Raw genomic sequence first — 144,179 nt, forward strand, 5'->3', positions numbered from 1 at the left:
CTACACCCTGACACAGAAGGAACTGTAATAATCTTAACACACTATTGAAGAGCTGGAGCAGAGACATGGACGGAGAGAGGAGGAGGAATGTAAGAGTAGAAATACAAAGTGTGAGGGGAAGGGGAGCAGAACAAAGGAAAATGGAACAAATGGAGATCAACCAGGATCAACCAGCGTTCCGTCTGGTTACACTACAACATGAATCAAACATGATTCTGCCAGATAATTGTTTGTTTTAAAGACTCCTTGCGGTATTTAAATCTGTTTATCTTGACGGGAAAGTTTAAGTGTAGAAAGCAGAAGGAAGAAGAAGAAAGATTGATGAGGATAAAAAGTTTCACCCTTTCTGGTCCTTCTCTTCTAAAGCTGCTAAATCTCACATTTACTGTTTCTTCCCACAATGTCCAAGTGCACGATGTATTATTGCAATGGATGCTGAATGGAAACAAATTGAACACCGACAGTCTTGTCCTTCCACTTACAGCAGTAATCATTTCTCCCAGTCAGAAGGGGTTTCTTTTATTACTCGTTGCATTATATTTTCATTACACTTGGCAAATGGCTAATTAAGTCATTGCAATTGCCTCATTTTGTGTGAAAGGTGATAGGAATCGTAAGCGTTAATGTCATATTGAGTTCACAGCAATCATAGCGAGAAAGCATCAAGCACCTCAGGCATGGAGATGCAGATGATTTCACCAGATAAAGTGATATAATCAAATAATACTGTTTATTTCATGTAGGTGTATTAGAATCAGTAATTTATTTGTTGATTCAGAGCTGTTAATAACACAGTATGAGAGGAGAGCCTTAAAACAAAAGCATTTAGTTTTTGGTTTTCAGACCCGGTAAGGTGTGCTTATGTGTGGCCCAATAAAGTGCCACCTTTGTGTAGATTAAACGAATCACCTGTGGGATACTTGTGTGCAAGTTTTCAGGAGGTGCAAGGTGCAAGAGTCCTCCTTTCTCTTTTCACTCAGCTGGATTCTTTTGGGGAAAATAGATGCCATCCTTTTATACTTTGCTGAAATTTGATGGAGAAATACATTTATTTTAGGGTAAATCACCACCTGACTAAAGCAGAAGTAAGAAGTTGGACTAATTTGTGATTTTAAACTGAATATTTTGGGGGTTTTGGACTGATGGTTGGAAAAACAAAACAACTTTAGTATGGAAATTTGGCCTTTGGGAATTGTGTTAACATTTTTTAGTGTTTGGACAATTTTATAATGGAGAACATGAGTAGTGATTAATTGATTTTGGAAATTCTTATTGCAGCCCTAATTCATTGTGAATTATGGTAAAGGACTGGCTGTTCTGTAATTTAAGGCAGATCAGAAAGATGCACAAGCTGAGTAATGTAGAAACATTAAAGCCACAATCTCATGTCTTCTTCACATTAGAATAATCTTAGTAATATAACTGCAACATGTTTGGAGCTTTCTTTCTCTCTCACCCCCTACTCACTTTGATCAGTTTCCTCTCTTTTCCTTCCATTTCTTTGTGTCTTCCCTTTTATTCTGTCATCTATTTTTTTTTTTTTTTTTTTGATCCAAAGTGCTGCCTGACCTTTTTTTTTTTTTTTTTTTTTAAAGAGTTGCTCCCCTCGGAGGGAGTGAATGAAAATCTGTGTGTGTCTGTGTTTTTTTGTGTACTTTGTCTGAATGTGCCAGTGCATGACTTTTCTTTTTGATGGAAATGAGGGAATGAAATACAGAAAATACACACCCTGAAATGTATTGCTTGCACCCCAAAAATAAGCTTTGCATGTTTTTGTGTGTGTGTCTTTCTGTGTGCTAAGTTAACAGAAACAAACTGTTGAAAAAATCCACCTGGCCATAACAGGGTCTCTAAGATTGTTCCACTGATGGCTGTGTTGGTGCTCTTGCGTGCGTTTCAATGGTTGCTGCTGTTGAAACAGGTTCAGGCTCGACTGGTCTCCTTAAAGTGGAATGTGTGGGCTGCGGTTTTTCACACATAAAGTTGGACTGATTAGCTTCATTTTTTTGAATTTATTCAGGTTTCCTTTTAATGTCTTAATAAACTGTCACACTTGTAAGATGATCTAATCAACATCAGATTCAAATAGTTCTGTAAAAATAAAACTTTTCAGTTTATGGGGATCATATATTTGATTAAACTGAATCCACAACTAACATACCGCATAGCACAGTGACATTAACATGTCCACTATTGATGAGGCATTTTTGTCTTGAGTTTTGTTTCACTTTGTGCTGTAATGTGTGCCATGTGTGGATCCCAGAAGGACAACTGGGACTACATTAACAAATGTCTGTTTAAAAAAACAAAAACAAACTAAGCATTATAGTAACAATACTATGCTTATTTCCACGCAGAATGCAGTATAATTTTATAAAAAGAGCATTTATTTCAAAGTTTTTTTTTTTTTTTTTCGCTTCGGAGATTGAAGCACATAGTAAAGCAACAGTACAATGTTCAGAAAATATAAGTGTGATGCTGTAACATTTTTTTTTTTTTTTGAATCTTAACTTCTTAACATGTTTTTTGTTGTAATACTGGAATATTCTGCATGTATACTAAAATAAGAACTTTTAAAATTGTACAAATTGGTACCATAAAACTTGACAGAGAATAAAAACGAGGCGTTCTCTCACTGCAACAAACACAGATTGCTAGTTTTCCTCTTGAACTGGGAGAAGGAACGAAGAAACGCCAAACAATAAAATTAAAAAAAAATAAAATAAAAGAAACAAACAAAAAAAAAAAAAAGAGAAAGGTTGTGTGCACATATGCATAAACCAAAGCTGAGATTAAACGTTTGGCAGAACATATCTTATTGCTGCCCAAAACTGGAAATCAAATATCATGTGGTCACTTTATGTTCAGACAACTATAAGAACATTAAATCTGAGCTGCAAAAAGGAAAACATGAATGTTCCTGTGTAGCTGTAGCCAAAAAAGAAAATAAATTGTCATAATAATGATAATAATTATAATAATAAACAACAATGATAATCATAATATAATAACATTAAAAAAGAGATTGAACAAGAACCCGCACACTTAAAAAGGATGTTCTGGTTTCAGCATCTCTGTATATGTGGCTCAGAAAACAAACCTTGTGTTATTTTCCAGTCTGCACATTTTATGTTTCAATAGCAACACATGTTGATACAACAGATGTTACTGCCAACATAGCTGGTGTTGGGGAAAAACACAATGCACATTTTCCCAGGCCAACATTTACTGTGCTGACAGAAACAGCACATCCTGTTTTAAGGGTGCACGAGGCGCAAGTTGGATCCTCAAAGTGATATACCATGTCTGCACATTGCTCTGTACATACCTAACACAGAGAATAGTTTCCTTTCTGAATATACTTTTCAAGTTACAAAAAGAAACAAAAGGAGAAAAAAAGAGAATGCACTGCGTTGCAAGAGTGTCCATTAAGTTTAAGGCGATTTTTAGAGCTCACAGGTTTTTACTCGTGATTAACCATCATTGGTGGACTCCGAATGAGGAAATGATCATTCATTGGTGGACTTCGTATGGGAAGTGATTGTTGATGGGAGGAATAGGGACGAAGGGCTGTGGATGGAGACAGGGCGTCATGTCTTCTCTGCAGTGAAGAATGAAAACAAAGAATCATCCACAGTTTTCAAATTGAATCCATGTTGAGTCTGTCTCTTTTCTGGAATACAAAAAAAGGTATTTGTGTAGCATTTTCACAGATACTCAGTCCTTGTTTGCTTGTCTGTGTGTAGCTACTGAAGCTAGTGGTCTCTATCTTTACTCTTGTGTTTATCCCTGGAGTTGTTGTTTATTTATTATAAGGCCACCATACTGTGAAGATGCTGTGAGCATCTTCAAAGTATCAACAACCCAGAGTCTGTCACGCTGTCTAAACCACGGCACCTGCTCAAATCTGCACATAAATGATAAATTTAAGAAAGCATTTTGTTTCACCTTTTTGAACTCCTAACACATCTTAATGACCTTTCATTTCTCTTTCATGAGACAGTTGCTGGTTCCTATAACTTTTAATTTGCTCGTAACTTGCTCTTACCGACTTCCTGCTTTTTCTGTCACTTACATACACCACTAAGAGAACAACAATAGAAAATTTAGGAATCTGTTAGGGGAACAAAATCACTCTCAGGAACCACTGAGGAAGTTTGTGAATCCAGTCCACAAAGTTTCTAGAACCTCTAATAAACTAAACAGTTTGATGTAAGCCAGTCATTTTCGTCATACAGCAATATCTTTTTTTCCCCCAGCAGTTTACTTCCAAACAGACAAATGTTGACATCTCCCAGCCCTGCAATGCTGAAGTCTTTTGAAATAGACAAAGGGAAGAGACAGCAGGGAAAGGAGGGAAGTGTGGAAAAACTGGGAGCAGTTAGTGTTGATTACGTTTTCATTAACAAATCGTCATGGAGGACCTGGGAGGCGCCACAGGAGGGAGAGTTATTAATGTTCATTGACAAATTGGCATGAACCGATCAGTTGGTAGTTGGTAACAATTGGGAGCAGTGGAGTGTTAACCCTCAGTTAACAAATCCTCATGGAATCATTAAATCAGAAATCAGGGACGTTCACTCAGCAAGACCACTGTTAAGAGTCTTCACCGTCATCGCCATCATTAATGGAGCAGTCTTTGGTTCCGTACAAATCTGCCAACTTCTTAAACCTTGGCCCCCAACTCTGCAGATAGTCATAATCCAAGTCAGACTCTGTTGTGACAGACTCGAGGGAACTCAGTGACCCAGCCAATGATCCTCTGCCTTCATAGCCATAGATCTGAATGGAGTCGTAGGGAGGTGCGGTTGGGTCGCTGTCAGCCTCTGCGATTCGAGTCTTGATGAAGTCATCAACATCCACGCTGTTGGGTGCAGGACGGCCGATGCCGGGCCTGAGGGGGTATTGAAGCTCTGGTTTGATGTCCTTTCTTGGTAGGAAACCATTGGCACCATCTGGGTTCTGAACGGTTATAAAGAGAACACCTGGTTTTAAAATCTAATAATCTGACATCAGTTAGACAAGTTTGGAAAACGCTGGATAGGAAACTTTGAGACTTTTGTAATTTTGATTGTATAAGAAGCATTATCGCATTTAAGTATTAGAATTAAAATATGCCCTGACCCTGCCTCTTGTTCATACCTGCAGTGTAGCAATGTCAAAAGCTTCTGTATCCTCTTCACCACCTCCCTCGTCATCATAGGTGATGATATTTTCCCTGATGTCCTCCTCCTCAAATACTATCAATGGCTCCTTCTTTTGACGCCTCAGAGCGACAAACAACACCACAATTGCTGCCAAGGAGAAACACAACCATACACTTTTAGAAGTTGTTTTGCATTCAGTTGTTACATAAGAAGCCCCACACAATCTCTGTGAAAAAACTACAAAAGCAAGCATTAGCTAATTAGTATGCACTGTGGAAGATAGTGTAATTAGACCTTGTACAATTTAATTAATAACATTTTTGTTTTGTGCTCTGCACACATGTCATTTTAATTGCAAGTGGTTATCAACATATCAGGCTTCTAAAAGGTTCTGTGCTGTGTAGTGAAATACAACGTTAGCTCCTGCTGTGACGATACAGTGCCACATACTTTCCAATACCTGAATGAAGACAGATACAGTAACAGCTGCAATGTGGGTTTCCTAGCAGGCTGACAGAGAACACTGACACTGGAGACACAATTAAAAACTAGAAAATTTTACATTGAACTCATTTTTTGCAAACAAAGAATTGATTGTTCCATTCTAACTCATTATATAAGAGCAAGGAATCAGACAGTAGAGGTGATGCTGTAGCTTCTTATGTAAGTGATTCCAGGACCTCTAATCTTAAGAAGCTGCATCAACAGCATTGCAATTTGAATGAGGACATGAAAGCAGTCGGTCAGCTTGACTAAGCTCCTGGGCTTCACCTCGGCGTCAATATCAGGTATATTTGGTATTAATGGGACATCACATTGAGAGACTTGATTAAAAGACTCATTCTGTAAACACACTGCTGGATAATCTTAGGCAACCGATTGAAATTTCATGTTGCAAGTCTTATGTAAATCACTAATCCTTTATGGTGATCTCTGTCATTTTAAGCAACATTTTAGGCTCCTTACCGAGCAGAATGACAATACAGGCTAGGATAGCTATCAGCGCCCCGGTGCTGAGACCAGCTGGTAGGACATAGGGCTCCACGTTACAAGAGAGGATGGTGTTTTTGCTGTCACAGGAGCACACTCTGATGGTCAAGGTGTTGGTGCTACTCAAAGGTGGGAAACCATTGTCATTGATCTCAATGGGGAGGTAGTAAACATCCTGGGTGAGACGGCTGAATCCTTTACGGAGCACGTAGATACTGGCGGTGCTGTCTGTGGAGAGGCAGAAATATTTGCAAAGTAGATGAGCAAAATGGTAAAAATGCTAGGACACAAAGACAAACAGCACATACGTAAAAACACACAATTCAGTTTTTTCTTTCTCAACTTTACAGCAACTTATACACACATTTTTATTTGTGCACAGTGTCATCCACCTACACACATACAGCATACACACACTCACAAGCCAATGAGGTATGACTATGGTGATATTAAATTCCTGTTTAATAGTGGGTCCATTCATCAGCTGAGGAGGAAATGTAATCAAAAGTCACTCTTACTGCTGCTGCATTATAAGCTAGCAGCTAACTGTGTATCTGCAGTCCCCACACACACACACACACACACTTCCTCCTCTCTGCCTCTTTCTTTCACCTTATCCAAACAGTTCTTTCCTAATGTCACATAAGCTTTGTTGCTGACAAAGAATTGAATGCGGTACTTTCAAGGCGTTACAGAAGCTTCACTATCAAGCAAACAGTCTTTAACATTTACATTAAAAATACATTACTTAGCCATATAAGTGAAACATAGTATAAAAGCTGCTGAGTTGCACTACTTGGAACAATGTAGGTAAATAGTTGGATGAACAAATTACATTAAATGTACATTAAGATTTACTCTTGGATAAACTTTGTTAGTATGAGAAACACACACTCGTACTCGTGATATACCACTATACTGGGCACAGGTCTGAAACAGCTGAATCATTTTTATTTATCAACTTAGAAAGGCTCAAAACTTTTCACCAGAAAAGGTGAGCCCCATGCCTCTGTGCTGCTCATGTCACTGTCATCTGTTGCTATCAACCTCCCGCTAGCACTGGTATTCCCTGACAGCTCTGTGTGTGTGTGTGTGTGTGTGTGTGTGTGTGTGTGTGAGTCTGTGAGTCTGTGTGAGAGACAGAGAGAGAGTACCTGGCTAGATGGAATGAGTGTGTCTGTCTTAACTATGATGTTCATACACAAAGATTAATCAGAGATTAAATTGATTAAAGATGTATTCTCTGCTTTTGTTGTATGCCCAGTAGGTCCCTCAAATCCCATACTTGATCCGTGTTGGTCATATGAACCTTGACGTAGTTCACATGTATTTCACTTTCATGGTATAATCTTCTTCAATCTTTCCAGCCTTATCTTCTCTATCTATATTCATCCTCTCTTGTCTCTCACTCTGTCTCTCTCACACATTCTTTCTTTAGTTTCTCCTAGTCTCTTTCCCAGCACTCACAAAACCTAATTCAATCAGTTGGCCCCCTAAGATATATGTACAGACGGACGGAGACCCCACTGCAATTAATACAGCCTGCAGGACATGTGTGCATTCGTGTGTGTGTGTGTGTGAGAGAGAGATTCAGAGCACCTGCTGCTTTCTACAAGGTACTGTACGCCTCCATCTGCTTATGCTTTGATCTAATCTGAGTGAAAGGGGGATGGAGAGAAAGGGACCACAGATGAAGAAAGAATAAGATTGATGACTAGAAAGGGCTTAAAAACAGAAAGAAAGCAAAAATTTAAGGAAACAAAAGAGGCAGGAGAGGTAAAGAAAACGCTGTTTTTAAAGCTCCTTTACCTCTGTTGTCTTTAAGGGAGAAGTTGTTGTTGTGGACAACTTCTGGAGCGAGGCTGAACGTAAAATGCTGTCTGTGAGCCATCTCATCTTTGTCCACTGCACTGACCGTTTCAATAACCTAAACCACACACAAAAACACAAATTAGGAAGAAACACATCAATAGAAAATACTGGTTCTGAGTAAATTTTTGGGTTATGATCTTGCAAAACACCTGCATATACAGTGCACCCATTGTGACACTCAGATATACATACACCTTCACACACAAACTCTCACAGTCCTTACCCTTCCTGGCACAACAGTCTCACACATCAGGACTTCGTTGTTGGTAGCAAACTCTGGGGAGTTGTCATTTACGTCCTTCACTTTGATGTTTACACGCACTTTGGTGTCTTGGTGGTGGCCTCCTACACATATAACACACACATGCAGAACAGGCCAAATCTGTTAGCATTTTGTTACATAAAAATATTAAAGTAAAGACAGAATCTCATTTGTGCTCGACACTGTATTTTTATCCATATTCGGTGTTGGCTGAGTGAGATGCTAACTATGAATGCTTTCCAACAAGACTGCTTGTCAATCAGTTGGCCCCTCAGCCAGCCGTTTATTTTGATTTGTAAGAATTACAGACATGAGTTTGTAACACATCAAAATATCCGTCAGTCAGTCGTGCTTTTTTTACCAAAACTGTTTTCCTATGCAAAAAGGACAAATGCAAACATGAACTAGCCATTCATCCAGAGTATTATCTTAGAAAGACTGAAAGAGTATTTGTTTTTCCACTCATCTTAAAAAAAGAAACAATCCACGCTGTACTGCCTTGCATATTTGCACTTCTAGTCAGTATGATTTTTCTACTACCCTGTCATTACTAGGCATTTATTTAGGTTCCCAGGGGCTGTTAGCGGTTAGCATAGCTTGGTCCTAACTTTGCGGGTGGCTAGGCAGTTTCCATCTGGCCGTCTGGCGTCTATAGCACGCCACAGGGAAACCATGCGGCGCTCTGCTAGTTTGAGCCCCAACCACAGAATACCAGGGTGGGGCCACTGTGGCGTGCTGGCTGGAGAGTTTGTGGGGTTGAAGCTGGCGAAGGAATGCTATGGAAAGCCTGTAGACTGATATTATCTCCTTTTCTCCCCTCATACTTTCTCTATAGTTAGTAAGTGTGTTTGGATTAGCTGGAGCTTAGTGAAATATTTTGGTGATGTCTTAACAGTTTAATTCAAATACTTTTAATCTTCACTGCATCAGTTTTCTTTTTGACTGTGTCTTCAGATTTTTTGTTTTGTTTTGTAAGGTTTTTATTATTTTGGTCTTAGTATCATCCTCACCATCTCAGCAAAGAAATTAACAGTACAAATTTATTGAAGTTGTAGTTGACACAGATTTGAGCAGAATTTACCAGCCAAATTTCAGAGATTAACATCTGTAAACACTACAGCTCCATTTTTGTTGCTGACCCAAGAGTCATAAAATCAACATCCCACAGGACAAACTGCACATGAATGAATTATACCAAAAACTTAGATGCAAGGACATTAGACAGCAGACAATGAACAGTAATCAGGGGTAACAGCTAGATACACTCCAAAAATAATGACACCAAGTGTTTATTCTGTAACAGTCTGCACAAAGCCAATCCCTCCTGCCTCAAGCTGAATATATAATTAGTCTACCAGGGCTTCTGCAGTATTTCACTGACATTCATAGCGAAAATGCTAACTTTAGTCCCCCAGAGTGGGGAAAAAAATTAAAGACAACAGCTTGAATCCACTTAAAGTCTGTACATAAGATGTCATGGAGTGTATCCAGCACATCAGAATGACAGGATGGGATTTGTATGCCAAAAAATGTACAGCCTGGTGGGTTTCTGGCATTTTCCATCTGCTAGTTCATCTCTGACTTTCTTTCCGTCCTATATCAGTAGCACAAATCACACAACGACCAAGATCAACGACAGACAGACATGTGCTCTCCTGGAATAGCTGAAACTATAGTAAAAATAATAGTGATAGTTCACTGAAATGTTTCTAGTTTTGGACGTGTGTCTGTGTGTATGAATGTGTATACATACCTATCTCTGTAGCTGACACAGATATATTATGCCAGGCCTGTGTTTCTCTGTCCAGTGGTCTTGTGGTGGTAATCATGCCGTCCTCTGAGTTTATGCTAAAGAACTGCTCTACGTCTGTGTACCGAGGTATCATGTACCTGCAGAGAATTATCACAGAGTTTGGTTACCAAAACAAACTTTTCAAAAAAGTACTTTGGCTTTAGTTCTGAGTCTTTCTCAGTGTGGCTGAAAGAATCTTTTCTTTTGGTAGTGTTTCATGAGTATTTTCTCTAGTGTGAAAATTCAACCTCCCCCAATGCAACAAGCCTGTGTTAGTGAAGAGTGAGCATGTGAACTCTGTGTGTGTGTGTGTGTGTGTGTGTGTGTGTGTGTGTGTTACCTGACAGGATTGTTGGCAACGTCAGTGTCCTTGGCATGGACTCTTCCCACAAGGGTGCCTTCAGGTGCATTCTCTTCTACCTCGAAGGTGTAACTGGGAGCTACAAACACAGGAGGCTCATCTGCATCCTCCACTGATATCTACACACACAAACATACAGAATTATTAATGTACTTTACTGATCCACATTACCATAAACATGGGCACATCGTTTTACACACACATTTTACATACATACCTTTATTGTGGCTTCGTCTTTATATGGCCCCCAAGCTAGGAACTGGGGGTCAACATGAGGGTTGGATCCTTCCACCTTCAAAGTGTAAGACCTTTTAGTTTCGAAGTCCACTGGCTGAAAGAGACAAAGACAGACAAGAGAGCGCATACAGGTCACTGCATTATACATTTCAAATCTAATCCAATCCATGTTTGACCAAATATTAACTGTAAACACCCATTAAAATCGTAAAATAGTATTTCTGTAATTACATCTTAATATGGTAAAACCCTGTGCTAATGTAAATGTATTGTCTTTATGAGATGTAGTGAGTGACCAGTGCTGTGTCCCTGTGCTCAAGCTAGGGGGAGCTGTTGCTACATTAATGAAAACAAGAACATTAGCACTTGTATTGTGAGCAGCAGTGTAACTGTTACCATTACCATCACCATCCAATAAAATCGAGAGTAACCCAAATACTGACTTTGATTTCAAGTCAGTTTGTATTGCCTTGCATTATATTACATGATATGTGTGTTTTGGGCCCAAAATGAGTCATTTGGTTGTTTCTGTTGGGTTGTTTTCACCATCAGATGAAAACAATACTGGTTGTTTTTAATGAGCCAGAATTAGGTTTGGGAGTTTGGGGCACAGCTTGATAAAAGGGAGTAGAGATTGCTTTGGGTCACAAGATGGAAGGTGGCATTATGTCCCAAATCATATAAGTCTGCTGCCAGTAAGGTTAATCTTTTTTTTTCTATATAGTTTTTCATCTATTAAACCTATATAATTACAACATGTAATTTAAGAAAACATTATTCATTTATATTCTTATTATGGGTTTTCAAAGACTGAAACAGTGTAAAACCTTGAGATTCAGTTCATTCATATTGAACTGCACTTCAATTCATTTGTATATTGGGAGTAAACCTATTGACTTGTAATGGGCTTGAAATGATTCCAGTGCGTCCTTTGAGCTATGGTGTCCATTGTCGAAACAGAAAACATGACATCATATTTCAGTTGTCATTACAAAGTGCTAGAGCAATTAAAGTGCAGTGATCATAAGCCAAACAGTCTGATTGGTGATGTATTCCTTAGGAATATCTGTCTTTCTCCTGACAGTTTTCTTATGAACTGAGCATCTACTACAGCAGGGGACACTTTTAAGTCAACAAATTGTTTAAGAGCTATAATACCCAGGAGATCCTCTCTGCTATTATTATGAGGGCTTGTTCATTGCCAAACAGCACTTGGCTGTGACTTGCACTCATCTGCAGCTCCTTCGTAGCCACTATGACAGTAAATAATGCTCTTTTGGGCATCGCTGCTGTATTATAAACCTAGATAATAATCTCTTTACACTTCCACTATTTTTCCAGCTGGTATGGGGGTGTTGAACTGGCCAAGTCTCAAGAGTAAGCTTGATCATTTTAACTTCAGCCTATATTTCTTAATGAAATCCCATTGGGAGACAACAGGACTTATAAGTTTTATAAAATTCAAATGACAGATTCATAAATTTGACACACTGGGTTTACCAGGGGTCTGCAGTAATCAGTGGCCATCAGGGCTACCAGTGCCAGATGTTTTGCATAAAGGCTGCACTAAGGTAGGGAGCACAGCTTGATATTGATAGAAGGTACAGTGAAATTTGTAAAAGGGGAAAGATCTGATCGTTTTCTTTTGCTGGATGCCACAGTGTGAAACCTCTGAAAACAGCTTGCAGTAGCATTTCAGTCTGTTAGATTCAGAACGTTTTCATTTCTTCAATGGATTCAGTGTCCGAACTGTTGATTACAGGTTCTGAGTGTTATGGTGGTGGTGGTTTACACTGTCCCCTCACAGCAAGAAGGTTCTAGGTTTGAATCCTCTTAAATTCTGGGGCCTTTCTGTATGGAGTTTGCATGTTCTTTCTGTCACTTATTACATTTCTGTTTTTTGTAACACTCCATCTCTGTCTCTTTGTCCTCTTTGTCCCTGTTCCTCCATCTCCCATCCTATAGATGTCCTCTCTTTTCATTCTCTCCCTCTTTGTGTAGTCGGTGTGAAATAATATTCACAACATTACCTTCTGCCCTTCTTCTCGCACTCTCTCACGCACAAACACTCACACACACAGCTCCTTAATATTCTGCGGACTGCTTTCGTCAGGACACAGTTGAAAGAGAATAGCTGATTAAAGCTCATCCCCCAGAGTGTGTGTGTGTGTGTATGCACGTATGTGTGTTTGTGAACAGGGGAGTGAGAGAATAGAGACCGATATTGTCGCTGATTTGAAACTGTGTTTAGGTGTAAGTGTTTGCATGCATGTGAATGTGGCACATTTTTCTCTCCAGGGCAAAAGGTGTTGATTTCCTTTGAGAGGCATTAAGACACACACACACACACACACACACACACACACACACACACACAGATGAGTTGAGATGCTGTACTCGGAGTGAGAGGAGCCAAAATCAGGTTCCATGGTTTGAGGACCTTTGATTGTCTGCTTAAACATGCTTTATGAAATGATAGTTAAATAACTCACCAGAGTGCCTTTAAAATGTGACTTCATTAAACTAGTACTGAACAGTGGGTTTAATATATTCATTAAATATATTTTACACATAGGTACATATTGTGAAAGTGCTCTGAAAGGACTTGGTTTACTGTCACTGCTTTCTGAAAGTAAGGTAGAGCTGAAAGTTAGTCTGTCTTGATTTATCTGAGCTTGTGTGTTTGTCACTGGTTTTGGCTAGTGTTAGCTAAGTTGTGTTTTATTGTTGTATTTTATCTATTAGATGTCCGTCACATGGGAAATAGGGGCAATGTCTTTAGTTTTTTTTTTTTTTGTTTCAAATTTGGACAAATTTACAGATTTATTGCTATCCGAGAGCTGTCCAGTCCAGTGTATCGTTTTCTGCCGTTGGCTAACGCCTGATCTTTGGGTTAACTGCCTTGCTCTAGGGCACACAAATTGTAGTTGGTGAGAAATTAGAGGGAGCATTACTCATTATTAGTATTCACTCGGTTCCCTGCTCATAACACGAGTGGTATGAGAAACCCTAACCCTGGCAGACATAAGGCTATGCCCCAGTACTGAGCGCTAAATGAATCGCTCATGCACACACAGTTGGGAGAAAAGGCATTCGACAGACTTATATGGGCTGATGTTGAAGTTTTTCTACTGCATCAGTATCACTTGGCTGCTCTTTTCACCAATGCCATTGTTGTCTGGAGAGTAAAGGAACTTAGCACTAAGCCCATCATACATTTAAAGACATAATTACTTATTTAAACGCCAAATCTTTCACTGAATAAGGAAATATTGACAAATATTCACCTCTGTCTTTCTTAGAAAGTCTGACAACCTAAAACAGTTTTATGTGTCTTTTTCTAGGACAGCTGTCCTAAAGAGAGAGGGAGAGAGAAAGGCCTGTTCCAAGACTAATTTTGGTGTACGTTTCATTCTTATTTCCCCCACACTGATAACTCGACTGTAAATACTATTATTTTTTTTAACTAAGAGACTCAAAGGTTGGGCGCCGTGGGAGAGAAAAGCAGGGTACCACAGCGCACTGGAAGATTCAGCTCATAATCTTGACCTGCAGCTACTCATACAACAGTGTGAGTGAAGAGAGTGAGAGGGGAAAGAAGAAATGAGTGTGTCTCTGTGCATTTGACAAAGCAATGTGTGTGTTTGAGATGGTGGGACTGTGTGTATTGCAGAGAATGTGAGACTGTGTGTGTTCATGCATTAGAGAGCGGGAGAGAGAAGACAGAGAGCGAGCAAAAGTAATTGTGTGTGCTGGGCTGGATCACTGAAAGCTATAGTTACAGTTTGCGTGTGTGTGTGTGCGCGCGCTTGTGCATGTGGGTTACAGTCACAGAAGATGAGCTCTCTGGCCTAGGGAAGCACGAAAGTTAATGCACTGAAAGTCAGTGTTCATATCAGACGCAAGAAAAAATTGTGATGGTCGTCAAGTAGAGGAACATAGCAAAAGCTTTCCACTGCTTCTACCCATCTTCCTCAGTGCTTCGTATTTTTCATATTTTCGTTCTTTTCTAACACACAAATATAGACAGAATTAAATCTCTCAACAAAACACCTTGTCCACAGAAAATACTGTATATTTCTGTGCTGCCAAGTTGAAAAAGTGGGTGAGGATGCCCATATAGTTTTCATAAGAGCAAGCTATTGAAGCACTTAACAGTACTTTTGTGTAATTTTGTGTTTAGATGGCAGCCAACCATGCACTACCTGTTCAGCAGACGTAGTAAGTGGTTGATGTTTAGCTGCTAAAGACTCAGACTAGAAACCACAAACAGCTAAAAGAAAGTGGTTTGGATGTTCAGTTGCGTGGAGACCAGAAACATGACGACACCTGAATGATAATGTTGCTCTTTATCTGCTGGATGTGCAAATAAACAATAATTTGCAACAGGTTTTATCTTATCAGCTTAAACGTTGATGATATGTTAACGTGCACAATTTGTTTAAGCTTTTTCCATATGTGGAAAGAAATATCTCAGGGTTAAATGTATGAGTGTCTTTCTTACCTTCTTCAGCTTAATAACAGCCTCTCTGGTCTCAGAATCAGTGGTGAGTTCAAACATTCCCAAACCATCACCATCTATTAAACGGTAGTTCACCAGGCCATTGTCTCCGAGGTCAGGGTCTTTGGCCTTAAGGCGGCCCACCTCCTCTCCTGGCACGTTATCTTCTAATACAGACATGGAATACACACCTGGGGAAAAAAAATCAATGCGTAAAATTTGCTTAGCTTTTGCTGGTAGGTGATACTGTGGTCATTGTCTGGCCACTGTGTGCTTAAGGTACTCCACGATCTTTAGATTCTTTGAAGAATTTCTGGATTGCTGCCACTGTGTTTACTGTCTGAGGAAGGGTCAGTTTTGGAGGGCACAGAGGGAGCGACGTGAACTATACCATCTGCCTCATATGACCCAGAGGATTTAAATCGCCCCTATAGTGTCAGGTATGTGAAATGTCAGTGTCAGAGGGAGTTGACACCTGGCTTGCAGAATGAGAACAGTGGGACCATATGTCTGCTCTCCCCTCTTTTATCCTTCTTCCGTCTCTCACATAGTTTTCACACATTTTCTCTCTTCTTCTTTTTTTTTTCATCTGTAGCCCATCTGTCTTTCATCTCTCCTCTTTGTCACTTTTCCTCTCTACTCTCACCTCTGTCCATTATTCTGATTTTATTCCAAAATCTGTAATTTGTTCCTCCTTCTGTCTTACATATTCTCTACCCTTTCTGTCCCTCTTCCCCCCCCTAGTCCTTCCTTCTCCTATTCTATGATTCAGGAGTTCAGAGTAGATTTATAATGTTATCGCTTGTACAGCATATTTATCCTGCGTGTCCACATGTAGCAGTCCTGTGAATCATGAAATTCATTTGGTCATGTGGCTTCTGAGCAAATATGACTAGAAGAGGAAGGGGATCCACAGGACTTGATCCATCGAGCCTAAATTCGTCCTGCCACCCTCCAGTCCTCTACTCTTTTATCCACCACGTTTATCGACACCAAATCCCTCCTCTCCGTGTTTCCTCTTCATCTCGGGTCCTGCTTTTAAAACTCCTCTTCTTTCTGTTTGACTCTCCTTTGCACGAATCTTTCCTCCCCTCTTCATCTATCATTTGTTTCTTCCCCTTCAGCTCTGTCCTTCTACATCTCTGCATTCATCCTCACCTCTCCTCCCCCTGCCTGCCCTATTGCTCTCATTCCTATCAGTCCTCTTCTCCTTTTCCCTCTCTCTCTTCTGTGTGCCCGTTCTGGCTAAAAGCTCATTTCATCCCTGTCCTCCTTTTGCCCTTTTCCTCCCTCTCCTCTCCTGCCGTTCTATTCTTGCTTTTGCTAAGTAGCTTAACTTCAGTGGCTCCTGGCAGCTGAGTTAAACATTGTATGACAGAACACACAGGCAGCCTGGCATACCTGGCTACAGGCGAAAATGAAGCACAGCACATAGAGGAGAGCTTTACATTCGAGGACACAGTGGGAAGTGAATTTAAGTTTTAGCACTTGGTAAAAATGTCATATACTCATAAATCACCAATACAGATTTCTTTTACAGAGAACAGTGCCTTATATTTTCAGAAAGTCTGAGGAAACGTGAGAATATGTGAAAACTGAGTATCGCTTAAACTGCTACCTACACTGTGCTGTTCGTATTCTGATCTTGAAAGCAGAAGCTCATAAAACCAACAAAGTTTAGATCATAATAACCGCAGTGTGTTAGATGAGCCATCTTGATCTGATTACTGAAATTAGAACAAGAATATCTTACATTACTAGGTAATTTATTACAATTTCTTCTGGTAACTTTGATGTGTTATCATATATCAGAGGAACTTTTTATATTGAATCTTTATTCATTGAACTAATATGTGTCTGTGATGGGTGTGGACCTCTCTGCTCGAGTTTGGCTTTGTGGTTAGCAGCACTGAACTGGTTCTTGAAAAAAATCCTCTGTAAAATATTTGATCCCACAAAAGATGCGCGCACACACACACACACACACATACATTGATCCCAAAAGACACAGGGGGTCAATATGCAAATAGTCCTGCAGATAGCAGCCAAAATCTCTCACAGCTTTGAAAGTCTTTTATTTTGTTTTGTTCTGAATTGTTTTAAACCAGAGTGAGGCAGCACTAGCTGTGAACTACTGCATCTGACCTACAGTATATTACAAGTAATTAACAAAACCGTCTTTGTCAGACTTTAACAGAAGTCAGGGTTAAGGAAGAGTCACTTCTGTTATCTCGTGTCTGTGCTGTGATGGATTTTTTTCGGGGTGGCAAACGAAAGGTGCTTGATAATGAAGTGAAAGGGAGAGAATTACAGGGACAGAAAATCTGTGAGAAGCAGGGACAGATCAAGTTGTGGAGTGAAAGAAGAAATCCAACAGCTCGAATGGAAACTGAAACACATAAGCAGGACTCATGCAGTGCCATATATCTTTTCTGTTTTTATCTCTAATTGTTTTTCCTCTCTTGGTATCTGCTTTTTTTTGTCTTTTCCCTGCTTTTGCTTTTTCTTGAATTGCTTAACTCATTTCCCATTTTTCCCTCTTTTTGCTCTCTCTCCCTCTGCTGACTACTAAATAAGTAATCACTGTCCTCATTCACACCATCTGGAGACTTTTCTTGCAGGTGTTGAACTGCTTCCACTGTTTTTTAAACAAGAGTATTCACTACATATCGTTGTTTGTTGTGCCGTCTTGTCATAGATGCAAACTGCCAGTGATACACAGCCGATATTTAGTAATTCTGGGAAGTATGCTATGAACACTTATGAGTGATAATGTTTGGTTATAAAAACCTGCTTCCTGTCATTATTTTTGTTTCAAAATGTTTTATATGCACTTCGCATTTCAGAACAGAAGGTTGCCCTGCGGTTAGGGAGTCCATCCTTCACTAAAAAACATGTTTCTCACATAAATGTAAGCTTCCTGCTTTTATTCCATTAAAGCAAAGCAAGAGAGCAAACAACACTTGAAAGTGGATCTGTGAGTTTGCCCTTCTCCTTCATTTGCCTGTTTCTAATAACTTCTTCTTTATTAGCTAAACCTGTCAATCCTAGTGCAATTCAATACCAACAGTTCAGACATGAATTCTCTGAATTTAGCTTGATTGAAGTCAAAAAGGTATTAGTTTGTAGGTTGAACTGGACTGTATTTAAAATAGTCCAATACAACATCACCATTAAGTACAAATTGAGTATTAAACGGCAAGTTCAGTGAATAAATGACCATTATTATGTTGGTAAAGGTGAGAATTTAGTTTGAGCTGTTCTGCTGGTTTCCATTAGATTTTACAAACGTAGAAACGGTGGACGCAAACAAAAGCTGGAGACTGTGTTGGCTGAAAGCTGACGTAGATCTGCGTCACTTGATGTGTCCTGAACTGTGATTTACTCTCAAGTCTGACGGAAGTAGAAATGGTCTAAGCCGGGGTATGACTGTACTTGATAAAGGTTGCAAACGTACACGTTCTGTTACTCATCATTATGTAATGTTTATAAAAAATATGCATTTCTCAGAATGGAAACTGCTAAGAGCAGTACAGTTTTCTCCATTAGAACACTGTTACTCATAAAACTCTCCTTTTGAATTAGCTCATAAGTTTGTCTGTTCATCTACAGAATCAGATTTTAGCTTTGCATTGCATTAAAATGCAGTAAGCAGTTGGAATACACAGGAACCAAGGCGATGATTTTTGACAGTATCCCTTTCTCTCTGCATCTCCCTGTCTTTTCCATTCTCACCCTCACTGCTTCTGCTCATGTCTCTCTCTTTTTTGGCCTATTCAGCTTCTCCACAGGCTAAATCCTGAGCCTTCATCTCCTTTTTCTTCCTCTCTTTTCTCCATTTTTGCAACTACTCTCCTGAATCTCTGCCAGGAGTCCCTCTGCTCAGAGCTACAGGAAGGGAGGGAGGAGAGAACAAAAAGAAAATACAACAGAGAAGCAGGAAGAAACTTAAGCAAGAAAGAAAGAGTCAAAGAGAATGACACAGATTGAGTGAAAAATGTGTGATACTATCGCCAACGTAAGATTAATCGGTATGACGGTTATACAGCTGATTTGTACTCACTCTGTGGAAACTTTGGAGGGTTGTCATTGACGTCTGTGAGGGTGATTTTAACCTCTGTGGTCCCAGACAGTCCCCCCATGTGACCACCCATGTCCTTGGCCTGGATCACAACATCGTACTCCTGACGTGCCTCACGGTCCATGTTTGGCAGGGCAGTGCGAATTATACCTGAATGGACAGGTTGCAAACTTACACTAATGCAAATTTACATGTGTACATGCATTCATGTGGAAGTAGTGTTATTGTCTGTTTAACATATGTTATTCCTAAATAATATCTAGAGAATTCTATGTACATTGAAATCAATAGGTGAACATTTTAAATTCTCTTTCCTGGAAAAACAGAACAAGTAGGCAGCAACAACTTAATAACTGATTTGCCTTCCTAAGATCGTGTCATTTATGTCAAAATATTTCATTTTGAAGAAAAGACATCATCAGTCATCTTTCACATAAATAAAAACTAGTTAAACATGTGTGAAGTCTTATTTTTCTCCATTTCAAACCCCAGTAATTTTTTCGTTCTGTTTAATTCATCACCCACCGCTCTCTTTCCATCTCTGTCTCCACATGTCTAGCTGCAGTGTTTTGGAGTTGAGGCTGTCTATTTTAATACCAACTGTGTGTGTCTGTGTGTATCTGTGCATGTCTGTGTCTATGTCTGTCTGCATTTGTGTGTGTGTGTGTGTGTGTGTGTGTGTGTGTGTGTGTGTGTGTGTGTGTGTGTGTGTGTGTGTAACAGCATGAAAAGCTGATAATCTCCAAACCAATTAGAAATGTGAGCTCTGGATTTGAGCCAGTCAAATACCCAACACTGGTTTGATTAGCCAGATTTACTCTGCCCAAATCTCTCTCCCTCTCTATGCACTAACCACTCTCTTTCCATGAACTCACTCTCTCTAAACCAATTTCTCTCTCGCTCTCCCCCCCAACCTCTCTCTTCTGTTCCTATTCATTCTGTCTGACCAACATAGCTCCATGTCTGCCCGAACTTCTCTCCTTACATCCAATTTCTTCCCAAATATTGGGCCTCAGCTCTTCAGAGACCAAGCTGAAGGTCCTCCTGGGGCCTCTTTTTACAGCAGTAGCTTCTTTTCCACACCAATTTTCAGTGGATAGGATGTGCTCTTCTATAGTCCTTGCAGCACTCAGTTCATAACATTTACATTAAGAGTGGTAGAAGGTCTTGGCAAGAAGCCGCTCCCACGAAGTGCCTGGTGCCACACCAGGTGCTGGGATGCACAATCATGCTAAGATTTTTAAAGTGAAAGTGAGTATGTCTTTACTTCGAAATGCATATATGCAATTTGCACAACTTCTATGTTTGAAAGGCCACACCTGCCAGGTTAAAGAAGCATATGTTGTAAGTTTGGATGTTTAGGAGTACTGGTGGCCCAAGTGACAATTTATTATCTGTGTGATTTGTGTTGTTCAGTGAGTTAGCATGCATTAGGCTAGACTTGTGATTTTTGTGTAGTCTTTCTTTGGTGATACTACACCTGGGCTGTAAGTATTAGATTGGGCTGTTTCTAGACCAAAGGCAGGCTTCTGTGTTCAACCTCACCTGTCTGAGGCTCCACAGAGAAATATGGTTGTCCTTGTAGTATACTGTACACCAGCCTGGCACTGTTACCATAGGTGGGGTCATCAGCATCTGTAGCCGTCACCTGCACCACTGATGTACCTACAGGATGGACACACAGATGTAACAGACAAGTCAGGCGATTACTCTTCCTCAGTGTCTCAGTTCAAACAATGGTTTTACAAACACGCTTGTCACAGATTGTTTGCAGAATCACCTGCCTGTCCATGCTGGATAGGAAAAGGAAATAAAAAACAGACACTGCAGCTGAACTGCTCCTCTGCAGCTGGTCTTCAAATTATTTTACATGACATTACATAGACTCCAATTTTGGTGACTTTCATGTTTAAAATATATTTTCTTATTTGCTTAATGAGATGACACAGGTCAACAAATCCAGCTTTTAGAAAGCCTGGTCAGAATCTGAAAATACACAACGAAGCAAAAGTTTTTCTTACTCCCCTGAAACATTTTTGGAGAAATGTTGTTTTCACTTGACAGTAGCTGTTTACTTTTAGTAAATCTATGTTAACTGAACTAGACACTGTTGAGCTGAGCAAGTAGGCCAAATATATTTCATTTTCAGAAGCATGAAATATGTTTCATTAACTTTCCATATTTTTCCTTCTTCAGAAGCTCTCTCTTACCTTGTGTGAGATGAACATTAGCATGTCTGTTTGTAGTTTTAAACTGGAGCTGTTATATTTGTTATGTGTGGGTGGCAATTTATTGCAGGCCTAAAACTGCTGGTGCTGTTTTTGCAATTAGAAGATATTGGTAGAGCCCCTCCACACCGGCTCTTTGGAATTTGCAGTTTTCAGTTGCAGCTTTTTCTGCCCCCTATCCTATTCCATATGAAATCCCCTGGGTATATAACTGTAATCAAGTTTCTTTTTCTGACGTCCATAAAATCACGTGGACCTGGTTAGTCAAATTACAGCTTTCTTTCTGTTCTACTTCTGTGGTTTGGGCTGATGGCAACCAGACTTTATTCAAGTTTCATTTTAAGAAGTTGATAGGTGGAAAAACAGCCTGAACAAATGTAATTTTGATGTCCTTTCAGACTTTTATTTAAATTTTTTTTTATTTTTGGAAGTCCAGTTCATTCAGAGAAGGGATTTCTCCAACTTTCATGGTTTCAGGCAGCTCCACTGCCAGTGTGGTTCATTTTAGGTCAGCCTCGAAGGGATGATGACTTTCCAAGACCATTTAAGATTTGGAAAGAAAATCTTTCAAGATCAAAAACTTCAAGTGAGGAAACTAAGGAGATGGGTAGGAGCTGATGAGTCTGTGCCAAACTAGTGCTGAACATTACTTTGCTTCTACTTTTTAGAAGCTAAATGTTTCAGATAATGGATTTGTCTGAACTCTACTTCTCTATCACACTTCCTGTGTTCAGATTTCAGTGATAATTAATAATGTATGAAAAAGGCTGTTCAGCAGACAAACAACACTGAAGATGAACTTCATTGGGGACTTCATTGACGAATGTCACTCAGTATTCAGTGGAGAACTTTTCTGTACAAAAACTTGTTTATTTTTAAATTATATGCGCAAAGAAAACAGATCTGATGGTTTTTACTTAAGAGAAATGTTCAAGTCTTTACTTAATGACTTTAGTCTGTTCCTAATAGATGTACAGGATCTAGTAAAGGTCTAGTAAACATGTTGAGCTAATATGCTTTTGTAGTACATTCTTAGGTTATATCCCAGTCTGTTACTGCACTGCTGTCAGCCCAAAGATCAGCAGTTGAATCTACCCATTTGTGGGTTTCCTTCATTTTTCTTTATCCTCAATAGCTGTGGATGTTTTAGCAACCAGCACGCAACTTCGGCTTTCCCTCTTCCTAACACCAAACATACCCTTCCTTAATTTTTTGCTATGCTACTCACCAACATTGGACATTTCAGGCACCCTGGCAGAGTACGGCCCATGTAGGAACTCAGGAGGGTTATCATTGATGTCCTGAACTTTCACTATGAACTCTGATGGAGGCTCCAGAGGCTTATTAGTGTCTCTGGCCACGGCCTGGGCTGTTAAAGTGTACTGGGCTTGCTCCTCTCGGTCCAGGGTTTTTGTGGCATGAATGTTGCCCGTCTTGTCATCGATAACAAAGATTGTTCCTGCACCTTCGCCTGACAGGATATACTTGATGTTTCCATCTCCTGAGTCTACGTCTGAGTGGAGCTGAGGAGACAAGAAGAGCGTGACTCAAACCAGACAGAAAACAGAAAAAACACACACACACACCTGTGAAGCATTTAATGTTGACAACATCTGGATTTCAGATGGTGTGGAGAGAATGATAGACTGGTGGCTACAGACCTGGTACACAGGCAAAACTGAAATACTACAGATTGGCTGCCTGACAAATGTAACATGTGGTTGTTTCTCAAGTCTACAAATGAGCCTTTTAGGAGCGTTAACTTAGTAGCACTGCTTTATATGGTTTAGTCTGTTGTGGACTGTAAGTCTGTTGATTCTGTTTATTCTTCTAAAGAATGCAGAAAGCTCATTTTACGGCCAATATGGCAAGTTTTACATATAATTACTGCTTTAGATTGAAGTACATTATTTTTGTTGTGCACAAAAATGGGTGGTATCTGGTGAGGCATTAATGGAGATGAAGACAGGAATAAATAGACGGGCTAGTAGATGTGCTGTGCGACATAGGCAAACACTAATAACTAAGATTTAAAATGCTGTCATCAAAATATGTTGATGAATGTTGAACATTTACTCAAATGCTCGTTGTTCCCTTGCAACACCTAGTCGATTTATAATGACATGTTGTAAACATCACTTGTTTGTTATGAAAGCTGCTGCTCAGTTTGAGTGATGCTGTGAAGGAGCACCAGTAATCATTTCAGCCTTGAATATGAACACGATCTCTGTCTTCCTTTCACTTTTTAGAAAGTGTTTAAACATTTAAATCCCATAGGAGTTTACTCATTTGCTGTCACCCTGTCTTGCCCCCGTCACTAGAGGGTAGAACAAGACAGAATTTAGACAGCTACACAATTTGTTTGACTTGAGTGAAGAGAAGGGGATTTTTATTTTCATTTCACACTGTGTTATACTCACCCTGCCCACCAGAACTGGGTCAGGTCCAGTGTACTCCTCAATGACAAAGAACTGATTCCAGACCCATCCTCGTTTGGACCTGTGAAGTACCTGCCCTTCCTTCCCTGCTCTCTGTTTGTGTCTGTGGAGCGACAAGTGACCTACAAGCACAAGAACAAACATTGATACATGCAACAAACATATTAACAAACATTAATATATGCTTTGTTAGTTTGCAAGAAAAATCTCTTATGTGATGACGTGTTACAGTCATGTTTCTTTTTTGTACCTGGATGTCTGTGTCTGTGGCCCCTTTGATCCAAGGAAGAATTTCCTTTCCGGGTTCCTAGTGCGACACTACAAAGCGCAGAAACTCCCACCAACACCAGGAAGGCCCTCAGCAGCCCAAGTCCCTGTCGCTTCATCATCAGCATCACCATATTGCTCTACTTAAGCAACCGTGCACTTCACTCCGCCCCCTTCTCTCTGGTTCCTCTCAGTGGAGCTCTGCTCCCACTGAGGAGATATCCTGTATTTGTAACAAAATGTTGTTGATGACCTCTTAGTTCATTAGCTGAGATGAGGCCTGAAGCTGCAGATATTCATCACCCACTTTCAAGTAACTGCCTTTTTTTTCTCCTTGCTTTTTTTCTTTCACCCTCTCACAGTTCCTTCACCCCTTCTCTCCTTCAATCACAGAACCTGGAATACAAACAGACAAAATGGTAAATCGTAGTCATAGCAGCAACAACAAAAAAACAAACAAACTGCTTGACAAACAATATTAAAGAGCATATTTATATTCAGTTTAATGAAACAACTTTCAAACAAATTCTTTCATCATTAATTTATCAGTGACAGCAAAAACAACAGTTTTGTAATCATTCATTCCTGTCTGTTACAGAGGATAATGTTAATTGGCTGCAGTTGGAGATCTGACTCCTTAAATGGTTGTCGTGTTGATTAGGACATTGTACTAATTACCCAGACAATGCTGTTTGTAAACTCATTAGCTTTAATTTAATTAGACACAGACTCATTCGCTGGGGGAGGTACAGCTCATGTGCAACACCGTGTTGCTGTATTGCTCTATTTACAGCCTTTTCAAATGAAAGCAAAGTGCAGCAAACATGATAATGTATGAACGTTATTAAAGGCAGATTTTGTACTGTGACTCCACTCAAATGTCATTAATTTGGGTTTCAGTTGGATCCATTAAAAAACACTCTGATCACAGTATTTGTGATCATTCAGGCATTTCGGATTCAGTGAATCAGCAGGAGAAAGATTAACTTTGATTGCCCATGAACACTCCTGACCCGTGAATCAAGAAATACAAGAAACTCTAGATGAATGCCAGTGAAGTGCAGTTGTAATGAAAAGTCTTGGCAATGAGCGTGTTATAAAATAAATGTGATTGGCAAGATGAAGGAATGAACAAATTAATGCCAAGTTAAACATGGACTCTATCAGCCATATGGGAGGTCATAAAACTGCAGTGCTCAACATATGATTTGACACTTTCCAACAGAATACAGGAACGCTCGGTAGGAACAGATGTATTTAGTGAGACCTACAGTTTATTTCATATTTCTATTTTCCAACTGCAACGGCTATGGTATATATTGATGCTTCATTTGCACACAGCTGAATCTGTGTGCATGAGGTATAGGACACAACAGCAGATTTCCCAGGTGTTACTGTATTCCACAGAGACCTCGAGTGTCTCTCGCTGAAGAGCCAGGCATGTGAACAATTAAAGAGAACAAATCCAATTAGACTTCAGAATAATTGTGCCAAAGCCATTTGTATTCCAAATTAATTCAAGACATGTTAGAAGCAAACACAGAGGGTCACGAATTGTATGTATCAATTACAGAATAATTTTCTCAGGTAGATAACTGTTGGATATTGTTTTCGATATAATCACTTATTTACTTCATTCTTCTAATTTTCCTTTGTCTTCTGTCTCAACCTATACTCTGCTGTTCATTCAATGCCAGAACTACTCCTTTAAGGCTCATTGGCTCCTGTTGTCCACATGGTCAGTCAACCAGGAAGTGTTGACAGTTAATCTTATACCGGCTCATCATCTGGCTAATTACCCTCGAGTCCTGTGATTGATGTGCTTATCTGTTTGTATAGCAGAAAGTGTGTTTTTGTATCTGTCCATCTATCATTTATCTGTGTAAGCCTCAAAGCTGTTTCACTGCTTGATGCGATTTATCTTGGACTGAACTGAAATTGCCTTTAGGGAAAAAATTTAAGTGTTGAAGAAAAATCAGTGACAAATTCAAAGAGTGAAAACCGAAGAAGAGCAGAGAATAGAGAGTAAGACATAATGTGAGGAGAGTCTTGCGATGTGTGTGTAGTTTGAGTTGAGAAGACAAAAACCAAGAATACTCATGATTGGAAGTTGTCACTTGCAGGTGAAATGATTTGTGAATTTGACATAAAACTTAAAATACTTTTTAAAAACAACACCAAAATAATTACGAACCCTGGTGTGCACTTGTGCAGTGAGCGGACAGACACCTGCTATGCAGAATTCATTAACAGGCCTTCAAACTGTCATTTCTGTCAAATTAAATGTCATCTCCATTTAACAAGTAAAAATAAAGCAAGGCCCAAAAAATAAAAAACACCCAGCTATGAGTCATATGATGTTTGGCTCAAAAACTGTCATACACATACAAAACAACAGTAATAAAAAAGGACTGAGAGCAGGTTTTGTAGCAGTGACACCTCAGAAATATAACATGTTGACCTGACATATTCAAACAAAGCAGTCATTAGATTATTATTTTTTTAAAGTATAAATGCGAAGTAAACATATTTAGTGTTTCCGTAAGCTTAAAAACAAAATCATCATCTGTTATGGAATGAGAATCCTGGACAGTCGCATTATTTCTGCCTCTAATATTCGTTTGTTGCTGTCTTTCCTGTTTCTGACATCTAAAACGGCAAAGAGAGAGCTAGAGACACAGTGATAATGACTCCCCAGGGCGAGCATGCCTTTTGGCCAGACCACTTCCTCTGTCTGAATACATGACTCAAGAGGCACATTAGAATAGTGAACTGTGTGTGTGTGTGTGTGTGTGTGTGTTGTGTACCGTTCCCTCGGGTTCGTAAAGCTGCAGTAAATCCGTGAGTCAAGTATTGGACGAGACTCCTGTGATACATTGATTCATTCATTGACTGTGTGTATGTGTCATGCAGAGGTCAGAGCAGCGAGTTCAAAAATAAATGCAGCGCAACATGCCCTGTTGGGCGACATATCATCACTAAGTGACTGATTGCACCACGTACGTGTGTTCGTGAATAACTGTCAATTTGAGACAATGTATTTTTCAGCATGTGTATATATATATATATATATATATATGTGACAGTTTGCTTGTGACTGTGAGTGTAGGAATGAGCATCTTTATGTGATTAATATGTTCTGTTTACAGTATATAAGTCTGGTGTTTCTAAATTTTCCTACCACTTCCAGTTTTGACTGAGGTGTCAAGTAGACTAAACTCAAAGTTTCGAACTCTTCTCAGATTTTGTTCTTGAAAGAAAAGGTCATTTTTTATGATACCTGCTGGTAGCCGGCCTTGTAGTCTCGTTCATCCTTCTTATATTCTTTTAATTTCCACCACAAATCCATAACAGTATGGATCATGGTGATTAACAAACAGCTACTGTAATCATGTTCAACGTCTAATCTGGGTCTGCAGTGAAAGATTGTTTGAGTGGGTTAAATAGATGTTGGACAGAAAATGCCTTTCTTTTTTTTGAAGCTCTCTTTGTTTCTGTCTCACACTGTACCTTCTCAGGCAGAATAGCTGTAATGGCTGCTCAGCTGTAATCATGGTGATTATCCAAAGCCAAAATGTGGATGAATGGGGACAATTCTGGCTTCTTTAGTTTTCTTTTTCATTTAGTTTCCATTCCCATTTTTTTCCTGTTGCAGCTAACATCTGTTTGCTCCTCCGACCTGATTATATTTCATTAAGAGCTGTGAAATCAGATGTATTTAAGAGTTGTGATTATTTTCTGCAGCTAAAACTGAAACTCTCTGTTCATTGTGGTGCCTAATTGAATAAAAAAAACAAAACAAAATGCCTCTACTCACAAGATGTGAGATTACTACTTAGAAATGCTCGTTTGGGCAGTGTTATGAAGAGATAACCTTTCTTATGCACTGTAACAAATACACCTTTTCCAAAAGTTCAAAATACAGCTTTAGAAAAAAAAATGTCTTGACTTATTTCAGCTTCTCTCTCTGTCTTGGACATGTGGGAGGGCTAGTCTAGTTTTCTCTCGTTCTCCAACTCCCTCTCTTTCCCTCCCTGTTGCTTCCTTTCAGCAGTCAGTTTTTGGAGTGTGCCTTAATTTCTCTCTCCTCTCAGCGAACCAAACCTCCAACAGGAGCCATAAAACACTGGAAAATGCCCGGGAACTGTACAGAGTAGATTAAACAGACTTGACCCAGCCTTTTTTCCCTTCTGCTCAAACTTTCTACTCCTCTCTCTTTAGAGGTCAGTAGTAATAAAGGTGATTTATTCATGTATGAATGTGATATATATCCATGTCTACTCGCTGTGTGATTGTGTTTAGAGCTGCATGTTTTATTAGTTTTCTCCCCTGTCTCCACATATTGACTGTGTCAAGTATGTATATAGGCAAACAATGGCCTTGCTGTATCTCATCTACAGCGTATGGAATCATATATATATATATATATATATATATATATATATATATACACACACACACACACACACACACACACACACACACACTTATGAATTTTACACTGGACAAGCCCTGATGTTCAAAATCAGACACGATGTTTGGGTGGGTTTTTTATTTATAAAGCATGTAGAAGATACAGTATGTATGAGATAGTGGATGCTGACCTTTCTAATGGTCCTGCAGAAGTAGGTTTTTGACTGAAGACATGAGTTTTAACACATCATGACTAACTTAGTTGTCATTTTCCATCTTTGCACATTTGAAATCTTGATGGATATTTGGCAAGTTTGCTTTTTCTGTTTTTAACTACATAGTGAACATCAGCTATCCCCAAGTGATAGCACTAATGGATTATGTCTGAATTAGCTAGGCGGCCAACATGATCAGGAAATGGATGTACGACGTGTTGTTTGTTCCCCTGGCACAGACTAAAGGCGACACTTGTTCCTTCTGTGTTCTCACAGCCACTGTATCATCGTTTGTTCCTGCCACATTGGTGTCATTTGGCACGGTGGTCAATCTGTTCTGACAAGAAATAACATGGCAGTACAGCCGAGAGTGGAAGGTCGCTGGTCGTATTGAAAGGTGCAAACACAAATTTAATTAATTTTTTAAGTTTTAGTAGTATTAGATCTGCATGTTTATGAAAAACAGTGATATAACTCTGCTTCATCACTACATCTCAATGTTGTAAGGACATTTCTAATCTGCATGCTTAATTAACTGGAGTCATTTACAGTAAATTAACTAGTATGGCTGGCACAAACAGACTTAGCTATTGCCACAACCTGTAAGTGTTCACTCACACGAGAGCTCCTCCACCCAGTGAACCCCTCTATAACCCTAAACAGTATTTGAACCAGATGTGATGTTTTGTTTATGTTGGGATAAAAAAGGGGGTTATGTGAGGTTTAAAATGAAAATTTCTGTTACTGTAGAAATCCACTCCTTCTCTGCAAAACAAATTCCCCAAGCCACTTGGCTGTAGTTTGCTGTAGATGCGTAACTGTAAATGAGATGAAGCCGCCAGAGAGCGATGGGAAGGAGGGAGACTGAGACTGAGAGAAAAGACAGCCACAAAGAGAGAGCGGTCATGTCCCAGGCCAACAACTGTCAAATGAATTTTACATAAACCTTTGAGATATTGCGAAGATATAACATGTACATTTCCATCTGCCAGTGTAAAGCAAATACATTTAGTTCCTGAAACTCATGGAAAAAGAAAGAATAATTTCCCACCAGAAAGAATAAGCCTGATGAGTAGCTTCTGCATCTTCCTTGCTTAGTAATCTTTTTTTTTTTTTTTTCAATCTGGCAAAATTCATATGAAAATTAAAGACTAAGTGTGATTGGTGGAGTGACATGGGAAGCTAAGAGACACAAATATGTACAGAGACAAAGGGCTGATGTAGTGAAGTTCGCCTTGGGTTTCTCATTTCAGTGGGCGGCTCTTTGTGGTCGGTTAAAAGCTTAAAAACAGAACGGGGCTGAAATCAGACACCCAGTATTTAGCTCACACCATGAAACCTGGGGCCTAATTGCCTTTCAATTATAGGATCTAATAGGTGTGTGTGCGCGCGTGTGCGTGTGTGTGTGTGTGTGTGTGTGTGTGTGTGTGTGTGTGTGTGTGTGTGTGCCGGTGAAGCAATTACAGAGAAATAGCTGCAAAGCTTTCTCAGCATTTGTGAAAATAGGTATTAATGAGAAGTTAGTAACACACAGACAGAAAAACACAGACCCACAGTTAGTGCAGAGTTAGTCTTCAGTATGTGTATGCATCCATGAATGTCTATCTCTGTGTGTGTTATGAAAGTGTGTGTGTCTGTGGAGAGGTTGCTCATTCCTGTTAAGCTATTAGTAAAATTGAGGTGCTAATTACCACCACAAGATCCCAGGTTTGCTGTTTTCGCACACACGCACACACACACACACACACACTCGGTTTCATGTGCTATTATCTCTAATCAACCTCACTTTAGCATCATTAGTATCCTTTTACGTGAAAGGGAATGAAGTACTGAATGTTCTAGTGGTGTTAAATGTCCAGAACAAATCTAAGTAATATGTATTAGGAAATGTAATTATTATGTAATCTAATGATTGTGCAGTTCATAATTAGGCCACTTATTAAGCTTTCTCAGGATTTCTGCTGTGTCCAGTGGTTGACGGTTGCAGAAATAAAGGGGAAGACATCAATCAAAGGATGCCGATTTCGATTTTTGTGTGCTTTCTTTCCCGTATCGGCAGCACACGGTACAAAGCCCAAGTCAAAAGCGTGTGACACATCTGCAATGACATTGATATACTGTGATATACTGTACGCCCATTAGTTACAGCCTAAATCTCATCAGCTGTTATCCATCCCTTTAAAGGTAATGTGCTTTGTGTCATGGAGCTTTGATTTTGGTGGAGAGGATAGTCTGAAGGAAACTAATAGCTTTGTGTATGAGGGGAAGAACTACTGTGAGGGAATATGAACTCACGTAACTTCGAAGGAGATGAACAACACTGGTAAATCATGTCTTATAGTGACTTTGAGAGAAAGGTTAACGTAGAATAAAGGTCGGCAATTTCAGATGAATATGAGTAGCAGTACACATCACAGCCACATGTATAGTTTGAGGAAAATATTTAAATTAAGTTATCTAGTTGCTGCAGATTTTTAAACACAGCAAGGAGAGCATGTAATTTATCACCGGCAGCCATTGTCTTTTTTTATTTTTTTTATTTTATAAAATCTACTGTTGACTGGCATACTTCTTAGTTTTATCAGAGTAATGATTTCAGTAACACCGTTAAGTCAATTTAGAACAAAATAGTAAAGAGTCGCTGCTATGGGTCCAACAGAAAAGTTGTAGCATGTTATGTTAATTTACAAAATGCTAAATAAATAAAGGAGATAATGGTGGAAACAATGTGCTGTTGGCAAACAAAAACTTCTTCTGCACCTAATTACCTTTGTCATCGTTCATAGAGCTAAATGATTCTGTCTAAAGCACTTTATTTCATAATAATAAACCCAGTTTACATGTGGATTTTGCGAACCGTTTTGTTTTGCTCATTTTGATTACCATCCTCAATTACTGAGAATCACACTAATTGGTATGGAAATAATATGCAATTTGCGGTAAATTATGTGCAATCAGAACTATTTTTTTTTCTGTTAATGAGACAGGAATGGCTTTTAAAATTATTTGGCAAACAGATTTTCTGCTTTTTAATAAATGATAGGACTTGCGCTGAGATTCACACCAATAAAGACAACTGCCTCACGTTTTCATATCATGCATGTTATATCATAGACCAGCTCAGTTGCAAGACCAAAAGTTAAGGTTCACAAAATGTAAGCTTCTGCTTCCTCCTTGACCACAAAGCTTAGACAGTGAGTTGAGGGAAGAAAAATATATTTTCAATGCTGTGAAACATAATGAAAATCTAACAGCTCCAGTAGGCGATGAAGGTTTCTACAAAATATATTACTGTGCTGTTCTTCAATTGGCCTTTTAATTTCTAAGGAAATCCTCTGGGCTGAAAATACGTTGATGGCCGAACCAATTCGCTATCTGTGTTCCTCCAAATGAGCAGCTGAAGCAGACAGTGAGACAACGGGCGACTTGATGAGATGCAGTTAAGCTTGAGGCAAAAACAATGCAGCTCCAATTATCCTGCTGACCGCTGTTTATTGGCTATTGGTTCACATGGGAATGTCTTCTTCTTAGGCTTCGACTTTGACGATTAGGATTTTCACTCTTGACAATTGGAAAGACCAACTCTGCACTAGGCATGTTCACAGTTAATTAGAATGAGTAATCTCCAAAATGGCCAACATCAGAATTAAAAGTGTGAAAATTAACAAGAAGAGGCAGTGTCATATGAAGGTCTTGTAGGAACAACTTGTGTATGTTGAAATTAACTTATTGACTTTAAATAGAAACCTTATCAGTGTGGAGTGGAAGGGCGTTCTTAATTGACCAGTACGTTAAATATTTCTGTCTATGTTGCTGTTTCCTTTTCCTTCAGTTCTGTTGTTTACGATGTCCTTTGTCTTTCTCCTGCTTTCTCAATTTTTCTTCCTCTTCTCTTCCTCTCTTCTCATTTTTTTTAAATACCCAGTCCAGTAGGATCCAACATAGCAATTATAGCTCTGTGTTACCGTGTTGGAGCAATACTGTAATTACTGCAGAGGACTTTTAGAATATATTTGGAAACGGAAATGAATATGTATAATCAGATGGTGCTGCAGAAGATCATAGGTGTGTTTTTTTTTTCTTTCCCCCATTCTTGTTCTTCCCAGTTTACTGTTATCTTACTAGAAATAGCCAGTGATCTTCAGAATACAGACTGATTTTTACTGCTTTCAGAAATCAATCACCCAGTCTTCTTCATGTGTGTACACATCTACACATGGTTAATGAATAAAATATTTCACAAACATCTTATTGAGGACATCTGCAGAGTCTTGAGTTCACACGCTCTCATAAGCACACTCTCCATCACAAGATTCACGACACTGTCACTGCACCTTTTAATCCGAGAGATATAAAGAATGATGAGCACAACAGGAGATGAGCCAAGACAGACAGAGAGAGCTAAAGGGATATCGTCACTGGGAAAAGATGCAGTTTGGTAATAAGAAATGACACACAATTCCAAATAAGGGAGAGGGGAAACTTTAAGGAATTTATGCTATGGAAAAGCAAGCAAAACCTGAGCCTCTTTATGACCATTGCTCACTCTGTCTTTCTCACCCCGTTTCTGTTTGTGTGTGTGTGGTTTTGGTCTATAGCCCCTAAGGGAGGCAGAGAAAGAAAGAGGTAGGGGCAGGAAACAGTGGCGTCTGGAATTGATTTGAGGCTAAAGGAAAAATAAAATACCTTAGATTCTTAAAGGCTTGGGGAACAGGGACAGACGACCACAAAGAAACGAAGGAAGGTAGGAGAGAGAGAAAGTCGGGCCACATAACCACAAGATGAAAAAGAAAAAAAAAAGGATATAAAACACACATTAAGGATTTATACCTCTGCACTAAAGTGTCTTAGGCCAGTGCCAAATCTTGTGTCTTTAAAAATGCAGCAACACAAAGAGACAACATTGGGGGGGACTCATTAAGAGCACTGCCAGATGCCTGTGTAGTCAAGGCATGAGATTTTCTCTCAGGTTTTCCAGCAATCGATTGATGAATAGTCATAGTCAACCTGTAGAACAGCTGCTGCAACATCAAACTGCAGAAGTATGATTCTTTAGTGTTGGAATGAATGGCAACAAAATTAGAGCGAAGTAGGTGACTACAGTTGAGAACTGGATTAAATGGTAATGGGACGAGTAGATGGACAAGGTACGGAGAGTAACCTGAGATGCCATTGCAGTCGCTTGAGATTCACTTTTAAAACCTGTCTCACACTACAGCTGAGAAACTGTTTGTTTTCTATCCTGTTTCTGAGCTAGGTTTTATGATCACACTTCAGTTCTTAATATCTCAGTTAATACTTAGGTTGGTTAATAAAAGACTGTTAGCAAGTGGAAAATAGGAGAGGAAATATTTAAAAAAAAAACAAAAAAACAACTTGTCTTTGTCTGTCCTGTGAGCCGTGACCAATGTCCATGACAAAAAATGTATATTGATATTAACTAACACTACAGAAATCTTTACACAGTTCACACTGAGTCAATGAACTCTAGCTAACCAGCAGTACAGAACATCCTGGCATTGGTTTAGGGTTAAGGTTAGAGTTAGGTTTGGATTATAGTAGGAGTTAGGCCTCACAACCATATAAAAACCATCATCTGTGAAATCTTCACTGTGTAGGCTTTTAAATGACATTATGTTAGCAGTGAAATAAACCTTGAGGTGAGCGTATTTCATGTGTGAACTAAGAAAGCTGTCATTCACTACACTGTGGAGCGCCTGTGAACGTGTCATTAACTGATCAGCAGGAAGCTCGTTCAGATTATTAGCATAGCTCGTTAAACCGACCACAACAATGATGAGCGCTGTTGTGCGTTATTGGCCCCGTGCAACTGTTACACAGCTGCCAAACCGCCGCAGATGGAGAAGAAAGAGGCAGGTATAAAACGATTTTATGCTGCCTTCAAGTCCATAACAAACAAGTGAGATTATGAGGGTACAAATAATGAATGATGTCGACAGAAATGGAGAGATCAACTGAAGCAGTAGGGAAAAAGTAATATGAAAAAAGAGAAAGGAAGAGAGCAACAGAGTGGGATTTGTGTCCAGCTAGGTTAGCCATGTGTTCACGCTTTGGTGAAATCAGTAAGTCTGTTCCAACATGATGAATAGAGACTAAAGATATTAGAAAATGAGAGAGGGAGAGATATCAAAGGGAGGTGGAGAGGATCGGAGGTGGAAATCCTCTTTTTCCCATTCTTTCCCAAAGAGAAATGAGAGAGTTAATCCTTAGGGCTTACATTTGTTTTGTTTTATATAAATATATATTTATATATATCTCCATATTTCTCTACTTTCTGACATTCTCTCTGCTCCTTCCTTTTACTCGCCCCAGTTCTGTGTTTTCTGCTTTCATTCTTCTGTTGAGCTTCATATTTGCATCTCTACTTTTTTGCATCCATGTGCTCCTCCTGTTGAATTCTGTCTCACTGGATCCTCATTTCTTCCTCTCTGTGCGCTCCAACCTCCTGATTCCTTGCAGAGTGTAAGGGGTTATGATGCATGATAATCTCACCGCAAACACATTTATCTCTATTCTATTTCTCTCCCTCTCTTCCCTTTGCTCAGCAGGGTGCTGAGCTGTGTGACGATGCTTATAGAATATTTACATTTGATTTAGGTGAAGAGTATAGATGCAAAAAGAGGGCAGAAACTGAAATGAAAGCTGAACAAGACAAAACAGAGTGGTGAATACAAACACATTGCAGAGTAGAATTAAAAAGAAGTCTCATATGTTAAGTTAAAAACTCTGTAATGGTTTATCCGTGTTTTAAAAAGCAATGAAAAGCATCACATTGGGCCATAAATGATTGTTTCTGTGGGTCTCATGGAAATCCAGTGCAGGTGGATTTGTGGCGGTAGGCTTGGTTGATCAAGCCAACCCTATAAGCCAAGCCTGTAATCTCATATTGGAGGATAACTCCATATCTTGCATCCTTTGAGCCCCCAAAAAGCAATTTCTATTCTGAAATGCCATTTTCTCCTGACAGTCGATCCCTTAAGCTTTTATATTAAACATTGTTACCTGATTTCATCGCTCATTGTTCCCAGAGCTCTGATTATTACATCATCACCTGTGTAACCATTTTATAAGATCTAAGAGAGATTTTTTTTTTTTTTTTTTTTGCAGAAAATCAGGCTGCTACAGAGCGAAGCTTCCCAATGTCCCTGAAAGAGTTGGTTCACTTCATTTGCCAGTGAAACTCGTATATCTCCACTTCTCTGCACATGGGAAGTGACAACATTTAACAAATGCAGACTGCATCACAAACACTAATCACTCCATTCAATGAAAGCTCCTTTACCCCATTAGGTGTTCTGACTCAGTCTGCCTTGAAAACAGACATTTGGGGTTGGTAAACATAACATGGCCTTTCAGGTTTTTTGGGTATGGAATCAAAATTTTGTTGCCTCTTGTTACTATTTAAATGTGGCACTCTTTGAAGGTGTCTAGTGCATTAAAAGGCAGGAAAGTGTTGGTGGCATTCAATTGTAAATTTTAATTTAATGCCAGAGTCAGCTCTGTCAGAGGGAGGTTTTCAAATTGCTAGGTATTTTATGAAATGATACTGCAATTATGCCATTTAGTAAGTGCATCTATCCACACAATAGTTTCATCATTGCTCATTTACTGTGACATCCATAAACTCCCACTTACCCCTCACTGGAATTGTGCGCAGCTGAAAAATCTCTAAAGCCGACAGTCTGTGTCTAATATACACTCATTTTTAGGCATACAGCTGATGCTCTGACTTGCTCCAAGCTTGAATGCAAGAATAGTTTACGTTTAAACTGCTGTGTTGCAAGTATTATTAAAAAAAAAAAAGGGTGAAAGCATCAAAGCCACAGTCAGTATCCTGACAGCATTTGATATGACATGTCTCTGTCTCCCTGTGATCCTAGAGAAGTGATGGCAATGTGCACCAACAAGAAAACACTTATTTTTATCCATGAAGTTTTCGATAAACGGTTGATGTTTTAAATATGCCTTAAATACAGCTTCTTGCCATTTTCTTATGATTTATTCAATGGCTTTTTTTTTTTTGCAGTTTAAAATGAGGCTTTTTAGTTTAAGTGGCCAGATATTAAAGGGGTAATCATGAGTTTTTGGTTCCATTGCAGCTGCCACAAATACACAAATGTAAAAATTCATAAAAAGGTAGGTCAGAAAAAGCCTTCAGAGTTGTTTTTTCACTTTAGGTTAGTTTCTTTCTGTCTTAGTTGCTTCCAGGGGAAAAAGCCTTGAATCAGTCAAGGAGCTCAGAATGAAGTTTTGTTTATTTTTTTTTGGGGGTTTAGTGACAGACTACTTCCTGACACCACAAACTACCAGTGTTGCTTCTGGATCTCAGGAATAATTTAATTGCATAGTAGCTGTTTGTGTTTATGTGTGGGTGAGAAAGGGCAGTGCCTTTAAAACTCTCCACGGGAGTATTTTATTGATGTGCACTTTTCTGTATCTGGCTCTCAATCAGTCAGACTTCTGGGTGATCAATACTGGTAGAAGCCATTAAAACTCACTCAGTGTGTGTTTGTGTAAATCCCTGGAAAAAAGAATCTTCTCCTCCCTAATTCCTGCTCCTTATCTGCCCCCCAGACACCCATCAGCGTCACATCTTGAAAGATATATGAGCCTGATAGTTAACGAGTTTTAACAGCAGTTTTCTAGTCTACTTTACACTATTGAGAAACGATTATCAGCACTGTGTTGCACCCTCTGCTGACTTTATATGTGTTACTATAGGAAAATACTGAATATTGCATTTTATGCTTGTTAACATTCACTATTGCCTACAAGTTTTGTAAGGTTTTGCAAATGTCAGACATTTTTCCAGTAGGTGAAAGAAATGATTTCTCACTGTCAGTGTTTTGAACTTTAACTGTTTTTTTTCTTTAAACTAAAATAGAGTGTAATTTAGAAACTGTCTCCCCATATCATAGAAAAACAAGAGAGAGAATGGGTGCTTGTCCTACTGTGCTCCCACTCTGTCGCTGTGAAACTGCTGAAATAACTGAGGAACCTAGCCCGGGGCTGCCACATGCCTGTACCAACAATAACACACAGGACAATAAATGTGTCTGCTCTCTTTGACCAGAAATAAGCCAACAGGACAAGTCCCAAATTTAATGAGAGACAGTCAAAGTGTGACGTGGTTCAGATAAGCACTTTGGTTGTTTTTTTTTTAAATTTTTTTTTTATCTCTTCTTCTACAAAACTGAGACACACACAGATTTTCTGAAATTTTGCCTGCCACTGAGTTGTCACCGTGACAGGGGAGGTCATCTGGATGAATGCCTCCTATTATGGGATATGTGCCCAGGTTTTGAAGTCAAAAGGTTAAACATCCAATCAGGACACAGCATAGCTAAATCTTTTGAAACCAAGAACCATAATAAGTCACCAGCGCAATCAATAGATGTTGATGAGGACACATTTTCCGAGGGAGTCCCAAAGTATAATCCAGGAGAAAACAGATGGAGGAACAGCTTAAGTCTTCATTTCTTTCAGAGTGACATGATTTTTATATAGGACAACATTTGATCCTCCAATAACTGATATTTTGTCTGAATTCAATATCTGCAAATACGGGCTTTTTTAATCTCTTCCTGCAGTCTTATGGCAGTGTGGAAGAGCTAGAGTAAATAGTTTCTCACACCCGAATGTATGAGACACTGAAAGCCACAACTGAATTGAATACACATGGATGAAAAATGTACAGACACATATATAAATTCTAAAGTACATTTCCTAATAAGTAAAATAATTTTTTAAATGTTAATATTGCATTCCTCTTCACTTTTAAATTGTAGTGTTTGTATCTGTAAAATAGTCTGTGTGTTTGTCAGCACTGATGTCAAATCTAAAAAATGAAAACATTCATTGATTTGTTTTTGATTGTGGGTCCGGTCTGAAACACAGTCTGCGAGTCCTTCTATCTATTGGTGTTTTTCTAGTTTCCAGTCTGCACTTGAAGGATTAGACTATGCGTTTCTGAAATCGGCTCGTCAGCCTGCCAGCCACTGATAAGCACACTCAGGATCGATTAGATCTGCCTTTAATCTGTTCAACTTTTTCTAGGTGAAGGGAAAGATGTTTAGTATGGGAGATGTGAGGTGTGCAATACAATGACTTTGGGAACATGTGTCCAGAGGGCAAATGCATTGTAAGCCGCATTTTCAGGCATGCGATCATATTAAATATGCATTTTTACAAGTCCTCTTTAACAAGCTGCTGTAGGCACAAACAAGCTAAACAATGCTGACTAATTTTATATTAACCATGAAGGACATCATTACTGGGAGAGACAGGCAAAAACAGGAAAATGGCTTTATAAGGATAGAAAGGGGGGGAAACACAAACCAATATGATATCATGAAAGCAGAAAATAAACAAATAAAAAAAAGAAAGAAGGAATGAGATAAACCACTGAGAAAACAGTGTGCTTTCACCCATCACTCTTACTTGGTCTTTATCTCCCTGAAAGAGCAGGAGCCAGTTCAACAGAATGCAAAACAGACTAGCAGGGCCCAATGTGTCAATGCCAATTCAAAGGCCTTTTGATTCCACACTCACTCACACACACACACATGCACACACACCATGGCACAACGCACCTTTAGCTCATTACTGGTGTCAGATTGGATGAGAGTTTTCTTCTCTTCACGGTGACACAGATCTCCCTGAGAGAAACAGAGGGAATTTGGATTAATGACTTGTAACAAATACCTTTTTTTTTTTTTTCAAGGGGAAAGGGTTCAAAGACATTATATATGATTTAATTATGATGTAATCAAATGTGTGTTAATTAGATGTGTGTGTGTAATTATGTCGAGGAGAGTGTAAGACAATATGGGTCTGGTTTCTGTCAGATTGCTTATAAGAAAGAAAGCAAAACAAACAAGAAACACAATCGTCACAAAAAATGTCTGCACAAGACAAGCTTTTTGAAAAAGTATAACACAAAGTACTTATGCAAATTTAAACACTACCAACTTCACAAAACTTGCAACCCCCAAATACATGTAAAGCTGTCAGATACTCCTTCTAATCCTCCTTTCTTAAGCTCTGATAATGAATTTCCAAGTTTAAAGTTTCGAAGCCTCTAAATAACTGCAAACATATAGGACATCAGGCTGACAGTGTTTCAGCAGAGAAATTTATACAGTTCCAGTAGATCTGGGATTTTCACGTTGTTCACATTGCCCTCACTTGTCTTCCTGAAATTACTGTATGTCACAAAGCCACAGGTAGGCAGCTACACATTATGCATAAACTCATGTTCAGCTTTAATTGTTGTTCCTGGTTCCCATCATACCTTGACAGCAAGTGTTTTTTTTTCAGCATCCTTTGTCAAGAAAGCTGTTTCTGTGCAACTTATGTAAACATTAAAAAAACAAAGGTTTAGAGTTTGAGCTCAACCAGTTTCTTATTAGTTTGAAAGTAATTGTTTCTTTCAAAGCCTCGGTCAAGGCTTAAAAGTTCACACGTTGGTCACATATTTGTGATAGATTTTTAATAAAAGCCTCTGCCTTTATGTTTCTATTCCACCCTCCAATCACCTGAGGCGTTATCAGGGCAGGGAAATTAACAGGGACATGCTCTCGACTCTATCAGTAAATACCAGTAAGGAGCCATTGAGCAAGCAACTTAACCCTGGCCTGTCCCGGTGGAGCGTCAGGGCCTGTGGTGGCGCTGGGTGCTGGTGCAGAGCAGCTTCTCTTTGTGAGTGTGACACATGTAAAAAAAAAAAGTGTGATTTGTGCAAGACTTCATGTAAACAGAAGGAAGCAGTCTTAGCGATAGAGTTTCTAAAAGAATTTCCCTGCTTCCATCTAGTAATTATGTGGGTGTGATGGTACATGAGTGAAGAGATGAAAAATACTGTAAGGTATTTTAAAAGGTAATTGCTAAATATCAAAAGGCCAGAAATTGCCTTTATCTTCTGTGCCACTGGTCTTTTATCCCCATCTTTCTGTAAGTGCAGTGTGAGATCACACAGCTCCAAGAACCAAGACTTGAAATAATTAACCTCCCCTCCGTTTTTAAAGCAATTAGAAACCAAAGAAGCTTTTGCAGAAAATAATTGTTTAACAAATGTAATATAGCTATCTGATATCTAGCTATATTTCATTCAAGCTAACAACCAGATACCAAACACCAGTGACCTCCAACAGTTCATTGTACTACTCTAATTTTACACGTGTATTCATACCAAATTTTCAGGGAACGAGGGGTGTTATTTTTTTTTTTGCTCATTCGTTCATTAAAGAAGGTGCCGCAAATCCTTTCATAAGCAGTATAGATCCATAATTATTCAGTCTAATATCACACCAGTATAATACCAATCAGCATCATGCTATGATTATCATCATGTGGCAGATCAGCCTGTTTTGTATTCAGAGTACACTGGCTCCTTTCACCTTGTTAATAAGGAAAGAAATGGATAATATCACAGTATCTGTAACATCACGTGCTGACGCAGCACGACAGTAATAGCAAACAGTACATGGCATCGTATTTAACTGCACCACAGATGTTTCAAAAATGGGGCATGGTTTTTGAAGCCCTTCACTAATCACTATTGTGGGATCTTAGAAAAGTCTCTGTGAAGTACCAGTCACCATTGTGCCATCGGTTTTATCATTCTGCAGCTACATCTGCCTGCTTTGTATGCGAAGACGGTTGAGCTCATTCCAACCAGAAAATGACAGCTTGTTATGTGAGGGGAAAATGGATTTCACCATGTTATGGAATTGCAAGGGCCTCTTAGACAACACTGTCAATACTATAAAGCGCTGTCTAAATTGGTTCTCATGCGAAATGTATGGATAAAGACCTATTGACTGGTGGGCCAACAAATCTGTTATGTACATGTTTCAGTGCGTGCACACAGGTGTCCAGAAAGTGATAATATTTTCTATTGATTCATTTTGATGAATTCAGTTCATATCTGCAGTGATTTTTCTCACAATAAACCTGTAAGACCTAAGAATGTTATGTTTTGTTTGAACTATGAAGAACAATAAACAGAAAATATTGAGATTTTATAAAGTATGGCTGCACTCCAACACATAGCACTGAGTGTACAGATTGATGTTTTTGCTTTAAAAAAAACATAAACTAAATGGCTTGTAGAATGCGACCCTAATCAGACTGTTCAATGCAGCAGAAGATGTTAACGTGGATCCATACGTTGAAAGCGGCGCACAGCACAGATCTGTTTTACTCATCCAGAGGCAAAACACCAGCATTTAGTGCCCAGCTTTCATTTCATAGTGCAGCGTGTAGAAGTTTTCTGTTGGGTTGTGTTGTTGTATGAATCATGTTCTCAACTGTCCAACAAAGGAACCAAAGCAGGTATGAAATGATATGGCCTGCAGCTGCCAGGAGCAAGGTCATTCAAGGTTACAGGCATCATCTCTCAGCATCGCATCACAGCAGAAAATCATCAAAAATGTAGTTTTTTTTGTTTTTTTCCCCAAACACACACACACACAATATTTGCACATACATCTCATCTACACATGCCAATAGACAGCTTGAAATCTAGCCACTAGTGTTGTTTGTCATTAGCTAAAAGGCCTGAAGCTGGAGTGAGACCAAAATAATTACTGTGATGATAGTCCTCTTGCTGAGCTCTATACAAACACATTACACTCTCTTGGATTAAAATCTGGTGTTTCATCTAGCTTCTAAATTGAGGTGCAAGGATTTATTCTTTGATAGCAGCCAATTGGAATCTTAACATTACCACTGTAACTGGAGAAAAAGCCCATTGTCATGCCGTCCTATATAAGCATGCAGCAATCGCAAACATTTTGTCCAGACTGGAAATAAATGTTAAACTTTTTTTTTTTTTTTTTACTCCTCATACTGTTCTCTGGCTTTATAGGGCAGTATAACAGATGACATTTACCTGGAGAGACCAGGCAACATCTGAGGGCCTGAAGACATCCTTGACTTAGGGTTCTAAACAATAATTTTGGCCTCTGGAGTTACTTTTTGACACTAATGGATGTTTATTGACGGGTGCTTGTCATTCAGGACTGTCCTGAAAAATAAATGTCCTAACTGATCACAACAGTTGAATATGCACCAATTTCTTTAATGACCATTTTAAAATAAGCAAACTCTGTTTTTATGTGGCTCCTTTTAAATGATAAAGGGTGACTACAGGTTCCTGAAAGACCAGATGGTGCAGAAACTAATTTTGTGAAGTGTATGTTTGATAGCGAGCAGCTTACAACAGCCATAATAAGTAACATGTTCTGTCCTGTTTATATGAGCAAGTGATTATATGCATGAATGTGAGAATAAATATTGGTAACTGTGAGCTTGTGTTCATGAGTTTGATGCTCTACATCACAATTGTGATGAAATGATGCAAGAAGAATGTGATAGTGACTTTGAGGATCAGAACAGTGGGTGCAGCTGGTAGCCACACACACACACACACACACACACACACACACACACACACACACACACACACACACACACACATACTGACTGGCAAGGACTGGTGGATCCCAGCTGTGTCGGTATTATCCATGCGCCAGTATGCATTCACAGGTGCATGGGCTTTCCACATCCACCATGTAATGGTCCATGCACATGCACACCTGCATGCACCGACACACATTGTTCAGTTGCTTGAATTTCCCTGCATGGTTTTTATACCTGCACAGTCCCATTGGCATACACTGTTTTAAAAAGTGTCAGTTTCAGCAGGGGCCTAGCAATGGTCAGGAATTTGAGACCTGTCTAAATTTTTAACCAGTCTGTAAATTATACAACTACTGCACGTAACTAGGTGACTCTATCTGCACTCTTCAAATTTATTTTTGGTGCACCGTTCCTTTAGTATATTTTATCTTCAGGCAAGCATCCTTATCTTCTTCCTCTTCGTCTCACCTACTCTCTGACTCATTGCTGAATCTAAAATAAAATGCCACACAGGAGATGTAGATGCAAGGGGCGGGCAGTTTTATAGTGGATTGGCTGGTAACTATAGGGCTATTTTTTATTCTTGAGCTCAGACGTCCTGCTCCTACAATGGTGCTACTCCTACAACACTGCTCCAGACAGCTGAGTACTTCTCTACTTCCTTGTATGAAAATATAAACCTGCTTCGCTGTCAGATGCTCTGAAATAGCTGTGTGGTTAGATAAATCTCAGACTGAAGTTAGTATGATTTTTCTGTTCCCATCTCCAGTTGGCTAGTAATCATTTTCTGTCTACCCTTGAAAAACTGCAGTTTTCACTTTCGTTGTTTCATTTAGAAGTGTACTCACTCATGAGCATGGGAAGATAAATTGTCTGAAATACACATCAAATGCTACTTTACTTTTCCAACTTGGCAGTACGCCGTTAAAAATAAAAAAGAACAACATTCAAGCCAAGCAAGTGCTGATTGTGCTGATGACTCCTTTTGTTTGACCAAATCCAATTAGATTACACTACAAACAGTACAGAACTCAAGGATTTATTTAGTTTATAATGACTTGAACTGGAAAATGTGTGAATGCTTGGTCGTGTCATTGATCACATGCCTGCTATCACGTTTGAGACGACTTTAAACGATCAATCTAATAATTGTAAATACCAATTAGGATGCGAGCTGCAAAACATCTTGCCTTTAAATTATATTGACACAGAATATCAACTCACACATGTTACCCCACATGAATTTTAAACTGATATTCAAATGCCTTGAAAGTAAGTGTTGGAATAAGCTGCAGCTACTGGAAAACACAACTCTGCAAAATCTGCAGAAAGTGTGAGCAGCAGGCGTGAGTGTAAGGTCACTGACGGACATGTTGGTGCCTTACGCTTTTTAAAACAGAGTTGGGTCTGAACAGCCGTTGCAGGGTGGGTGGTGGTGGTGGTGAGGGTCCCCTGTAGTAGTTAGACATGAGTTTATTCATATCTTTTCTATTACTCTCTTTCCAGAAACATCAACTGATTTGTATTTGACAAAGTCTGTACTTCAGGAATAATTAAAAAATAACACATGCCTTGCATAAACAAAATGTTAGCTTTAGTTGCTACAGAAGTCAACAAACCAACTGTGAAAAATGTGCTGCTCCTCCAGTGTGGCAGCTCAAGCTCAGTTAATTTTTATTGTATCTTAGTGACCCTGCAGGTTGATAATGTGTCAAGGAAAGTCCTCAGGGACAGCAGGAACCTTGTGTGATCAGTTTGTCTTTGGCTTTGTAGTTGCATCTTACATCCATGCAGCATTGGAGATTGAAAGGTAACATACTGTAGATGAGCCATTTGGCTGTGGGACATAAGTATTGTCTGTTGGTGATGCTGTGGTAGGTTTGTAGAGCTTTGTATTTCTGACATCGATTTCTTTCTGAATAGGTTCTGTAGCTTTGAAATGGCAATGTGGCTCATTTCCAGAAAGCAGCACGGTGTTTTAAAATCAGTAATGTAATTTCGACTTCACCTTCAGTGTTCCCAAGACCACAGACTTCTTGCTTATTGCTTTAAGGTGAGATGCTTTTATTACCCCCTCGAGGTTCTTATCTGCACAAACGAGTTATTTGCATTTTGTATATTCATTATTTCTTCACTTTTGATTAAATTGGTAATTTCTCATTTCCCTGTTTATCACTGCACAATTTCAATTAGGGAACTAAAAACTCAACTTCTTCATTTTAGAATTTAAGAAAACACATTTTGTAAGGTGTGAAGCTGGCAAGAGAAGCACATGTAGTCAGCTAATTTGTAGTGGGGGATATAAAAATGAAAGGGAGGGGCACAGCAATAACAGATTTTCCTTTGCTAAAAATGCTTCTTAAGGGCAGTTTTCCTTTACAGTCTTATTAGGACAAGCAGCCTGTATTGCTTTGTCCTGTTTTAACTGCATAACCAATTCACTGCACTGTGTATCACTATGTGCCTCAGACTGATTCGTATAGGGACACACACACATAAATGAACACAGAATTTTATACCTGTGTTGTTTCATATTGATCCAAGCGCAGGCGGACAAGTATCTGCCTTCATTATAACAGAGCACTCAAAACATTTAAGATGATTTACCTCAAACATGCATAGCAGCTGTATAACCACACATGCATGAATGCACAGATAACAAACTGTGTGCATACAAGCTCATTAAAAGCCAACACAGAAACACTACAATGATAAAACACACTAACTTCACTATACATCCATGTACAGACAGGAACAGAAAGTGTGTGTGTGTGTTACCGACAATGTGGCGAAGGTAAGAGATATATTCGGCTTGACAGTTGACTTAGAGAGACAGAGAGAAATGGGCAACAGTCATTTAACTGACAGGATGGGGAGGAGAGATAAAAAAGCGAGGAATGAGAGATGATAGATAAAGAGCAGTGAGCACTAGAGAGAGGAGTAGAAGACGGGAGAGAAAATAAATATGCTTTTTAAATATTCAGTTCTGCATGGCTGGGCTTCTTATGTATGTACATGCACACGCAGTTATGACTTGCCTTACTTGGCGATGATTTTCATTTAGATACTTACTCATACAGCAGCTCATCCTGCAGTTTACACACACACATACACACTCCTGAGAATATAATGATCTCTCACAACTGTATCTTGACACCACTTTGTGATTTTTGCCATTTAAAGTATATTTAGAGCTTAAAAAGCAGCCAACCAGCTGCATATCTGACTTGAAAATAAAATCCTATAATCTGATCACAATGAGGTGTCTACTAATACCGCATCACATATAGACGAGAGAATTTTCTGAACTTTAAGAACATGTTTAAGAAGTTTCATCGCAATATCTAGAAAATTCACTTCATATAAACTGTTTTCTGTACATTCAAAGCCTGGGAAAGTGACAAGCATTGTCCATCAAGATACTGAGCTACTGAAACTTTTTCTCACCCATGATCAAGTTTATGGGTTTAGAATAGTTTTCCTCACCAATTCGTCATGAACATCAGTAAAGTAATCGTTTGTGAGTTTAAGTGACCCTCTGTGGGGTTAGTGAGACATTTTGAGATGCAATGAGACACTGTTCTGTCTGACCCTTTTCACTTTCATCTTCTCAGCAACAAACCAAGAAGAAGTTTCCTCCAGGGATCAATACACATTACGATAATGGTCCACCATGTGTTTTGTAAAGTGTAGTATATAATAGTGTTGGGGGGGGGGAAATAAACCATTAGGAAAAAGTAATGGCGTTATAGATGACAAGACCTGAAACTTAATCAACACAAAACAAGGAAAAAAAATCTTGGAGAACGTGAAAAGAGGCTTTAAAACAATAAGAGTGAATTATGTTAATCAGCTAAAAATTATAAACTAAACACACTTGCCCATAATTTCCTCGTCAAACTCTGATGGTGACCAAAGTTCACTTGTCACACTGGTTTGGCTAGGAGAAACGTTTTCTATCACATTCACTAATCACTGGTGTATCGCTCTGTAAATTATTTATACAACTCAGCACATCTTTTGGCAAGGTGCTTTGAAAGGTTGGGTGTGTTGGCTACCACTCTGCCTGGAGTGAGGCAGTGCTGCACACACAGTTTAGATATACAGCTCTTATTAAAGCTGTCGCTCAAGTACCAATACTTATAAAACTAGGTATTGTACCGGCTTTAATGACAGTGTATCATGATCTCAGGCTCTCTGTGCGCTTATTTACCACTCTATCACATGGTTTTATGTAAACACAGGCTATCATTGTCCTGCCCACTAATTAATGAGTCCAGTCAGAGTGCTGGATGCCTGCATGCTCAGTCTGCCTCCTCAGAGAAAATAACTGGCAGTCCTATGAATCACTGCATTCAAATGGTGTCGTGGTAAAAGAGCAAAAATGATTGAAAACCGAAAGCAGAAATTCACGAGGCTGGATGAGCGATGATAAATGTATTAGCAGCAGATGACATTTCCATCGCCACCTCATCGATCACCTTGGGGACATTTTAAATGGTGGACTCAGACTCTGTGTGTGTGTGTGTGTGTGTGTGTGTGTGTGTGTGCGCGCTATGCAGAGTCAGGCAGTCTAAAGGAGCTCCTATCCCTAAACACAAACACTCAAATAATAAATACAATGAACAAAGAAAAACAAAACCAGACAGGAACATCTGAGACATGGATATGGTCGAATACACAAACAGACTAAGTTATATATATTTCTTTTAATGAGCCATAAAACCACAACTCTCCATCCATTTTGTTTTATTGTGAAATCTTCATATATTGCGTCTGCTGTTGATTCTGTGTCTTTGGACTAATTCAGTGCTGTGCCCTGCTATATATTTTAGTAAATATCTGTTTGTACTGACATTTATATATCATAGATTTGTCTTTTTAACAGGTATTTTCACCTGCTCCTAAGCTGTGGGAGGATGTACACAGGCAACTGACCATCACACATAGAGTTCGCTTTTGTGAATCCAGCTGAAATGTTATCACACTGAACATACTCTATGTCCTCCTTTTATTTGCATAACCCTCCCTTGCATGCAAATGTCCAAACAGTGAGGCTCCTGCATAACAAGCAAGATGAGCTGCAGATGAGCTGCAGATGACAGTCGAATAACACTGAGTCCAGTGCACCTGCTTGGTAAATAGCAAGCACCTCTCTATTTGCAGGAACATTTTGAGTTTGAAACAAGGTACAAATGGCTTAGTAGGTCTGGCCCTGCCTCCCTGCTTCTCCCTGCTCTCTCTCTATTTCTTTTGGTCTGTCTCTTGGTATTCAGTGGCTGCTCTCTCACAGCTCAGACTGTCTTATCTAAATCTCCATTTCGACAGTGAAAGAGGCAGAGTTGGGAGAGAGAGTCGGAGATAGATAATACAGGTCACTCTCCAATGACAACTCTAAAAGGCATCTGGGGATAGGAGCAAAGAGGAGAGGAAGAGAGAAGAGCTCCCGCAAAACTATATATGGATTTCAGTCCTAAGCAGGCATCATAAAAACACACACACACTAAATAAGTAGCTTGATATGAAAGTTATTGTACATCTGGTGATTTTCTAGGCTCACAGCATCTTAGTGGTTTATTTTAAGATCCACTGAAAGCCTGTAGCAATGATAAATCAGCAAAAGACACTCACCATATGCCTGAGTAATGGAAAGCTAAGCTGAGCAGTATTAACTCTTATCAACGCAACATGCAATTTGTACTGTTTGTACCCTTTGTCACTTTGGTGCCAAAAAAATAGCCCTTTCTCGTTTGTAATGTGCTGGCAGTGTTGTTTTGGTCTAGTATGTCCAGCTTAAAGCCAAGTAAGCATTTAATGCTGATTCATTTTACCACTGCAGATCACCACAAGTATATATTTGAAAGACTACACGCAGATTTTATATTTTAGATCTTCTTTTATATTTTAGAAGAAATTGCTTCCTGTCAGTCATTTCTTTAAATGTCAGCTGGCCATCAACCGAATGTCAAGGGGAATCAAATTGTCTGAACTCGATAACAGTTAGATTTTCATTATGTGATCAGCTATAACTACTAAATGTTGTGTAGCATGAAAAGGACGTTATGTGTGACCTGACACATGCCTGTTCGGTCCCATCCCTGCTGGAAAATGTTCAGGCCCCATGTGGAGCAGGCACAGAGAAGTCCTTCTAAATACAGGGATGTTTGTTTTATGATCCAGCCCCTCCCTGCTGCACAGTCATGTTGGGGGGTGGTATCTTTTATAGATGTTCATTTATTTCTCTTGATTACTCCCAATCTCTTTTCCTGCCTCCCTCTCTCTATCACATCATCACTTCTCTGCTGCCCCCTTCTTGTTCACCTGACTCGAGACAGGCTGTAAACCACTAAATTGAATTTGTTCTCAATTTGAGGTCAAATTCAACACTGCAAGTAAATGCCAGTATTTTCGTTAGGACTCTGGTCCTTTTCAGCCTAAACCATAGGAAGCGGTTGGAGCTAAGGTGACGTGCCAGTTCCTGAAAGATGCATGTAAGAGTATTAGAATGAGAATAATTCAATTGTAAGTGAAAAACATAATGCTGAAAATAAAAACCAACTAGTTCCAGTAAATATCCCGGTGTAGGTGAGGATGTACTGAGAGATGCCAAAACACTGAGAAAATTTTATCGAGCCAGCCTGCCCACACTGCAGCCATCAGAGCCTAAAATGACAGTTGCTGTGTTACAATACAGTGACAAATCTACCTCGTTGGACCATTTACTGTTACTTATATTGGCTCTGTGAGCATGTATTGAATTGATCTCCACTCTCAACACAGCACTGTCTTTTTTTTGTTTTTTTTTAACCTACGTGTTCTAATTTTAGTCATTTCTCCAACTTCAAACATGGTTTTCCTGCAATCTCTTTTTGTCGTCTGCCCACCACTGCATCTCTTGACCCCTCTAACCTGTTTCTCTCTCTCCGTACTATGAGAAGGTTGAAATGTAAAGTCAGCTTCGATCCATCTCTGTTGCCCCCTCCTCTCTCTGTATGTGCTATTAGATCTAGTTGGTATAGCTATAGTCAGCCCTGCTGTCTAAATGTTAAAAGCCTATCGGGTTTCTTTGTGCTAGCTGCAATAGCTTTGTCCTTATATAGGTAATACGATGTGCTGTGTGTGGGTGTGTGTATTTGCTTGGTGTGTTTCTAGCTTTCCTGCATGTGTTTGTCTGTGGCTGTGTATGTAATGCGATGCAGTCTTTTAATTTAGGAAAGGAGACCCAGTCAGCAGGTATAGGTTGTGACCTCTGTTGGAGGACATGCAAACACTATGACCTAATATAAAATTGATTTCAAGGTAAAGTAGCAGAACATATGAGGCTGCTGCTGGTGGAGTGTGTGACTGATGTAATTTATGTTTGTATCCTCCATTCAGGCATAAGCCTTAATAAAATGTACTAATACTTTTGCATAATGCTGCAAATTAGTCCTATACCTTGGCCTACCCTGATATGAAAGCCACTCAGAACGGGGGGAACCTTCTCATTTTTCAAGGTTAACTTTAAATCCTATCAGGCTAGTAAACACATTAGTGATTCAATTTGGCTAATTTAGCTAAATTTGCTTTAAACCTGGACTTAAAGACCAACCACAGGTCTCAGCCTCTAGATGACCTCTTTCACTTGTTATAAGAATCACTAAGGAGTTGACTGAGGTTTTGCATTAAAGTATTTTTTGATGCTGCAGAGTTAAGTGGTCCTCTGTGTGGCAGCAATGAGTAGGAGAATCACTTGGAGAGAGCTGAGCAGCGGCAGCGGTAACTGGATCAATGAAGAGACTGCAGTTAGAAAATAGAGGTCGGCGTAATCAATTAGACTCCTGACTGCAGCTGGAATGATGAAACGGATAGTGGAGAATCCCACTTACTGCCTCTGCATCCTCCTCTGTCGCACTTTCTACCTGTTCTTAAACATTTTTTACATTTGTTTTGGGGTCATTGAGCATTGACTTGTTGCCTGTTGAATTCAGTAAGTGCTATGGAGAAATTTAAACTGACAAAAGCAGCTGAAGGGGTGTAAAGGTGAAGTTTTTCAGCAGCACAAATTAAGGCTTTGTGTACAAAGTTGGATCCATTAGCCTTCAATCAGTTTTGTGTCCTTTGCATGTACCATCGGAAAGCTACAAGTTGGGTCCAGACTTCCTGCAAGTATAAAACATTTTTCCTCTTAATTGGCTGCTTGTTATGCTGTCTCCACACGTGGCCTCTTCTCCAAACTTACTTTTCTCTTGCTCCGCTGCCTGGATTTTTTAACTACCTGTCAACTGTCTGTAACATCAGAGGAAACGTGAAGCCGTTCACGTGGCGACACAGATGTGAGGCCACCTTTGTGTAAATGAGCGAGCATGTTTAAACTCTCACATCTCTTCACACAGCAGCTGATTCAGCTCATGAGCTGATTGTATAGGCACAAATAAACATAGGTTGTTTTCACCATTAATTGCTGCAGCTGGCGGGTAATTGTTTTTAGCTAAGCTGAAAATATATGAATTAAAAGTGAGCGATTACTTTTGTTACGTGATGTTTGAGCATCTATGCAACAATTTACATGGGACAAACACTTTTTACTTACTGATCAGAGCAAAATATCAGAAGTAGTTTCCCATCTCAAGTCCTCCTGCACAACACAAATCACAAATTCTCCTCCTCTGCTTTCTTCTTTCCTCCCTTCTGTTTTATAGTTCACTCATCACTAGATGTGCCCTGCTCCAGACTAACCAGCACAGAGTATTTAATGTCAACAGCATCTCACACACACACCTGCACTCCCACACTCGGGCTGCACTATAAATGGTTTATGTCACAATCTTTTGTCAAGCACCTCCCACCCATCATGGTATCACACAGTCGCGTGCACACACAAATACACACTTACCCTCAAGCAGCAGCCGTGGAATTGAAAGACCACTTCAGAAAAATAATGGAGCTGTGGGAGCCCTGCAGCATGTATGTATTTGTGGGTGTGTGTTTGTGTGGAAGAAAGTACGTATTTTTGTATTCTTCAAGGCCATATACATAAATGGCTCTCTGGATGGTTGTGGTCAGAGAGATTTGACCTATTTACAATGATGGTTTGTCTTTGCTGCAGTTTGGTGGTTAGCACTGTTGCCTCACAGCAAGAAGGTTCCTGGTTTGAAACCCATCAGAGGCCTTTCTGTGTGGAGTCTGCATGTTCTCCCTGTGCTTGTGTGGGTTTTCTCCAGGTACTCTGGTTTCCTCCCACAGTCCAAAAACATGTATGTCAGGTTGATTGGTGACTCTAAGTTGCCCATAGGAGTGAGTGTGAGTGTGTGAGGTTGTCTGTCTCTATGTGGCCCTGTGATGGACTGGTGACCTGTCCAGGGTGGACCCCTGCCTTTCACCCAAAGAGAGCTGGGATAGGCTCCAGCAGATCCCTGGGACCCTGGTTAGGACTAAGCAGGTATAGAAAATGGATGGATGGTTTGCGTTTGTGAACCCAGGTGTGTGAGTTCGTGTTTGATAATCAGAGAGGGTGCGAGCTCTGATTTGCATGTGCACACATGCAAAAATATCTCCCAAACAAGGCTCTAATTGGTTTTAATATCTTCCCATATGGATAATCACATACAGACTAATTAATTTACATTTTCAAATTCCAAGTGAGAGATTTATCCAGAAAGACTTAAAATTGACAGAACAGCTGAAAAATCTTTAATTCATTGATCATTAACTTTATAAGCAACAAATAACAAAAGTGAAATGTCATGGGCAGAGCTGCAGTGCACTGTGGCTGTAATGTAAGACAGGAAGACAAAAAGCATATAAAGAGCTTAGGAGTGAAGTAAAGAGGATTTTTTAATCTATTATTTTATCCATTATTCAGATCCATCATTTAGAAGGATAGAGATAGAGAAATGGATATTTAGAGAGAGTGAAATTGCGGTTGCTTTGCTTTGTAGGTCTCTACCTGGCTGGTTATGAATAACCACAAAATTCATTACTCTAGCTACTAGTGCAACATGCACACACACATCACAGTCGCTCACCGATCCCCTTTAAACAGCCTCAGGGGATGTGGGCAGGGAGCAGAGATGCTGGGTGTGTCCTGGGCTGTAGCTAAGCATAAAGAGGCTGCACTAAGTAAATGAAAAGCAGAACAAAACACAGTGGGCAGTAAACACCTGCTTCCCCAGTCGCAGATTTTCAAGCAACCCACTTAGTTTTAGTGTGCCATTAAACCAAACCTCAAGGACTATTCTGTAATTTTGTTTGTGTGTTGTTTGCTCTTTGTGACGTTACTTGGCTGCAGTATAGTGATTTCATAATATCAACAGATTTCAAGGAGCACCGGTGGTGCTAATAGTGAGTTAGTGGTGTTTACAATTCTTGTTGGCCTGTATGAATTTGGTATGGAGGTTGATTACAGACGTGAGCAGAGGCCAAACCAGTCGCACTGCAGACACTTTTTGAAATGTTTTACACATGTAGGACAAGGCAAGTCTGCCTCTGTCGTACTTTCTTGACACTTCTACACACAAAGGCAAAGATAAAGGGAGAGCCCTGATTACCTGTGAGCACGAGTATGTATGATGACATTCATATGTAACGCCTGGCCATTCGAAATCATGTCTGTCTTTCCCAGCCTGTCTATCTGATATACAATACTAATTTATATATTTACTGCAATTGAAGCTATCCTTTTGAAAGCCATGCAGTGTTGCTAATGGCATTATCCAGCACTGAAAAGTTCTGTATGTCTTTTGATGAATTGCTTAGTTGTTTGAGGAGAAAATAAACTGCCCCAGATCGAGCTTGAAAATGATTCAAACATCTGTGTGAGTTTAAATATTGATGCATCAGCTTTCTAACACTGTACGTCTGGTAAAATACATATTAAAAAAGGTTGAATTCAGTGTGTTGTAGCACCCTGCAGGATAGCAGGGGTTGTCCTTTTCTGTATTTGTCTGGTAAAACAGAGACTAAGTGGAGCAAACAGATCACCTCCATTCAAATCAGCATCTCTCTGTATTGTGATACACCAGGAAGTGCCCTTTTCTGTCACAACATGCTAGGTGAACAAACAGAGAATTAAAATAGGCAGAAAAGACCATTCATATTTACACACACATTCCTACTACACCAGAAAAAGCAGCCTGTCTGGCTTCTTCTCTTTCTCTAAGGAGGTTAAAGTTTAGGGTGAAAAGGTTGAATGGCAGAAGGAGCAATGTGAGCTGCCACTGACTGGAACAGGAACAAACAGGAGACATAAAAAGACTAACCATTTACATCACACTCAGCTACTTTATTAGCCGTTTACTGTGTGTATGTGTGTGTGCTGTGTTCTCTGACCTCCTGCTGTGTCTCCCTGCGGGTCTGGGACACACCATTAAAAGAAGCGTCTCCTTTACTTCAGTTGACTGTAGTGTTATGTAAATGAGTGACATTACAGAGCCTTTCTCTCTCACTCCCTGTCTCCCTAACACACAAAACACTTTACTACATTGTCTCTGACATCCTCCCGCCACTAATATTGTAATTTAACAACCACAGTTCCCAGAACGATGGATCCACCTTCTCCAGGACCACCCAGATTCCACTGTCATGATGTACAGAATCAACCTTCATTGTCCAAAAAGTTCTGCCTCTTGTTTTTGTGAAATTGGCTATATATATATATATATATCTCACACACACACACACACACACATATATATATATATATATATATATATATATATATATATATATATATATATATATCAAACCATTATAATGGAATTTTTATCTGTAAGGTATTAACTAAATAGTTTTTCTTAAACATATCCAAAGTTTGGGCATAGCTTGGTAGAGCGGTAAGTGAAGGAGAAACACAGGAGAGAGTCCATTAGTGAGGGGTGAAAAGATGGAAAGAAATCAAAGCAAGAGACCATGTGAAATGTAAGAAACAGTAAACAATAAACCCAGACTTGCCTAGCATGTCCAACTGATCATGAATGCCAGAAATAGCTTGGCCCCTTTGCCAAAACCACACACAGTCTCATGCACACCGAGAGACTCGGGGGCCCAGCCATGGAAAACTCATCAAATTAGGAGCCTGGGAAGGCCAAAAGACACATCTGCAGAGTTGGAAGAAAGACAGAATTCGAAATGATATCCCCTTAAAGCAGGTAGTTTGAGTATGTGTGTGATTGCTGTCAGACCAGGTTTGTCTCAGCAGATTCACAGCTGGAAAACTGGCACCACATTCACACACAGACAGATGTCAATACTACAGTGAACAAGCAAGTCCTGCACAGCTAGAGTTTCCATTGGTCTCTTTTTGCCTCATTTCTTTTTTCTATTCTTTGACTTCTGCTTTACTACTTTTGTACTGTGCTACTTTTCCTTCCTTTTTTTTGTCTCCATTTTTGTTTCTCTGTCCTCCTCTTCCCCTTAAATCATTTTTCCCATATTCAGCGAACAAAGATGCCTTCAAACGCTGACTACTGTTACAGATGAAGCACTGGGGCTGCATACTCATATACATTATGATCTAACTCTAATCTATCTTTAGGCTTCGCAGAGGTGGAAACATTTCCAATGATGACTCCATTCATTCATTCCACACTTACTCTTGTAGGCTAAAAAACCTGCCAAAAACTGCCTTTCAGGTCTCCTCCTGCCTTTTTCCCACCATGTGCTCGCCCTAATATGTTCTTATCTCAGAGCTGAAAGCTTTTCTACATCACTGCTTTGCTCTCAATTCCTTCCTGGAGCTTTAGCACTTTGCATGCTGCTGCTGTTTGTAATCTTGGAATTTTTTCCATATTCTCATTGCTATAAGAGTGTAAGTTGCATGTCAAGGAGGTTACACACACAACCGTTTTTCATGAGGGATCATTTTCAGAGCATTTAGTAAGACTTTGTAGTCCATGAGGTGGACAGAAAAGCTGTGGCAGCCCATCTTGTTTTCACTGTTGACAGTTCAGGACACCTGTTTTAATGGAAAGATGGAAGATAGCAAAGACGTTTTACCCTCACTGACAGTGATTATTGTATGTGTGTTTAGCCCATGCTAGTGACCTGAATTATACAGCTCTTCTTAGTGTGTCTGCATCAGGTTGTGTCTGCTTATCTTCCTGCTGTCTGTCTGTGTGTCCGTTGTCTGTCTGTTGGTGTCTGTGCCTTCAGGCCTCCCTCCTTTATTGTTCTGGACAGATAAAGAGATTGGGTTGCACAGAAAGGAGGCCTACAAAATCACTCGCACACACATGAATGCATGCACGAGCATGCACACACACACACACACGCACACAATCAGATGGTTCTTCGGATGAAAGGGTCATTGTGGTAGCACAGCTACAAATCCTGGCAGCACTCAGCACTCGACAGCTAAAACACACACGCACACACAAACGCACACCACAAAATTCTTGTTGGACAAAACGCTCCTTGTCTTAAAACCTGAGAGCCTGACCCGTCTAAACACCCAAAAAGCACGCACACACATACACTGCCGTGCACACATGCACAGGGAATCATAAAGGTGGATTACCCTAATTTGCAAATGTATACCCGGTAGCTTTGCGACTGACCCTTTAGCAAAACTAGTGGGCGCACAAACTAGTGAATTATTCAGGGCCTCCTTAAGGGTTAAAACAGGCGGAAAATATGCTTGTTAGGATCTCAAAGACCAGACAGAATAGACTTTTAAAGAGGAATAGAGAGACAAATACAACAGAGACGAGAACAGATGACAGGAGGGATGAATGCTTGAAGGAATTTTCCGAAGTATTACATATAAAAGGTTCCTTTTACCAAAGTAAAATTATTAATTGTAAAATATACAGCAGATACATATTTAAAGAGAAAGAAACAAGCACAATATCATCCAAAACTTAGAACAATGTGCTACTGAAGAAAAAAAAAACATGAATTATTCAAAGTCTTCTTGGGAAGCAAGGCAGGCGTAAAATATACTTAAGAGCTTTTGGAAAGAAAAAAAAAACCATTTCTTTTAGATTTGGAGAACATAAAAGCTATTATTCTCATTTTCTTGAAAGATATAAAAAAGAAAAAAACAAAACAAAACATTTAATTGAAAATTAAGGTTTTGAAAGGTTTGAAAGTAGGTTTCCATATGGTTTAAAAAAAGAGTAAATATGGTTAGCATGTATTTCCATGAACATCTGTGAGTCATGAGTATTATTTACGTCACAGAAAAAATAAATACTTCATATGCGTTGCCTGCAAGACACAAGAATGAGCTGAAAAACAGACACATCCTTCTGTAAAGAGTCCAGATCAAAAATCCTCCTGCTGATTACATGACTCTGTGGCCTTGGAGAGCGAGGTAAATCAATCAAAAACAAATCTCTCTTCTGACTCTTTCTCTCTCTGTCTCGCTCCTGGTCTCTTCCCAGCCCTCCCCTCCATCTGTCCTTCTCCTCCTGGTTTCTGTCCCCCTCTCTGCATCCATTTCTCTCCATCAGGCCTTTCTTTTTTTTTTTTTGTCTGTCCAGGTCTGTTTTCCTCAATCCTTCGATCTCTCTTTCTGCACCCAGCCAGGCGTATATAAGTGAGTGTGGCAGGCCTGGTTGGTGTGTCTTTGTGCATCACTGCTTTAGACTAACAAAGACCCCATCCAATACCCTCCTTTCACACACATGCACACACACTTAAATATACAAATTCAAAGGACTGGAGAACTTTTCTTTTTGAGAGTCATGCCAGATGTTCCAAGCATCATATTCATACAACAACATCCTCTTCTTCTCAAATTGCTGCCGTGTCTCCTCTCCCTCATACGTCCTTTCATTTTTTTAATTCTTTTATGGAGTCTCTCCATTTTATTCATCTTTATTGCATTTTAAACATCCCCCTTTCACTCCTTGTTTAATCACCCTCCATTTTTGCCATATCTGTTTTTGTACTCTTTGTGTTTCTTGCATCCTCCACTTTTCACCCACATCCTTAACTTGTTTGGATCTTCATACACCGTCTTTTATTCTCTTCCTTTCCTTCTTTCTCTCTCCCTTTCCCACTTTTGCTTCTCCTCACTTCCTCTCCCCTTTCTCCCTTTGCCTATACTGTCAGTACTGTACTGTAGTTCTACAGTCAATTCACTTTCTCCTCAATGAGCTTAAATATTAAAAGGAACAGTAGCTTTTTGCAATTGAAGGCATATTCAGTCTCAATTATTTCCTAATAGTCTAGATGACAGATGTGCCAAAGTTGTTTTTTTTTTTTTTTTTTTAAGATCTTCCCCCTTCCTTTTCCACTCTACTCAATGCCCCCTCCTCACTATTCTATCATTCAGTTTCATTATTTGAGTCTTTCTTGATTTAAATGACTTAACTTCAGAGTATTGATGCAGCCTTTGCATCTTTCTCAAACCATCCTTTTCTTTATCCCTTGCTTGAATTTGATGGCATGGTGCTTTATTAACCATCTGCATCCCTATTACTCCCCTCTTTTCTAATTTCCTCTCCTTTTTTGCATCATTTTTTGCCTTCCTTCCCCCTAACTCCCCACATCCTCCTCCTCCCTTTCCATCATTCTCCCTGTGGCCTATTGATTCACTACTGGGGCTTTTTTCACTCTCTCAGCTGTCAGAAGCAGATCTTCTGAAGTCCCTACCCATGATAAAATCTATCTATCCTGCGGTACTTTTTGCAATACAGAACACACACCCAGAAAGACTGTACAGATGGGAGACAGAGAGATGAGGAGGAAGAAAGAGAAACGGAGGGCATGGAAAAGGGGGGCTTATTTGCACACCTATTCATTTTTAACCCCTCTTGGGGTTGCAAGCTTATTATAAAACTACTCTTTATCTCCCTAGATCTTTTTTGCCCTTAAGTCTCCATACATTCTCCTCCTTTTTTCTTCCATATCTACATTTCAATGTACTATTTTAATCATACACAGTATTTTATTGCAATCACTTCATAAGAAGCAGCCTCTCTTGTTGTCTTTTCTACAGTTTTTTTTTTTTTTTACTACAATGCATCAGTAGAAGCTGAAAAAATAAATCTGCACTAGTTTGGTTTAGTTGTTTTTCTCTTGATTCTTTCATATATTTGAAAACTGATCTATTCAAAAGTGATTTCTGTTCCCTTCTTTTTCCAGTTTAACCATGCCTCTAGTTTACGCTCTCCATTTTACACCCCCAGACATCTTTTTTTTTTTTTCCTTCATTCTTCATTATTTTAGCTCTTGATGTAGCCACACTTCTCTCCATGCCAGTGCCACCTTGTCTCCAACCCCTCTTCCATCCATCCATGTATTGATCTAGCTGTCCATGATATGTCATGGTGATTGACAGCTACTAATTGGCTTAATCCCACTCTCAGGGGCTTGTAGCTCTTTGGTTGATCTGGATACAGCTGTCCTATTGTCCAACAGCTGACACCATGACCCATGGGAGCGAGTGAGGAGACAGAGGAAAGAAGAGACAGTGAGAAAGATGCATACATTTAAGAAAGTAACGTTGGAGGTCGCACGATTTGTTTTTTGAATATTTATGTACTTGGCATCAAACTTCTAAGTGATGAGGGTAAATGTTGTTCCCTGTGGGTAAGAGTGCACAGAGAGGCAGACAGATGACAGAGTGAAATCGAGCTTGATGGAGACCTCTGTACGTTTGCAGCAGTGTTTGGCCAAGGGATGTGACAGAATATGTGGCTCAAAGGTCAACACATCTTTCATTGAAATACATGCGCATCTGCATCCATGTGTCCAAAGTGTCCTTGGGCGACACGGTAAAATGCTTACGTTGAGATGGAAAGCAGAGAAAGAGGGAGGGGACAGTCACCCAAGAGATGAAGGAAGCAGTCCTAAGCAGACCCAGATTAGCTTTGCTCTATTGAGGAGGCAAGGGGCAGAACACAAGGTCTTAGTGGATGCCACTAATCCTCTAAAGACCACCCTTCAGCTTGGGTTGTACACCCCCCAATCCCATTTATCCAGTAAATGACATGGAGACCTTACTAGCAGAACATAGAGACTCAAAGGCAGGTCATGATCTGTTCACGTAGAAGTCATTGGTGATTTTATAGCTTTGAAGCAGTTTTTATTTACAATGATAATGTGCAGTGATAGGCTTTATTCCAACATGGTCAACCAGTGCTTCAACCTAAACAACCCATAGGATCAACTTCTGGAATAGCAGCTCTCTGTCTGCAGGTTGCTGGAACTTTGTGCTGTTCTCAATTGATTTGAGCTTTGATCCTGTTGCTAATAAATCATGTACAACCTTTCATGAAATAAATTCTAGGAGTTCCTATAGGAGTTCAGTATGCTATTGATCAGTATGTTGCATTTGTATTGGTGTGGATCTATTTAAACACATACACAGTTTTGAGCAAATGTCTAGGCAAACCTTTTTGTTACCAGTATAGTTTAATTCTTTCACAACAGTTTTATCACATAACTTATCTTGGAATTAACTCTGTGGAGATGGATTAGTCATGGTGAATTGACGGGAACAGGGGGTGGGCATGGAGGAAATGATCAACAATGTTTCGGACCATTACACCTACCCTGCATGTGTAATGACCCTAATTACCCCTCTAAATCACCTTCTCCCACCCCTCACCCACCCAGCCAGACATTCAACTCAGTGACCAACAGGAGGATCAAGGGTCCTAGTGCCACATCCTCCCCAGCAGAACAATTCCCTCTGCTGTCTCCCTCCATTCTTATATTCCTCTCCTTCTGGTTTCTGTTTTCCAAACCACTGCATGGACGCACTGAATGTGTAATGATAATTACCATCCTCCATCGCCACATGGTTATTGAAGCCAAGTCCCCCCCTAGAAGGTTGACACAGAGAGCCCTTTGTTGTTCTGAGCTGCAATCACATACCTCAGTAACCCTGAGCTGCTGCTGGTTTTCAAACTTCACTCTAGCTCCAGACCCCTATATGAATCAGTCTTTTGCTCAAGGTGCCCCACACTGATGCGTATTTGTCTACAGATAGCCATCTAGTTGTAATTCATGCCTAAATATCTGCATTAGTGCTAAAAGCAGTCAAAAAATAATTTTAAAAAATATTCTATATTCTGCAGGAGCAGTTTTTGAAAGTACCTCAGTCTTCACCACAATGTATCCAAAACTTACTTTCTGAGAAGTTGCAGCATATAATGACATTCAAACTACAGCTAGCAGCTGTGAGCTAATGTTTCTGGGTATGGTTCTCAACACCAGTAGCACTGTGCAGTGAAGTGTTCTTATGCAATTGAACCTGCTGCTTTGAATAGATGCATCAGATGAATGCTGTATCTGAAGGATAGATAGAATATGGAGCTCCTCATACATAAGAGTCACTTTTTTCTCACCTCCAAATGTCAGCAAGATGTTTTCTTTGATACATTTCTTTTCATCTGAAGAGTGAAACCAGATGACACAGGTTGTATTGCTATAAGCTGCTCTTAAAGATTGGTGCATTGCCTTGTTGAATAAAATATTAGCATGCTCTGTGAATAAAACATCACAACTATTATCTAATATTAAAAGGTCAAAGCAGCTGTCTAGACAAGTGGTGATCTATGTACCCTTATATGCCCACCCCCATGCACACACACACCTCATCATTACAGTATACTTGTAAGGACTTTCCACAGTATAGATCAGGCTCCTAATCCATACTCTATCCTTTACCACCGAATCTATAAACTCGGTGTAAAGTTATATCTAACTTTAAAGAAATTTTATTCAAAACTAAAACTTTGTCAACATTTTGGAAGACTGTTCAGGTCTCTCTGTCTCTCATAAAAATAAGCTGCAGGCTGAATACACCCACCCACACACACACACACAGAGCAAAGGGTGATCTCATGCGTCTCACCTTTAGGTGACACAGACACATGCTGACATACTGCCTCAAATGACTTTTATTTGTTGTTCTGGTGATGCTCATGCTCCGGTGCGTGGACGTGTGCACACAGATACACAGAATACACAGTGACCTTGCTTAGTCAGCATTTAGCATCGTATGTGAAGACCCCCTGCATGCATGGGCACACTGGAGTGACAAACACACAAAGACTGTGACCTTGTTTGTTCAACCTTGCCACAAGAATATAAACAATGTAGATGGCACTCGCTTTCATAACATCGGAATAAAAATAAACTTGTCTATGACAAATTTGATGTCACTCCACATAAACAGTGAAAACACATAGGATGGATGAAAATGGCTCAAAGCAGTTACTTCACTGGATTTAAAAATAACTCCAGCTGGATTATCTGTGTGTATATTTCAAATGAATTGTGCTGACGAACACTGCCACTTTAGTATCCATGAAAAAAAAAAAAAACATATCCCTACATGGTAAACATCCAGTGTTTAAAGGGAAAAACTCCTAATTATGCATGGCTTTGTTAAAATAGGTTAATATTATAAATAAAACTGTGACCTGTCAGCTCAGTTTAGTGCTGTTTTCAAGCGTGAAGTGTTCACCCACATTAACAGCTGCTCAAAAACAAAGAGACACAGACTTCTTTCAGGTGTTAATTCTATTTAACACACGTATTAATGGCAGAGCGAGGAAAACTCTCAGCAACTGGACGGCAGAGAAAAGGCCTTGTACCAGACCTGCCACCTGTTCCTATATATACACCCATGGCCTTCTACAGTGACATAACATTTAGTCAGTTCTGGAGGAAGCTATATCTGTCATTCACTGATTATCCTTTCACTGAAAAGGGCAGCACAGCCGCAACTGAAACCTAAAGAGACAGTGGAAGAGAGAGATAAAAGCAGGGAATGAGAAATGGAGGCTATTGTGAAGAAGAGACACAGATAAAAGATAGAAATGAGGAAAAACCAGCAGCTACACCAACAGACCTTAGAGGACAGATGACCAAATAAAAAAGAAATAGTTGAGTTAGTTCACTTTGTTTTATATAAATGTTACTCCACAGGTCTCTCAGCCATGTTCGGGAATTAGGGCATTAAGTGGGCAAAGAAATATACTGGAGTTGAGCTGCTGTCATGGGGGGAAAAAGTGAAATTAATACTATGCAATGAAAAAGCAGCAGTCATATTCAGGAATATTACATGATCATAAGTGTCCTAGTCAATGAAGCATGGCTAGAGAGAGACATAGGGGAGGGGATAAGGGAATGAAAGCATGAAAAATGGGAGGAGGACATTAAAAAAAAGAGTCAGAGGGACAGGAAAATGGAGCGTGGGAGTTGGAGTGATAACAGGGAGGGAGAAAGGACAAAAAAAAAAGTATATACGCATAAACAAACAGAGGCAAATGGAAAGGGGTTATTATAGTAAAGAGGTCAAGCTTGCAGTAATGCTCTGTCTCGTAGAAAAGAAAACAGGCTTGTGTGTGAATAATGTCTGTGTCTGGGTGTCCCATGTGTTTCACCTTTTACGTGTGTCTGTTTGTGAGCGAACCATCATCTGCTGTTACGCCATCACATCCTACCTTATACGGTGCGATTCTGTTTGTTTCATTCAGGGCTAAGGCAGTGGTTATATAATCTCAGGGTGCAGGTATACAATCAATCAGCTCAATCAATACAGATTCTGCTCACACAAGAAATTCAGAGTGTTTTGGAGAGTTGTTCATTAGTAAACGTATTTATTATGCAATGAGAAAATAGATGTTTACCTCTGTCATACATTTCTTCCTAAGGTTTAACTAACATTATAGTACGGATAGTAGCGATTAGTAGGTATGTTGTGTTGTATATTTAACTATTAAACTCCATTTTAAATATCTGTCATAGCTAGGGTTATTTTTGGACCATTTTTCAGTGAGTAAATGTTCTTTTCATCTTTTCACGTTGTAGGTAAATAGAGAAGAGGGGGACAAAACACAAAAAGGGCTTGGGCATAACAAAGAGGGGACAGGAGGAGGAAATATGAGGAGAAAAAGAAACCACAGGGAAAGGAGAAAGGAAAGAAAGAGGAGGATGGTTGGAAGGAAGGAGAGGAGGGAGAGGAGGGAGAGGAAGCGACAGCAGAGGATGAGAACTACTAGAAAAGTCCCAGTGTGATCAAAGCTTTACTTTGACATCATGAGCAGGCCTTGGCAGCAAGCTGACTGGTTAATGCTAGAACCGCACATACACGCTGGAAACATTAGAATATGAGTGGCTATGAAGCCTCTTCTCATATTTATCCAAGTGATGTTTATATACACAGTGAGATAAATGACATTACAGTCTGTAAAATAAAAACATTTCTATTCATTCCAGTCATGACCAGATCATCTCATTGACATGGACAAAAACATTAACACCATCTAATGGCTTTCATTTTCTTTACACATAGGTAAATAGGTAAAACGTCCTGCTGCCTTAAACCTACTTCTATCTCAGCCACAATAGATATCATCATAAATGATGCTCAACATGGAGAATAGGGTGCTTATTTCAGGAAAGTTTACACTCACAGGCACCAGAGCCCCTACTCTCACTGTGAAATTGGTCGCTACACATAACGATTTGTCATGCATCCTGCTTCAAGCTTTATGTTAGCTATGTTCATTATGCCGCTATTCCTGCCCTCTGTGCACTGTCATACAATTTAATTTCTCACTTTCTTGTTAGTCTAAACTGTGGCAAAACAAAGGAAGGATGTGCAGGGAGGGACACATGACAAATGTTCCTGCACAGACAGAGGTCATAGTTACATCCACCAGGATGCTGTTTTTTTTAGTTAAACTATCTGTCAGTCTGCATGTTTCTCCATCCACCCCTGTGATCCAACCCAGTGATAATCAGATATGCTCTTTGCGTTTCTGACCACTAATACTGTGTGTATATGTGTGTGTGTGTGTGTGTGTGTGTGTGTGTGTAGCCTTCTGATTTCAACATCACTGTGCCTGTTTGTGTCAGCACGTGAGTTGAATTCTGTTTAAAAGCAAACTCCACCTGTTTGGAGCCGATCTGTCAGCTGCTAACACGCCCAGAACACACTGAGAAACCGTTGGGATCAGCGCATGTACGTATACACACACCGTACCTAGAGGCCATAGCTGTCTGAGAGTAGAGTTCACCTTTACAAATGTGTTCCATCAGCAAAATTAGCGTACTACAATTAACATAACTATGTTAATTATGGTAATCAACAACACACGGTCTTCAAACACACACTCAGTCTGTGTGAATGTATGAGGCACATATCGGCAGGTTTTACAGAGGGGAGTGATAAAGGGAGAGACCGAATCAAGGTGGCAGGGGCAAAGAAAAAGAGAAAAACATCAGCCTTTTGTTACACCTATTGGATTCATAATTTGAAGTTTATCAAGAATCAGAATACTCTTTGTTTGCTGTCCTAATGTGAATCTGTGATAAACTCAGCAAAGGATGAGAGGAGACAAAGTGAGAATAGGGAACTTTGAATGACTGCCTTACTGGTTGCTCCAAAAGAGAAACAGAACACACGTACATGCATACTCACATACACGCTGTTAGTTATTATCCTGAATAATGAGAAGCAAACGACTCATTAAATCTCTCCTTGACCCGTGTGCAGAAACTAGCCTCTCTTTCCTTCTTCCTTTCTTTCTCATGGACTCTACTGTACTTCATACAAATCTGTCAAACCACAAACCTTTTCAGCTGTGAATTATTAATTGGCATAAAAGCAAATGCAAAAAAAAAACCCCACTGACCCCAGTGCGTAGACATTTTGTACCAAACTTAGAAAAGAATACAAACAAAATCTGAAATTCATATATGAGTTGAACTTTATGCTTGGCCTTCATCTTATATCTCTTCCCTCCCTCCATCCTTCATGTTTTTCTGTGTCTGTCCCTGCTGAATACTGTCTACCAAAGCACAAATGCAGTTAAAATTGGTCAGGAAAAAAAAACAACCTTGCTTTTCTTTATCTCATGTGACTGGTATCATGAGACCACAAACCACCTGACTGCACCTAACAACTGTCACAGAAAACGAATTACACTGGATTACACAAATATGCTCTCCCTCACATACACTTATATAAATTTACACAGTACACACACACACACACACTCACCACCTGCAAAATCACACTGGCACTGCCTTTGCTTTCACACTCTGAAAGTGGGCAAGAAAAGCTTAGGTACACACACACACACACACACGCACACGCACACAGGCACAGGATGCTCTGATCGATATCACTTTCTACCTGGAGTAATCAGTTCTCATTCTAATCTGATCAATACCCTTGTCACCAGTGCATTCTGATCATCAATACTGAAATGGATGAAATTTCTCATTAATCCTTTAACATTTATCCACACTCCACTGCTGTGACAGCTACACCACAGCCTCATCATCTGGCAGTAAGTCCCTGCAGCCTGTTCTGCACATGCTTCGCTCTCGTGTACGACGACGTCACAGTCACTGAAGAGCGTCGTTCAACTACACTTAGAGAAGATACCGACAGATTTCAGCTGCAGTGTCTGGCATTATGATACCAGGTGATAAAAAGCCAACGACCTTTTAAAAGTCGTCATTTTAATTGATGCCGGAATGTTTCTGTGCCGCCACGTTTTGGTTTAATAGCTGTAAGTGGCGTCTTTGTTGTTTTCTGGTATTATTTGTGGCACCGTTTCCTTTCTCCAAGTCATTACTGTATGTGCAAACAAGATGTGCTTATGCCTGCACTATTAAAATGACTTTGATGTGCTCATCAAATACAGGACATAATCATGAATCACAATAGCACTGCTTTGTTTCTGTGCCCAAAAATAAAAAAATATATATAATATTTTCCATCTTACTGTCTTCAGTTTGAAATTTAATGTATTTTCTTTGTCCTTTTCATGGTTCAATAATAACATGTGTTAGGTTTATGGCAGAGAAACATGCTCAGAATTTCACAGACAATCACAGACAGATGTTGGAGACTTTGACAAAAGGGTTTATATTTGACACATGTTGTCTTGTAGACTCTGACTTTAGCAGCAATTGAAAGGTGGAGTTGACACTTTCCACCTGTTAAATGGGTTATAAATTTGATGCCTTCACAAAGTCAGTGGACTGTGGAATGACAGTAAATAATGACACTGATGGACTGACCACATATATCCATTGTTGAACTTAAGGGGGTAATTTAGTTTCTCCAGTTGATGTAGTCTGACTTTCATGTTGCTGGAATGTCAAACACGGGGGGGGTAATTGAAACCACATGAGCCCAAGGGGGGGGGGGAATCATACAAACCCAATGCTTAAAGACCAAGGAAACTGATCCCAAAACATTAATCCTGCAAGGAAACTGTGTCAACAACAGTGAACCACCTGTGCTGTCTCAGACCCAGGAAATGATTTCCCTGCCCACCTTAAATGCAGACAAATCAGCCACTGTCTTCTTTCTCTAGAGGGAAGGTAAAGGGATTAGAGGTCGAAAACACTAATTACTGACTTTGTCATTTAATCTGGTTGAGTCTGGAGATTAGAGTTATAATCCCATCACACTGCCACAGGAAATTATACAGCAGCATAACATCTACCTGGCTTCCCCTTTATGATGTGTTCAATAGACATGAAGGGAAACAAAGACGAGAACTGGAGTTGAATAAGAGGCTGAGATTGCTGAAAAAGTGCGAGAAAGAAGGCTGAAGTTTAAACAGTTGTTTGTTAGAACCAGGGACCAGAGGAAAGCAACGTCCCCCTCCTTTACTACTGTTCTCCTCCTTTCTCTCACCCCCCACGCCCCGTCTCTCCAGGTGGTAATGTGAATCTGGAGGTAACAGAAGCCAGTCACGGTGGACATGCTTATCCAGACACACTAGATTCTTGTGAGTGTGTATCTTTGGGGCGTGCAGATTGAATCCAGCATCCCTGGGGAGCCTAACTACCTCTCTATCTCTGTGACTGGCCCTCCAAGAAAAGGGAAAATGGAGAGAGATTGGGAAAGAATTAGAAAAGAGAGCAGAAGGAAGAAAAAACAGAGAGCAGTGCAGCCAATGCTGCAGCAAAGCCCAACAGCTCCCTCTGTCGTCACCTAGAAAAGGTCTAGTACCTTTCTCAACCACTCCCCCCTTCACCTCTCTTTTGCTTCATCTGCAGCCTTTTCTCTCTGTTCTTTCTTTCCAACCCATTGTTCCTACTTTTGAACATTTTCTAAGAGAAACTAGTTTATGCAGCTTTTCACGTGGCACTGAAAAATGAATATGGAAAAATATAGTGGCTCCAAACCAGTCAAAATCAGTTACATGTAAACACTTAGTCTTCTTCACTAAAAGATGAAAAACAGAAACGTGTAATGCTCAGTTCAGCTTTGTCCAGTATACTTAACTGTATACTCACAATAATGTCCTCAAAATATAATATACCCTCGTAACCTTGGCTAATACTGTGCAGCTTAACTTGAATACGAGAGTATTCACTGGCCTGTTGGTGTCATTTCAAACACTGTTGAAGGAAAGTCATTTATTTCTGTTGGCTGCTTTTCTGTACATGTTCACAGGTTTAATTATGTCTTTACAAACTATAAGGAACACGGACATAAAGCAGGCTAGTTCCATTGCCAGGTCCTGAAACAGCATCACCGAATGGAGCAAATCTGAGTCGTTTCTGTGTGATTTCTTGGCTGAACATCAGTGAATAATCTGATACCTCACCCACTCCGCTTTCATCTGTCATCCAAGCCAGGTTTCTGTGTACGGCTAACCCCAAATAGCACAAAGACGTACAGGTACACGTTTCAATTCTGTGTTTCTGTCCTGCTTTTGAAGCATACGCTCACTTTCTCAGACAGAATGTCACACTTCTGCAGGAAGTGGAAAGGGACCTATGTTCGTTCCCGAGATAGCTACGTGAGGACAGGCTGTTTCTCGCTACAGGTCTTGTTTCAGCTCTGACAGCAGTGGCTCTCATAAAAGAGTGAGACGAAATACACTGCTGATAGAAGTCACGCTGCCCTCCTCTCCACCCCCACCTACTCCTCATATCCTGATAGGAGTCATGCTCTTTTCTTCTCAGTTCTGCTCCTCCAATTGCCTGCCCCGTTGTTTCTTCTCTCGTCTCCTCACTTTAGCTCAGCTCCTCTGCAGAACACATCCTTTCTCCCCTTGTTTCCTTTCCTGGTCCGCTCTAGTGCCTCTCCTCTACTCTCCCCAGACCAAATTACTTTGTGGCTGAATTACTTTAGCTGGAAGAATGAATTAGTAAATTAAGCAAACATCTAAAAGCCCAAATTAGGCCATGTTGTGGTGCTATTTACAAAACGGCTTCAGTGGAGCTGCAGTGAGAAGACTCTGATGTTGAGCTCAGTCGTAGAATGAAATACATTTGGGATATTCTCTTCTTGTGATGTGTCTTTTATGTGGCCATTGAACAACAGTGTAAACTTTGAGAAAGAAAAAAGAGAAAAGGGGAAATTTCGGTTTTCTCCTGCAATGCAGACTAGTCTGTTGGCTAACTGGCAAAATACTGAGGGAAAAATAAACAGTGAAGCGTCTGAAAAGTAACCACATAGTAAGAAAAACCATATTAACTCTGTTGCAGCTTAGCAGAAAATCACCTTTTAAAATATAACACAAATGTACAAACCCTTTTCTCTAACAAACTGGGAATAATCTCTGTAAAGTATCACTGTGCATCCTATCCCGTTTAGCTGGCTGCACACTTTGAAACAACAACAAAAAAAAAGAAATCATCCCAAGAAACAGCACTGCAAATCAGCCAAGCCTGGCTGGTAAGAACCCCCTGTCGAATAAAACAGAACAGCAAATGATTCTGTCAATGGCTCCCACAAGACTGAAGAGTACAGAGGGAGAGTGGAGTGAGGGGAGATGAAGGGACTGGAGGAGAAAGAGAGGAAGAGGAGAAGGAAGATGAAATGCTAAGGAGATAGAGGAGATAGGGAAGAGAGGGGAGACATTCAAGTGCAACAGTGTGCGAGACAGAGGGGGAGAGAGGTGGAGAGTGAGAGGAAGAGAGATTATTGCCTGCTTGAGAGCAGCAATCTTGAGCTGTGCCATGAATACCAAAGACTGTACAGCTCTACAGTCAACGCCTCTCTCTCTCTGCTCCCCTATTGAAAACGCAGTAGAATTGCAGCTCCCCAAATTATACACAACGTTAAAAACGACTCAGCAGCAGCTTCACTACTTTATCCTTCCACAATTATTCATATCAGACCATAGTCACACATTGACTCAACCAGCAAAGAGACGTTTCCACTAGATTTGAGTAGGTGAGCAACAATTAAAAGACAAATATGTGGCCCTACAGGGTGGATAAACCAAACGCACCGACCTAATTGAGTGCAGAATGAACCTGAGTGAGCCTACAGGCAAGCGATCTGTATATGCAGTTTGTGTGCAGTTGCACTGGCGCTGGTGCATACGGAGAGGACAAGGACGCAGCTCCCTTTAAAGTGTTCAAACGGACTGAATACTAAACTGTGTATAGTCTTCAGCAATTCTCCTTTCCAGATGTTAAAGCAATAAACAGCGACGGGCATCGGTCCATGTGCAAGGTGACAAACACCGAAAACGAAGAGAAAGGAAAAGGCTGTGGATGATTATTAAAATTGTGAAAACACGTATTTATGCCCCAACAGGAGACGGGAAGGGTAAAAACGCGTTTGGGCAGAAATGGGCCTATGAGCCTGAATAAATGCAAATGCAGCGGTCATCCCAAAAAGTAGAAATAAGAGTTTGTCTCTGGATTTTCTGAAATGCGGTCATCTCACAGTGCGTGATTTCTATGAGGGAACGGAGTGACCGCACCGTGAAACACACATGAAGCCTGTGTTGACGGCGACCCAAAGAAAAGTTGTGCGTCGCCGTTACGCGGACCCACCGGGGGCATCGAGACAGCGACAGAGAGCCTACGCGGAGATTAGGCACCGTGCGTGGCCAAACACACCACACACACAGTCAGACGCGCGCACACACCAAACGAGCGCAAATATGTAGACACGCACTGCGCTGGAAACGCGAAAAAAAAAAACAGACTGTGATGTGAAAACCGCACAAATACAACGGTCCCGAGTGCTGAGGAAAGTCTGCACTGTACATCCAGCAGCGCCGCAAAGACACACAAGTCTTCATACTGCGTTACCAGCGCCAACGCGCAAAGGCTCCGGGGGATTTTCCAAACGTTTTCCTTGTATATTCAAATATACAGAAGCCCGACGTCTCCTCATAGAGACCTTTTTAATACGTGGACACAGTATTTTTGTGACAGTCTAGTGATTGGATTCACCCAGACTCTAACCACAATCTCCCCACCGTCCCGGGAACCGTAACATTTGACTTCATCCTCTGTCGCCCGTTTTACGCTCAATAAAGCCTCTGCGGGAAGAGACGCACAGGCAGCGTAGAGCGAGAGACAGAGGGAGGAAAGAGACGTGTGTGGCACAGTGTTTCAAAATCCCAGTCCTTTAACTCAAGCGGTCCTTACCTTGGAAGTGAGACTCCGCGCGCAGCCCGTCTCTCCAAGCAAATCTCCCTAATAGATAGAAGCCAGTAGGAAACGGCCACTTCTCTCAACTAATATTGCTTCTTTCATCAGATGTCCAACACATCCACTGTTTGAAAACCCAGTTTTTTTCTGTTTGTCTGCTCTTGGGGGGCAAAAAGAAAAAAAAACGAAGCAGAGCCAAGTCGGTTTTCCTCAGCCCCCAAAATGTTCTTTATGTTATTTTTATCCGCTGGAGCGCACAGGCGTTTAAGGATGAATAGAAGTGTGAAAACGACGGGAAGCAGTAGTGCGTCTTGATAAGGTTCCGAGATTAAAGTGATGAAGAGGAGAGGTGGCGGTGGTGACGAGGAGGTGTGTGTCAGGAGAGAAAAGAGGGAAATCACCGTAGCATCCCTCCCTCCTTTAGATGCCAAATCCGGTACCGTCAGCGCCGTTTATCCGTCCTCCCTCTAAGAGCCTCTGAAGCGGTGTGATGGAAACTGAACGGGCGCGCAGCAGCAGCGAGAGCGAGAGAGAGAGAGAGGAGGAGAGAGAGGAGGAGAGAGAGAAAACGGGAGAGATGTCGCTACCGATGGAGGGCGTTGGAAACTAGAGTAACCCTCTCTGTCTCTTCTCCCTTTATATAGGGACTGCTATAATAATCATATTTATTTTATATATATATATATATATATATATATATATATATATATATATATATATATATATATATATTTAAATAGCACATAATGATAGTGTGGGAATAAATTGTGCCACCACAGAAATAAAACCAAGTGAACCAAGATCTGATAGAGTACAGGTTACACTGAAAACTATATTTATTCAGAGCTTTTGTAAAAAAAAAAAGTACTTGAGAGATGTTTTGCATGTGATGCATAAGTGTTTAAGTCTCATTGTTTTCCTTTAGTTCTTCTGCTGCAGGCTGTGAGTTTCATAGTTCAGGGCTGCAGCAGAAGAAGCCCTGAAGGATGGTAAATGAATGCAACAGTTGCTCTTTCCTCATTGGCTAAGAGCAGCAACCAACCACTGCAAGGACAGATTTAGTCTCACAGGCAGCCAGTGGGAGGAAAGAAAGGGAGGTGTGAGGGGCAGGGACGACTGTGGAAAACCCTTCTTTCTGAGAGGCCATTGGATGAATATAAATCCTCTTTTAAACATTTTCTGGCCAATGAAAAACGAGGATTTTTAAAATTTATTTCTGTCAGTTGAAACAGGTAGTTTATGGCTCTCTCCATGTCATGAAAGTAAAGTTTTTATTTATGTGTTTAGATTAACTCTTAAGTCAGATGCATATAAAATATATTTCCTTTAGCAGACGGGTGGCAGAGGGCCAATGTCATTACAAACCAGTCTCCTAGAAATGACCATGTTATTGTCTTCCTAATGTTGGGATGGTAAAGTGACTTTGGTTAATGATCAATAAAAACATTGTCTCAAATAACTTTAATCTTTTTAGTATTAAACCAACCCACAAGCTGAGTGCCTTAGCAAGCCATTAAAAAGTCTGATGATGGTGGATATTTTGATATTTTGGTGGAAAACAATGTTGTCTCTTAACTTTTTGCTGATGCACAAATATGAAAATCAATATATTTCATCTTTACATTAATAGAAAACATAATCCCACTGCAATTCTCTTTCTCTTTAAAAACTATGTGGAAGAAGCAAACCTCCTGTCTTTGGACCTGTGAGTCTGGTAGAACGTTTTTATAGCATTAAACACTTTTCCCAGATTTTCTCTGAAAAATACAAACAGATCACACATGCCACTTTCATCCAAATGTTGTGATGTTTGCTGCTGCCAGAAGGTGTTATTAGAAAATATAACATTTTGGTGTAATTAGCGTTGAGCTTATGCACTTGAGCTATTTCTTTACCAATAATAGCTGGATGCAGTGACCAACACCTGGACAAAAACCTTGATGTGTTAGTGAGAAGCTTGCTAACTAATATTTGAATCAATACTGTTTGAACCATGTACGAACTACAGCTCACCTATTGCACACTGCTAAGAACTTTCAGAGAACCTATTTCCAAAAGCATCTAATTTCCAAATGGCTCAAAGCTCAAAGCAGCGTCTTTTGTAAACGTTGTATGTTTCTGACGTTAATGGCAGAGGCTTGAAAAGCTAATACAGACTGCAGTGGTTTCCATTCACTGGGAAGCAGAAGATGATAATACACATTGTCATTATGGTATTGAACAGGTCTTTATTACTTTGGATTCACAATTAAATAATTAGATTAAGTTAAAGGGCAGATTGTCAAATGTAATTAAATGGTATTTTTGGCCATAATGAATCAAGCTGTAACACAACTGCAAACATCTGTACTTTTATAACCCTGTGTTGGTAGGATGCGCTCCAGATTAAAGTAAATCTATATCTATACTTATATTAGTATAAACAGACGTTTATGTTGAAAAAGACACTGGACGTCTCTGGGCTGATGTTATTTAGTGTCCATTTGTCTTATAGATTTCAGTGATGGAGCCATGGACCAGGACAAGCACCATGTAAAATAACTCAAAGGTTAGGAAGAATAAAATGATAATATATTAGTCAGCATATTTTAAAGCCTGCCACAGCACAGGGAAAGACAAGAAGAGAGAGTAATGATTTAAAGGAGGAGATACAACTTTTCCTGTGATATATTCCCTCAGACAAACCACAACCTATTGCTAGCAGGTTTGCTCCTAAGGAGATCCAGCAGGCAAGGCATTTACCTTTAAAACTAAAATATTGCACATTGGGGAGATGTTCAGTAATACTGTGTGGTGGCCACATTGAGATCTTGTACCCATTCATTCTGGAGCTAAAGGACAGTCCCTTGTACACGCTGACACACAAACCCCGAACAGTAAGGAAGAATAGGACGATGACCTGTTGTGGTATACCTAGATGTAAGTGGAAGTTCTTGTTTAACACAAAGAAACAGACGCTGACACTCTAAAATAAAAGAAAGATCATGAGGAAAAGATCCTTCCTCCTGCCCACCTTTTTGATAGCATTGTTCAATTTTAAATCAACACATCTAAGTGGCAACCCAGCACACTGCACTATTTTGGACAGCTTTGAGTGTGTGTGTGTGTGTCTGTGTGAGAAACAGATTGACAGAGCAAATGTGTGTGTGTCTGACTGCAGATATTTTTCATTCATTAGCTTTACCTGCTTGTTTGAGGGTTGCTGGGGGGGTGGCCTGGACCTTTCTCAGGTAATACTGGGTGCAAGAGGTGGGGTCCACCCTGGACAGGTCACCAGTCTATCACAGGCCTGACATGTATATATAGAGACAAACACTCAACCTAACATACATGTGTTTGGACTGCTGGGGGAAGCCCATGCCAGGAAAACATGCAAATGTTTTATTTTGTTGTGGTTATTATTGTGTTAGTGAATATTTATTATAGTGTGAACATAATCATAGTTAATGTGTTCATGCATGTACCTGTTGTCACACCTTGGAAGGCCTGTTTGAGGATTTGGACTTGGTGTTAATTATTTAGATTATTTGCTTTAGATTCAGGTTAGACAATGTTTTTCTTAATACATATATACAGGTAATATAATATTATAGACATAGTTCTCAGCAGCATCTTTGCATTACATTGACATCATGCCCATAAATGATTCGCCTACATGTGCTATATATAAAGCCCACAGGATAGAGGGTGAGAAAACTGTCTGTTCTCGAGACACCCAAAAGGAACTTTTTTACAGTTTGTTGTTGATAAAAACCTGAAAGTTCAGTTGCTTTTTTTTTTTTTCTTGTAAAAGGCCAACTCCTGGGGGATACTAATGACACAGTCCGAGTTCAGAGTGACCTCAAATAATCCCCCACCGCTTTCTTGAGTTTTTCTATACCAGAGAAAATAAGCTTTTCTAAATTTCTCCTAACTCATAATAGTTTAGCCAATCTGTTCCAGATCAGTTCTCCTTTGATTTTTCTAAACACTGCAGATAGAAACTGACTTCTTGCAGCTTTCAAATTACATTTTCAACTAATGTTCAGGATAATATACCGTTCGAGTTTTGCTCTTTGATGTGGAATCAAGCCAATTCATTTAAAACAAAAAACACACACATATATCTCTGTCTACATTCTCATGTTTTGGTTATGTGTGGCGTCGCTGCCTGAGTGATTACTCAGGGATTATGGACTGGGCTTTTAAGGGCAAGGCTGTTTGTTTTAGCTTGAGCCTGAAGGATACAGGAGCTTTAAGGGAGTAAAAAGACTTGGACACATGTTTTGTCTTAAGTTTCCACTTACCTCTGTCTTCTTTCCTTATTTCCATCTTTGTCATATTTCACCTTTTACCTTATTATTTGTATGTATAAGCCCTCTCTCCTCGCCTAACTTCCCGCTGTGTTCACTTAATAGAGGGCTGCAGTGACCAATCAGTGGCCTGGGATAATCACACAGTGTGCAATAATTGAATTTGGGCTGTCGGCACGGTAATCGAGTGGGGATATTGAGGGAGATGGGATCTCTTAGTGGGAGCGAGAATGGCAGTGTGATGGAGTTTCATTCAGAGAGAGCCAGAGAAACAGGGAATGTCTGAAAAAGTGAGACATAAAGCCAGGAAGAAGTGGCAGATGGAAGACAGGAAAAGAGATGCCTCTATCCATATTCTCTGTCCATTTATTCCTATTCACGTCGAGGCTGGACCCTATCCTGAAAAAAGAAAATGTCTGAGCAAATGTTGGTAAGGATGGAGGGATGGAAATGAAGCTTTATTCTTAGGGATAGTGAGAGGAGAACGTAAATCAGAGTGACAGAGGAGAGATTGAGACAAGTAGTGAGGATAAGGGGCAAAGATAGAGAATTAAAAAACGATGTAGAGATGAAGAGACGTGGAGAGAGAACAGAGAGCAGCCTTGTGTATGAGTTAGCAGTGAGGCACAGAGCTGCATAGCAATCACTTGTTTGCTATGCTTTAATCAGCCAGACAACGCTAAACACTAGCTCGCCTCCTACATTCTAGACTCATTTAATCAGAGCCATAACTCTGTGCATTAGCCTCCTTGTTATGTATCGGTGTCTGCAGCAGTGCAGGGGAAGGGGAAAAATAGGCTTTCAATGGAGGCATATGAGACAGAATACAAAAGGACCGAGCCAGAGAGAGCAAAAGAAAAGAGATGTTTGACTTTTACCCTCTTTTATTAAAACGTGAAGTGGTCAAATAGGCGGAGGCAGAAGTTCAGGAAAAGGATAGGCAGTTTGTTTTGCAGTGGAGATGCAGTAAACACGGGGAGGGGGACTGCAGAGAGGGGTTGGGACTTTGAAGCCAAGTGAACACAAACCAAAATGGCAAGAGGGAGGATGTCGCAGCATTGGCTGGAGTTAATACAGACTAATGCTATTCAAAGGCTGGTTAACCCATAAAGTATGTGAACTTTTCTTTTCTTTTTTTTTATCGTACAAATATCGTGTTTCATCTTGTTTGTTTCATTTATAAGACAGAAACGATAAAAAGAATATAAAGTACTGTAACTCCAGAAAATGAAGGCAGCTTTTATAGACAGTTTAGTACAGTTCTATGGAGTTTTTCCATTAACCAGGGTCGATCCACTTTGGCCGTGCTGAGACAAGCCAAGCCATGATGACATGCCTTTCCACTAGTCTCACAGCATGTGACAGCCGAGCCTCACTGGTGGGGTCCTGCTTGGTATCAGGGCCTTGTGTGTCTGTGTTGCAGACTTGAGAGTAAGTTGTGTTTTTAAAGGTCTGTGTCTTCAGCTCTCAGGTTGCTTCTGACTCAATCTCCGTGGTTTGGAGTTTAGTTCAGATATCAGCCTTATTTTGCCATTGAGTGATCGCCCTTTGTACAGGATGGGGCTTTAGCTGTGACTGCTGATGGAAGCCCAACCTTTCCAGCTGCTTTGCATTAAAAGCTTTCACACGGGCAAACTGGTGAGATGCTTTTACTGTGAAAACACAACGGGGACCGCAATGCATTTTGAAGTTAGCAAAGGTTCATTAGCTGTGCTATTCTTCACCAAAAATAGGTCTAATCAAGCAGTTTGTGCTGTTTGGGAGAGAAAGAACAAACAGAAACAGTCAGAGTGACCTGTAAAGAGCTGCAGGTGACAGGCTTTTACCGTGGCTCATGTCGTGACTAGCTCACCTCCAACACGTCATCAAAGGAAGCAGCTCTGCCTTGCTCTGGTTTGCAGTGGAGAAACACTGTCACACCAAAATGAATGAAACCGCATTGGAAACTCATCTCACCTGATTAAAAAGACAGCATGTGTTCCTCATTTTGTCAGACACTGCTGGGTCTAAAACATTTTAGGCATCATTTTCTATCAGAACCTCCAGCATTTAAAACTGAAGCCATAGTTCATGTCAAAGTGATTATTAGGTGGTTTCACAAAACCTAGACTGGATCGAGTCTAGATAAGATGAGATGAGATAAAGTTTATTAATCCCTGAAGGGAAATTCAGGGATGTGTCTTGTATGTAGATGAGTCTGGGACTATGGGTAAATGTTTCTGCTTTTTCCGTTTCAGTGTCTTTTTATCTGTTTCCTTTCTGCATCCTGTCTCTGATAGTGTGTGTTCAGACACACAGATCATATAATTTTACAGTGGCAACACTTTTACTACACATAGCACAACTTTAAGGGCTTCAGTATTTAAAATGACATAATGCACATGTAGAAATAACATTTTTTTTGATGTAAATCTGTTTCACAGGATTTCATCGCCGGTGTTGGCTTTGTTACAACATAAAGCTGACAGCTGAGAGGCAAAGGGGAGGCATATACATAATAAACACACTCCACACTCTCAGAAGCACACAGAGCAACCACATCACATCATGCAAAATCACATTCTCGCACCAAACATGGGAGATTAGGCTTCTGACAAAATATTGACTATTGGATTTTGCAGAATAAGTATCGTTCTTTGCATACCAACTTTCTCTTTCTCTTAATCACTCATTCTTGCTTTATTTTATACTTTTTTCTGTGTAGCTGTCTTTGTTTTTTTTCTCCTCATGCCACACACACAGAGACAGCATGCCCTTTACTGCTTTCTACCTCAATTCATTCCAATTAGAAAATATTGACAGGAGCTTGGTGCACGCTGCAGATAAGGAATGGGTTGCGGGGCTTTTTTTTTTTTTTTTTTTTTTTTTAAGAAGTCCCTGCAAAAGATTCCTAACCATGATGCTTTTTTCCTACCAAAACCACACTTTTCTTTAAGACATCCAGAAAGTTTTCATGCTGTTGTGCTTGAGAAATTGGCGGCTGTGGCCTATTTGCATTTAGTAGTCACAGTCAATGGGAAACCAAAGTATTTCACTTTTTTAAACCACATGCAAGCTGTTTAGTTTACGCTCTTCAGTTTCTCTTCAGTTGTTCCATTACTTTAACAAAGGCTGACTTATTTTAAGAATACGGGCTTTCTGCAGGGGACTGGCATTTTTCTAGTGCAAGTCAATGGGGATCTAAAAACATTTGACTAAACTAGATGTAAATGTTTTCCAATTTGATCGTGCCACAGTTTTCCATCTACTAATTCCTGCTGAGGTGCTAATTCCTGCTGATACTTCTTATGTCCTTGGAAACAAACTTTTGCCTTAGGCTTAAAGTCAACACTAATATGAATTGCTCTTAACATAACTCAAGACATACATTCATATTTTGTCAGTTTGTCCATGTAAACGCCTGCGTGGAAATGACCATAATATTCAAGACTGTTTTTGTGTTTGGCTGAAGTTGTAAAAGTCAACAAAGGTAGACAGCTTTTTAAAAATTGATCTGTGATTCTGTGATTAAATTGATGCTGTGCTACCTTCATCTTTGTCTTCTAGTGCAGACCAGAAGAATATGATGCTCCTACTGAAATAGAAAGTCTGTCTGCTGCTCTTGCTGCCTGACACCTCCTCTTTCTATCACTATAGTGGGTGACAGAAACACCTCAGGGTACATGTGGCCACAGCCATTGTAGGTGGAAAACAACATGATGTATCAGAGGTACTGACCCTTCATTAGTTATGGAGGGAGCTTAACAGAAACAGTAATTCACACGTTATTCTGCTGAAATTGCAGAATTTAACAGAAATGATGTGCAATGAAGACATCATAAACCTGATTTCGCAGAGATCTTCGTCACTCCCCTGTGGTGTCGAAACAGCTTTTAGGGCATCAGTGCAGCATGCTGTACAAACCAAACTAATGCTGTGCTTACAAAGAATGTGCTCTACTCCAGCTGATGGTAAGCAAATTTGCTTTTCAGGCATTCAGCTGACACTGTAGATCATTCTGGATAAGTGCAAGTCAGTATTTATGAATCCCACCATCACAAATAGCCTGGAGACAAAGAGGTTCAAGACACTCTTCACTTCAAGGAATATATTTTACCTTTATCAATAAATAACAAGCAGTTAAATTCGAAATTTACAGCAATTGCCAACACTAGTGAGCCGGCTTCGAAATCCAGTGGAGGTGCATTTCAGCTGTCACACACCTGCAGGTCTTGTATCAAGCTCTGTCAATCAATTTAAGGGTGAAAGGTGTGTTTTGGTTTGCAGTGGGGGGTACAGCAATTTGTTTATGTTTAGATTTCAGATCCTTTTTACAAACAGCAAAGTTAATTAAAGATTTAATCCACTTTCAACTCGTGAAACACACCGGTGTGCACCCATGCGATCAGTTTTGGAGGATTTACTTACAATTGTTACACTCAGATTGAAGCTGTTATTGTTGCAAATATAAATTAGAACCACAACCTTTTTTTTCCTGCACATTAATGGAGTCTATTTCAACACTCCTCTCTCAGTTCTTTACGCGGTTCTTTACAATGACAGTTTAAATCAGGGTTTGATGGTTGGTTAACGTGTGAAAACCTTGTTTTCTGTGTGTGTTGTATGCTGCCAGCTTATGTGTGAAGACCACTTCTGTTTTCTTTAGCTGTAGCCCCCTGCTGAGCACAGGCCAAGTAGGATACACACACACACACACACTCATACACTCATACACACTCTCCTGTGTTTTTTTTTGCATCTCCTCTCTCAGCAGGGCCCTTCTCTCATCCGTCTCCTGTTATTATCTCTTATCCCTGATCCCTTATCACTCATGACTGACTGGACCGTGTCTGCATATGTGTGTGTGAGAGTGATAAAGGAAATGAATGAGTAAACACAGACACTTTGATCCCTCTTCCTATTAATGTCCATCAGAGCTGCTACACCTTCCAGCTTTTGTCTTTGTCTGTTTTTACATAGTCGCTTTATCAACATTTAGTTTATATATTTCTGTCCTTTTTTTTCTCTACAAGACAGTTTTTTGTTTTTTTACATATATTGGAGCACAGTAGTAAGTGATGTCATCTTTTCAAATTAAGGTTTACCCAATTTAAAACAGTGAAGACGGCACAGAGAAAAACACATAAATATATAATAGAGTGGTGGAACGCTATCGCTGCGACTCCAAACCAATCACAGTTGCATCCAGGGAAAAGATTGGAAGATTAAAATTTAATATGTGAATATAACAGTGGATCTTTGTAGACAGAAAGAGTACATGTTAGCAAAAAAAAGACACAGAAAAGGTGGGAAAATGTTTCATTTAAAAGATTTGGTGAACTTTCATTCGTGGATCACTCTGTATTATGGTTTATATTTCCTAAGGAGAGGAAATGATGTTGCTTATATTATTAACAGCTATTTTTCCAAGTGGATATCTGCATATATGTAAGTTCAGTCATACAATTTATACTGATGGCAACAAAATGTGAAGATCTGCTGATGTGTTCATGCATCCAGCATTGTGAGGGTTATGTTAAGGACGAGTTGCTTCCGCTTGCACAAAATACTTAAGTCAACTGTTCCTAATTCCTATAAGGCAGCTCCCAATGGGCAGCAGTTAATGGCCATTTCAGATGACTCAAATGAGAGTGCAAATTAGAAGAAAGTGTTCAGCTGACCTCAACTTCAATGAATTTTTGAGGGTCGGTACATCCGAACGACCAATGTTGTTAACAGCTTTGAATAATCTATTGGATCCCTGGCCGATTACCATTTAAAATATCTTTTTAGGTGATTAGTAATCTATTATGGACGTGCATTTAATGACTGTGTCTCAGCCATGTGCATATTGTTTCAGCTCTCTTCACTGAATTTGTGCATTCCCCTTTGGGTGACAATTAACTCACAACTAGCACTTGTATTCCAGGCTCAAGGGACAATTAGCGAGCACTGACTTAGTGATTTGTCATGTTTGTAACACAATAGCATAACACAACCACCCACTGTGGAATTGGTTTGAGTTATGAAGCTGCCATGTAGATCCTCATAAGTAGTCACACACTCTCTTTCTCTCTCTGACACACACATAAGTATATAAATAAAAATGGCAAAGTTGGGCACATGAGCCTGCTACAGGCCACTGATCAGTTGACAGGCCAATGTAAAATCATTAGAGCACTCTGCAGAAATGCTTGGACTGGAATGCTTTAAGAATTAAAAGAGAAAAATGTGGTTGTAAGAATGGATCAGCCATTTTTATTGCGAAAAAAAAAATTCCAATTAAAATTCATCTTTGTGTTGCTATTTTCTCTAAGACTCCGTGTGTTCCAGCACAGCGTAGAAATAATTAACATTCATCCCTCTCGCTGCAGCCAGTGTTTGTGAGAAAATGTCAGACAGCTACTACTAAAGGTAAAATGCCAGAATTGCACGTGTGTCAATTGGAAAATCGAAAACAGAAGTTGATATTGTTCTGAAGCTGCATGAGGTGTGAGCGGAGTAGTGAACAAGTGTGTATCACCCATGTACCTGCAGTCATCAGTTTTATATGTTGCACTGCACAGTTTAGTCTGGTTCACCAATAACACACGGGGGAAGTATATGCCACAGTATAAAACACCCATTTAAAATAATATAAATATAAGCAGGATTCAATTAACCTTTAAGGGATATTTTGTTATTGCAGTGAGTAAAAAATTCTTTTCCATGCTGTTACATGTTGTGTGGATGTTTTGCAGAAAGCGGAAACACGTCTGCAGGACTAACAGTCACAGGAACGTGAAAATGCGGTGCAGGCAAAACTATTACACAGTAGTTCACGTATTTAAAATGAGTTTTACAGATTTCACCTGTGAAAACAAAACCGTTAACTAAGTCCAAATACAGGACTGGTTTTGCTGTGGAAGAATTAAACAGAGTTGTGCATGTTGTCAGTTTACCAGTTGTAGTAATTCGGAGTTAAGTTGATTTTAAATGAGCTTTCTGACAAAATGTGCTAATTGTGTGGCAGCGAGTACAAACAAGCGCCGAGGGCACAGCAACAAAAAAAGATACTTCCTGATGCAAAACTCCTCATATTGGGATTCAGCTCACATTAAAGATGCAAGTGGACATTTCAGATGAGATTTCAAGATGACATTCACAGCACTCTGAAGTAAACACTTTAGCCTACAACATGCAGGTCTCCAAAGTCTTGTGAACCAATGTTCAGTTTGTGTTTTATGGTCTTATTTCAGTGAGTAAAAAATTGTAGTGTTTCACTAGCCATGCATAAACACTTTTTTTCTCAAAAACACAATAATGTATAAACTTGCTGCTCACATATTATTGTAGCCAATTTTGTGCTGATTACAGTGTTATTAGACTTTAGACATTAATATGTTTAAAAAACACTGAAAAAAGCACAAATGCCAGAACATATCAAAATTTGTCCAGGCCCCAAAAACCCCCTCAGACCCCAGAGGGTTAAAGTCGTTGGAATTAAAGCATGAAACCAGAAATGAGGAGGAACATTTTCTATGTTCTTACCAATAAAACGATCAAAAACGAAGCATTTGTGTCGTTGAAGATAGGTCAAGGAAACAGCAGTGAAGCTTTTATAGCTCTGAAGAAAAGAAAACACAACACCAACTGTCACAAATGTTTTGGGCAGCTACTTTTTGCTCATTTACAGCATTACTTTTTGTTTCTCCACATATCAGCTGGATCTTAGTGCACAAAAAAGCCAGGCCTTGGAAGGCATCTTTACATTTGATATATTCATTATGAAACAAACCACTAACAGCTGCCCTGAGAAAGTTATTTGTGGCATATTTTAAAAAAAAAAAAAATCTTCTCTTCCTGATCTCAGTGTCACTCTCATGTTCTCTGTCCTCTGCCTCCTACTCCCGTCTCTGTTGCTGCCTCCCCCTGTCCAACTATTTAGAAGCCCTTGACTCGTTCTGTTTTTGTGTTTGGCTTTATCTCTAACTTTCTCCATCTAGTGATGGATGGCTCGGGGTGAGGGCCAGTGACTTCAGCTGGATGGAAAATAACTGAATTTTCTCTCTCTCTCTCCATCTATCTATCTCTCTCACACACACACACTGACATATTTGCCCTGTGGTGGTCTTATGTGTGTTTGTGGTCAGGCCAGTTATCTGAGTGACTGACAGCTGGCACAGCTGGCATCCAGCTGCCTTAGATAATAACTATACACAAATAGACAGAAGGACACACACAAATCAAATAAACAATCTTGTTTTTGTATTTTTACATTTTTCATCAGTGCAGCTAAATCTGGAGGCAGGACATGTACCAGAGGGAGTATATAGTCAGTTCCTGCTGCATCCATGTTTAGTATCCATGTGTCTGTGAAAGACGTCCACATTTGAGACATAATTATGCTTAACTTTAAAAAGCTTGATGTTAGGAAACCTCTAAGCCCAGTAGTGTGACCATTATTGCTGTTCATCTGAAATGATAGATTGACTCCTATCACAGAATTTAATCTAATTCCTTCATCTGCTGTATCTGGCCTGGTTTCTGACAGCTGTTTTTGTTGTGACTGTGAATGTTTGTGTGTGTGTTTGGACATTCATTAGCATTATCCAATCCTGAGGCCCTTACACCCGAGGTGTCCTCACAATTTAAAAAAAACGTTCGCACACCGGTAGTTTCAACCTAAAAATTGTTCCAGCAGCTACAAAGACATGCGCACACATGCGCACACATACACACACACATACACACCTGCTGCATAAACCCAATGGAATCAATTCAGTCTGACTGCCACTTCTTATAGTACATAACAACTTTGAGCCGACTGAATCTACAGCAGAATTCTGATCAGCGATTCTTTAAATTCTGCTCACACACAAAGCCTTCTTGCTTTTTCCAGCACAGATGACTTATGGCATATCTGAAAATGCATTACATGTGGGGAGATTTCTGCACAAAGTTCACATTCTCAATTTTGTATACCAGTATTATATTTGTATTGGCACAGAAACCAATATTGTCTTCCACAGTGACATATACAATCTTTTATTATCTTGAGACCAAACCAAACCAACAAAGTAGTATTATAAAATCTTAAAGGGCAGGTTCAGAATCTGTTTCATCTGTCTTAGTCAACCATTTTTGTTGCAGTAATCATTACTCCTGGCCATTAAATAATCCTTCAAAATGGACTACCAGTGTAATTGATGGAGGTCAAAGTCGGCAGTCGTCTTTGGTGCAAATGTCTACAGAGTTTCTCTAAACTATAATATGAGGCTTCAGCCAACACAATGTTCTCTTTAGTTTGAAATTCCTTCTTTCTTACTATTCTTAGCTGCAGCTCAGACAGGGAACTCTGCCTGGGATAAACGAACATCTTGCAAAATGCCCACTTCTTTTGACATTTCAAAAGAAGCCTCATATTAATTTAAGATAAAGTTTTGAATATATTTTTGTCAGGAGGAGCTATCACAGCAAGCATAACCTGTTTCAGTGTTGATCTGAATGCAGTTTCAAGACAGACCTGAAAAATCAGTTTTAAAAATATAGTGTAAAATGCATGAGATCGGTATCAGCAAATGTTTTTAAAATGGATGCGTGCTTTTGGATATCTCATATTTATACTCTTTAGCAATCATTTACAATGTTATTTTGACTTTTTCCCAACTTACTAACATAAGATAAATAGCTACAGCCAACATTTTGGAAACAGCCCTATAGCCAGAAGTCATTACTATTCCTCACAGCTGCACTTTAGACGGTGAGTGACAAATGTGACGACCTGCCGTATGAACCCATGTATGTCAGTTTCAATTCAAGTATAAACAGAACAAAATGAAATTTAAAAACCAAGAGAAAGAAGAAAATACCAGAGAATCTAAGCTCACCAAAATGGACGGTCAACACAAGGCAAAGTTGCCTGAGTAACATTTCAGGTTTTTTAGATGGATGAGAAAATTTTCATTATTATTAATTATTGCTCTGTTTTGCCCAAGAACGTGATTTTTTTACTTGCTAGAAAAATGACACAACAGCTCCTGCAGAATCTGCAATATGACTATAACTCCTAGGGACACTGAGCTGAAAGGCAGCACTGCTCCTGTCCAAAAATTACCTGCATGTCATTGCCCATAATTTGCCCTGTTACAGTATTATAGTCTCTATGTAAAGCCAAAGTCATACGTTCAAGGTGAATTTTACCACTGAGAAATAGTTGTCCTACTAGGTTTCAGAGGGGATTTAGAGCCAAGGAGAAGTTTAGTCTATTCAGTGATAGCGCTGGATTTACACACATCAGTGCTCTGGAAGTAGGGGAGGGGGGAGGAGTGGAGGAGGCAAGAGGAGGAGGAGGAGAGAAGGGTGGAGGTTTTCAAATGTCAAGTCCAGTGAGATTAACAAGCTAGTGAAGGAGGACTGTGCTCAGTTTGACTCTGCTGTCTACCTCTCCTCCCTCTGCCCCCTCAACTCAGACATCCTCTCCCTCCGACACGCCATCTTAACCAAACGCCGCCTCTGTTTCCTCCGTCTTTTCACCCTAACATCCTCCCTGTCTCTCGCATGCTCTCATAAGCATGCACACATTCTAGTGTCATTCCCTTTGTTTCTTTTGCTCACTTCCTCTCTCCCTCTCGGTATGCATATTTTAAAACCCATACAGTGCGGGCATTTGGTGAATGAGAAGCATAGAAGAAGAAAAAAAAAATGTGTGAATATATTTTAGAAAGGGGTTAGTGGTGGGAAAAGAAACATGTTCTCTCATTGTTATGCATGAAAAGCCTAGCAGACTGAGGAGAAGGGAATGTGGAAAGACCAGAGGGGTAGAAAGGAGGAAAGCAGAGACCAGCTGCTATTTTTTTTTTTTTTAATGCAAACTTAAAATTGACTGATAGGAATAATCAATTGGGTTGTAAGGAATGTTATTACATTCAAAGACAGAAACTTTTTTTCTGTTTTCTTCTCACAATGTTTGTGAAGGCAAGATAAGATAGTGGCAACAAAGTGGGAGGTAAGAGCACAAGATCCTCTAAATGGAGAGAAATTGTGGGAAAATGTACAAATGTTAGACTCAAAGAAACAAAGCACCACTGACGGAAAACTGCAGTAAGACGGGAGCAAAAGGTTATGCAAAACACATTTTTTTGTCCCAAGCATTTCAAGGAAATAAATTTGCTAAGTACAGAGCAAGAAAAGTCGTATTAAATCAGGATAAAATTATGGAAGGGCACAACAAAGATAGGCTGCTGTCACACTAGTCCTTAATTAAAGTCCCAGTAGATGCTCAGTTTTGTTCAGACATGTCATCACTTACTGAGAGGACAGTTGGGATATAAAATCATAGTGTGCTCTGTTCAATTATCCCAATCTTCTGATCAAGCCATTGCTCGTTATTCACACTCAGACTGTTTTAACATCTTAAAAGCTGTAGTCGGATATAAAAAGTCCCGAAACTGTGATCAAATAGAAAAATAGTGCAATGAGAGTATTTAGAATTAGTTTCACTGAGGGCAGAGAAATAGTTTGGTGGAAGACTAGCTTAGAAAGTTCACTCACCTCCAACTCGCTCTGCATAGTTTACAGTCCTTTGTTGGCAACTTCACCTTTTGTCTTTAATTTTTCCCTGTTTTTTTTTCTTTTGCCATTTCTGTGCAAATAGATTGTTTTTCTCTTATTATCTTTTAGTAATCATAGGGATTGTTCCCAGCTCTAGGCTACTGATACTCTGTTAGTCTAAAACATTTTGCATCAAATTGGCTTCACAGATACACAGGGAGCCAGAAGGGATTATTATAAACCAGACAAGAGTTAGAACAGCGATATGAGGTTGGCAATTGGGAAATACAAGCCAACTTCAGCCAAAAATGTCTTGGGACTTTCCAGGGCTCATATGCACTGGCCTAAGACCTGACCTGGCATTTGGTACAACATTTGGCAGTTGTTGTACTTAAACTTCACTCCACCGCTGGAAGACACAGTAGATGAGGCTTTTGAAAAATAGTAGCTTATATATATATATATATATATATATATATATATATATATATATAAAGGAGACCCACTGGGCTGTACAGGCAGAGGATACCATTACTTCCTGCATTAATAGCTCTTACTCATGTCGTCGCTGCTCCCAATGGAGATGGATGGAGAATAGTGGAACTGAATTTCCCAAATTACTTATATACAGCAGGAACAGTAAGTACCCTGATACTGACTGGATAATGCAGGACTAATAATAATTGTGAATGTGCAGCTGTGTAAGAAAAATATTTGGCTAGACATTTTCTTGAATGAGCCAAGATGCAATTCAACCAGAAAATGGAAGAAGAAAAGAAAAGCCTTTTGGCTATTGAAGGAAAAAAAAAAAAAAAAGCAGGCAAAATTGTTTTTATGACTCATTCATGATTCAGATTAAATACACAGCTAATCATTTTTATTTTATGGACAAACATGAATATTTTTAGGGCCTCCACTGGTACTGTCGCCCCATATTCCACAGGTAGTAGTTTCCCTGAGCCACAGCATCATTATCATGAACCTTTTTTACTATTATAGTTCTGCTGTTTCTTTGTACTGTCCCATCAGATCAGATCCATTTTCTTCGTCTCCTCCGAGACACATTTAATTGATTGGCACATCCTTGATAATGGCAGAGCTCAATTGATTTTTGAGTCATGGTCTGGAGGAATGAAGGTGAGAGGAGGCATAATTAGCTCAATGCAAAGCCACCCCCCCCCTGCAGAAATGGTCAAAGGTGACATCTGTTTCCAGTTTGACTTCAGGCAGTGAGATTTTAGTGGTCAGTGTTTACAGGGAGCTGTAGAACTCCACTGAAACAGTAAGGTAACAGTGTAGAATAGCAAAGGAAAATCCAGCAGTGGCTGATATGCAGCATTCATTACTTGTTAAATGATTTCACGCTCAGTAGATCAGTAGTAATCAGATAGTAATGCAGCACCTACAGTTTTGACAATCAGTTTTTTGTTACTTTAAAGTGAATATTTTTAAATTTTAGACTGTGGGAAATGATAAATATACACAAAATGATCATTAATCAAACTATTTAACATTAATCAATAGTGAAAATAATTATTAGAAGAATGATATACATGTGTACAAATATATATTTAAATAAATATACTTCAGCTTATAGTGACTATTGCATTTTACTTTATTTCATTGCACTGAAAGAACATTTAATAAAATAAATCCAACATTTCTTTAATTTTATGTTTCATGTTTTCACCTCTGCGTAACGCTACCTTCTTTTTTCATCTAATGTTTACATCCATCATTTTCTGAGTAAACCGGGGTCTTTGTGTACATGAAAGCATCTGTTTTAATATTCTGAAGATTGATATTAAAAAAACTGGGGAGGTACAAAGGGAGACTGAACACATTGAATTTCAAGACATTAGCTAGACAGTAAGCCTGGAACACATACCGCTCATATAACCAGGACAGTTGGTTCATAATACATACCATGACGATGACTGAAAGACTAAGACTAAGCACTAGTGTGTGTGTGTGTGTGTGTGTGTGTGTGTGTGCGTGCGTGCGTGCGTGCGTGCGTGCGTGTGTGTGTGTGTGTGTGTGTGTGTGTGTGTGTGTGTGTGTGTGTGAGTGACAGAGGGTACACCTAGGCCCTATGGCCAGGAGCCAGAAACCAGAAAGTCTAAATTAAGATTGAATATTTGTCAATATTTTCTCATCAGTCTTCTGACATTTATAACTTCAGAAAGCTTGTGGTAGTTTTAGAAACACACACACATCTCTTTTATATTTTCATATGACTAATCATTGTCCTTCTACTGTGTGTGTGTGTGTGTGTGTGTGTGTGTGTGTGTGTGTGTGTGTGGCATAATTGTGGATTCAGCAGTCTGGCAGCATCTGCAGCTGTCTGACTCTTGCTCTATCTCTGTCGCATGCACACACTCACTAAGTCATTCACCCAATATGCACACACATGCATAGAGGCACAGAAATCTAAACACACACACACACACACACACGCAGCTGGAGAGTTTACCAGAAATGTGAGTGGTGGTTTTTAGACGCACAAGAGATGTAACACAGATGGGGACATGTAAGCCGGCGTGTGTGTCTCTGTGTGTGAGTGTGTGGCTTTGAAGCAAACAGTCATTAACTGGAAAATCAAGCTGCTTTGAAGACCTCAAAGACACATGCAGGCTTTCATGATATGTGCAATACAAAGAGCGGGTTGAATGTAAATTGCCCCAAGATGCTTAGAACCAGACACTACACACCTCACTAACCTCTCAAAAACAGGAATACTTTTCTCTTTTCACACACGCGGGTCCTGTTTGTGCTTTTATTTATATACACACACACACACACTTCTTCTTGAGGGTAGAAACCACTCCTGCCTTTTCAGGCACACATATACATGCATGCACAGACCTTTTCTTCTCTGAGGCCTGCTGTCAATGTTAAATGGCTGGTAGCAACAGCAGGTATGCTTAGGCCAAGCCACTGTTTGCTACTAGTCTGTCTGTTTGTATTGGAAACACAGAAATATGACACAAAGAGACACGGTGGCTGTGGAGGAGGGCTGACAGAAAGAGAGAGCCCTGCCTTCTTGTGTGTGTGGTCAGACAGAGGTGGTCTCTGCAGATCAGTCAGCTGGATAACTAGCTACAGCTGGTCATATGTAAACTATTGCAGACATTGTCCTGTTCGAGTTTTCTTTAGTTTTTCTTTCATAATGCTCACTTTACTGACGTGTTTACATACACTATTATATACTAACTTTATATATATATATATATATATATATATATATATATATATATATGCACTTTAGTATAAATCTAATGTATAATACATTTGGAGGCAGTATGGTAAACAAAAAGTAATTATGAATAAAGTTACAGATTGTACTTCAGCCAGAGAAGAGAGAGAGGAGCTCACACTCATCTGTCACTAAAATATGTTGACAAATTGCATCTTGCTGTGATTTTACATCATGGATGGTTTAAGTTAAAATCCAGGTTTGTTGAACACAAAACTCATTTCCTAGTCCGCTGTTCTTTTGTGTTACAGTAATCACAGATCATACTTAAAATTAATTACCTAATTACTCTATTTTTGTTTCTAATCATCAGGTTTTATTTTTATTTACATATAATGTTAATTAACTTCCACCACTGCAACAGCATTAGTTGTGGCTCTGGAAGAGTGGCAGGATGAGACAAGCTAGCCATGTTGGCAGCTGATTTTGGATTGTTGGTTGTTTCTGGGGAAATGCTGATCCATTACATTTTAAACACAGGCCTTCTGCCAGCTGAAGTCACTGATTTGTCAGGCAGAAAGAGATTGTTAATATAAATTCAGCATCCTAAACTAAAATACTGAAGTTACAGTATAGTCTGCACAGAAAAGGGTGTTAGGCACTGCCTATCTGAGATATTTAACAGCTTTCTTGTTCATCACTGTTTCTGAAGCCTAATTTGAGACCTGGCTCTGACTGATAATTTCAAGGTAAAACCTGAGCTGACAGTGACAGGTGGCATCCAATCAGTTCAACAGCGCCAGTGACATTGCCTAAAGGTATAAACAAACGTGGTGTTTAAATTAAATTTAGTCTGTGTTGTGGCCTGCAGTTAACTAGCCAGCCTCTTTAATGGCAGATTTTAGTGCAGCATTTCTGTCTGTTAAAGCCCAAGATTTCTCCATCAGTGTCATCACAAGTTACAGTGACGTGATGAGTCAGCTGTGTGGCTCAAATCACTGGACGCACAGCCATGTTGTGGTAAATAATTTCATAAGAACGACTTGGTTTTCCACCAGTCATTGCCGTTCACAAGCCACGTGTCTAACATTAATTAACCTGTAGACCAGTTACATGATAACCATCACATTATATTACAATTAGCCATCACATCATATAGGCAAGACTTGGGTTTACTTTCACTGAAGGTTTGTTTTTGCTCTTTCTTGATCATTCAAACATTGAAAAACGTTTGACTTTTGTTCCTCTGTGACTTCAACCTGCGTCACGTTTTAAAGGAGACATGCTGTTAAATAAGTTTCTCCCTCTCACCTGAGCATTTATTCCAATGCTTTCATGCTTGTGTGTGTCGACACATCTTTCTATCTCTGTGCGCTTTGTTGTGGTGCTTTGTCTTCAGTTATCACTCCAGAGATGTCGGGTTGTGTTTCCAGTGTTCAGAAATGAGAAGCTCACTTTATGCCCAACATGAACTCTGCACATCTGATATCTGAGTGTCATTAACTGTTTACATCTGTGCCCAGGACACAACACCTGCCCACACTGTTCTCGTGGGGTTACCTGCTTATATAATTAACTGTGTTGCTGCGAGGGCTTTGCTATGCAGCGATCAGCTACAACTGATACCAGATATCAAGACTTCAAAGTCTCACACTCACAAGATCAAATGTAAAACTCTAAACTACAGAGTGGAAGAGAGTAGGTTTAATAGATTTTTTAAAAAAAGGTCACAAGAGCTGCTATTTATAGTGTTGTAATGTTTGTTTTCCTATCATAAATGCAGTGGGGAGCTAATCCATTCTCAGTGTGGGTGGATTGTGGTTTCCTGGGCAAGGTTTCTATTAAGGACATTGTTGCTCTCAGTGTGAGTGGAAGCTGCTAGATCAATACAGAATGCACAGCAGATGATGGATGAAAAAAACTTCCATTTAAAACATAGCAAGGAAAAAATGCTTTGCCTTAATAATTAACCATGTTCTCTATCTACATTAACACAACGTAGCCCGACATCTCTTTAACGTCTCTCTTTTTTTGTTTGTTCCATGGTTGAATTGCTTTTCTCCCAGCAGGTAGTCGTCAGCATTGCAAAAGAATTCCTAATCAGGTTTTTGAACAGAGTCAGACCTCCAGCCTGTGACTAGCAGCCATTACAGATAAAATATCAATTACGTCATTTTAAAGCATCTGTGAAATGTTTGCCTACTACTTATCAGGTTCCCCAGTTTAGGTTATAAAGATCCATATCAGATGGGAGAGTTGCATCAAGTGAGTTTAGTTACAGTGCAAGTCTGTGTCGAGCTTAATATGTTTACTTTTGGGATGTTTAAATGAAACATACCCCCCAGCTGTTTTTGCAGGATTACAAATGTTGCTTATATTCCATCTAGTCAGACTCCTCCAAGAACATATTTCAGAATAGCCATATAAATATACTGCTCAGCTATACCGGCAGATAAACTCCCTATCAATCTTTTAACCAGTATAAATGACTCAGAAAAAAGTACTGAAGAACAAATGCAAATATAAGCTGACCCAAAGGGCCAACACTGTCAGGGAGACAAAAGGAATCGTTTTCTAGCTTTTTGTTAAAAGAGAAATGGTTATTCTGCTGCAGCTGCTGCTGCAGACTTCTGAAACATAAAATGATGAAATAAGAAGTGAATAATATAAAATGCTGAGTTAGCTCAGACAATGTTTCATTCCTTCAACCCCACAGACATCATATTACATCAACAGCAAATCCTTGTATTGGCTGAAGTCATGCTAACTCCAGCCAGCCCTGCAGTCAGTCACTTTCATCCATAATCAATTCAGAACGTAAACACAAACTCTGCTGTATTCGTTAAAACAACATAAGTTCTGAGTTAATTCTCATTAGATCGTGTGTGACGGTTTACAGGAGCAGTAAATCTAACTAAATACACCACAGAACTCTGTTTTCTGTTTGTCATGATGCAGTTGACAGATTGGCCCCCATGCATTCGCTGCCTCAGTGGGCCCCGCTCCCATTGTCATAAATAACTAAATGATCAAGTGTAAACCCGTGCATCTGTAGTCGTTCTTAATTCTCAACATGCTGCGATCAGCTTTAAATGTCATGATTTGTGATGATTGGAAGACGATGCTGAAGGCCGCTGACACGCTATTTTGTAAAAAACAAAACAAAAATGTCAAGTGAGACTTTACTGGACCTCTCAGCATAATTAACATCCCACCCTAGACTGTTACAAGGATATTGTAATGATAATAGTTTAAATGATTTGTAGTATATGTGTAATAAATCAAACTATTGTTACCACTTGTTGCAAGTCTCCCTTTTAGTGTAAATTGCTGAAAATGACAATTTGGCGTTACTTTTAGTGCAGTGTCTGACAGCCTCAGTAACATATGAAGGTGGAGATTATGGACCTAGATTCTAGATTCTCCAATGCTGCTTTATTTATCAACAAACTAATATTAGGCAGATATTCAGGCAGTTGCTTCTGAATATCTAAATCAAAACTACAGGCTCATTTGGGACTCGTTCTTTCATGGATTATGTACTCTAGCTCCTGTCACTCCTCAGATGTTATGATCAAATGTTTTCATGTCATTGTTTTAATCAAATTCTGCTAGAATGTATTTCTTCCTAATGCAGAGCAGCCCATGTACCTGCCCATTCAGAAGTCCTTGCTAACTAGAACCACATTGTACACGTGCAAACAAAGCCCGTAACTGGAAACACTGCAGGAACACCACCATCTGCACCGTGGGTTTGCAACCCCAGGGCAAAGAGCAGAGAGGACAATGAGGAACAGACAGTTTTCACTGGTGTGTGTGTGTGTGTGTGTGTGTGTGTGTGTGTGTGTGTGTGTGTTTTGTGAACGCAGGGCACTTTTAGTCTCCCTCAGGGTGATAGTGGCAGAAAGAGATAATTTGGCATTCATTAAACATCTCTCTAGTGACCTCATGACCCCATTCAACCCTCCCTGAAAACAGTCCATATCCACCAAGTGATGTATGATTACCGTCACCGGTCGTAACCTCGGTCAAAATTCAGTTCACCTGTGCAGAACGGAAATCAGGCCAGAGACGTGCAGCTGTGGCGGCCTCATTTGGCAGGAATTGCTTGCTCCTCTCAATCTGCCCTCAAAGTCTGTGATTTTGAAGTAAAGCCTGAAAAAATTACCAGATTGATTGCTGAGGTTACTAGGCCAGAGTCAGAAGGAAAAAAGACTGTAAAGAAAATGAGAGAACGCTACAGGCATGAGACAAGGTTAGGGGTGGCGTTTACATGGAGATGTTTGTTCTTAACCTGACAATGTGCGAGACGTCTATCGGCAACATTAACAAAGAATCATCATCCTAAGAAGTCGTTGCTGCACTGTTGGACAGTGCAAACCACACAGATCATGGAGCAGTTTAGAGTTGGTGGCATGATTTTCTATGCTTGTCGCAAAAAGTCTAAAATACAGAGACAATGAAAACTGGACTGAAATGCAGTTAAAGTTAGACACAGAACTTCTTAACCTTGCTGACTTTATCCAACGTATTTGTACAGTAATGGTGCCTGATTGTGCAGCCCTTCCACTAATTAGACCTGTAACCTTACTGCAGTCATTACAATCAGAAACCTTCCCACAGAGCAACACACACTCTGCAGTCTAGCCATCTTCTTTCTCTCACAGTCCTTCTGCTTACCTCCATTTCTCTCCATCCCTGTCTCTCTTTCTGTTTAACTTCCATACTTTCTCATTCACTGTGCAGCTCACTCCCTATCTCCCTCTCTCTGTTTCTCCACAGCCATCTGTTGTGAATCAGCATAATGATAATGGAGCCTGATGTACACTCCTTAACATACTGAACCCATTGACAATGGCTTTCACTCTTTAATTCACTGGTCCACATCCAGCTGAAATTGCCATTCACTCACTTCCGTGGTGCTGCTCCACCGGGTCTCACTTTTTTCTGTCACTGAAAAAGGAAAACTGAAGTGTTGCTTACAGTGTTTACCTTTTAGCTTCACAGTATCTTAACTCCAAACACAAAAGCAACTCAGGGGATTGCAAGTGAAGGCTGAAAAACAGCTTTCACTTTGCAAATTTATGTAAATTTGCTACACAGTGTTGGTGCAACAAAACACAAACTAATTATGGAGCACTTATTGCTGAGTTTTAAAACTAGTCAGTTTTGTTCCCAGAATATATATATATATATATATATATATAAATATAAAACACAGCCTCAGGATACACACAGCTTATCCTTGCAGCCATGTAAACCTTAGAACGCAGATTATACCTGAGGCCTCTTCAGAAAAGAGTGAGTGGATACTATTTTTAAGTGCATTGATAATCTGTTTTGTATGATACAATTGCATAATATGATGTGCACTGTATGAATGCAAAGCCTAATATGGAAGTGAATCTGGTATGTTGCAGTGCTGTCATTTTAAGTTTGGTCTGTAAAAACAAAAGTTTTCAACCAACATATTAGGAGGCACAGAGCCTCTACAAGTCCTTTAGGGCTAACTTTCTGTCCCATGTGATACAAGTTTAAATGTCTGCCATGGGAATAGGATATTCTAGTGGTGCAATAATTAGCTTTCTTACTTACTTAGACACTAGAAACTACTGTTTAGAAAGGCAGGCATAGCTTTTCTATATGAGGACAAATTTTTACTCTGTGGACTTGTTTATTCCGTCAGCAATCTAGAAAACACAGCAGAAATAATGCATGGCTTATTTAGATATGAACAGAAATGCTTTTAAATTATAGATCATGTTGATAGAAGTTAAACATTCCTGTTTGACTTTTTATGCCCTAAAGCCACATTGATAAATCTACAGTGTTTTGAACTTCACATAACTTTAGTTTAGTTTTGCCTTTTGTCTCTCAGTATTACTGTATATGGATTGAACTAGAGCAGATCTGTGTCTGCATAATAGAAAATTGCAGAAAACAGTAATAGTTTTTCAATGTTTGTAATGATTATTCATTTATTGCTAAAATTATGTTGATGTTTACCTTAATATTTTACCAACCTCCAATTCCTTCAATGAATATTAAACAGAAGTGTTATTAAAATCTGTCAACATTAAATGTAGTGATGTTTAAACATGGGCTGGGTCATTTAGCTGCCTCTACATATCCGATGAGTTCGCTGGCTGTGGGCGGTCTGATGAGGTCTTCATCCCAATTCCTGCCAGAGTGGATCATGTAAATGTGTACCATCTGTGCTGATGTTAGCAGGCACAAAAATAAAGCTAAGCAACTGAAATAGAATAAATCCTCGAGAAGCATCTTACTGTTCTAGCCCTGAACCTTTTCTCTGTGCTGTATAAGATTCTTGGTGATGACATTTTTTTCCATTTTTAATAGTCATTTTTAGAAACATAAGCATTTCAGGATAAAATGTAATGGCACAAAGAAACAGAAGCTATTAAGAAGCAGTTACAGCCACAAAATCTGGTAAAAATTATGTCTGGACTTTGTTTTGCAAAAATCTCTGATAATGGTTTATTTTAAAAACATTTTGAAAAGTCCAAATAAAGGATAATGTGTCTTTCATATAATCATATAATACCTTTACTACAGCACGCGCTGTACGATATGATCACTACCAGTTGCACACAGTTTTAGCAGGATCAGCTGCAGTCCTGGGGTGTCCTGAACTTAGTAAACTGACCCCAGATCAGGTGCATGCAAGTGTATTTGTGTCCTCCATAATGATCTATATCCCAAGCCTTATTCCAGTGACTAGACACAGGCAATAAATCCTGGTTAAACTTTGTCCTTCCTCTTTTCACAGCAAGACAAGGTGCATGATGGACTATGTCTCTGTGCCACACAGTCCTCAGTCCTACCCCTCCCTCATTTACTTCATCTGCCCCTCACTTCATCCATCCCTCTTCCTCTATCGCTCACCCTTGTTTTTTCCAACCCTCTCTTCATGCGTCACTCATTTCCTTCATCCCCTCTTTTCTTTCCTAATCCCTCTTCTTTCTCTTATTCCATTTTACTATAGTTTCCCCCCACTGTCCCATTCCCTCTTTATTTTTTTTTCAAATCTTCCTCTCACTGAGTTTCTAATGCCATTGATACTCAAGACAATTACTTCCAGACGCTCTACCTTTCACTGAGACATCCCTCTCTCTGTTCATCTGTCCCACTCCTTATCCATCCATTTTCAAAAAAGTCACAAAAGCAGAAAAAAAATTAGACAATCGTGTGAACAAGTTCCTTCAGAAACCTGCGTCATGTGCAAAGTCTTGCAATATTTTTTTTAATTGTCATAATATTTCCACAATAAAAGGGTAAAACTGGAAGAACATGTGTCAATTTGGGTAGAAAAAATTCCAGGTGACCAGGTGGGAAACATTCTGGTTATCTCAAAAATGAGGTTATGGAGAGACATTGCCTTATACTCATTTTAGGTCCCATTACATAAGGATTGACAGTAATTCTTTACTTAGCTGTGTTTTACAGATACATTGCCATTGCTACAGTAACACTATTTATCTCAAAATAACACAAAAGGTCACACATTTTAGTAGAACCTTGCAGCAAATGTAGCTGTTTGGGTTTGTGGTAAATACAACACCCGGGTTCTGGAGACTCTACAGTATATTTTTTTTATCTTGTTCTGGTTCTTTATCTTCCTTATCCTCCTCTCCACATCTTTTTCACACTCCCCCTTTTTTTTTTTGCCATTTCCTTATTCCCTGTCTCTTTTGCTATTTAGCTTGCAGACACAACAAAACAAACTCTGGCCATGGTCCAGCTGGGCTACTGAAGGAGAAGAGATGTCTGTGTAACAAATGACAAAGTGTCAACACCAGGAAATAGCTTAGCTGGACCTGTGTGTGTGTGTGTGTGTGTGTCTGTGTGTGTGTCTGTGTGTGTGTGTGTCTGTGTCTCAGTTTGGGGAAATAGTCTGGCTCGCTTGATTACGCTTCAGCCAGTCAGCCAGCCGGTATAGTCTGGCAAAGTTCGACCTTTCAGGGCAACCATAGATATAGAGACCAGAGAGAGAGAGGGAGGAAGAGATAGAAGATGAAGGTGAGTCAGAACGAATAAACACAGATCTGATGCCTGTGATAGCTACAGTTCACTTGCATCTCCAATTTGGGGTTTTAGTCTGACAGCTGGCTCTCACCTCTACAAAATGCAATTCATGACCCCCTGAACCAAGTCAAGCTATCGAAGAACATTTCAAAAAATAGACCTTGGCATCAATCACACCACTCTGAGATGAAAAAGTGCAGTTTATAGGTCTGAGGCTGTTGACAGTGATGAAGCTCCACGATCATTAGAGATTCATAAATCTGTGCTGGTAATTTTTGCTTCTGCCATGTTGTCCCGACTGACAATTTGATCTCCATTTTCCAGTTTGGTGACATCTATTGTAGTAGATCATCTTGATTTTTATTAGTCATATTTTGCAGAGATCACAAGTGCACATAAAAAATGCATTCAGTTCTTTAATGTCTTCCTCTTTACTTGGCCTGGCTGCCTGTTTTTAAGCCATTGTTATTGCATCTATAAAAAAAATGGAAAAACAAATTTCCAGTTGCAGATTTTCACTGAAGAACATCTCCCTATTAGGTTCCCTGAAATCACAATCATAAATGTGTGTGTATGACAAATGTTAGCTATGTTAACGCGGTTACCTGGGTAGTTAAACTACAAGAAAATCCAGCCTTTAACAAAGAGAGTTAGAAAGGAGGAATAAAGGGCGACTAAAGGAGAGAGTGATTGAAAACAAGAGAAGGAAGATGAATACACATAGAAAAATGAAAGGGAGATAGGCCCTCAGCCAGCATTAATTGTGTTGAATTATTCAACTCGCTCTCAGGCTGGATGGACCACTGGAGCACTTCTTTCTCCTGCGTGTGAGTATGTGCTAATATCACGTGCATATGTAGATTAGTATAGTGTGTGTGTGTGTGTGTGTGAGAGAGGGGTGGATATGGTGTGCATTTCCATCACAGAATTTGTGGTATCAGTTCAGTGTCCTCTAGAACCAAATACTTCCTCTTCATTAATGGGAGCTGCATGGTGTGTCAGGTTACATTAAACACACAAACCTGTTGTACACACAAACTCAACCCTCATTAATATAAACCTAAGGTGGCAGGTATGTTTTGCAGGAGGCATAATTGCAACCAAATAACACGTTATATCAACCATGCACCATGACTTTGCAGTTGACCTTCACCTCTTTTTGTTCATCGTTATTACAAGAATTGGTTTTTAGCATTTGTGATTTAAGAATTGGAGAAAATATGGATCATGATTCATATGTGATATTTTCACCCACCACTAGTAATCACAGTATTGTTATGGTTAGAGACTCACTAACTATAAATACACAGTTAAATGGTGAAAGGGTAGTGTAAATACTCAGTGGCCTTACATCAACAATGAATCTGGTTATCTATGCACAGCCCCACTGGCTTAATATGCAGTTTCATCTGAATGCCACAGCCCTCACAGTCCAACCATCAGCTCTGCTTATCAGAAAATTACCTCCGTCTGACCTGGTCCACCTTTGAAGCATCCTTGAATCCTATGCTCGCCCCAAACAAAGCAGGTTCTCAGCAACATGACCCAGCCTTTTATCTGCATTGTATTTGCTCAGGTTAAGCTACAGTGGTCTGAGTGGGTTGTTAGACAAATTCATCTGAGAATCCGACCTGCTTTTTTGTCCAACCTCACTCACTGCATAAGTCCTACTTAAAACCACCCATTCTTTACCTGTATATACAAACTCAAAACAACCCTCCCTGCACCTGTCTTCTACGAACACTATTTTATTTTTGCGGTTTAGCTGTATGTAACCATCATTTCTAGGAGACGTGATGGGCAAAAGAACCCTCATGCCCACAGTAGGACATTTTGTGTTTCATGAGCAGATTTCTGTGTCCTTTCTGGCAGGCCTGACACCATCATAGTGAGTAACACAAACATGCAGTGATATGCTGCATGCCACCCGATTCTTTATTAGTCATCTTCTATTGATCAGCTGCCTGCTGCATTTGCCCCTCAACGCCAACTAAACTTAGGCTTCCTATCTGTCTCCGTCTCTCTATCTCTCCACTGCTCTATTTCTTGAATGTTAACATGGTTTCAGTTTCACATCTGTCAGCCATGCTAGCACGTGTCTCTCTTACTCTTCCTGCAGCTCTCTGTCAATTTCCACCTCCTCTATACAGAGTTTTTTTGTTGTTTGGCAATGATTGTGTTCGTGTAAGGAATAAAATAGTCCCTCAGTGCAGCCAAACTGACCGTAAAGTTGTTATCCTCCACATATTTTCCTGTTTTTGTTGTGAGACCATAGGATGAATATCAGTTCATGTTTAATTGTTGCCAACGAACATTAAAGTTACCCAACAGCTACTCCAAAGCTGCTTTTACTTTTAATAAAATCCTTATTTGTACTGTTGTTATTGTTAATAATTTTTTTTCGGCTATAATGGCATTTTGATAGGACTGAAGGTTATCTTCTCATCTTCACTGGCACGTAGCCACTGACTCTTGCTGGCATATTCATGTTGGAAAAGCTGTTTTAATATTTGGAAGCTGTTTTGGAAAATCTTATTTTTTACTCTGGGTGGAATGGAGAGAAAAAACATGCATGCAAATTTAACTTGATTAATGTGGATGTAGCCAACTCTCCGCCAAAGGTTATGAAACTCTCATGGGAGCACTGAATTGCCCTCTTTGTTGGGAGGGAGTTGCTGTCCCAAATTAAATATTGCGATCTTGGCGTTTAGGTGATGAGCGAAAGTAAAATAAATCTACCTTCCAACCCTCACATGTGGTCACACAACATTGTGGATACAAGGGTGACTGTGTCGTCCCTCACAGGCATATTATTATGATATTATTTAACCGAAGCAATCACCATCATACCGTGAGATAGAATAGTAGCTGAAGACGTGCACTATATACCTCGATACTTCATAGGAATATTATACTGCTGAGTTTCTTGTGAGGTTAATGTCTTATGAGAACGACGTTAATGTTTCTATGGAAAGCAGTTCAGAAGGGAAATGACTGAGCGTGGTCATAGACGATACACTAGTGCTGGGCTTTTATTACACATCCGTAGACTGACGCACGAGCACTCAGACACGATGAGGGTTTCCTTTAGCCAGGAGTCACAAGGTCAGATTATCAAATGGCTTTTTTAAAAAGAAAAGACTGTGCAGCTTCACGTGACAACAGTAACATATCTGAACTGCCATGAAAAGTATTGTAGTCTGTTGCCTAAATAAGCTCAGTCTTTACTCTTTGTCCTCTGTATCTGAGTCAGTGTTATCTTCAAGGTACAAATGGAGCCTTCTCATGAGATGTGCATTGGCGTAAGAACATGAATAATTTGTATCTAATATCCCTTCTCCTCTCAGCAATCTAAACATGCTTTTCCTGAGTGTCTCACCTCTCTTGATCCCCTATTCTCTGCCTCTTTTCTCATTCAGTCAGAGTCCGTCTGTTTTTTTTTCCTCCCTGTCACCTAATCTTTTCTTTCTTCCCAGACATCACTAAACAGGCTTAGAGAGAAAATGGAAGTGGCTGAGACAATGGACTCAAGTCTATTATGGTAAATAGGACCATACGACACCATTATTAATTGAGAGAGTGTGTGTGTGTGTGTGTGTGTGTGTGTGTGTGTGTGTGTGTGCGCACATGTTGTGATATTTAAATACTACAGTATGTGTCACTCCTATATTAGACTGCTGTGTGGATGTATGCTTTAGTGCATGATATAAATGGCTGTACTGTATGTGAAGAAAGAAGAGAGATAAACAACAGGGCACGGGTCAAATTTTAACACAGTTTCGAAGGCTCCTTCAAATGTGGCCGAGAAATGTGGACTCCCCCGGGAAACAAACCTCAGTTACCTCACTTCTCCTTCCTTTGCTGTTGTCTCCACATAATGAAGAGCAGTGACGCAGACAAAGCCAATCGCTGACTGAACTGTGAGTTACTCAGCAGACCCAGACACTTTTAACCTCCCTGCGGGCAACTTGAGGTCTGGGCAGGCACAAAAACTCTGAAATGCACTTAAGTTAGAAGTTCTCAGACGAGGCAATAGTCTTCATTTTTAGAATCATGCTCCCTAAAAATAAATTCATGCCGCCTTAAAAATTGAAAAAGGAGCAACTTTCAATTTAAAGTCGGTACTTGGTTATTTTCCGTATTCCAGTGTTTCCCTTTTTTAAGTTTCAGCGTGTGCCGGCATCCAGACCTGCTAGAAAAACTGCCACAGAAATCAATGGAAAAATCATGAGATATATTCGAAAGGTATTAAATATAAATACAGGTAGATTGGGGATTTTAATGGCATCATTAGTGGGTTAGTCTGCGGAGACATGAACTTTATGCTTAACATTCACAGTTTTCTTTGTGTTTCACTGTCGCTTTGTCAGGGGATTTGTCTGTCATCTCAGGTTTCACTGAGGACATGAAGGTGGAAATAAGGAAAGACAAATAGGAGGAAACATGAGCTGATGGTTGAACGTCATTGGTGCTTTGTTAGTCATTCTGAGAGTGATGTGTAAAAAATGATGCAGAGACTAAATCTGTGCTCACCCAACAAACTTTATTTTTATAGCACCTTTAATGCAGTTCATGCAGTTCAAGGCACTTTACAGATGACTGACAACAGACAGAATAGATGTTAATTCAAAAAACAAACTTTAAACAAATCACAAACTCAACTAGCTCCCCACTTCTTTTGTATCCTTCAGTGGACTACTCAAAAATGAGTGTGCTGGCTTTGACTTGAATACCCTTAAATTTGCAGGTTGAGAACACTCCATATTACAAAAGCAGCTTTTGATTAGCGTGTATGTAGTTAGGACACAGCTTTATTCTCTGCCAGCTCTCGCTATTTGGGATCTTCTTTTTCTGCTATTCACTTTTTTTCACCCTTCTTCTCCTCATCCTCCTTATTCTCACTACCCCATTCTTCTCGTTTAGCCCCCCGGAGTGATGTTCAAATGAAATTTTAGCTTGCAGAACACACTTGGTGGAAGTCCTGACTGTTTATAAAATCCAATATTGAATTCAATCTTCCCCAGCAGCAGTGAAGTAGCACTGGCATTCCAGCTATTTTGACAACATTAGTGGATGTGGGGATGGAAACATGGAGGATGGCTAAATGGATGCAAAGAGTGATGTGCATGAAAGACGGAGATGTGCACAGGATAATGGATGGATGAATGAGCCCATGGTGTGTCCTGCAGCAAATAAAAAGGGGTGAAAGAGTTAAGAAAACAGCAAGGCAGGGAGGGAGGTTGAGGCAAAGAGAAAGCTTTTTGAAACCTGCCACCAGAGACATCACAGTTTTTCTGCTCAGAGGGTTTTCACTCGTTAGGATTTGTGTGTGTGTGTGTGTGTGTGTGTGTGTGTGATTGTGTGTGTGCCCAACTAAGCCTCAACATGTTAGCACCACCGGGAATGCTCTGCTCTCCTGTCCTCTTCTGCTCTCCTCCCTGACTTTTGCCTTTGTGCAGTTCTGTCTTTGTTTTTTGTCTTTGGGTGTCATTTTTGTGTTTTCTTTTCCTCTGCCTTTACTTTTTTTTTTTACCTCACTCTCCTGTCCTTACCTTTTCCTTCTTGCTTTCTCTGACTTCTTTCTCTTTTTTTTCCTTTTACTGATGCCATTAGATCCATATCCCCTCCAATCTCACCTGAGTATCCCTGACAGGCTGTGAATACTCAAAGAAAAGCTTGACTGTCAATAATGGATTAACCTACATGCAAAAGGAGTTAGGAGGGGATGGGTGGAATAAATAAAATAATAGGGAGGTGGTTTTTGCCTCCATGAAGGAAGAGAAAAAGCTCAATTTCACACAAATACTGCTGAATACTGAGTGTATGAAAAAAGGCAAGGCAAAGAAGTGGCAGAGAGGAGAAGGTAATGTTTCATAGATATCTGTGTGCAACAAGCTCCGTGCCACCCAGCCAGGACTATTTATCAGGCTTCAGAACCACACAGAATGAGGAAGGATACCTCGGCTCAGAGGGTCATGGCACGTCAAGAGATGAGAATGAGATGCATTGTGACAGGTAGAGAGATAGATAGACATGCAGGCAGACATCGAACAAAATTGGTTGGTAGGAGGCAAAATTTAGTCAGACGCAGGTCATGTCAAGCAGGGCATTGCAAACACAAATTGCATTTTTCATCCACCCCAGACTTTGGCTGGTTTAGTCCACCAAGCACTGGTGGTTTGTATGGTTTTATGAGCTGAAACTTTTATTCCAGAGATGAATTTCAACTCTCCCTCCAGTGTCTTTGCTCTGTTTCCATGTCAAGCTATTTCTTTGGGTTATGGTAGAAGCCAGTCTTAACTGCAATCAGAGCGTTTCTGTTACCTCACTTTCAATACTGAATGATGGTTCAGTGGCTGGTTTGATTGTGGGAAGCCATAAATCTAAACTTGCTAAATGCAACGTTTGGGGGAAAAAAAAGTATTTTGCTCTAATTATAGAGGATGGTTTTCATTTCATTGCTATAGAGATATATTCAGTTTATGTGAAGGGGTTTTAATATTTGTTATTTGTTTTGGAGAGTGTAACGAAAAATGGATTTAAATACAGAAAGAGCTCTGCAGTAAGAACACTGGCATTTATGCAAGAATTGTGTCATATTCATTAGAGAACCTGAAATAATCGGAAATCATTAGAGCAGTTCTGTAGTGTGACAAACGAAGGAATGACAAAACAAAGTGGTCCATGACTCAGATATGTGGCAGTGAATGGGATGAGAAGCTTTTGAACAGTGGAGCATGTTTCCCTGACAGACAACTGAATAAAGACCCTGAGGCGACTGTTGGAGTCAGAGATGTAGCACCTACTGAACCGAACTGTATCAGCTGTCATTCCAAAATATGCCAATATGTTTTATAATATACCAATCCTGGATTTCCCTTTGGGGATTAATAAACTTTACCTCCCCTCATTTTAATCCTCATCATCTCAATACAATCTTTCAAATCAATTAAAAAAAAAAAAAATGTTTTACACAATTGTGGCAGCACTAATATTATGGGAATCTTCTCCATACCTAAAGGAAAACTGTCAAAGAGAATTGGTGAATGCCATACATACATATATGAGAAGAGGTCTCCTTGTATGAGTAGTCTTTTCATGAGGCCCTTATTTACACAAGACAATCCACACACGTCACAGCGGACGGTCCTCTCTATCAAATAAATACTCTCTCTGGCACTAGGGTCTTCGTATATAAAACTAAATATATCTTCTTGGATAGACGCTACACGGGTCAAGTGAACTGTTGCTGCATTTTGCATTAAATGTCACATTTTCTTTTTCTCATCTGCTCCCTGTACATACTGTAATATCGTATAACACACATACTGGATTTGACCCTTAATGTGCTGTATGTAAGATTCATGAGATGTCCTGAGAACCACATGTGTGCATGAAGGCACCATCCTGTCTCTCTCTCCACGCTGGTAGAGAGACATTAATAACGGTATAAGAAAAAAGGAAAGTGGCTGCATGGAGCTAATGGCCACTGACTTCCATTAGGGTAGGAAATAGTGCCGGCACAATATTTTGCTCTACGTGTGGTTGCAGTTCTAACAGTTTGATAAAATTTGACTCATCTCAGCACAGTTAGGAAATGTTTAATGTGATTCAGTGCCAGTACAAATTTATGTACATTCAGCTCATTGTGATTCTATCAGGTCCTTGGTCCACATGCATTGGTCCATTTTTCTTTTGTTTCATTCTTTCCTGATAATTGTATCCTCTGTTCGTGGCTCAGAGTGGGTCCACACTATATTTAACACCTTTCTCTATACTTTAAAATACATTTTGTCAACAGAAGAGGTAATACTGCAGATGAGAGGGAAGGAGTAATGTGTATTATCCCAAAGCTGTAAGAAACAATGGTGCGACTGAAATCATAAACTATATTCGTGCAGCATGCGGCTCTCACAATGGAACCACCGTTGTATCGTCAACGTTAGTGTAATGCATGCTTGGTGCTGTGTTGCTGAGGTAGCTTTAGAAAAGCTCACCTTATTTATTTTCTAATATGTGTAGGTGTTATTTCTGATGTGCCATATGCCTCAGCCCAGATGATTTGTGTTAGAGTAACTGGACACTGACTTCGGTTTATGCAGTGAACTGCAGTTTATGTAGAATTACCAGTGTGCATGACTTTCCACTGTTGTCTTTGTTTACAGCTGTAACACACTGAAAGGAGATAGTCTCATAACTGCTGCCAATATTTCCCCAGTTCCGCTGCCTGAAATAATGTTGTGTATCAAGATCAAATACTCCCCTGCTTTTGGCCAAATTATTGCTTTTATGGCTTAAAATGTGTGAAACACTTCCTGTGCTCTTCCTTTAGCGGCAATAAAACATTAAAATGACAAACAAGTTTAATGCAAAAGGTGAATCGTGTAAAATCATTCTCACTGACAAGTCTGGTTAGGCGTTGCATGCTAATTGTTTTTTTTTAATGAACACTTTTTAAACTCATTTTGTGCAGAAATACATCAGGCATACATTCAATCATGGCTGAAACGTAATAGAAAAACAGGCACATAGTTTCAGGCAATCTTTGGTTTTCCCTGTGTATCACAGCCTGCGTATGACATTTCTCTCATCTGACAGGTTGATGTACTTTCTAAGAAAATACAAGACATGGGTGCTAAAATCAGAAGAGGGTGGTGGTTGAGATGGCGAAAAAGAAAATGTGATTTAAAGTAAAGCTGCTAAGCCTTCCTCACCTATACAGAGAAATAAAAAAAAAAATGATAACGCAAACACAAGCAAAAGTGCAGTTTATTTCATGTATGGAAGTTATAAATTAAAAGACAGATTTGATAATTAGAGTAAGTGTAGGTTAAAGTTACATAATAGTGGAGCCCTGTGAGGGGTGAGAAAGGAGATGAAGCAGGGAGCATCATGGGGTGAGAGAGGAAAATATGGAGGCAATAGAAGAAGAGATTGTTTAAACAAATTAAAAAGACATGGGTGTGAAATGGAAAGAGTGGAAACACTGCCAGGAGCTACAGCACTTACACACTCGCTGAGACATCCAGCTGGACTTCGGTATAAGCTGGTTGGAAATAGTGTCTCACATGTCATAAGCTTATTATTTATTATTTACATTGAGGAAATGATTAATACAGGCATTTGACAGCCAGCTGGTTTTAAGTAACCATGTGGATTTTTTTTTTCACTATTAAAAAAAACAAAAATTGATGTGCTGCAGAAAAGTGAGAAATCCATTCTGTCCTAAATGTGATAGACAGTAAATATTAAAACTCTGTTTAGTTTTTCTCTGCTTTTACATATTAGCCTAATTTAATTGAAGCTAAGATGTGAGCTGTCATTGTACAGTCTCTGGCCCCAACTCAGGAAAATGCCTGAGTTGGGGTTCATGTCAGCATCCACTGGCATATATTTTGGCTTTTTAGCCACAAGACTGAGTGTTAATAATTTCTCCTAGACATAACAACAGATCATTTCTCCTGCACTACCTATGCTGTAGCAGCAATTACATAATTTGTTCCTCAGATTAGCACATGCCAGCTTCTGTACTTATCCAACCTGGGCTATAGGGGCTGGAGATGTGAAGGTTAAGGTGATGTTTGGGTGTTACACATTCGTCTGTGATAGATGAGATGAGTTCATGTCCCGTTGCAGAACAAATGATGTTAGCTTTTTTTTTATTACAACAATAATCTTTTCTTGGACAGTTTAACTGCTTAAAAATACTGAACTTTGTAGATAATGTGTTTAATGCCATTGGTTGTTTGTGGAGTGGATCTGTTTTTTTTTTTTTTTACTCCTCACCCAAGGATGTGGTGTAATTCAATTCACATGACTTTTCAACTAACAGCTTTTCTAAAATGTTCGTTCTGAATTGGAAGAAAAGCAGTGGAGTAAAATCCAAACCTCCAGTCCTTCAGCACCTCGGGGCCAGAACATCATATTCTCCCCAGGCCGAGGTGTTCTTTCCTGGGAGACAGACAGCCTAATAGAGGGTCATCCATCCGGAGCCTCGGGTGCAGTCTGGCTGATCAATAGGGCACAAACACCCACACACACACACACACTACATTTGTACTGTACTACGTACATGCCTTCAAACACATTATTAATGCAAGGACATGTAGCTATACAGACAAAACCACCTGCACAAGTAGCTGAAAAGATTCATGTACGCAAGGACATTTACAAATGTAACAGAAATATAATAAGACAAACACGACATGCATCCAAATGCAGACACACTAGGACTCCTGTAGGTCTCTCTCACACACACACACACACACACACACATACACATGCAGGCTCTGTGCACCCCAGCATCACAGCTCAGCGAGGACATGTTGAGCCCACAGTGATCTGTCTTCATAGCAGCAGCATCTGCTCTTGTCCCTGTCTGTACAATGAATGAGTGGGAGGTAATTGCAGTGCACAACACAATCACAGTGGCATTAACACATGATGGGGATTAAGTGAAGTCCAATACTGCAGTACCAATATTATCATTCTCTTTTTTTTTTTCCTCCTCATTCCTGCTCTCCTATTTGGGACATATTGGTATTCTTCTTGTCGTCATTACGTTATTGTTATGTCTTCTGATTTGTTTGCTGCCAGATAAATGCAGTCAGTTGGATTGCTACTTTCGTAGACCACTTTCATCATAACTAGCACTATCATAAAGGCTGTCAACACCTTTTTCAGGCTTATTTTTATAGCTTCTCTGCTGTGTGAAAGTGTATGCAGAACCCATTTAATGTCACTAATGCTGTTTGCTCTGGTCACAGGCCACTGAGCTCCCAGGACACAGAGTCCAAAGACGCAGATTAGGCTGACAATGTTGTATAAAGAAGAGTGTGACAGTGCAGTAGGAGAAAATGAATGTAAAGACCTTCTGGCCCAGGAATAATAACAACTTAGAGCGGTGTAGTTACTAGTAGTTTCATGTTTTAATCCAACTCAGGTGATGGACTGATACTCTTGTAGAAGAAATACAAACTAACTTTAAGTACAAAGTGGAAAAAAACTATGAAAGAATGAAGGATAATAGAAGAATAAAACTGTGTGTGTAACTGTTACATATACATTAACTATTGTCATTGGGGACTTGGCTCAAAATTGTAACACGGGTTTTTGGTCAAACCACGTCAGTCATCCTGTGTTTTAAAAGCTGATATTTCAGAATTCTTTAAAATCCTGTCACATATAATGTGTTGCTCCCCAAACCCTGATAAGTCATTATTTCTACTAAATAGCATCAAACAAAGGTCACAACAAATAATTCTAATCTGATTGCTGTGCTTATTTCAGTAACTGTAACAGGTTATAATCACATTCTGGTAATCCTGTTTCATGTAATCCTTCGCTCCCCAGCCCTGATGAGTCATCACATCCATTAAGAAACAGTCACACATATTACACAGCTGTTATCTTCCACAGCCTTTTATCTTGCTTTGCTCTCAGCTACTTCCCATATCTTCATAAAAGCAAGCTTTTAGCCACTGTTTTGCTCATAGCATTGTCTTGGGGGTAGGAAAGAAGGTGTGTGTGTGTGGGGGGGTATTCCTGTTTCATCTAGAGCGGGTTTCATCATTAGTGTCCACCCCTTGTCTAGCACAGCATGCTTCGACAATGTGCACTGGTTAAATGCTACCTCCTGTTAGGTGACGTTACAATTAACTTCTCTTTTAAGGGAACAACCTTTTATTCGGTTTATTGTTCATAACGTTTTCTTGTTGGCCTCTGTAATCTCATTCCTGGTTCTTATCACATCCCTCTTGCTGCAAGTTGCACTGTTTTCTTTCAAAGCTCTTTGTCATGACTAAGGATAAGAATGCTGACTGTAGTGTCTCTGATTCTAAATACTATTGTTTCAGCTTTTTAGCAGTGAGCTGTAGTCCCCTGGACTATCTTTATTAGGGGACTACTGGAAATAAGAGTAAGGCTCTGGAAATGCTGGAGGTTAAATACAGTGTACCTTACAGTATGCATACAGTTTGTAGCTACACAACAGGCTCTTGCAGTGGTAGTACCATATTTGTACTATGTGAATGTATTGTATAAAGTTACCTTATACAAATAATTCAACAGCGCTGGCTGAAAAGCTGAAAACCAGTGGAAGAGTCTACCTGGCACCTTGAGACGCTTCACTGTTGATGTGGATAACACGGGAAAAAAGGAAAAAATCATCTGGCACAGGGAAGCAGAATGAATTGTCCAGTGCACTGATGATTCAGCATGAAGTTGATTAATCCTGTCTATTGACCATTTGCTGCGTCAAAACCTTGACTACAACACTGTCTAGGCATTATTTCTTCATTTTTATGGAAAAAAAAAAAAATTAATAAGCAGATCAGTGTTATCAATAGCCACTTTGTACTTGAGCCAGCAGCATGCCTACAGTACAACTCCCCAAATTTCGATTTCTGTGCTTTATTAGGAGGCAGCCTTTGAGACATTTATTAAAAACTAAAAGAAAATGAAAAAAGATCATCTGGTAAAGGCAGTTGGGGGAAGGACATCTGCAGTAAGGAGGTTATTAGCCAAGCAGACCAAGTCAATGTTAAATATCAGAACGGCCCAAAAGAAATTTGGCAGGTAAAGTGAATTAGAAACACGGTCTCAGCATCTAATATGGAGGTGCCCCTGAACAAGGCAGTTAACCTTCGGCCGAACATTTGCAAACAGTAAAACACAGTCGCCGCCAGTATAAATATGGTGATAAAGAGTGATACGGACAGTGGCTGACAAATGGCATGTTTGCTATGTTAACCTGTGGATACAAAAAGATGAATTCAGAGAGCAGATATTTTGGATGCACTTCAGTTTATTTTTTAATAAGAATAATAATAATCATCTTCTCTCTATGTCAAATTGGAACAGATTTTTTGTGACTGACTTGTGGTTTAGCTGCTTTAATTAGATTAAATAACCAGATCAGAGCAGCAGACACTAGTCTGCTCTCTTGTCAAACCAGTCTGTGAATGACCTGCTACATAAACCTGTAAATATTTATTCGTTTTTTATTTCTATCCCTAATCTTCCTTGTGCTGAAATCACTTGAGTACATGCAGACATTGATAGTGAGACACACAGACAGGCAAAATACCTATGGGGGCGATGAAATCTAACCAGGCATGTAATCTGAAGATTTCTACCAGAGGAATATTCACTTTTCTATCAGTCTGCTGTTTCATCCCTCTGTTATCAACATTGCTCTGTCGTTTATTTTTCCCTCTCCTGCCTCTGCTTTTGCACAAGCAGACACTCTCACTTTCTAAAGTAAACATCACCAGATGGAAATGGACTCATCCTGTGTGTGTGTTCGTGGTGTGTATGTGTACTGTCATCTCCTTCTTCCCCTGTATGTCTGTGATTTTTCCTGTGTATTTATTTTTTACTCATTCTGCACCATGCACCTTCACTCTCCTTGGATTTCCTGCCTAAAAGCAAATACCCCTTTTCAGTGCACACAGGCACACACACACTTTAATGGACCAAAGGGCTCCCATGTGTCCAAAGGGGGAAAGCCAATCGTCCAATCATGGTATTGCTGCTGTATGAAAAATGTATGATTGGATATGATACAAAGCAGGACTCATATCTCATATCAGTTGTGAATTAATCATTTGGTTTTAAAAGCACTCAATATATGTGCCAGTGGCTTTAAAATCTTTCTTTTTTTATCAGTGTTTTCTTTAACTAGTTTCTGCCTTTGAACAAATAGGGATATCTCCTTTATTGGACTTTGACTTTTATGTTCCCTTTTTCTTTCTTTAATTCCATCTTTATGTTTGTCTCTCTCTCCTTTTTATTGTTTCTCAGCTTTTTCTCCCCTGCCTCACCACATACCTCTCCCTCTCGTTTTGGAGCACGAATTATGACTTGGTAAACGCTGGCCTAATCATTCTGCCCTTCCAGAAGTCCGATTGCCAGCTTCCAGTTTGAAATATCATCAATATTTAATTAAGTGATTATCTTTTTAGGACACAACACTGATAGAAAGAGGAAAGAGGCTTAAAAGTTGGCTCCAGTTCATGGATAATCCTCTTGTCAAAATGGCCGGCCCTGCAGTGGGGTTACTGTCCACCCACCTGACCAAACTGAAGTCCTACAGATAAAAAGTTGGGACTGCAATGGGAATAGGATGTTGTTATTGTTGTTGTTTGTTTTTATTGAATTTATTTTTCCCTGCAAACAAGCAACCTGAGCCTCTGGTTCTTTAGAAAATCGGATGCTTCTCTATGCTCTGATTTCTCTGAGGACTGCCAGGAGATGTTGTCACTATTAGAAATTGCAGAAAGAAAATTCCTGCACACTTGAATCATAGTATTTTTTTTTTTCAATGAATAGAAACACAGTTGTGTTGGTTTTACTCAGTCACCAGGGTTGAAACAGTTTCAACGTATAACATCATACTCCTGCACGAGGATATGTAAGATAACTACTAAAGCTTAAAATTAAAATACACTGTGGAGACCAGACTGGCACGATGTGATCTGCAATATTTCATATTCCTGATTTTTGTCAATTAGCTCCTTCAGTTATCTTTGAAAAAAGCTGAAGGTCCTTTTCAGCAGCCAAGCAGTACAAATGTGACAGTTATACCCCTGACTCGTGAGGCTTGATCATATAGATCTTAAGCTTTCTTTGAATAAAACCGAGCTGTGTGATTATTTAATAACTGGAAAATATCCCTGAGCCCATATAAAATTTTTAAAGCTGAAGTTATTCAGTTGTTACTTCCTGCAGGCAGAATTCACTGGTACACAGTATTACCCATAAGTGTTCTGTTACAGACTGAAATTGTAGCTTTTCTTGGGGGCCATTAGGGCCTCGTATTGAACTATCAGGAGGCAAAATAGATCTATTAAGCCTGCTGTGACTTTAATAGCAGGACTCTTTTAGAAGCATCCGGGGTAAACCACTAATGCTAGAATTCAAAAGCCAGTAACCAAGGTTGGCCATGGCAGTCTTAAATGGCAAACGTGTTAGTTTCACAGTCAGGCATCAGGGTCTCTGCTGGGTAACTTTACACTCGAGGCTAGACTGTTGAACTTTTCTCACTGATAAAAATATGAAGGCCATTGATGCACATTTTTCAGCCAGTAAAATACATGTGCCAGCAACCCTGGTCCATTAAGTATTAAAGCTTCTAACATGTTTTGTAATCTGTAAAACAACTGTCAGCATTTTTAGATTTAGTTTTAATGTTGATGGATATTAACAGACCACAGCAGAGATGCTGGCAAAGTAACAGATTTGCAAAGTAGTTTGCCTTTGTTTTTGTGCAGGTTGGGTCAACACGTTCTATGGCTCTTCCACTGCTGCATTAAGGGTCTCGCTTTAAAGTTCTGCACTGCTGGGGAAACTCCTGTATGGTAGACATCCCATTAAGACACACAACTATTATATCTATGTTGTTGTTGGAGGTGATAAATCAGCAGCTCTGAATAATTTACAAACATGCAGGAGGAGAGCGATGAGAGATTTAAAGGAACTACACAGAGAATAGAAAGCTCTCATTTGTTTGTATGTCTTTTTCTCTCCCTGATTACTTTCTATCTCATCTCTAGTTCTCTCTCCAACATTATTTAGGAGAGAATTATATACCTTGTCTCAAATATTTTGGGATGTACACCCAAACCACTCCCGCCCACTACATCTATTACCTATACCCATTTATTCCTTTTTAGGGTCCCAGGGATCTGCTGGAGCCTATCCCAGCTCTCTTTGGGTGAAAGGCAGGGGTACCCTGACCCTGGACAGGTCCCCAGTCCATCACAGGGCCACATAGAGACAAACAACCTCACACACTCACACTCACTCCTATGGGCAATTTAGAGTCACCAATCAACCTGACATACATGTTTTTGGACTGTAGAAAACCCACACATGCAAACTCCACACAGAAAGACCCCTGCTGGGTTTCGAATCAGAAACCTTCTTGCTGTGAGGCAACAGTGCTAACCACCCAGGCACCGTGGTTCCCCTCTTCCTTTCTGGTGTTCCTTGAATCATATATCACCATGGGCTAGAACCGTATCAAGCTAAGCTTTGGTTTGACATGTATCAAACGATGCTGTTATCTTAATTACATTGCCCGATGCTTTCAATTGATAAAGCTTATCTATTGATAGAGATTTTTTGATAAGGATTATCAAATAGGGTAAAATCTGCAGCATCCTCTATTAAAGTGGTTGCCTCCTATTCAAACTGCATGAGGGACACTATTCCACACAGCACTATAGTTCTTATTGTTAGTGTTCTGCCAAAACCTTGTATTTCGAAAAGGTCAAGTGTTCAAAATCTGAATTCAGTCTCAAACAGTCAGACCTTTGCCTACTAGGTATTCTCAGTGCAACAGAAGAATCCTGCTGAAGCTTTTCTTAAGACAGAATCAAATCAGATGTTATCATCAATATTTTCCTTTGTTATTTCTTTAATTCAGATTCAGACCAACTTTTAAAAAGCTTCCTACACCAATATAAATGTGTTGGGTCATTGCACATTTACAGTTACTGACCCGCTCACTGTAAATCTGGATTAGAGAATGACCTAAAGCTATAAATGTAAATGTAGCATGTGGGCAACTTAAAATGAACAGGTTGTGAAGGAGTGGGAGTAATCAATCACTTGAGGCCACTTAACGCCTGTGGAATACCACTGTACTGGTTCTTTACTATTTCACTGTGATCGTCTGTACAGAAAACATCTGTCATATATGACACTGCCAGGAGTTTGCATTGTCAACACACACTCTACCACCCCATGTTTTCTGCTGTTTGCAGACTACAGGTGAGAACGGCCAGTCGCTTTGATATTTAGACTGGGAGAAACTGACAGATCAAGACAAAACTATGGTGTTACTGGTTTCCACCACATGAAGAAATTACTTGTTTACACCTGTGCACGTTTAAAGGGATAAATTTGAATTTCCTTTTTCAGGTGTGCATGTTGTGAGTGCTTTTAAATTGAATAGGCCCTGTTAAATTTAGGAATCTGTTCTAATCAACACCAGGTTCACTGCTTGCTGCTCTTTTTTAAAAACATAACAACCAATTTGCTGCCAAATTAGCTGTGAAGAGGCAGACAATGTCAGCTACAATGATCATCCCTGATCATGTATGTCTGATATATGTTTTTGTCTTTAGAGCCCATAAAGCAATTCAGTTATTTCCTTTTTTTCTCAAATTCATTGAGTAACAATGGCTCTAGTCGCTGCTTGGCACGATCACGGCTTCCAGAATATTATCGTTAAATCAGGTTTGTTAGCTTTATTGCAAAGGCTTCCTCAGTTCTAATAGTTTGAGTCCTGTTTAGCTCAGTGGATGAAGGAACATCTGTGTTTTGGAGGATGACTCCCTCTGGGGCCACACATGCTGGTGAGTGGATGGATTTATGGGTGTGAGACAGTGTATAAATGCCAAATGGCATTTGATAGTTATTAGGATATCAGCTATCAGCGCTGTTTAGACAGTTATGTCTCAGCGGTTAGTTTTGTCACACATGAGGTTGTGATGCCCACATGTGAGCCCTCTTTCCCTCAAAACTAGGTCAGTACATGAGATTTAAAAAAGCTTACTGGGTGGCATTTGTGTTATTTTCACCTACTTCCTTTATATGCCTTCTTTCGTACTGAAAATTTGGTTGCATCAGTTGCAAAGCGGCTAGATGACCACATTCTTAAAATACTTTGCTGACTGGTTTCTCGATTTATGTTTTTTTTTACACAAGTAATTGACTTAATGAATATTTCAACTATGAGCATTTAGCAGGTGCCAGTATAGCAACATGATCCCATGGCCTCCTTCTTGTCACCCTAAGGAATATCCTTCTGGGTGATTTTAATGTGGTTCCAGCAGGTTTGCAGTCTCAGCTGTTCTCAGACATGTTTGATATCAGTGATAGATTCACACAAGCATGGCTGCAAATGCAGAAAACAAACAACAGGCTGAATTTAGACAGTGCAAAATGTAGCACAGATACAGAGAAGATCAATTCCCTAATACGCTGGATTCAAAAATCCGTGTTCCTGGTAGGTTTTTCATTCTCTCCGTACAATATATAACACTCAATATGCATGAGATTGAAATAGCAAATAATGAATGTAAAATGGGCTGAAGATGGGAGTCATCTGGCTTATCTTCTCGTCATCTTGCTGTCGATTTATCAAGCAGAGGTGGTTTAGTGGATTTGATTTAACCCACCAATTGCCAAGGTGCTGTAGGTAATGAGATTATTTTATGTAATTATGTTTACATTCTCTTATTGACTCGTACTGGAGAGCATTATGGGTGTCCTCATAAAGAAGATATGTATTGCTAGAGGAGCTGCATGTTCAGTTGTGACACTGAAGCTTAAATCCACCATTACTGCCAGGTGTGTTTAGATACCATGATGGTGCAAACTTCTTAACCTGAAGAGTCTCAGATGTGACGGACCCGGATTCAGGGAGCTGTTTCTCTGTACTCTGACATCAAAGGATCAGAGGCAATAATACACAGTCAAGTGTCGCTGAAGCACATCTAATTTGTCCACATAGTGATCTAAATATAAACGTCCTCCATACCTGTATGCATACCCCTAAGCTTCATGTCTCAAAGCTACTCATGCATAGGTCTGTGTAATGAAGCAGGAACTTTAATAAGGACTTTACAAGGCAGAGATTTGATTTTCTCTTATGCAGTCTTTCTCACTTATGCATACCTGGCACATCATTTAATTTAAATCCCACCTAGGTTGAGTGGTCAAAGGGGAGAGGAAATTGTGGGGGGGGGGGCACTTGTAATGAATATTAGGACATATATTAAGTGTCACAATGGGATGTCCACTTTGACTTTTTCATCTTCTTGCTCGCCTTTCTTCGGGGTCACTCAGCCCTTCACCGCCCCTCTGAGCTGTGGCTGCACTTCTGCCTTTGATGCTCCTGTCCTTACACTCAGACTGACTAATATGTCTCTTGGAGACATGGGCGAAGGGCCAATGGATGGCAGAGAGAAGAAGAACGTGAGGCAGGAGATTTTGACAATGATACTGTGTATGGAGAAAAAATAATCTTGAAAATCATGCAAACATTTTGAATTTATGAAGATGCTAAAATTTTAATACTAGAAACTTGAAGAATTTGGCTAAATTAAGTGTCCATGTTATTCTGTCAATACTTTACAGACAGTTGTGGACAGTTACTTTTTTAATATTCGACTAAAGAAATCTTTCCCATAAAAGCAGTCGACAGTGTTATTTAGATCATCTGATTGTGGAGAGTTGAATTTTTCAATATAATTTCTGTAAGCACCACAAACAAAATGAGATTCACTTCCCCTTCACTTCCCCTTCTGTTGTGTCACAGTGGCACTTAGAAACCTAAAAGATATATCTCATTAACTCAACAAAGAGAAGCTGAAAAGATGAATGTTTTAAATATGATTTCTTACCTTGTTATTTTCTGATATTGGAAAGGTACTGTACTCCTTTGGGTCACCATTTGCACATTGCACACTCTTGATAGGAATATGAGAGCCACAGAAAGAGAGAAGAAAAGGAGACCTGGGGGTGGAAGGATTGTAACCACAGCAGGGCCACTCATCTGCCATTTCTCACCGCGACAACCTATACAAGAGACCAGGGGAGGTGGAGGTGGAGGTGGAGGAGGAGAAACTCAGAAACGCAGGGGTGGAGGGCGCTGAGAAGGATAGGGTTTTCTTGAAGCTCAGTGGAGCGTTGATGTGTCTGTGTCCAGCTGAGAGCAAAGAGATAGAGAACCTATCTGCTGTACAGGGGGTCTGCAGACATGCAGAAAAACAAACAGCGAGGACGGAGAAATGGAGTATAAGGCTGAAGTAAAGACAGAGTGAGGTATTGATGCTAAGATAAAAGCCAACAGAGACAGACAGAGGGATTAAGAGAAGACTGCTGTGATAATAATTGCTATCATCATGGCTTTCTTCTTCTGCTGTTGCAGGGTGCTCTGCCTTCAGTTGGGAGAGGCAGAGAGATCACTGACGTTGCACCAGGCAAGACTGGCATGTAAACTCACACCTGTGTAGTCAGTTTAAATCACATTCCTCTGCTATAGTGGAGGAAAGCACCCAGATCAACCTACATTAGAGTAACCCAAACAACATTTCACTGTACAGCAAACAGAAATCAGACTTTCATAAAAAGAACTTGGTTTTCTGTTTCCAACCAACAGTCATCAGTTTTTAACCTTAACAAATTGTTTGTGACTAAATGTACTTTAAGTTGTGAACCTCCATATTGTGCCTTTGGCTTTAGACTGTGGTTGTGCACAACCCAGCTCACCCCCTTTTTTGTCTTTGGTTGACTGGGATGTTCTTTACCTCAACCTTTCCATTATTAAAACATGGAGATTACACATCCTGAATGGGTCCTCTTTTCTTCGCATAAAAAATTAATGGAGTCCGGAGCAAAGGAGGGGAGAAAGGGGAGAGGAAGGAGGAGATGTGATGGCAGAGGAGATACACGAGAGATGGAAAGGGTTGAGCTCTTGGTTTTCAACACTTGTCTAGAAGGTACATTAGAAACCATTAGAGCTATTAATAAATAGGAATATTTTAGAAATCATAGAAAAGAAGTGTATGCTATGTCTCTTTTATAGTGTTTGTTCATATTTGTTGAATAGGTTTATTTCTGTTATTGCTTTTGTGTCTTGTCGAAACCCATTTCTGACCTTTAAGCTGTACTGTCTCTGTTTTGCATCACATAGTCCAAGTGCCCTTGGTGGAAATTCTAAGTAGCCCTGATGTTAAGCTGGGGACTGTATTACAATTGCATATTTGTCATTTAAAAAGACAATAGAGCTCAGTGTGATGCCTAATATTCAATTAAGGATGCTTCATCATTTATTTTAGGTAATCTTAATTTTCTAATAAGCTTTCTTATTCTCATGGCTATTGATCTCAATCTTTGGTGAAAAGAAAGGATTTTGGATCATCCTGAGATGGTTTACATGGTTATTGTCTGGGCTTTGAAAAATACCTCAATAATTTCTTAATAAAACATCTGGATAACACTTTAGTTTACAGCTCCATTATCGCCAAATCATTTCCTGGAAGCAACTACATAATTTGGCACAAAGGTGTGTTGTTTTGGCAAAGTATAGTTTCATGAGCATTTCTCTCCAGGTTCATGTATTTTATAGGATCTCTGGGTTTATGTCAGAAACACTGCCTTTTCTCAAATGCTGGTATTACATCATTAGTAAGGAGGGTGAAGAAGAAGCTCTTTCTTTCTTCTCCTGCTGCTCTCTTTATTTTTCACAATTTTATATAAGAACAGTATTTTCTGTTTATTGGTAGCTGCCCTTACATTCCTCCCCATATAGAATCTAAAATGCTTTTTAACTTGTCTGGTACAATGATGATCTCATTTTACTGCTATTTTCATGAATCTGTTTTAAACCTTTAGAAGAAGCCTGTGGTCTGCTTGAGTTTTAGGTCAGGTAGCCAGGATGGCACAATTTATTTTACTGTAAACCCTGTTAACAAGATAGAGAAGCCAGACATGCTTCAGTCACACTGAGGACATTATCCCTGGAGATTTTGTCACAGTACATGAAAAGAGGTAGGATGATGGAGATTTTTATCTTACTATCCTTCACTCTCTTTGGCTTTCAGACTTTTTTTCATCATATACTGTATACCCTCACATCAAGTTGCTATAGTCTCACTTAATTTCAGTGTAAAAGGCCTGATGGTCAAAACAGATATCTCATTCAGGAGCTATTACTTTATTTTTAAGATGTTTATCATCAGTCCAACCAGAGTAAGATACAGTTTCTACCCCGGTAATGTGGATATTCATGTACATCCGAGGGTCAAGGCCATATTTTTCTGGTGATTGCCTGACACTTTGTCTATAATCAGACCAACATAAGGGTCAGTATCAGGATCAAACATGTATCTGTTTTTAGATCAAATACAGAAAGGAAGCTTAACGTGTTTTTGGGCCCAGAGGATGAATCTAGTAGTGTTCCTGCTAAGGTGATGCATGCCCTTAACCAGATAAACCCATTTTTAATGTGTTTGTCTTTGTAGCACATTTCCATTATGCAAGGAGAACAGAAATGTGTGCTGGTGGCTTTCAGCATGCAATGACATGAAATACTTTGCTTTTATGTGCCTATATGTGGACATTCTCTGTGTACAGTATATATATATATATATATATATATATATATATATAGTCTATGTGAAAAACATAATATATAGTTCAGAGAAAAAAAAATAGGATTCATACAACCACTGTTAAAGGCTTTGCTCGCCTATTTTTGAGATCTCTGGTGAAGCAGAAAATTACTGGGTGAGGAGCTGTGAATTACTGTAGGTGTAAGGCTTAAATTATGCCCACCGGCTCCTTTCTCTGTATCAAAGCTTGTATTTTATAAAGAAAATATACTGTACACCAGGTCCAGTGGATTGAGTGATACTCTTGTTGGGATAAAGGTATCTGTTGACAAATAAGCAAGAGAATGGTAGGAAAATGTCCAGAGAACAAACCTAAGTACTACACATAATCAACATAAAGAAAACAATGGTAATAATCTCCAAATCATCCAAACCTAAGTGCTTAAAACCTCCCAATAGGATGAAGCAGTTAAATTTACTTAGAATGTTTCCAAGTTAAGTGTTTATCTTCCTTTAAAAGGAAAAGATCAAATTCAGTCCATATAAACAGTTTTTAATGAGAGTAGTTTCTGAGTAATTTCATTGCTGAGGATGGCCAAAGTTTAACACTTTGAGACTGTGACTGATGGCGTCGACCACTTACAGAGAATGATGGGTGCAGATGAGAACAAATATAAGGCTTATGAATTCAAAGCAAAAGCAAACAAACAAAAAAAAAATAACATCAAAATAACAAGCAGCAAAACCTCTGACCTTGATAATAGCATCCAAAGCAGCACTAGAGTGAAGCATGATGCAAAAATTGTAAAACAACAAGATACAAAGGTTAATGTTTCAAGAAAATCCAAATCACCACCGGTAGATTTTTAAATGCCACAACAATACATTAACATCATCAGAAAACTTCACAGCAGCGCCTATCTTAAAATGAATTAACCTCCAAGAAATGGGGGTTTTCTAACTAAGAGTTTGTATTTTTTAATTTGCAAAAGCACCACTGTGTCTTTAGTAGCATAGCTTTAGCAGAGGACACTTAGCCTTCTGAGGAGAGAGCGTCTTGTTTTTCTATGAGCTTGTCTGGGATGGGATGGATGGATAAGCCATCTCAGCTACTGGCAAAGCAGCAGAGAAGTGACAGCCAGCCAGAAGTTTGTCGAAGAACACAACACAACATTAGTTTGATGATCTGACTTTGTGCCACACAGTCACACAATGGCAGGATGTAAAGAAATCAAGAATGTCTATGTTGTATTAGACTAGGTGTGACTTTTTCACTTCAGATATCAAAGTTCAAACAGAAGATGTGATTTCATGAGGAGAGTTTGCAGGTGTGTGAAATACACGAAGACAGGCTGAACCCTGACATAAGGGTCTGTTATTGGAGACACTGAAAAATCGAGTAGGAATGGGGGGTAATTTACCACGTTCTCTGATACTGAGATAGATGTGATTTCTGTCTTTCCTCACGACAGATGCAGTCACTGCTATAGAGGCTCTGCTGGGCTTTTGGTTTTCTCTTTCTCTTCAGATGTGACGCTGTGGATATCAGTGTGTATTTTTCTGGGTGTTACAACTCATTGATAGAGCTAAGATAATAAATCTCTGAACTCCTCACTTTGTTATATAACGTTTGGTAACAAGCCCGAATGTCTTCTCTGATTAGTTGATGCCAAACTTGCAATGTTGCTGATCAGCCTATCAGCCTGGTTCTCCCAGCACCTTTGACACCAGACAGTTTCTAATCATGTCTGTTCTGTTCTGCTTTCTCTACAGCCTAGATACTGTTCTTAAATATACACAGATCCGAGCATGTACATGCACCTTCATGGGGAAAGGTTAACAGATCTACAACCAAGTAACTACTTGGAAAATACACATATAGCTAGGCAGCGACATACAGACATGAATATTTTTATGTAGTTTTTTTTTTTTTTTTTGTACAAATGCACACAAACACAACAACACACACACACACAGTTTTCATTCTGGGCATGCAGTGGGCATTTATTTTATTTGATGTCGCCATTTTGTAAATGGTAGCACCAATAAAGTGCTTCTAAAGATTCAGGGTGTACATGAGGAAGAACAGTAATAGTGTTTGATTATCTGTCTGTTTGTTTATGTGTGTGTGTGTGTGTGTGTGTGTGTGTGTCGGAGTGCACCTTATTAGGGAAAATAACACTAAATAAATAGTTAGGGAAGGTCCTCTAACACAAAGTTAAATAGACACAAACACAGTCACAGAATGATATATGAACACAATATGCTGTTTGTCTGTCGTGGTTACTGTGAGAACATTAACAAGCTAGGAAGCTACAAAATTAACATCCTGTGACACCAACATGTTACAGATAAAGTACAGTAGACACTAACACACAACCCTTACTGGAACTACCACACACTGCAACAATAACACATGCCACAAGGCACGTCACAAATGTTCGTGTTCAGGGAGCATAAATTAATCATAAATAATAATTAGAGGGCGACATGAAAAAATGACTGAAGCAGAGAAAAACCTTAAATTTACCAATTCAAAATAATTTACTTCAAATATAATGTGAGAAATGAGCTTTAGAAACACTGACATCACATTTGCAACATCAGTTTTCCCCTTTTCTCAATCTGTCTGCTGCTGTCGGAGTCTAGAGTGATTGTGCAGCGGGTTGATCAAATCCAGGACAGATGCATTTATCACAAATTACTCATCCGTTTATCATTCTTACCATGTGAGTATTTATGTAATAATTATCAAGACTGATTTTATCGCCCAGTTTTAGTCACAGCCCTCCACAGCTTTTAAGATTTAGCAGCAACAACATAAATTACTAAACAGCACAACATAATGCTAAAAACCTCTGTTCTCTGGAGCCTTAGTTGATCAGCCTTATTGATGTAACTGAGATTGATGTTGCGTCCCTGGTTTTTAAAGTGAAACAGAGAGCTTGAGAAACCTCCCATCACGCCTCACTTTGCTCCTATAAGATGATATTATAGTTTTCCACATTTTAACGTTTTCTGCATTTGCTACTCAACATTTCAAAAGGAATGTTAATTAGATTTAATTTCTGATAACCGCTGTGCCTTTATATTTACACCACACAAAACTGGCTCCGAGTGGCAGATATTTCTTTGTAAATTATGTTTCTAATTTCCAAAGTAACTGAAAAATGTTTGGCAGGTATGACCTTCAGCTGAAAAAAACAAACCCTGAGGAAAATAAACATCTCAGCTGCTGCCAGAGAGAGTCTGGTGTGTGATTTATGTTATTGAAAAAAGGGGCTTATACAACCAATTGAGACTCCGTGAATCTATGGATCTTTGGATGTGTACTGGGGTTAGTGGGGCAGCAGAGTAGTTGAACCAGATTTTTTTTTCACAGGTATCTTTCAGGGCAAAGAGGCCTTGGTCTTTCACCCCTCTAGGTGAGCCTAGGCAGAGAAAATAAAACTAATTTTCACCACTTGTATTTGCAATATTTGGTCAGCTTGCAAAGCTCTCGGGCACGGTTTAGAGTTGCGAAGCAGATTGATGATTTTCGTCAGGCTAAGTTCTCTCTTCATCGCCATGAGCCACTACAATAAGACTGTATGGCTGGAGGTGTTTGATATTATCATTGATATTGCTCTCAGAATTTTGGATGCTCTTGTTGACCTTTTCCGTTAGAGGCTTTGGGCCAAACAGCGAATCTTGTGGGGAAAAGGACAACAGAGGAAACTTCAAGTTGTTTCTTCAGGCTGAAGCTCAGTTGAACTCCCTTGATTTTCTGAGTGGACTGTATTTCTAGTCCAGGCAAGGTTTAGATACGCGTATAGTCCATGGATTGCATTCTTGTCTGCTTCCTCACCTTGTCATGAGAGATCCTTCCAGCTCTTGTAGTGTGCACCACAGATAGAGCTGTGATATACCTTCGCTTGACATCTATTGTTGTAATGTCATAAAAACCAAAGTCCAAGACTTGTGAGCATGTCATTACCTGTCAGCAGTGACAAATGATTTGTTAGGTATCCTTTGCAGCACAGAACCCCAGGTCTACAGTAGTAAACATTTAAATAGGTTTGAGTTTTCAGACAAGGTTAAAGCACAGTTTTCCCTCAGTGTCTGTCCATTTGCTGCTCTCTGCTGTTTATTTGACCTATTTGTATTACGGTTATCGTTACAATGCTTCACATGCATATGTTTGATCGGATGCATGCATTAATACTACACATTCATCTGTTGTCAGACGTCTACTCTTCAGGACTCTGCAAAGACCGTTTGTATGGTTAGTTTCTTAATGTTCAAGCCACTGGAAGTGACTGAATGTGAGATTGACAGTTATGGCATGCCTGACACACCAGGCAAGAGTTATTATAGAATTAAGCCAAGATCTCTGTGCTATTGCACAAGTGTTTTGCCCCTGAACCATCCATATGTCCCCTAGCTGAATCATTTTTATAATTCATTTATTTTCCCTGGCCAACTAAATGACTTCTTGCTGACTGACTTAACTGACTGTGTTTCCAGCTCTGATCTAACCCCACAGGGAGAAGATTACCTTGGATCATTCTCTCTCTATCTCCCTGTCTCCCTAACTGCCTTCATCTCTTGAAAACCTATAGTCCATCAGTCCTCATCCTCCACTCCTTACCACTTTTTTGCCATCTCGATCTTCTTCAACCTGGATTTCTCAGCTCAAAATCTCAGCATTTCTTCACTTCCTTCCTGTACCTTTCAGATTCGTGTCTATCTTTACTAGTTTCTTCTATTTTTTGTTTGTCTGAATATCCCAGGCTTTAATATGTTCTGATCAAAATCCAGTAATATATCACAAGCAGCTGCAATAGTGTGTCATAATGTATGGGGTAAAGTATAATGAATGGGGAAAGGATTTTTAGGCATTTTGATATAAAACATTAGGAAAAATGTCTGACTGGCTAGTTCAAAGCTGCTTCGTAAGGCGCTTCCCCACTGATGTAAACATTAGTTCGTGGTGGGAATATCTTCGCTTTTTTCTGTGAACACTGAAACAGGTTTGTCCGTGTAGTCTGTCTGGTAAATGCAGTGATTCACAGCCAGTCCTGGCTTTTAACCTCAGGAACTCTTCCACTCTCCAAGTCCATACAAAGACTCTCATTTTCAGTTTACTGCAAATATTGTTATTTTCAGGATGATACAGGTGCATTGGGAAAAACAGTATTTGGACAGGACTTTCATCCCTAATGCAAAAACTGTTAATGTCACATTCAAACATGTGCATCCACTTCAGTCACCACATTTGAGTTGTGTGATTGTCATTGATGCTGTCATCCCTGGCTGGGAGGAAAACTGCTTTTGTCTACAGATATTGATGTAAAACTGTGGAACTGTGGCCTAAAGGCTCATTACCTGTAATAAAGGAACAGATTACTGGACATTGAAGATAAGAGTTGAGTAGAAACTTGGGTTTTCTTACTGTACCATTCAGACACAGCCTGTAACTATTGAACCCAATTTTATTGCTCAAGCAAAATATCTGACCATACGTGCCCGACTTAAGCTGCTGTTTAGATCACCTTCTCATCCCTAACTGTTTTTGGTTATTTGGTCTGTTCCTAAGAATTATTATTATTATTATTATTATTATTGTTGTTATTTTTTTGGGCTGAGTAGGGGAACACAGCCAGAGCTAGTAACTGCTATGGGAGCACACGTGAAATTGATGTCTAAGTGACTCTGTATTTTAATGAACCAAATTAGGGTAGTGTGAGAGATGCCACATTGTTAAACGCCTGTCTTCAAAGGTTCACGTGAAAGAGAATCAGAAAGGAGGAAGGAGAAAATAGAGAGAAATTTACAGACAGTACATCAGATCCAAAGTGAAAGAACAGAGAGCCCCCCCTTCCCCTCACTGCATCAAACATAGACCAATCCAAATCACCTGAATTCCTCTTTTGTTCGACTGAGCCCTGCCGACTTAGAAACCACCATTGCTGCTGCCATGATAGACTTCAAAGAAATAACCCGTCATTTTCCACTCAGCAAAATCATCCATTACGCTCCAATCGAAAACACCAGGCTTTATCTGTCTCAAAGAAGCAGAGAGAGATGGGCACAGAGAGATGGCAGGGGAGAAAATTCAAATATGTTAAAATATGCTAGAAAGACAAAGTGCATGAGAGAAGCAGTGGGTTGTAAAATCAAATCGAAACCTCAGTTGAGTGGCACAGCAGATAGATATACAGATATAATTTGGTTGATTTAGTTTTAAGTCATCTGTGATTTTGTTCTATCAGTCACAATAAATCTGGAGCTATCAACAGGCCTGGTGGGTAGCTGTGATGAAATTGTTTGAGGCTGTATGTCAGCTCCTGTAGCTATTCCTATTTTTGAATGGGTGGGAGGAAGAATTAATAGTCACACATGCCACATGGTGGACATGTTTTCCGAGGTTCAACACAATATAACAGTGTGTATATTTTTAACATGGCTCGCCCGAATGGAAATAGGGCTTCTTATCCTGACTGTCTGCCATACTTTAAATCTGTTGGGTGACATAAGGAACAGAAACTATGAAAGTGTTAGTCCTGCCATGAGCTACACAGACATATAGTATTGTACACCATGGTTGGTTTAGACAGTATATCTTATAACACTACCTCTTTGTCCTTTAGCATGCAGGAGAGTATGCAGTAGTTGGATAGTAACACATCTTCCAATAAAAATACAGTCGCTCCTTGTCTGCTGCATGAATATTAGAATATATAGAGTGTGAGGTCATCATTTATCAGGATTGAAGGCACTAACATTTGTGTCAATAAGTGTCTTTTTGTTAGAAACATGTTTCCAGGACACGTTGCTGTAAAAGTGGTTGGTATAAAGTCCATTTTAAAGTCCAATTTATGGTCAGTGGAATCCAGATTTATGAGCTGTATGGAATGACATTCTCCCTTTCTTAAACATTATTTTGCAGTATTTTCTCTTATCCCTCATTACTTGCTCTTATTTAAAGGAAATGCCATATAAAATAACCTTTAAAAACTGGCACTGACCTCCATTCCCTGCTGGTTTGGCATACCAGGGTTTACTGTTTGTCTGAATAGTGAATATTGACATTTTGAGCCAACTAGGGAGTCATGTGTTGTTGAAATCTATGTATGCCCTGAAACCCCGTGTTTACAGACACACACACACACACACACACACACACACACACACACACACACACACACACACACACACACCCCACACACATTGACACAAACCTTGCAAACAGGTATACACAACACCACACAGATGACCACATAAAAAGAATAAATGTTCTGAGGTAACACTAGTATGTTCATAATATAACCTTACACACACACACACACACACACTAACACAAACATTTGTTTTCATCCCTCATTGATGCTTTAGACTGATGTGCATTAATTCTCTAGAGACCCACCCCAACCTTAACCTAAACCTAACCTCACCCTAACCTTAAACCAAGGTTCCCCATGAGGAAGGTGAGATCTCAGTGTGATTAAAACCAGGCTTGCACACACACACACACACACAGTCATTTTCCCTCCCTCATCACCTCCGAGTACATTATACTGACATGTGTTTATTTCCTGGAGACCTACCCCAACCTTAACCTAAACATAGGCCTAAACCGAACCCTGTCCTAATCTTAAACCAGGCTGTTACTCTAAATTGCTATCATTAATGATATAGGGATGTGGTTTTTATTCCTGTGAGGATGCTGGGTCCCCACAGTTTGACATATTTTTATCCCCACAATATAAGCATTACCAGTCCAAACACACACAGTCCTTAGACTCAAAATATTTTCCATGCATACACACATAATGTAATGCCGAAAATGCACACACTGATTTATCTTACACATAAATAAAAAGACAGCTAAATATGCACATATCCACACAGAACACTGTCTCCTTCCTTTTATGCAGGTGTGTATTTGGGGATCTGATCAGAATTTCAATCTTTCTCTGTAGACACAGAAAGTGATTGACGGCTGCAGTGTTTTTATCCCTCTCTCGCTTTGCTATTCCCCAGCTGGCTTTCTTTTTCACACGTCACCCTGCTCTCTCTCCTATTTCTGTGTTTCTGCCTGTCTCACTTATTCCCTGTCTTGTTCTGTCTCCATCTTTCTCTCTACCCAATGTGCTTAGTTGTCTCCAACCATGTAGACTCAGTGTTTTGTAAAATTACTCACTCCCTGTGCGTGTTTTCTCTGTAGTGTCAAAGAATTTGTCCACATAATATGAGTTTGTATAATCATGAATACGAGTGTGTCACTGTGTGTTAAATGCATATGTTGCTGGGCTCTGATACTTGAGTTTACATCTCATGCTGTTTGGGTTATTCCAGCAAAGATGCTAATGTAGAGCAGATGACTTTCAGTACATGAGAGCAAATACAAGGTGGGTTTTGTGGACTTCATATCCAGGGTGTTCTTTGGCAAAGACTGGGAAACTCTTCTCACAAAAAACAGATCTTAAAACTCGACTGAAACATAATTAACACTAACAATCCACAACTTTTTTCATAAACACTATACTGTATGTGGATAGCAGCAAGGGAAAAAAAACAATTATTTTGATTTTTTTTTTTCACATTGCCACAATTCTCGTGAAAAATGCACATAATAATGAGTTAAACCTACTTGACATTTTGTACAATTCATGCTTGTACAAAGCCACAAATCAAATATTGGGTGATAAATCATAATCAGATTTTTTTGTATTTCGATTTTGTTCAGCTCTGTCGAAGGAACTGGACAATTATTCTACAGAAGCTGAAGCAGGAGTGGAGGATAAGAAGCAGGGTAGAAGCAGGATGGTGGGATGACTGTGTGTGAATTTATTTCAGAGTTGAATTTCTCTTTATCTTTTGCCATATAAAGCAACGATTGTCCATTTCCACAAAATGGCCCTATAAAGTTTTATGGTATTGTATTATTTCTTTTTATGATCGTGTATCATAGACTGCAGGCTACTTGAGCTCATTTTACTGAGATGAAAACAAAAACTCTTCTGAACCAAGATGCAGCTTGTGGAGTTATAAAGCAAACTCTTATTGTGGCAAAATTGCCTAAAAAAAGTCAAATCTCAACCCCAACAACAATGTGAAGCAATTTGACTGTAAACCTGCCTGGAAAAAGAGGTGTTTTATTCAGGGAGCGCTCACATTTGATTTTGTGTCCTTCTTAGTGGATGCCCGGTTTATGAAACTGTGTGATTTAGCACAGACACGCACATATTCGTGCCGCGAGTAATGAAAATAGTGTGTTGGAGCATCTACAACTGAAATACATTACTGTAATATGTTTATTTTCTCTCTATCTGCCACACTAAGGCACAGTTTTTCATTCTTTTGGAATGAGCTATTTTTATTCTTTTCATGTGAGCTGTCGTGTCTAGTGTGTAGTGGCGAGAAAGGTTAGTCTGTCCCAAAGCACAGGCGTGACCTAACACACACACACACACACACACACACACACACGTTCAGAGCAAGATAAAGTCCACGTGTTGATGGTGCTTGCTGATGTTGCAGATGTTAGTGTTTCTGTTCTGCCACTGATATGATGTGGAAGCACAATCAGCTGTTGTAAAAACAAGATGTCAACAAAACTGTGAGGAAAGGAGGTGTGAGTGGAGGAGGAGAGAAAAGGGGAGAGAAGATGAGTAAATTCTGACTAACAGAAAAGGGGGGAGCTCATGGTGGGAATGCAGAGGGAGAGGAGAAGCTACATCTACTTTCTGTTAGACTGCCATTGCTTCAGAAGGCATCAAACTGCACGGTTCTCTGTTGAAATGGAGAAACCTGACATGCAGCCAGGGAACTTTAAATATACTGTAGGTCATTGTGTCAACTAACATTGAAGTAAGTCTTAATAGACAAACATGGAGATAAGAAAAAAGGAGGAATAGAGAGAAAAAATGAGTAGAAAGTCCCTTTTGTTTTTGTTGAGTTGGTCTACCATCACTTCTCAGTCCATCTGTTTCCAGTGTTGATCTTGTAGAAATTGAGAAATCCGGGGCACGGGCCCTTATTGTGCAAAGTTGAATGCAAACAAAAGAGAGGGGAGCAGAGGACAGAGTTGGAGATGAGTGGAAAAGAGGAGGAAAGAAAGCAGGGGAGTGTTTACTTTTACCAATTGGTCTGTCAGTGCTTCACAGCCCATTTCTATCCATTGTTGACTTTGTGGTGAAATGCTGGAGTGAAGAAAACTTTGGAGTAGAGCCTTCTCTTAGGCAACATGAGATCTAAACAAATCTTAATGCCATCAGTGCCTTTTAGAAAGCTCACAAAAGTGAAAGGTCAACTGGTTTATTTTGCCTTTGATGCCAATATATTTTATGATATTTTGCAATGCTATGTCCATGTTTTGATTTGGTCTCAATGTTAGGAAAGGAAATGTTTGGTATGCACTGGGGAGTGAAAGTCAACATGTGATTACATTAAAGCCCAAAGCTTGAAACTGTGCAGTGTTTCTGTTGTGGAGATCAGAGAAGAGGAGGACAAGAAGAGGGGCTGCATAATGTAGCAGGTTGGAACAGGATAAAGTAAAAAAAAATAAACAGGGAAGCTTAATAAATGCAGGCTCTTCTATACAGAGCATGTATGAATCATAAGCTAGGAGCTTTACCACTACCAGCTCGGCCTAATCAGACGCTTACGGGAGAGCAGCCTGTGAAGGTATTTTCAGACTTCACTTGTTTAGTCTGATTTGAGTGATCTGAACACAGCAGTCGACCCGCCAGAAGAAACGTTCTTGTACGGCTGCAAATATATTCTGCTGTGGTGGGAACGAGGTCTGGACTTGATCAGACGGAAGTACAGGACACACTGTGCAGGTTTGAACTAAAGGACTGATATAGGCAGACATGCATTGCATGCTGGGATGAAGATGATTGAAATTCACAGTTGTGAACAGCTATTAGAAGAATGAATCCAGCTCTGACCTGAACTGCCAACAAATAAGTTGTTCTTCTTCAGGACTTTTTAATTCCTTGCAGAAACTTCTTACCAAGGAGCAGAATAAATGTTCTAAAGACGTTTGATTGGTTTTATTTATTTATTTTCCGTGGGAAAAGAAACCCAATCAAGGGAAACTCACAGTTCAGCTCATACAGTGATTTGGACCAGAGCAGGAAACTAAACAACACACTCTTGACGACCAGGAAGTTTTTGTATAAATCAAGATGGATTTCCTGCACCAATAATTTCGTTGAGCCTAGCAGTGATATGTTACAGCCAGCAGCTAATTAGTTAGCAGCAAAGGATAGCAGTTAGTCGTCAGCATTAACACAACATCATCATGTTGACTAGTTATCATAAGATCTGCACTTATTTGTCTCCTCGTGCTGTCAAAGTAAAACAGGCTTGACAAATTGTAACGCTTTGGGTAATCCTGCACTGGGATCAGCTTTTCCTTCATCCTGGCTGAGCTTTGAACAGGAGGGTGAAGCTGATTGGTTGGTTCTTGTCACATGACCGTCTCTATTGAAAATAATGAAGCTGATGTGCATGAATGGCCCCTTTGACAACAGTCTTCACCGCCACCTTCGAAATGGCATAAAGACTTCCAGAGACTTGGGAAATCTATGCCGAGATGCACTGAAGCAGTTTCGGAGGGTAGTGGTCGTACACTGTTATTGTCACTCTGTTATATAGTGAGAGGTCGCTATGCTTCAGTGTCACGGACATTTCCCCTTGTAAGAAACACCATCGGCTGGTAAATCACAGAGGTAAAACTAAGGTCACCCAGAGACAATGGTCTGTGGAAGACCTGGCTACTAATCTGGAGGGGAACAGAGTGACAGAGGGGAAAGAACATGCGGATGTTTAGAAGTAAGACAGCTAGTGTCACATCAGATTACATCACTTTACAAAGCTGATAGCTTTCCAGCGGGACTAATGTTGAAAGCTGGTTGTTGTTATCCACAGACACAGCCAAGCAAGCCTTGACCCTACGAACCCACAGTGTCATATCCATCTCATCATAGTGACTTCTTCAAGTGGGGGTGGACCTTGAATGCAACCCAGCGCTGTGTCGCTTTCATATCTGACGAATGATGGGAGTCTGGGCAGAGACTGATGGAGCTGGATTTTTATTCTCCACATTCCACATCTGGTAGAAACGGTTATCAAGTTAAGCAAAAAGACATCAAGCTTAACCTTGGGTTAAAAACTAAAGATCTACTTCATTTGTATCACCAGTTTGATGTGAACCACAATATAATAATGAATTACTTTTAATATGTCCTGTAAAAACCTAAATGTCGATGTTAACCTTAGACGTCTTTGGCACAGGAAGACATCAGTGGTGATTAGAAAGCTAATGGCTGACTGGATATAGTTTTGGGCCTAAACTGTAAAACAGAATCAGAAACAGTGCTGAGTTTAAGTACCAGAGAGCTGCTGCCTTTAAAGAAGTGTATCTGTAAAGAGAATTCATTGTTATTATATTTGTGGTTGTGATTTTTTTTTTTTTTACTAACCACCTTACTGGCCATGATATATGGAATTCAGATTGTGCAGTCTCTGAAAAATGGCAGCTGACACTCTGTCTCTCCTAGTAAAAGCATTTTTAAGGTTCCTCGGAGATTAATAACACTGGGCAACATGATGGAGCTTTACACTAATGACTATTTGGGGGCTCCAGCTAAAGCACAACCAACGACTCCGTCTCTGTGTACAAAGAACTTTTTGCAGCCGGTTGGTAGGCTTGGGGTTGCTGAAATAGGGTTGGTTAGAAGGACTGGGAAAGGTAATGGGTGGTGAGGTCATTTTAATAAACACAAGCTGTAGACTGGTGCCATTATTTGTCAGAGGGAGGTAGAGAAAGGGACATCTAGACACAGACACTCAGAGACAGAGGGTGATTAGGTTTAGACATGGTGCCACAGCTAGACCGGATCTATAGAAATAGCCTCTTAACGTGATGTATGAGTACGCACATGAGCACACTCAGGGTTGGTGATGCCAGTATGCCTGGGAAAAAACATAACCGGGTAAATAGTGTAAGTAGTCATACACTATCTGTTACCAGGAAACATTGATATTCTATTAGAGTTACAGTCCCTCTGCATGTATTTATTCTGAATTAGAAGCACTGCTTCACTGAGTATACAGAACATATACACTGCAGTTTTATGTTGGTCACCTAATCTGTAGTTTTAGCTCTTTTGGCTGTAATACCCAGATTATTTCAGGGAACACAAATTCTTTTACGGCTGGTAGGTTATTGCTTTTATAGAAGATCGATTCTTTCCCCCTCCAAAATATATAAACTAAGTGTTTTCTCCTCTTAACTATAAACTTTAAATTGTCTCTTGGATAGGTTTTTGGACCCTGTTTGTTGGGGATTAGGAGTATAACAGCTAGTGTCCTGTATTTTGGACATTGTAAAATGAATTAGCTGTGGTGCTTAGCTGGGAAAAGTTCCAGAGAATGATAATTTAGTAAACTAGTCAAACTTGTGCATAAAGGCAGTGACAGTGGCAGCTGTCCACAGGCTGATGACAGAAAGGCTTCAAATTGACCAGAAACTGGGAAACTGATAAGGAGGTGAAAATATGAATAGAAAATTGCCCTTCAGTGAACTTGAACCTCTTTTGCAAGAGTGGAGCCACACAGTCCATTAATACTAGCAACCAAATGTCAGGAGATAATAGTGATTTCTGACAAATACATTATCTCCCACTTGGCAACTAGAACAACAGAATAATCACAAACAGGTGACAAAATAGCTGCAAAACTACAATAATAAATAAATAATAAATCCATGACAGTAACACATTTGATTTTGCCATTTTAAAAAATGAACTGCACAAGCATCTTTACATCTGTTTCAACTTGGCTAAAACCAATTCATTTACCTGGTCTAACTGGATGTTAGCACTCCATCTTTGATAATCCATGAATGCTACAGAACGTTTTTGTTTTTCTGCTTCAGTGTCCTGTTCTGTTGAAATGGCATGAATGCAGCATTTAACATGAATAGCTGGAAAAGATCAAAACCTTTGTTTCTTCAAGGCTGTTACAAGCCTTCACTCACGTCCTGTGCTGTATGTGTCCCTTTATATTAAAATCGTCTCTCCCTGAGTGGACAGTGAATTGTGTGGATTAGTCATTTAGCAGAGCAGAGTTGCCGCTGTGGTGCCTTTTCTCTGAAAACCACAGAGATGAGAAAAATATGGATGAACATGGAGAAAATAAAACCATTATGTGCTGAATTACATGATTGTAGTTTTGTGATTCTAGTTTAAAAAACAGAGATTACTGTGTGAGAGTGGCTGTTTTTTCTCTGCCTGCGTTTTTGTGTCCATCTCATGACATGTTAGTGCATTTTGTGACATTGCTATCTTTTGTTTCCCTTTTTTGCAAGAAGCAAAAAGGATAAATAGACAAAACGGTAACATTTTAACAGACGTGCAGATGTCCGATCAGTACTGCAAGATAAACAGTTAGCACATGCGTCAGCCATATATCGTATCATATCATATACATCATATCATATTGTATCATTTATTGTATCGTATCATATGTCATATCATATCATATTGTATCATATCATGTTCACATTCTCTGTGTCCTTAATATTAAAGAAAGAGAGAGCTGCTAAGTCATGAAAATCATGTTATGTCCCTGAGAGCCTGACTTTATAAGTCAGCTTGTCACCTAGTGGTTAATCTAGTGCTAATGTTTGTCTCCTGCTGGGTCTAGTTTTGGGTCATATCTTGCTCAGTGACATATTTTTGTATTATTTTTTTCCATGTTGTGGTTACATATTGAGTGCAGCCTTTAGCAAATAGAGACACACCACCTGCTGAGAGGGGCTGCCTATCACACATTCACACATAACCATATAGCACTGTGTACTGCATGTGTGTGTGTGTGGTGGGAATGAGGCCAGGTGGATTGTGGAAAATTACTTTGACACCAGAAACAGGTACAGAAAGACTTTGAAATAGGTAGAAAGAAAGAAAGCAATGAATAAAAAGGCCAAATGTGTCAATGTGTGCTAAGGTTTTCAAGGTTTGATGAAGAATTATTTTAGACACACATGGAATTCAAATTTTGTTTAGTCTTTCTGAAGAAGTCTCTAATGATGAACAACCTAAAAGGTATCCTGTCTATTGTGGAGTAAAATGACCTTTCAATCTAAGTGCAGTAGAATATGTTGACACTGTGTAGTAACTTCGACCTTTTGGTTTTTTTCTGATTGAGTCATGTATGATTCTGTACATAACTAATTATATTGCAGTTAGTGAATAGTTGCTAAAATATCTGTAGAATTTTCTAAAAATACACAAACCACAAAACAGATTATCATCATCTAGGTTTCAGTGTATTTTTGTGTGCATTAATAGGAATATATTTTAAAATCATTACAGTAAAACGCTGCAATAACAAGTAGTTCACAGTGAATAAAGAGCACAGCAATAAACTAACACAGTGTGTTTCTTTAACTAATACTGATGTAGGTATTTTTGAAGCCACAAGCTCTCAGAAGTGTTTGACCTTCTGCGTTTGGTGTACAATACCAGAACAATATGAGAGCAGTGTGAGGTTTGTAAATTTAATAATGAAGTAGATAATCAGATTATGTATTCATGTTAAGTGTAATCTTTTAATCCCCAGTCCAGATAAAAGACAGTAAACTGTGATAAATCTGATACGGGATCCCAGTCCCTATTGTTGTTCCTCAGATAAAAATGAAGTAAAAAAGGAAGAGGGACTGACTGAAAGTTACTACAGTACTTCTATACAGTACACACTAAATCACGGGCTATAAAAGGGCTAGACTAAAGACTAAAATAAAAAAAATTTAAAAAACAGTTTAAACCATAGAAACCTTAGATAAATGAAACAAAAACAAAGGTTGGAAACAAAACATATTTGCATTTTTCAAAATAAGTCACATCTAATAGTTACTTAAATCACATTTTAATGGTACCTGTAAATAAATGGGAAATCATTAGCATAGAGGAAAAATACACAAAAGGTGTATGGGGAAAAAAAAACAAACATTCACCCTATTTTGCTTCGTACGTGGCTAATGGAACATGAAATGGGCTGAATTTAAAAAAAAAAAAAAAAAAAAAGTACAAAATGAAATATTAAGGGGGAGACACTATGTTATTCTCAAACTCAGTATTTTTAATTGATATATGACACATGAAGCCTTCTGAAGCCAGTCAGCGTGCTGAAAAATAAGTTCTCTAGTAAGCACTGATGTTAGAAAGGGTCTGTACCGTACAGAACCTCGCAGGACAGATTTTTATCAATCATTTACTGTACATGTATAAAGGTGATCTTAATATGTGAGTCACCTTCCTGTGATTATTTTCTCTTAACATCATTCATCATGAGTGTCTCTCAGCTTAATAAGAGCACTAATGTAAAAACTTTGGTCTAATAGTTTCCGTATGTTTCTTTTTGATAGTTTATATTTTAAGATCCATTACATAAGTGCACAGAAATTTAAAAAAAAAAAGTACAATAACGTTCCACTGTTTGATTTTTCTCATTTGAAATAGTGTAATTCCCAGTTAGGGTCCAGGCCTGAAACATTACACCCAGTGGTATAAAATAAAGAGACAGGGGAGAGGGTTAGTGTTGCTTTCAGCTCCTGTACTGCACCATTAGTGAATTGAGCACTTTTTTCCACAGATGTTTTCATTCAATTTCATGATTTCCTCCACAGAGTTTTGCTTACAGCCTCTTCCTAACCAAACCAGGAGTTTTAATAATGCTTTCATATTCAGGAAAATGTACATATCAGATTTTAGTCCTGTGTTCTCCACCAAAGTCCATCCTGCAACAAGTTCATATAAGGCTTCATAAAAGTTCTTCCATACTTTACTGAATTGTTCTTTCTAGGGCTGTACAAACATTTCACAGCAGCACGGTGGTAAAGTGGTTAGCACTTTTGCCTCACAGCAACAAGGTTGAGAGTCTAAACCTGGTGGACGGCTGGGGGCCTGGAGTTTTTGTGTTCTTCCCGTGTCTGTGTGGGTTTCTCTTCCCACGGTCCAAACACCTCCGAAAATCAAAATATAAACATTCAGTGTTTTGTGTGGGACTGTATTTTTTTTGAACAGATCATAATAATAAAAGCAGAACACCTGCAGTTTGATTAATAAAACACAGGGTTTAAATATCGTCCACTTTCTAAGCAGGATTTCTTCTTTTACCCGTAGATATATACGTGGCATGTTCAGTGGCGATGGCACAGTCTGCTGTGTTCTACCAGTCTATTTACTCACACCAATGAATGAAACCACATTTAACAGCCTAGCAGATTACTCACTACTCTGACTGTAAAAATATTTACTCCTAATAGTAAGTGAGATAATAAATGACAGTGTTTACTCACCTCCTGCTCTCTCTGTGGTGGAAGTTGTTTGAATTAAGAGGCTGCTGCACTTCAGCCTTTCATTTGAATCTGATTCTTTGGTTTCATTGGCACGTTGATAGACGAGGCTTATTGTGCATAGCGTTTTGTGCTAATGTACTCACCGTCTTGTGTGAAGTCAGCCACCGGCAGATCTTTTCACAGAGTAGTGGGTTTGTCAGGGAGCAGAAAATAAAGTTATTTGCAGAAAGCAAACTGCCTTTTGCCGCCTCGCCCTGTGTTCCCTCCTCGCCCCTTTTCTTCCACTTCCTCCTCCTCCTTTTCACCTTTCACCTTTGGCCACCCTTCTTAACCTTTTACTGTCCCACAGTTCTTTCTCCTCCTTTTCCTCCAACCTGCCTGCCATTTCTTTATTCTCATAATTTTCAACTTTTTTTTATAGTCTCATAAAACCAAAAGACGGCTGGCTTTGCTGAGATGGTGAACACAGCTGTGAGCTATGACACCAGCTATGATTTTTTCTTTTCATATTTCACCTTACATCACTTGATTAATTAGCCAGCAGGACAGACCTTTGGTCAGCATGGCTGTAAGGGAGTAATACTGGAAAGTGGGCCATGGTTAAAATTTATGGACTAGTGGTGCTTAATTATTCAACAGAAAATGTCGTGCTAAATGCCATGTAACAATATTTAAGGCACATGCATCACCTGCAGTAGCAGGGTGGCTGTTCGGACGCAGAGAAGGTTCCAGGTTCGAGCCACTTAACATTGTCTTCTGTGTCCTCAGGAGACATCGAGCTCCTGCCTGCCCAATCGTGTTGAACTGCACAATTTAAAAGCAACAATTAAATGTGTCATATGGTGCCAAGATGAAGATTTCATCGCCGTCTTTCACGACTAAACGAGTCTGTCAGCTGGAAATTCCTGTTCTGTCCGTGCCAATTTAAAAAGTGTCAATTTTACCAGTATTTATAAAAGACAATACTAATTTCAGTCCAAATATAATTTGGAAGAAACAGTTGCAGCCTGGATCAAATGCATTTCCAGTCCATGGTGGGACTTTGTCATAGTGCAGAGTCGACTCTGGCCTGAGCTCTGCTTCCTAAATGCTGTTGGTTTTATGTTACTCTCGAACTCTTAGTTAAGATTCGATCCAATACTGAAACAGTCAACACTTCCTGCTTCAAATCATTGTTGACTTTTTAACCACTGCCCACCAGGTCCTCCAAACTACATGATGAAATATGTGGTTGGAACTGGGCTCCAGGATGACACGATTAAGCTTTTCTGATCTGACGTCTCTACACATCATTTCTTTCCTGTCAAAAAGTGTTTTGTTTTTTTTTCCTAATCTGGCAAAAGTACAAAAGCTACTGAGATATGGTTACTGTAAAATAAATCATCACTGACTCTATTTAGAAAACAGAAATCAAATCATGATGTTTGACAGTTTCTTGATCCACCCAACCACCATGAGCTCCCCCTTCTCCAGACTTGATGCTAGGACAGTTTCCCAATAACCACAGTCATTTCCTTACCTGAACACAGTGATTTAAGTTGCTGGACGTGAAGCATAAACAACATTATTCATACATAGTTTTTGCTAATCTTGTAGTTACACCAAAATATATCTTGTAGATAATGTTCAGTGAATGTTTTGTATTTGCTCTTTTCAAATATTTAATGGTTATAGCTTTTCTTTTTGATATAATCCTAAGTGACAATGCAAGATTTGCTGTGGCTAAGGAGTAGTTTGTCGGTGTAAGGTTTATGAGACAGAGTTGGAATCTGTGGCCAAATTGTCTCTTTAAAAAACTTTTCTCTTGGTCATTTTTCTTTACTGATTTGTTATAAACCTTAGGGATCAGATACAAAGCGTTGCTGTTAAACCCTCCCTTTTGCCCTGTGTTGTAACATAACCGATATACAGTACAGTATTTATCATAAAGTCCAAACAAAATCTGGATTGTCTTAAAACACACACCCACTTCTGAGTTCTCCATACGCTGTGCAGCCCTCAGGGGACAGTTTGACCACACAACACGAACACACTATTCTTTCTTTCTTTCAGCTGTGAGCAAGAGGTCTTCTGTCTAATGAGCTTTATACATAGACCATAGCTCAACTCAACACATGACTTCACACAGAGCACTCCACATTCACAGGCATTTACCCAGAAGAGCTAGAACGACACAAAGAAAAGAGAAAAGAAAGAATGAAAGTCTTGAGATGAGTCTCCTGGTTAATTGTCCATTGCCCTGGGACTCTGGCTCAACCCACGGCTCATTAGCCAAGAGTTTCAACCTCTACTGACACACACAGAGATGATTGCTGCATTTTATTCCCTATCTGCAACTTTTTACAGAGTCATTTATGTAATTAAATATTAACAGTTGTTGTTTTATCATCCAATGATTAGACCCGATGGCTGAAATACTGAAAATCCTCAAGTAGAGGAAAATTCACCGAAGCCGGTGAGGAAATGAGCTGATACTGTATCTCTCTGTGTTTCTGTGTGTTGTCAGAGATGAACAGGTGACAGGTTTGGGTTTCACTTCTCAATATTTCTATGACAGTGTTGTAGCAGAGTGCATTACAGGCTCACGGTGGACTGTTTCTTTGACTTCCTTCTTTTGACAAACCTAATCAGAAGTGACTCATGTAAATTCTGAGTGTGTTAAAATCAGCACTGCTCCCTGTGTTCAATCAACACTTAACTGTAACTGTGCTAATTGCTTGTTTGCTGTCAATCTGTATTTCCTTTGAAATGTGTCACTTCACCACCTGAACGTTAACAGAAGAGTTTTTTTTCTGGAGCTCTGTAAATAGATTTGGGGTTAGGTTGGTGCTTAACTAGTGTTGATAGTTTTCAAATCAGACCTTTAGCTCAGCTGCATTTCAACCATCACCAAGACAAAAAAAAACAAAACAAAACAACCTGCTGTTCATTGTGATGGAGCTCCAGTCTCAGTGTGTTGATTGATACATTGGGCTAAATGTATTGGAAAATAATGACTCCTAGAAAGGCAAATTCATCAAACTAAAAGTACAAATACATTTTCACCGGAGATTATGTGACACAGGAGTAGACTTGTAAAAACTTTGTGGATGATAGGTGGCTTGTCATTGGGTCAGACAAGCACACAGTTCATCATCTAGAGCCAACTTACCATTTGTTACAGTACGAGCAACGATGCATTTGATTTCACTGTGGGCACTTAGATTATTTACTTTATTATTTGAATGACCAAGTTCCTGGGGATAACTTTAACGTGTTTATTCAAATCTTTTTGCCACTGAAAGTGACTGAAATTGTTTGGAAATGACCACGTAGTAACACACTAACCTTGCCAAGGGAAAAATACTCAAGTCATATCTGTCCAGCTTTTATTATGCAGTGCAAAGACATCAGGTGGGATGGAATGAAAAGGTGATAATAATGAGCAGTCACTGAAAGAGACCACAGGTCTTTTTGTAAGTGGCAGCCTTTTCAGTACAACACCCTGGAAGGCTAAATTATTGAAAATACAAGGTCAAAAGTCTTTTAGAGTTTAAGAGAAGATGTTAGTGCTCCACTCCATTCAGCGATCACCTCCAAAGGTCAATTGTCTTTTGACTTTTGGCAAAGAAGCAACTGCTAACCATCGTATTTACTGTGTCTGCCTTTATAGAGGCTCAGACCAAGCCTTTGATGAAACTTTGTGTATTTTAAAAGGCTTAGTGAAAATAGTGAAAGCAGCTGGAGATGACTTCCATTAAGAAAGCATTTTTTCCACTTCACCATTCAGACACGATCATCAATTTTTTTGACCCATATCACATCTCTTCATTTTTGCCAACCGTTTCATCTCTCTTATATTTTATCTGTGCTGTGACAACGCTACAGTAAAAAGGTTTGGATCAGTTTATGCACAAAAACAACTTGAGAAAGAGACGGATCATTTTAGTGTGGTCTGATGATTCCTTTTAGGGATGTCTTTTAATTTGTATATTTGATTAAATTATTCTCCAGCACAAGAATAAGAAGAACTCTTATCTTCTGTTACCGTTCATACAAGCTGCGACGGAGTTGGCCGCCTAATATTCGAGTTAAATACAGCCTTGTATAATGGAGTGTGACAGAGTGAATGTCGGCGAGGCAGAGAGAAGAAGATGGAAATCCTGCAACACTTCAAGAGCAAAAAAGGAAGTTGATCCTTGAGCTCCCTGCCTGCATTCAGACACAGCCACTTACAGACTTGTCAGACTAATACTCACGTTAAATACAAACAGTGAGAGAGAGAGAGAGAGAGACAGGAGGGAACCAGAATGAGAGAAAGATGTAGAAAACAGGGAAAAGAAACATATTAAATGAGACAGACTCCTGAAGAAGTAAGAACAGGAAAGACGATGGATAAGAAGACGGATAAGAGAGCATCAATGGCAATAAGTTCACAGAAAAACTCCCGCGTCTTCTCGTCAACCACTTGTGGACTTGTCAGACTAATAGTCACATTAAATACAGCCTCAGTGGCAGCACATTGCAGATATTGACTGCTGTATCTAGGCCAACATAAAGAACTATTAAGACTGGCTAATAAAGAAACTTCCCACAGCCCGAAAAATGAAGTCATCATAGCAGTTAGAGGATGGCCTGAGGCGGGGATGAGGACGAGGAGATGGAAAAAGGGGGGTTAGAAAATGAAAGAGGGAAATCAGGGGAGATGGAGAATAGAAGACAGCACCGAGAGAGAAAACGAGAGAGAAGACAGAAAGTGTGTGTGTGTGTGTGTGTGTGTGTGTTTGAACAGAATAGAAAGTGAAAGAACGAGAACAAAGTGTCCCAAAGGACCACTCATCCAGGATCTAATATAGTCATATTCCCTCTGTATGTCTGTTAATTACTTCCTCTGTAACCATAACGGTGAGAAGCCTGGGCTGGTAGGAATACCTGGAAAATGAACTGCTAGCAGAACAAACTGTATCTGGGTTAATTACTTTATCTGCTCTTACGACGACAAAGAGCTCTGCTTCTTGCTGACTGCCTCAAGGGTCTGTTCAACATGGTGTCACAGAATTTCAAAATGAGCATGAACTCAAAAAAACATGTTAAAATATGTGAAGATAATGTGTCTCGCAATTAAAGTGATAATAGAGTCAGCCTGGCAAATCATTTTCAAGTTGTCTGTCAAATGAAGACTGTCTCCGTACCTGCGTCTTGTAACTTATACTTCAACACCTTGCCTGTTGCTAGTCATGTCTACTTCATCTTAGCCCTCAGATTTCTGGGAAATGTGTTTCCTGTGAAAGAATGAGGTTTTTTAGGAACATTGGAATAATCAGGAAAGACAAACATCATCAATTTACAGCACAATTTACTACATAGTAAACATAAATAAGGAATAAGCGTGTATCGATATTAGACGTATGGGTGAAACTATTTAAACTTCTGTTTAGACAACCCTAAGAATTTATCATTGTTGTTTTCATGAGACCAGGCTTGTTGATTCTGGCCAGCCTCACCTACCAATTATTTCTGTACAGTCTGACTTGCTCCGATCACATAATTTGCTTTCATTTATTTATTTGTCTTCCTCCTCCTCCTCCTCTCTGCATCCAACTACATGCAAAGCATCTTTCTGTGAATTTCCATACCACTTTCCTCCTCCTTCTTCTTCCTGTCAGAGGGAACTGATCTTATATACAACAATATGCTGACGACAATCTCTACGGAGTAAAACATAAAAGAGAGTATGAGCATGAAAGAGCAAAGGGAGACAAGGGGAGAGTGGGAGTGTGCTCTAACAATACAGCGCTTTATTAAACCGTCAAACACAAAGGACTACAGAAAAATGGATATTACTGGTACCAAAAGCATATTAGGCAGAAGTAGATATCTTGGAGTGGGAGGAAAATGTCAGTAGAACTTGATTTATTACAAAGTCAAATATCTGAACTGACTGGTGGGCTTAGCTATGATGCTTGAAAAAGGTGTAAAATTCATTGGGGGCTTCATTAAAACATGAATCAAGAAATGTTTTTATAACAACTTTATGCAAATACAATCGGAGGAGGTCAAATATAAGTATTTCAAATGTCTGTTACTGAGAAAAGACAAG

The 144,179-nt window shown here is 39.5% G+C and overlaps 1 protein-coding gene across 4 annotated transcripts; it reads right to left on the reverse strand.

Moving 5' to 3' along the window:
* Positions 1–2,412: 2,412 nt before the first annotated feature.
* Positions 2,413–72,039, reverse strand: cdh11 (cadherin 11, type 2, OB-cadherin (osteoblast)). 4 transcript variants are annotated; one of them, XM_026309414.1, is made up of 17 exons: positions 71,567–72,039; positions 39,418–39,483; positions 24,484–24,572; positions 24,160–24,399; positions 23,892–24,031; positions 22,700–22,994; positions 20,789–20,908; positions 19,226–19,393; positions 15,166–15,353; positions 10,642–10,755; positions 10,404–10,543; positions 10,025–10,161; positions 8,233–8,354; positions 7,947–8,064; positions 6,114–6,365; positions 5,143–5,294; positions 2,413–4,962 (listed from the first exon to the last, which is right to left on the reverse strand). In XM_026309414.1, the coding sequence occupies exons 4-17, from the start codon at positions 24,308–24,310 to the stop codon at positions 4,597–4,599; spliced, it is 2,463 nt and encodes an 820-aa protein (XP_026165199.1). In that variant the 5' UTR covers positions 24,311–24,399; positions 24,484–24,572; positions 39,418–39,483; positions 71,567–72,039; the 3' UTR covers positions 2,413–4,596. The 4 variants fall into 4 exon arrangements, with proteins under 4 accessions (XP_026165199.1, XP_026165197.1, XP_026165198.1 ...); XM_026309412.1 differs by having other exon boundaries at positions 24,160–24,572; XM_026309413.1 differs by having other exon boundaries at positions 24,160–24,572; positions 39,403–39,483.
* Positions 72,040–144,179: the final 72,140 nt, after the last annotated feature.

The sequence above is a fragment of the Mastacembelus armatus genome, chromosome 15 (genome assembly GCF_900324485.2).
Source record: "Mastacembelus armatus chromosome 15, fMasArm1.2, whole genome shotgun sequence".
Classification (NCBI taxonomy): Eukaryota; Metazoa; Chordata; class Actinopteri; order Synbranchiformes; family Mastacembelidae; genus Mastacembelus; species Mastacembelus armatus.

Coding starts and splice junctions, on each gene's coding strand:
- cdh11 (XM_026309415.1), bottom strand. CDS start 24,310: ATGGTGATGCTGATGATGAAGCGACAGGGACTTGGGCTGCTGAGGGCC. Junction 10,544..10,641: donor AAGACGAAGCCACAATAAAG/GTATGTATGTAA, acceptor TTGTGTGTGTAG/ATATCAGTGGAGGATGCAGA. Junction 8,355..10,024: donor TGTGTCAGCTACAGAGATAG/GTATGTATACAC, acceptor TTATATGTGTAG/GAGGCCACCACCAAGACACC.